Raw genomic sequence first — 121,896 nt, 5'->3', positions numbered from 1 at the left:
CATCCACAGCATCTATCTTAAACCATTCCACTTCCCAACCTATTTTAATCATCCTGATTCCTGGCTTCTGGGCTTGCCTAGACCTATTACTTGAAATGTTCAGGGCTTTGGCTCTCGACCTTGTCTGAATATTTATCGTCTCCTCTGTATAGTAGAAAGTATTACTATTGGGTTGGCCAAAAAGTTCATTTGGGTTTTTCCATAATACCTTATGGGAAAACCCAAATGAACTTTTTGGCCAACCCAATACTTTCTTGGCATATTTCTCACCCTCCTACCCTAGGTTCTCAGGTCAGAGACTATAAAATTTCCTACCCTCAGGGAGTTCTCAGGTTGGTGAACAAAAGACAAGGAAACCAGCAATTCCAGGACAGTGTGGTAAGAGGTCTAGTTGAAGTATGTGCGAGGTACTGTGGGGGCAGAGAAAGAAGGAAGAGCACCTGGTCTTACAGAGAGAAGGGTAGCTGCCAGAAGGATAGGTAGTTTGATCTGGGTCTTGAGAAATTGTAAGAGATGCTCAGGCAGAGAAAGGGAGGACAAGCATTGCAGACAGGGACCAACATTACAGAGAGATCAAGGTCTGGGCAGGAGTGGCAGCTGGCTTGGTGTGGTGGGAAGAGCAAAGAAACATAGTTGGGAAGCAGAGGGGAATCAGCCAATGTTTTAAAATTGGGAGATTTTACATAAAATTCTGGATCTCCAGCTTCTGTTGAAAAATCAGAAGATCTAGCCATTACCACACTCTCATTCTCACATGAGCCGAGTGCTGTTTGTCCTTCTTAAATGCCAAAGGTGTTTTATAACTTGCTAGTCTCCACCACACCCTTTATCATCACACTTGCGCTCATGTTTTTCTTTAAGAGAACAAATATTTCTTAGTACTCATGTCTCTGTGAAAAGTGGGGAAATGGAGGTTAGATCACGAGGGCCATGGCAATGAAAAAAAAAAAGGAATACCATATTTCTTTGTGGATGTGAAGAAACGTGTATCTGTTGGAGATAAGCAACTTTCTCTTAAACCCAGGCCCCTCACTCATTTATGTTGCCTTGCAGGGGTTTGCTATATAAAGAGCGATGACTTCATGGGGCCGCCTTACTTTTCATAAAATCTTGCAATGTTCACAGGCCATCAAGAAGGAATGTGCCGGGAGTGCTGGTCTTAAAGAAGGTGTAGGAGACATGTGCATGTCTGGCCAGAGCTTGTCGAAGAGAAGCCAACACTGACTCTCACAGCCTTGAGTAGGTGATGAATCAAGTAGAAAGAAATTGAGAGGGCTCAGAAAAGAGCTTGTCCATGGCCCCAAAGGCAGCTAATAACAGGAGTTCTCTGCAGCTGGTGACAGCGTGGAGGAAATGCAGTGCAACCCCTGCTTCCAGAACCAGAGCCAGAAGACCAAGCTGCTCCCAGTAATCATGCAGAACTGGCCCAGCTTCTCAGGAAGAGGGTTACTGGATCCTTCAGAAACCCCCCAGTCCTCACATCCTGGGACTGATGACCCTGCACTTCCAAGTACTGTCTAAGGCCTCCAGCCTTCCCAGAACCTGGAACTCCTGCTCTGAGCTCCTTGCAGCTGGCTGAGAGGCTGCCTCAAGCTCCTTTGGGACCTCCTGTCTTCAGTGATAATTCTCTGCAGCTTGGCTCTGGCAGTCTTACCTCCTCTCTCCGTGTAACTGATCCTGGTCCTCTGGCTCTGTCAGCACCTCTGCTGTGTGCAGCGTGACATGTGTGAGCCTTGAGCTGGGTGGGAACATTCAGAGTGAGGTGTGAGTTTCTTCCCAGGTCACTGAAGCTGTTTTTCCATGGTATGCAAGACACTTGGGCTCTGCTAATCAGAAAGTAGTGCCTTCATTAGGTGGTAAGGGAGAAAGGGTCCCTTAAATCTTCAGACTGGTCTTCCCATCCCCATCTTTTCCTACATCAATTCTGCTTGTACCTGCTGAAATAAAATACACTAAATCACAATGCTGAGCCTGTTGTGTTTCTGATCAAAAGCCTTCATTGGCTAGTCATTTCCTATCAAATTCAAATCATTTTCCCTGGCATGTTGGAACTATCTCAGGATGATCCCAAGATGCTTTTCTAGGCTTCTTGATACCTCTCAGGTAATCCTAGACTCTTCAGAAAAGGAATGGAGCCTTAACTGTTATTTTGTCTAATCCTGCATTTGATGATAAGAATTCCCTTCCTGGCACCCCTGATTCGCTACCAGGGGATGATGCAAAGTAATTTCTTACTGGGGCAGTCGGAAAGTGGTTAGGTCCATCCAGGTAGAACTAAATACCTGGGACAAGAGAGGAATTTTATATATAACAGCATTAGTGTTAATCCAGTTGGAGGCCAGGTGATCACTTAGAACAGATGTCCTCAAGCCATAGTGGCAGGAAGGTCTCAGTCTGCTGGTAACGGGGACTCAGACTCATAGGTCTGGGTCCCTTTCGATTGCAACTATCCTGCCTGCATCCTGTGACTGCCCTTCCTCTTCCTGATGGGGGAACATCATATCATAAGTACCAGCCATCGTGGATTCAAGTTTCTGAGAACTTCATCCCAGAAACTGGAAAGCAATGAAATCTGAAGGAATAATCATGGTCTTGGAGCCAACCAGACAAGATTGGGCTTTAATTGTCTCACATAAGCATGATGTGATTAAGAACTCTGGCTCTAGGTGGTTCAGTGGTTAAGAATCTACCTGCCAATCCTGGGGACACAGGTCTGATTCCTGTTCTGGGAAGATCCCAATGCCTTGGGGCAACTAAGCCCATGCACTACCATTAACAGAGCCTGCATACCCTAGAGTCTGTACTCAGCAACAAGAGAAACCACCATAATGAGAAGCCCACACACCACAATGAAGAGTACCCCCACTCACTATAACTAGAGAAAGCCCGTGAGCAGCAAAAGACCCAGGACAGCCAAAAATAAATAAATAATTTAAAAAGAAAAAAAGAACTCTGGCTCCAGATTTAGACAGGGCTAGTTCAGACACTACTCTATCATTTCCTATCTCTCTGACTAAGGACAAGTTACCCAAGTTCTCTGAGCCTTCATTTTCTGATATGTAAAATAGGGACAATAACACCATCCTCACTGATTTTTGGTGATAAATTATAAAGTACATATGTACCAGTTAGAATGTTTTCAGTTGCAAGTAACAAATTAAAAACTCAAAGTGGCTGAAACGATTAGGAAAATTTATTATTTCACAGAACAAGAAGTCTGGAAATAGAGAAGTTCCAGGATTGGTTTATTCATAAAGAAATCAGATTTGCTCCATCTTTATGCTCTTTCAACCTCAGCTTATAGGCTTTCCTAGGTTGGCCTTCCTTATGATCATAAAATGACTGCCACAGTTCCAGACATCACATTCTGACACTACAATGTATAAAAGCAAAAGAGAGCCATTTCTTTTATGTTTTGTTAAGAGCAAGAAAACCTTTCCCTGATGTTATTACAAAACACACTGTCTCTCCCATTGAAGTCTTTACGCTATTTCCTCACTGATGCTCCATCTCACATCTTTGGCTGAAGCTAGGTCATAAGGCTGCCTTTAATCTAATCACTGACAGAAGGGAATAGAATCACCATGATTGACTGGCTCGGCCGGTCATGCTGGAGATAGAGTCTTCTTTCCTTAGGGATGGATATCTGAACAAAACTAGGATTCCATGAGTAGAGAAGGGGTTAAATAGTTGTTATGTAGAAAACCAACAGTGTCTGTCATGAAACCTGACGTGATAAGCATTAAATATATGTTGGCTGTTGTTATTCATTCTTATTAGCTGTGTGAACTTATTCAAGTCACACATCTCCTAGAATGCTAATTTTCTAGTTTGTTGGATGGTTATAAAGTTAAATGAGATGGCATATATAAAGTCTTTGGTGTTTAGTAAATGTAGCTATTTATTACAAATATAGCTATTTATTATTTATTTATTTTGTACATAATTATCACCAGAGGATTTGAGCAGCAGGCTGAGGTCTCCAACAAGGTTCCTGGGTTGACCTCAGCCTGAAAAATTCAAAAGCACGGGCACTAGAAGCAGTTCACATGTAACGTCCTATAGTTGTGATTGTGCATGTTAATTTGCCAGCCTTAATCCTTCAGGAACAATGACCTATGCCTTTGTGTCAGGAGACCCTGTAAGAAATGATTCTGCTAAGTGGCCCACTGCCCTGACGCCCTTGCCCCAAGAGGGCACTAGAGGCTTCCCCTGCTCAAGGGTTTGATGGTCCAAGACTAACAACCCATCTACCAACAAGAATAGATCTCACTTCTTGGCCTTTGAGTCCTCAGCTTAAAACGGAAGCTTGATGGGCAGGAACCATCTCACAGCACCTAGAACTATAGCTTTGTCAGATCCAGGCTCTCATCCCTGCTCTAGCACTTACTAGCAGTGTGACATTAGGCAAAGTTCTTTTGGAGTATCATTCTCCTCCTCTACAGAATGGGGATGATAATATAATATCCATTAGAATTATGGTAAAGATTAAATTAGATTGCACTGTTTACAATAGCCAGGACATGGAAGCAACCTAGATGTCCATCAGCAGACGAATGGATAAGGAAGCTGTGGTACATATACACAATGGAATATTACTCAGCCATTAAAAAAATACATTTGAATCGGTTCTACTGAGATGGATGAAACTGGAGCCCATTATACAGAGTGAAGCAAGCCAGAAAGAAAAACAACAATACGGTATACTAATGCATATATATGGAATTTGAAAGATGGTAACGATAACCCTATATGCGAGACAGAATAAGAGACACAGATGCATAGAACAATTTTATGGACTCTGAGGGAGAAGGTGAGGGTGGGACGTTCTGGGAGAATAGCATTGAAACATGTACATTATCATATGTGAAACAGAACACCATTCCATGTTCGATGCATGAGACAAGGGCTCAGGGCCGGGGCAACGGGATGACCCAGAGGGATGGGATGGGGAGGGAGGTGGGTGAGGGGTCCAGGAAGGGGAACACATGTAAACCCATGGCTGATTCATGTCAGTGTATGGCAAAAACTATTACAATATTGTAAAGTAATTAGCCCCCAACTAAAATAAATAAATTTATAAAAAATAAAAAATAAAAAAATAAATTAGATGGTGGCTATACATGCTGCTGCTGCTGCTGCTTAGTCGCTTCAGTTGTGTCTGACTCTTTGCAACCCTATGGACTGTAGCCAGCCGATCTCCTCTGTCCATGGGATTCTCTAGGCAAGACTACTGGAGTGGGTTGCCATATCCTCCTCCAGGGGATCTTCCCAACCCAAGGATCGGACCCAGGTCTCCTGCATTGCAGGCAGATTCTTTACCACTGAGCCACCAGGGAAGCCCGGTGGCTATACATAATGCTTATCAAATTGAATGAGGCTTAATAAATGGTGCCTATGTTCTTATAAGTGATCCCTTGGAGAAGGGAACAGCAACCCACTCTAGTATTCTTGCCTGGGAAATCCCATGGGCAGAGGAGCCTGATGGGCTACAGTCCACAGGGTTATAAGAGTCAGACATGACTTAGAGATTAAAAACAACTAGAACAATGTTCTTATAAGTACTCACTATTTGCTGATGGATTACAGAAGGTGAATTTGTGCACATATGCACTTGAAGACAATGATAATTAACCTAAGTACAGTGCTTATACGTTTACAAACTAAATTTTTCCAGTAGGGGTAGAAATTAGCCTTAGCCTAAATTTTACACATGATGATACTGAGGCTCAGAGAACCCAAGATCGGCCTGGATCGCACAGCAAGTTAATGGCAGACTAGGGATTTGAATCCCTGTATCTCTGATGCCAAAATCCCAAACTCTTCCACTGACCCATCTTTCCCTCCTACTCTTCTCATTTAACCTCCTCTCTGAAAGCAAAGACCCTCACTAACCACATCTCCCATGTCTCTCCCCACAGAGGTCTCTCTAGCCTCTGAGTTCCAAGAGCACTTGCTTGAACCTCCCATTGGTTCACACTTAAAGAGTACATGCAGTTAGCCAGGCCGAACACTTGAGCTCACCATCCACCTTTCCCCCTCTCTCTCACTCTTCATGTCTAATAGGTTACTAAGGTTTGTTAATTCTGCCTTTTCAGTACCACTGAAATTCTTGAATCCTTCTCTCTTCCCACTCCTACCACCCTGTTTCAAGCCTCCAACATCTCTCTGAGTAATGCAGCCTGGAGTAAGGCAGCAACCTCTTAACTGGTTTCTTGGCCCCCGTGTCATTCTCTAGAATGACATTTCCGACAGAGAAAGCTGACCATGTCACTCTTACACCTAAAATTCCTCCAGAACAGGTGTCCCTGCTCACAAGTGCAGCCTCATCTTATGTCACTTTCCCTTCAAATTCTGGTTACTGGTCACCTGCCGTCCCCGAAGAGACACACTGTATCTCCCCTCCAAGACTTTGCACGTACTACTTCCTCTGCCAGAATCAATGCCAGCCCCACCCCCATGCTTGTCTGAAACACCTCTCCTCATCCTTCAGGATGAGCTTCAGGAAAGCACCCACTCTTTCTCCACCTCTTATTCTCAACTCAATTGATCCTGAAGCACCTGGCACTTGCTTCTAACATTGATCTCCTTGGATTGTACCTTTTTTTTTCTCTGTATTTTCTTTTAGAGATTTTCTTTTATGTGGACCATTTTTTAAGTCTTTATTGAATTTGTTACAATATAGTTTCTTGTCTTATGCTTTGGTTTTTGTGGCTGTGAGGCATGTGGGATCCTAACTCCCCAACCAGGGTTTAACCCAGCACTCCCTGCATTGGAAGGCGAAGTCTTAACCACTGGACCACCAGGGAGTCCCTGTTTCTTCTCTATCTTTACCACTAGATGGTTGGGGCTTCCTTGGTGGCACAGACAGTAAAGAATCTGCCTGCAGTGTGGGAGAACAGGGTTCAATCTCTGGGTCAGGAAGATCCCCTGGAGAAAGGAATGGCTACCCACTCCAGTATCCTTGCCTGGAGAATTCCATGGACAGAGGAGCCTGACCGGCTATATTCTATGGGGTCGTGAAGAGTTGAACACGACTGAGCAACTTTCACTTTCACCACTAGATTGTAAGACCAGAAGTTGAGGGCAGGATCCTCCAACTTATTCACCGCTCTATCCTCAGAAAATAGGGTGTTGAAGTGTTATCACTGCACTGAAGTCTTATCAATGAGGTTCCCATGGGTGTTGTGTGGAGTCCCACATAACACCACATTCACCTTCCCTCCCTCTTCATCCCCGGAATCCCAGCTGTAATAAAATAGCATTATGACTTACTTCCTTGGGAGCCTTCCAGCAAGTGGAATATTTCAATAAACAAACAATAAAAGCATAGAACAAATGAGAGAGGGAAATGTAGGCCCTCAAGAGGAGGACTGAAATCAGACTTGGCAAGAGGCTGTGAATGTTTTCTAAGGCTGATAGATTTATGATTGAGAATTTTGTGTTTCCACATGGACCTTGCCTGCCTCTATTATGCTAACAGCCAGGGCTAGACATAGAATGAAAGTGATCTGAAGGTGATGGGAGACTTAGATTCTTCTGACTTGGAAAGAACTTTGAGTTTGTACATTCCATCTTCAAACATAGGGGTCCTAAATGGTCTTAGGGGATACAGATGCCTTTATGCACATGTGTGCTATCTCTCTGCTCTCCCTCTCTTTCTCTCTTACAATACACACAAACATACACACACACACATCCATATGTAAGGAGTGATTAAAAAGAAACTTGATCATATTCTCATACTTCCCCAAGAAATTAGACGGAAAAGAGATCCATAAGCTTCTTTATATTAATATTTCTGGAGCTCAGGAGGATTTGGGCACTTCAGATTCTCTTATTTCTCTGAATCAAACCAAATCTCTCTATTCTAAATCTCAGGATTCCATTCCTTCCCATTCATGCCCTAACTTTCCTCTAAGAAACCTGTGAATTCCACTAACATTTTAACTGGGCAGTCAGAGAATCAAAGTTTGCATCTGATTTTCAATTATATTAGTTCTGAAGCTATAATAGGTAAAAAATTATTTTAGAGTCATAGTAGAAACTCTCCAGTTCTCTCAATGTGTCTACAACTGGAGAGTTTAGAACTCTGAGCTTAGGATTTTCTTCCAATAACTCTTCTACTGCAGTCAGAAGCAGCCAACCTTGCTCAAAACACTTGTAGTTACAATTCTCACCATAACAATCACTTCAGCAGGATAGTCTGCTGAAATTTGGTCTCCCAAAGACTGGCCACCAAAAGGCAGTTCATCCCAGGTAGTCGCAGGTGATAGGTTTTTAAAAAAATTTTTTTTTTTTTAATTTCACAGGTGGTGGTTTCAGTAACTCTTTTGCTATTGCAAGTTATGGATCACTAGTTACTGGAAGAGGCAGTCCACCAGGGGCCCCAAGGGTCTCTGTACATCCTTGTTAATTGTGCCAAACTGCGAGGCCTATCCATGCTCAGACTCTGGGTCATTTCTGTAACTAGTCTCAAAGGCAATGAAGTAGACCAAGGTGACCACAGCATGACTGTTGTACAGCTCTTCTCACTCCCTTGGGGAAGGAGACTGGCTTGTTGGTTGCTTGTTATAAAAGATTCTGAGCCCTTGTCCAGGGCTCCTCAGTGACAGTGCAAATCCGTTGGTGCGTAACTGCCATCTAGGCCCATTGCATTGCCCCAAGGGACTTCAGGGCAATAAAACCAGCTGTACCATGCTATTGTTCCTACTGTTTGCCTGTGAAATATACTGTCTTTATCTGTTCCATTGAATCTGCCTACTTTTGGGACCTCTAGAGTATGTCAAACCAACTTGGAGTCCTGTTATTGCCTGCCATCTTCCACGAGGTTGGGGTTCTTTGCTGCCTAGTATCCCATTTTCCACTGGCAATGAGCTCCTCACTGAATTCAAGCCCAGTGAGGTCATTTAACAATCCCAGGGTCCCATCTTTTAAAAAAATATTTATTTATCTGGCTGTCCTGGGTCTGGTTGTGGCACTCAGAATCTTTAGTTGTGGCATGTGGGATCTAGTTCCCTGACCAGGGATCGAACCTGAGCCCCCTCCACTGGGAGCATGAAGTCTTAGTCACTGGGACCACCAGGGAAGTCTCCTAGAGTCCCATATTTGAGGATTGGTTTCCCACAACCACTTTCGATATCAACTATTGTATCAGCCAACGTCCAGTCAGAAAAACAAATCCTTCTAGGTCTGTGCTGTCCTCTATGGTAGCCATTAACCACCTGTGGCTATTTAAGTTTAAATTATTAAAATTAAAAGTAATTAAAAAGTCAGTTCCTAAGTTACACTAGTCACATTTCAAGAAGTCAGTAGCCATATATGCCTAGTGGATACTGTATAAGTCAGTGCAGTTAGGACATTTCTATCATCACAGAACATCACCTGGGACAGTATTGCTCTAGATCATTTCAAACAGAAAAGGATTGAGAACAAGAAATTGTTGAGAGTAGCTTAAGGAAGAAACAGCTTATGAGAGTTAGAAGAGAAAAGGGGAGACGGGGAAGGTGCTGTCACCCTGGGAGAAGCCACCCCACAGTAGGTACTGATCTACTAGGGGTGCTGCTGGTGGAGGCACCACCAAAAAACGGGACAAAACTATGGCTTCTTCCCTTCAAAATGCCTTTCAGCCTCCTGCCAATACCTTTCTTCTGGCAAGAGAGGCTTTAAAATATGTATTTTTCAAGTTTCTATATTTCTTATTATACTGAAGAAAGCAAAGAGTGGGGGAATGTGTCTTAAAGCAAATAGACAAATAACTGCAGAATAGGGGTTTTATCAATAATTATAATATTCTAATATTATATTTATAATATAATAATATATGTAATTATAATAACAATTCTTATGGCAGAAAGCAAAGAGGAACTGAAGAGCCTCTTAATGAAGGTGAAAGAGGAGAGTGAAAAAGCTGTCTTAAAATTCAACATTCAAAAAACTTAGATTATGGCATCCAGTCCTGTCACTTCATGGCAAATAGATGGGGAAACAATGGAAACAGTGACAGATTTTATTTCTTGGGCTCCAAAATCACTGCAGATGGTAATGGTAACCATGAAATTAAAAGGTGCTTTCTCCTTGGAAGAGAAGCTGTGACAAACCTAGATAGCGTATAAAAAGCAGACATATTACTTTACCAGCAAAAGTCCATATAGTCAAAGCTATGGTTTTCCCAGTAGTTATGTATGGATGTGAGAGTTGGAGCATAAAGAAGGCTGAGTGCAGAAGAACTGATGCTTCCAAACTGTGGCGTTGGAGAAGACTCTTGAGAGTCCCTTGGACTGTAAGGAGATCAAACCAGTCAATCCTAAAGAAAGTCAGTCCTGAATATTCATTGGAAGGACTGATTCTGAAACTGAAACTCCAATACTTTGGCCACCAAATGCAAAGAGCCGACTCATTAGAAAAGACTCTGATGCTGGGAAAGATTGAAGGCAGGAGGAGAAGGGGATGAAAGAGGACAAGATGGTTGGATGGCATCATTGATTGAATGGACACGAGTTTGAGCAAGCTCCTGGAGATGGTGAAGGACAGGGAAGTCTGGCGTGGTATAGCACATGGGGTTGAAAAAAGTCAGACACGACTGAGCGACTGAACAACAAATAATATTCTTAGGAGATGCCAAAACTCCCACCCTGTAGCTCACATCCATCCCCTTTCCTCCAGCAACTGCCCCTTGTCCTCTGTGTTCCAGCTACATGGAATTGCTTTCAATTCCACTCTAAAACTTTATGATTTTCTCCTCCTCAGAGTCTTCATATACTGTTCCTTCTGCCTGGAACTCACTTTCTCTGGCTCTTCACATACCTGGCTATTGTTGTTCATCAGATATCACTTCCCCAGAGCAACTTTCCATGACCTTGCCAATCTGTTTAAATTAGCCTCATCTCCCTCACCTCCTGCTTCAGGCTTTAAAGCATCCTGTTTATTTATAGTCCTTGTTTCAGTTGAAAATTATCTTGTGTTTATTATCTGTCTCCCTTCCCTAGAATGTAAGCTCCAGGAAGGCGGGGGCTTGGTCTGCCTTTTTGGCACTGTGTTCTCAGCATTTAGAACAGTGGCTGGCATATAAGAGGCTGTCAATAAACATATATTGTCTAGATGAATTGCTTCCTTCCATTCTTCAGGTCTGAAATCTTTCCTGTCTCTCTAGCTGAGTGAGGTATTTCTGCTCTATGTTCTAAGAGGAACCCAGACCTCTCTCACTGTGACTCTTAAAATTACTGTAATTACTTATATCTTACTCTTGCTGGACTTAAACTCAGTGAAAGCAGAGACCACGTCTTTCTTGTTCACAGTTTCTAGACACAGTCCCCAGTGCCTAGCACAGTGCTTGGGATATAACTGAAAGTGAGAGTTGACTTGATGGATTTGGTAATCATATTATCCTATCAAAGAGTTTGGGAGAAGATTTAGTGATGAGTGTATTGAAACTAAGCAAAAGAAAATAACAGGACAATTATTAACTCTAGGAAAAAGTCCAAGGAAAAATCTTAACAAAAATGGAAATGCAATCACAAAGTCCTATGAGGCTTGACTATGAATAATATTTACATAGTCAAAATCAGGGTCAACAGGACTGTATTAATTACATTAGACTTCATAAGTTGTTAACATTTTGACATTTTTCTACACTGGTTAGTAAACAGTAGCTACCCCAAGCTCCCTGAGTACCCCAGTGCCACTGTTCCAGCTGCCCTCACTGCCCGCCCTGTACCTCTCCCCCACATCTTAGAACTCCTTGAAACTTCCCAGGGTTCACAACTGCAGAGACAACAGCTAGCACAGCCTGGGGCTTCCGACCCTGCTGGAAAGACCAGCATCTGTTTGGATCAGTCACTGCCTGTGTAAGTAGGCAGTCTCCAGCCCCTCCTGGGCACTGCCCTTGGCATCCCCAGAAGGCTTAACTCAGCCTTGCTTGCTACACTTACATGGGCCCAGGAAGTTCTGCATAGGAACACCAGGCTGTCAGCCAGTGGTCAACCTGCCCCACCTCCCACACTTCAACCCCCTTTCCTAATTGTTCTGCCTTCCCCCAGCAGGCTCAAACCTCACCCCCCTAGAGAGAGTGGTCCTGGAGAGAATGCTGGCATCTCGGAAGGCAAATATTTTTAATGGTACTCCTGGTCATAATATGTAACCAAAAATTGTGATATAATTATACTGGAAGATGGGGCAGGGAAGTGGTGTTAGAGAAATCTTCCATTGTTCAAAATCAATATACAATGCACTTAAAAATCAAGAAACAAAAGGATAGTTGTATTATTTGGAAAATAGAAGTAAATTCCAAAAGAAACAGCTGGAAGAGTTGAAATTGTCTAGCTATCTATCTCCAAGGAGAAGGGCTTAGTATGGGGAGAGATGGGACAATAATCTACCATTTTTTATTATAAGCTTTAGAGAAAATTTGACTTTTGAACTGTGTACACATTCCTTTTCTTTCCTTTTAGGAGACTATTCCAGGAATCCTGATGAGAGGTGATGGTCAATGGTGATGGCAAGGAGAGAGAGAAATGGATCCAAAATTATAATTAGGATTTGAATTAGCATAACTTGGTAATTGCTGGTGTAGAGAGTGAGGGAGGAGGAGAGAGCAGAACCACACAGATTTGGGCATGTAAATTGGGGTTAGAGTAGGACTGCTGCTTTTTTCCTTTTTTCTTTAACATGGAGATGCAGTACTTTTATTTATTTATTTTATTTGGCTGCACCAGGTCTTGGTTGTGGCATGCAGGATCTTTAGTTGTGGCATGTAGGGTCCAGTTCCCTGACCAGGAACCAAACCTGGGCCCCCTGCAGTGGAAGCACTGAATCTAACCACCGGACCACCAGGGAAGTCACAAGGATGACTGTTTCTTGGCAAGCATTTGGATGCCAAGGATCCCTCCAGTCACCACATACAGCAAGAGTAACTAACTCTACTTAGGAGGATTGGCACTAGTTCACAGATAAGGGATATTTGAGCTGTGTCTTGAAGATAGCATAGAAGTTCTCAGTTCCACAAAGGATGAGATCTGTGGTGAGTAGCTATGTAAAGAGAAAAAATATTCCAGGCAAGGGTGATGGGGAGTAATAGGAAGTACAAAGGCACAGAAGTATTGGAGCGTTATTTTGGAGGGAAAATATTGAATTGTTCTGTGCAGTTGCAGTGTGGGAGACATGTTGGGGAAGAAAATGGTGGAAAATAAAGCAGGAATGAGAGTTTGTGGCCAGAACCCAAGAGCCTGTAATGTAGTCCCAGTGGTCCTATCTCTTGAGTTGGTGGCAAAATAATAAATACAAGTCTTCTGAAAAACAACTTGGAGGGACTTCCCTGGTGGTCCAAGGGCTAAGACCCCGAACTCCAAATGCATGGGGCCCCAGTTTGATCCCTGGTCAGGGAACTAGATTCCACTTGTCGCAACTAAGGGCTAAGACCCCGAACTCCAAATGCATGGGGCCCCAGTTTGATCCCTGGTCAGGGAACTAGATTCCACTTGTCGCAACTAAGGGCTAAGACCCTGAACTCCAAATGCATGGGGCCCCAGTTTGATCCCTGGTCAGGGAACTAGATTCCACTTGTCGCAACTAAGTTTGCATGCTGTAACTAAAAGATCCCGCCTACCTCAGGTAAAGATCCCACAGGTCGTAACTAAAGATCCCACATGTTGCAATGAAAATCAAAGATCCCGTGTGCCATAACTAACACTCAGCATAGTCAAATAAATAGATGACAATAAAAATATTTTAAAAACTTGGAAATATACATGAGACATTGTTAAAACGAGTCTAACATCTGTTCTGGTGATTCTGTTCCTGGGGGTTGTTCTTAAGGAATACTTTTTTTAAAGGATGGAGTGAGCAATATATATGAAGATATTTATTGCATCATTATTGGAAACAGTGAAAAACTGGAAAACAGGCAACATTTCCATCAGAGGAGAATACTTAAGTAAAAGATGATGCATTCATACAGTGAATAATAAATATACAGGCTGGAGTGCATGTCAGAATTAAGCTGGACTCATCCAGGAGGCTTTCTGGGCTCAGTGGAGGTGAGAAGGTCCAAAGTGGGCAGGAGAAGAATGGCAGAAGCAGAGTAGACCCTATGTTAGTCCCAGCAAGGGCAGAGGCAGGGGAGCCACCATTATGGGGCATTTGCCTTTTGGTATTTTATTTAATCCTCACAGCAGTAGCAATCCTATGAGGGTGGTACTACCTGCATCCCCACATTACAGACAAGGACCTGAGGTTCAAAGGGATGGAGTGATCTTCCCAGGGCTATCCAGCTTCAAAGTAGATTCCAGCCCAAGTCTATGTGATGGCAGAGCAGCCAGTGATTTCCTCTGCACCATGATGCCAAGAGTCAATGACCACGATGTTATCTATGGGGCATCCCTTTTACATGTTCCTGACAATCTTTCTTCAGTCTTGAGCAAACAGGGTCAAGATCGTGTGGACACCAGAGATTGACAGTAAGTAGCAAAATGGAAAAAATTGTATGATACAATGTTGAACAATAAGAATATGTAATTGTATCAGTGATCAAAGCTGCCACCCCAGGGACTTCCCGGCTGTCCAATGGTTAAGAATTCACCTTCCAATGCAGGTAATATGGATTTGATCCCTGGTTGGGGAATGAAGATTCCACATGTAGGGCAACTAAGCCCCAAAATTTCAACTACTGAGCCCGCACGCTCTGGAGACTGCAGAGAAGCCTGCACTGCAATGAAGAGCCCATGCGCCTCCACTAAGACCTGAAGCAGCCAAATAAATAAATAAATACTAAAAAATAATAAAGTGCATGAGGTGAAGGTCTTTGTATTTTATTTGATTTATTGGCTACTCTGGATCTTTGTTGCTGCACCAGTCTTTCTCTAATTGCGGTGCTTGGGCTTCTCATTGCGGTGGCTTCTCTTGTGGAGCACGGGGGATCTAGGGCTCACAGGTTTCAGTAGCTATGGCACACAGACTTAGTCACCCTGCGGCATGTAGGATTGAACCAGGGATCGAACCTATGTCCCCTGCATTGGCAGGCAGATTCTTAACCACTGGACCACCAGGGAAGTCTGAGCTGAAGGTCTTACATTAAATAAAAAAAAAAAAGCTGCCTCCCCAAATTGTGCTCACAGTCAATAGCAGGAAGGGGCAAGAAGAAATGGAAACAGATGATGAGTGAGTGAATGCTCTCTTTCCTCTTTCTCCTATTCTTGAAGTTTCTGTTTTTATCACCATTTTATTTGCACAATAAAAAACCAATTTACAATTAAAAATGGAAACAGGGAGAAAATATGAAACCCTGGGGTGTCCCATAGCTATGCCTTGAGACCAGCTGCAGCTCCTGGCCTTCCAAAGCCATTTGGATGGCAGCACACCTAAAGAAGTTGGTTTCTTCTGGCAAAGGAGGAAAGGAGAGAAATGTACTATACAACCCAAGCCAGGAGGCCTCAGGTCCTTGCTGTCACGCTTCATATGTTGGTGTCATGGCTGCATCAGTGACCTTCTCACCTGGACTGAAGAGGCACTGCTGTAACCAGGGCTTCCCAGACCAGGCCACTTTGTATCTGATGGTTGTTGCTGCTCCCCATTCATTTTTATTGTTGGCTATCCTGGCTTGGATTTGGGCTTGCTGGAGGAAGAGCCAGTATAGGATTCTCTCTGATTGAGGGACAGAGGCCAAGGTGACCTCAGCCAGCAAAGAGAATAGTGAAATAGAAATATCCATGCCTTGGTTTCAGAGCTAGGGTCCAGCAAGTCTTCTTTTGTTAGTGCTTACACTCCTTTGTTGTTATTTATTCACTAAGTTGTGTCCGACTCTTTGCGACCCCTTGGACTGTAGCCCACCAGGCTCCTCTGTCCAGTGGGATTTCCCAGGCAAGAATACTGAAGTGGGTTGCCATTTCCTTCTCCAGGGGATCTTCCTGACCCAGGGATTGAACCTGTATCTCCTGCATTGGCAGGTGGATTCTTTACCACTAAGCCACCTGGGAAGCCCTTACACTCCCTATCTCACTCAGTTTTACTCTGTCCTCTAGATCACCATTCCTTTCAGGATTCCATGCACTGGCCATGCTATTCCTTCAGTCTAAAGTGCCCTTTATGGTGTTTCCTGACAGAGCCAAACCCGCCCATTCTTTAATATCACTTCCTTGATAAAGCTTTTCCCCATCTCATTTTCAGAAATAAATCATTCCCTTCTCTGACTCCCACAGCACTTGATTTGCATCTTTCCTATGGCAATTGTATTTTTCTGCAGTATGTTATAGTTATTTATGTCCATGTCTGTTTCTCCCACTAAATGGTAAGTTTCTCAAGGTGGCCGAAGAGCCTGTCTTATCCAACTCTGATTCCCCCTACACCCTGGCCAATGCCTGGCCTATGGTAGGTGCTCAATCAAAGTGTGGAATGACATTAAATTAAAACAGCTGAGTTCTTCTTTTTGTATCACGGACTCCCCGGGAAAGCGGTTGAGATTGTAGGCAGATGACCAATTGGTTATATATCCGTTTCTTTCCTGTGCATTTTGAAAGGGGGAGAAAGAGGAAGATAGTTAAAGCTATCTGTAGATCCATATTGCAGATATTTCAGCCAGGAGTCCTTAGAGAGGGTAGTAATATGAATAATAACTAACATGTACATAGACTCTGACACTTTCACACCCATTAACTCTGCTGGGTCTCACAAGGACTGTAGGATGTAGGCTGGGTAGGCAATATTTGGCTTGTCCCAATGTACAGCTGAGGAAACAAAGGCTCAGAAAAATGATTTGCTCAAGATTACATCAACTCAAAGGAGAGCTGAGACTCCAAGCCAGACCCGTTGATTTCAAATCACACACTCGTGGGGTTGCAGAGGTGACAAGAACACAGACTCTCTTACTTTTGATAAACGTTTGTGGAATGAAAGAACACCACCCACAGTTTAACCCTTGAGAAGGTTTACCCGCATCAGACTCCAGTTGTTATCCTCATGCATGTTTATTTTCTCACCTGGGGGTTCAGTTCCTCAAAGATAGAATCTATGCCTGCTCCTTTATTTCTCTTCCCACAGCTCAGTCCTTTGGCAGGCCCCTCCCTTTTGCTGGATCTTGGTTTCCATGTCTGTAAAATGAGGAGGCTGAGCTAGAAGTTTAAATCGGGTCACATTCCCATCAGCGCCCAGCACAGAGCCTGGCCCACAATTTCCATCACCCTCCTCGTGGACGACTCTCAGCTCCAACGCTAGAGGCCTCCAGGACTCCAGCTGACATGATGGAGTGTGTACCCCGCACGTCGCAGCCTCTTCCTGGGCTGGCCATGGAAACTGAGCCTCCTCCAGACAGCAGGGCTGCTCCGCTCACACAGATCAAGTTGGGAGCCTCATTAGTCATGTCAGATGACATAGTTAACACTTGGGGCCAGCACAACCAGTTCATCAAAAGCTCCTATGTGCCTGGCTCCATCACTGCGGCTGAGGAACTACTGTATGTGGAGCAGACAGCACATCAGAGGAGCAGTGCCAGAGTGCTTCCAAATTGGTTTTGATTAATTGCATGGACATGTCTTAATTGGTGCCAGGGTAGCGGCCAGAGAACTTATGGGAAAGCAGGATGTTATGCTTTCATTCCCTGAAGTCCCATAAAGCAATGAAAGATGAGGAACAGAATCACTGCTCGTTGAAAATTTATCGACCGTGCAGACCCAGAAAACACAAATAACTATCTGAATCGAAACCTAACCTCATTTTCCCAACTCATTGGAAGCCATGCATGTTCCCCTCTGCGCCCCTGCCTGCCTGCTGAGATGTACAACCAAGTGAAAGGTGTGATTTCTGAGAAATGAGTGCTTTAGTGTGGAGACGGCACACTCGGCTTTCCCAGATGGGCGCAGAGGTATCTGGGAAGGTCCCTCCCCTCAGAAACATCTCCTGCTCCAGCACATCAACATCCTATGAACTGTTATCAGATGTTGATCGACTTTGGGTGAATGCTTTGGGTGAAGCATTCATTCACACATTCATTCTTTCTTTTCCCTCCTTGGAGATTTGTATTGAGTGTATCTTAAATACATAGCACTGTTCTGGTGTCATGGGGAATACAGAATGGAGTCAAGTACAGATGCTTCCCCAAGGAAAACAGTTAACTAGGGGAGAACAGAGGACAGGTCCACAGATGAACTAATACATAATGGTTGCATCACAGAAAATGAAGCATTGAGATTTGCCATCAAGAAGACTGGGGTTCAAATCTTAGCTCTGATTCTTATTTCTGAGTCATCGCAGAAGTCACTCTGATTCTCTGAGTTTTAACTACAGAATGGGATAAAAACACTGCACTGGGTAATCATGAAGCTTATAAGAGGTTGCAGAGTTGAAAGAACAGGGTACAGGGCCTGCCATTGATCAAAAAAGGGTTGCCAATTCTGAATAAGCATCACCAGGGAGGCTCTAAGAAAGTGCTATGTGAGAGTTCATGTATTCAGGAAACAAATGTTTCCAAACCACATACTCTGTGCCAGGCTCTAGGGATTTAAGAAAAGAAGTTCTGCCAGCAACAAGACAGGTCCACTAGGTAGTAGCAATGCTATATAGTATGGCACATGAGTGTGCATGCTAAGTTGCTTCAGTCGTGTCCAACTCTGTGCGACCCAACCCTATGGACTGTAGCCCACCAGGCTCCTCTGTCCATGGGATTCACCACCCAAGAATACTGGAGTGGGTTGCCATGCCCTCCTCCAAGGGATCTTCCTGACCCAGGGATCGAACCCAAGTCTCCTGTGTCTCCTGCATTGCAGGTGGATTCTTTAAACTGAGCCACCGGAGAAGCCTGCTATGTATGGTAAGAATGGCAAATTGTTAGAGGTGTGCTGACAGAAGCCTGCTCTGAGTCAGTGGTGAGGAAAGGAGACAATAGTCACTCTCACCTAGGGTAAAGAAATAGGACAGATATGCCTAAAAAGGCAATGTTTGGGCCAAGTCCTCAAAAATGAGAAGATTTTCATTTGCAGCTAGAACACAAAAAGGCATTCCACGCACAATAACACAATATTCTTTTTGTTTCTAGAACAAGCAACGATTATCCCCTGGGATTTTGGAATCAGCTTCTTTCTTTTTATGGAAAGTTCTTTTCTTAGATTTTCCCAAAGGTGACTGCTTGACATTTATAAACTGGTATTTTCTCATTTATTCCTCTGTTTCTTGTATTTCTCCTTCACTAGAATGACTGATTCAAGAGAACACGAGATCTTGGGTTTTCTCGTTACTCTATCACAGCATCTAGAACACTGCCTGGCACAGTGTAGGTGTTTGATATATGTTTGTTGCCTGAATAAATAAATAAACTTCAGGAGGCTCAGGAAGGCATACTGCCATCAAGGAAATATAAACACACTGCCTGGTGCACTGTTGGCATTGAATTTTTTTTCTCATAAAATACCTAAAGCACATGCTTGCTCAGTCGTGTCTGACTCTTTGTGACCCCACGGACTGTAGCCTACCAGGGTCCTCTGTCTATGGAATTTCTCATGCAAGAATACTGGAGTGGCGGCTGACCCATGTCGATGTATGGCAAAAACCACCACAATATTGTAAAGTAATTAGCCTCGAATTAAAATAAGTTAATTAAAATTTAAAAAAAAGGATACCAGAGTAGGTTGTCATTTCCTTCTCCAGGGGATCTTCCCGACCCAGGAATCAAACCCGCTGTCTCTTGCGTCTCCTGAATTGGCAGGCAGGTTCTTTATTGCTGAGCCACTGGGGAAGTCTCACCTAAAGCACAGGCTGGAGGAATTGAGATGGGAGGTAACAGAAGAGGTGGTCTCTGAGCTGCTCCCTGAAGGCCAAGAAGGATGACAACATGATGGGAACGTTAGAGGGGCATCAGGAGGATTAAGTAAGACAGCTTTTAAATCTCTTCCAACCTTGAGCTTCTAAGACTGTCTCCCAAACAAATCATCTCTTTGCCACCCTTCGGGGTCTCCCCATCACACCCCTCCTTTCTACCCCACCCTGTCTGGAGTCTGTAAGGACATCTGACACACCATTTTCTGCCAATGTAAATCATGAACTGATGTGTGATGCTTGTTCCCAGTTTTTACCATCCCCCACATGGAGATGGACCCGTAACTCAGGGTGGAGGCCCCAGGCAAGGACAGCCTTTCCACAGGGTGGCAAATAAGGTGGAACTGTTTACCCACCAGCACCTTCCTGGCCCTGCTCCCAGATAATTTTATGTCCTCTGGTCCTGAATCTGCTTCTTCGTTGGATGCACCTCAGTTCACTTGCTGGAGCACTGATGTGTGACTATTTAACTGCCTCTGCTTCCTGTCCCAGTGATGCTAGGCTTTAGGGAGCATGGGAGAGAGACAAGAAAGAGAGCTTTGTGTGAGGTAAGCTTTGACAGTCATAATAAAGGCCCTAAACTAACTTATACATAGACAGTGCTCGACAATTTACAAAGCCCCAGAGCACTCCGGTTCATCCCTCAAGACCCTGCACCTCTTTTCAGTCACCTTCAACTCTCCCAGGCAGAGCTAATCCTTCCCTCCCAACTTTGTAGAGCGTCCATTAGACCCATTATTACCTTGTAATGAATTTGTGTACATGTCTCATTTCCTTTGTTAAACCATCAACTTCTGATGACAGATCTCTTCTCTCCTAGTTAAACACATTTCTTTTGTTAAAAAGTACTTTTCATCATACATATTTTTCTAATTATAAAAGTAATATTTATAGTTATAATGATCAAAATTGTATATATAAATATATAATGAAGAAAATTTTAAATCACCTATAATTTCATCACCCAGATAAAACCACTGGTAACATGTTTAATATATCTTGAGCCTTTTTGTAGCATATAGAAAGTAAAAATGGACTATATAATGCATGTGGCTTCACAGTCTGGCTTTAGCATCTTTCCATTGTGAACATAAACACATCATTGACAGTTCTTTAAAAGCATCACTTTAAATGGCTGCACTATTTTCATTTAATGAGTTTACCACAATTTACCTGACAGTTTCCTCATTGAGAGACATTTAGGCTAGTTACTTCTTTTTACTGCTTTTCCAAATAAAATGAGTAGCTGTATATATAAGTCTTTATCTACATCTTTGACTATTTCCCTCAGGAAGATTCCTAGAAATGGAATGCCTAGGTCAACTGGTTTAAACTCCTTAAGGTGATTCTTGATGCTCACTGCCAAATTGCTCTAAGAACCAATTTACACTTCCAGCAGTGTATGAGTGTGTCCATCTTATAGTGTCCTCACCTACATTTAGTATTATCCCATTGGAATCTTTACCAACCACAGTGATTTTCTCACAATTTCCCTTAGGGTGGATAATTTTTCTTAAACACAGCAAAAATTATTCAACCATACAGAGTTGTCTTCTGCTGAGATATTACCTAAGGAGAGTATATTTGTTTGAACAGATCTTTTACTGCTGTAAATATTTCTGTAATTTTGATTTGAAAATTGCCCAAAGAGCAGAAAGCTCACTCTTTTGCACCTCAATTGCAATATAATTCTGTCTTTGGGGAATGAGTTTTTATTTTCAGCAACCATGAAAAGCCACTTGGACCTCATGGCAAATAAGAGGAGTTGCAGCTGGGTTTGAGTCAGAAATGAGGTGTAATTTTACGGTTATAAGATTGAGGTCTTTTTGTGACTTGTAAAGAGGAGTCCCACAGGAGTTCTCAGGCAGAAGTGGCATCATCATAACAAGTGCCAGGCCTCCCTACAGGACCATTCCAAAGTGACTACAGGCAGGAGGAGGCATGAGTCTAGCTGGTATATGGTCCGTCTACCCAGGACTTCATCATTATAGCCCCAGGTACAGGCGTCAGTTCATTTCAGAGCTGGTCCTGTTCCACTTTCTCTCTTCATCAAGCCCACTTGGCCCTGATGTGACTCTAAGGCCAAGATCTTGAAGGGCCAGTTTAGGGGGAGGGTGTCTCCTGCATTGGTGCATTGGCAGGCGGGTTCTTTACCGCTAGCGACCTCTGGGAAGCCCCCGGAAAACAACAAAGGCCGCGGAAGCGGCAAGCATTCAAGAATGGGATTCAAACCCACAGCGTGCAGAGCACGATAGATTAGCAGTCTGTCGATTTAACCACTCAGCCACCTTGCCCAGGTAGCGCTAGTGGTAAAGAACCCACCTACCAATGCAGGAGACGTGAGAAACACTAGTTCTAACCCTGGGTCGGAAAGATCACCTCCAGGAGGGCATGGCAACCCACTCCAGTATTCTTGCCTGGAGAATTCCATGGACAGAGGAGCCTGGCAGGCTACAGTCCATGGGGTCACAAAGAGTCAGACATGACTGAGAGACTGAGCAAGCACCTAGATGATTTTACTTCACAGGATTGTTAGAAATGGTAACTACATAGAACCACACCAACATGGACGTACACAGATGCACATTCACACCAAATAGCTAACATGTATTGAGCACTTACTCTGTGCCCAGTACTGTGCTTTATATGCATGTGGCCGACACTGCTGTTTGACCACCTAGAAGCTGTTTCTCTTTTTCTGCTTCTATAGGGGTGATTGTGTAGCCCAGTTCTGGCAATTGAGATTTAGGTAAAACTCTCCTGGGAGTTATTGGGAGAGCTTTTGCTTTCCTAAGGAAACAGGACTGCTAAATCTGAGCTGTTTTCCCACCCACACCCTTTCCTGCGTTGATCTTGGAGGTAAAGGTTGGGCATCGCAACCATCTTGTAATCTAGATGGGAAGACCAAAGGAACACCTCTGTTACATGAGAAAGTGACTACCTATTTGATTAAATCACTGCTAGTTATTGCTTGCAGCTAATAATAATCTAATATACATACATAAAAGATATCCACACATAATAATATGCCCTATAAAGTGTTTCCATTGATACTCATATTCAAACACAGTTCCTCCATTCAGGGAACTAATGATATGAATGATGATCATCTCGTATTTATGTAGCACTTGGCAATTTTCAAAAGATTTTCACATCCATTTTGTCATTTGTTCCGTACAACTCTGTAAGGAAGGCAACTTTTTAATCTGAAAAATCCTTTGCAATTGCAAACGGATATTTAATAAGTATTTTAGGATGCTCATATGTTACACATAGGCTTGTCTTCTTTTCTTTTTTTCCTTCCTTCTTTCCTTCCATGCCAACTCTGGGCCTGTTTTTCTCAGACTCACCCCTCAGCCTTCTTCTGCTCTGTTGTGCTCTGTAATGCCGGGACGTTGATCCATTCAGGCTGGGAATCCAGGCTCTAACACAGCTGACTTTGGCCTAGGGGAAGTATCATACTAGCAGGAGATTGGGGGTAGGTGGGGGTGGGAATGAAGAGGCTGGGATGTTTTTTGCCCCCTGCCCATCACCACCGTCTGCCTCAGTGGCATTTCTGGCTGCATATTTTCCATGGCTTCTGCTCCCAGTGCTAGAGTTCAAGCTTCCGACCACGTGGCTCCTGGCTTCCATCTCCTGGCTCCCCATCCCCCGTGAGACTGCCTCCTCCCTCTGCCCCTTTGATTTATGGATAGCAGTGGTTTCCCTAAGCTCTGGGCTGCCTCTCCATCCCCTATTCTATCACCTGTGTAACCAGTCCACTTCATTAGGTCCCTCCACTGTAAATATTTGACGTGTCCTCTTTTTCCTCAGTTACATTCATTGATCCATATTACCTTTTTAGGGCACCCACTTAGGGCCAGGTTCTGTGCAGGACGCACAGGGCAAGAGGTGTGCTAGTCTAAGGAGCAAAGCGAAAAGCCTAAGAGTGTGATGGTCTCTGCTGAGACATCCCTAAACTCAGCAAAACTTATAGGTAAGTCTTGTCATTGCCTGGGCTTCTTCCTTTTTCCAGAGGCAAGCCAGAGATAATGTGCAGGACCCTCAGTATGTCCCCTTCACTACCCACTGCACGAGTGAGTTTGGGGGTGCTTCTGGATGGTGGCAGAAATGCCTGTTGGCTTTCACCTCCTCCCAGGCAAATGCTTCTACCAAGGGCTCTCAGGCTCAGGACAGCCCAGCTTCCACAACCTGCATTGTACTCCCTTCCCTTCTCTTCTAAACAGCCTTACCTAAAGAAGCAGGAAGAATCTTTTACAGAGTATTTGCTTCAGCAAAATGCCAGAGATGAATTATCCATAAAAGTTAATAATGGAGAGAAGCCAGTGGTATCAAGTCAACTTAAAGATGCTTAGATATCTTGCATGGGATTTTGCAAACAGACTGGACAAAAATCCCATTTAAAGTTTTATGGCTTTGGCAATGTAGACAACCATTCTGAGCTTCAGTTTTCTCACCCACAAAATGGAGACAATAAATGTCTTCCTCATAGGATGATTGTTTCTGATCTGAGGAACTTCAGAAACATGACCAATTATCCTAACAAAGATGGGTTCCCCTCCAACTATAGACACATGGAGATGCTGTATGAACTATAACAGACAAGTTATATTTTTATTGCCAATTTTGAAAAAAATATAAAGAGAAATCTCTAGATATAAGAAATGAAAAAGAAATGGAAAACTCAAAGCCAGAACAGGGCACAGGTGATGTGCCTGAGCTGCCACAGAGATTTCACACTTAGTTATAGATCCTGAGAGGTGCAGGCCAGGGTTACACTGTACACTAAGGAGTAGAGATGGAGTTTCAGTCCTGGACACATAAGAAAGTTGGAACAGAGCCCACTGCAAAAAGCCCTGATATTGGAAGCTCTGTCCTCTTCCATGAAAAGGAGACTAGCAAAACTCTATCCCAAGGTCAGAGAAGTTCAAGGAAGCTATATGTCTGATGAGGCTTTGGGTAGGGAAAAAAATGGCACTCGTGAGAAACAGAAATTCTAATCACTGCCAAATGCTTATGGGGGGTTTAAATTTACTCTACCTGTATGTGAAAACAGCTACTGAGATAAGTTAACATAAAATTCTTGGATTAGGGCTGAAATAAGACCTATTAAAATTCTTAGGTTTAGGCTGAAGCGAATTCAAAGTAGCTCTGCAGGATGCTTAGCAATTCAGGGCTTGTAGATCCACTAGAAAAAGCAATTCTTGATGAAGATGCACACAAAAAGCATCAACCCCATGAGGAAAGAAATGAGCAGAATGGAGAGTTGATCAATATAACAAACTAGAAAGAAGGGTAAAAACAGAACCATCTGAAAGAGACTATGAATTAGGATGATTAAAACAGATATAAGAGAAGCAATAGAAGCCATAATAACATAACAGAATAGTATAAGAGGAAAAGTGTAGGGAGATTTGAAAAACAACCATGTAGAACTTCCTGAAATGAAAGACACTGCCACTGAAATTAAAACCTCAAAGGATATTAAACTACCTATAGATCTAGCTGAAGAGGGACTTAGAAGAGAAATTTGAGGAAATTACCCAAAACAGAATAAAAAGAGAGAAAGAGATAAAAAACCTGAACAAGAATTTAACAGATATGAGCGATAAAAAGAGAAAGTCAAGCAGATGTCTAATAGGAATTCCAGAAAGATTTAATAGAGGGAATGATGGAAAATCATTATTAAAAATATTACAGCTATATAAGTCAGGGTTCTCCAGGGAAACAGAACCAACAATTTCATAACTAGTCATACCCTGATGAAACTGCAAAACCACAAGGCAAAGAGAAAACTATAAAAGCCCTCAGTGAAAAGGGCCAGATTGCCAAATGGGATGTTAACTATGACAGCAGCTTTTTCATCAGCAACAATGGAAACCAAAGTACAAAAGGATAATATCTTCAAAAGAGAATAAACTTCAAACTACAATTCTGTACAAGTTAAATTCATAAGTGACACCAAATTTTCAGCGATTTGCAGACAAGCGAAAATGATGAGTTTACCTTACACAACTTTGCTGAAAGAATACGAGTGGATATACTTCAGTAAGAAGAAAATAATTCAATCCAGAAAAATAACTTAGATGTAAGGAGAGGGGTGTAAGCAAGGCGCTAGAGTCAGCTCACATCAGCCCAAAGAGCCGACTCTTAAAATTTCAGGAATTTTGAGAACTGGATGTTAAACAGTCATTGCTAAAAGTTAACTCACACAAACTTACACATAAATGAATTACGTTAAAATAAAGGTTTAAAATCCTCACAATGTATCACTTCTTAATTATTTGGCTACAACTTTGCTATTATCTATGCTCTTGAGGTTATTTATATCTCTCATATCTGTATGGTAGAAATACTATGTAATGGTGTGCTGCTGGGCATCTTTTCCCTTTCTCTAGATTTCAGTGATGTCACATTGCTAGCTTGAGTATAGCTTGAGCACCTCAGAGATCAACAAATGCTACAAATCAAGACTACCTTTGGACTTCTCCCTTTGGACAATGGATGAGAATCCACCTGTCAATGCAGGCGACACGGATTTGATTCCTGGTCTGGGAAGATTCCACGTGCTACAGGGCAACTAAGCCCGTGCACCACGACTACTGAAACTTATGAGCCTAGAGTCCATACTCCGCAAAAAGAGAAGCCACCACAATGAGAAGCCCAGTGCACTGTAACTAGAGAGTAGCTCCTGCTCTCCGCAACTAGGGAAAGCCTGCATGCAGCAAGGAAGACCCAGTACAGCCAAAATGAATTAAAAAAAAAAAAGATTCCCTTACTCCCTACCACATGAGAGTTGATTATTACTATCTATCAGCACATGGGGCTTCCCAGGCGTTGCTGCTGATAAAAAATCCACCTGCCAATGCAGGAGACAGACAAAAGAGATGTGGGTTCAATTCCTGGGATGGGAAGATCTGCTGGAGGAGGACATGGCAACACACTCCAGTATTCTTGCCTGGAGAATCCCAACGGACAGAAGAGCCTGGAGGGCTACAGTCCACGGGGTTGCAAAGAGTTGCATACAACTGAAGTGACTTAGTATGCATCAGCACACTGCTGAATATAAGAAATAATGGTTTCTACTGCTAGGTATATGTCCAAGAGAACTGAAAACATATATCCACAAAAATACTTAGATACAAATGTTCATAGCAGCGTTATATATAATTGCTAAAAAGTAGAAATAAGTCAAATATCCACCAACTAATGAACAGACAAATAAAATGTAACTTATCCATACAATGGAGTATTATTAAGGCATAAGAAGGAATGAAGTACTGAAGTACATATTCTAACATGAATGAATCTTGAAAACATTGTGCTAAATGAAAGAAATTAGACACAAAAAGTCATATACTATATGATTCCACTTATATGAAATATCCAGAATAGGCAAATCCATTGAGACAGGAAGTAGATTAATGGTTATCAGGGGCTAGGGAAAGAAAGCTGAGCGTGGAAGAATTGATGCTTTTGAACTGTGGTCTTGGAGAAGACTCTTGAGAGTCCCTTGGATTGCAAGGAGATCTAACCAGTCAATCCTAAAGGAAATCAGTCCTGAATATTCATTGGAAGGACTGATGCTGAAGCTGAAACTCCAATAGTTTGGCCACCTGATGCAAAGAACTGACTCATTGGAAAAGACCCTGATGCCGGGAAAGATTGAAGGCAAGAGAAGGAGATGACAGAGGATGAGATGGTTGGATGGCATCACTGACTCAATGGGCATGAGTTTGAGGACGCTCCAGGAGTTGGTGATGGACAGGGAAGCCTGGCGTGCTGCAGTCCATGGGGTCACAAAGAGTTGGACACATCTGAGCAACGGAACTGAACTGAACTGAGCGGGTAGGGATAGGAGGTAGGGGGTAATACCAGTAATGAGTATGAGATTTCTTTGGGGGATAGTGGTGATTGCACTATACTTGTGAATATACTGAAAATTATTGAATTGTAACTGTAAAAGGGTGAATTTTATTGTATGCAAAAAGGACTTGGGGAAGGAGGAAGGGATAGTTAGGGAGTTTGGGATTGACATGTACACACTACTATATTTAAAATAGATGACCACCAAGGATCTACTGTATAGCACAGGGAACTCTGTTCAATGTTATGTAACAACTTAAATGGGAGAAGAATTTGAAAAAGACTAGATACATGTATAACTGAATCACTTTGCTGTACACCAGAAACTAACAAAACATTGTTAACCAACTACACTCCAACATGAAATAAAAAGTTAAAATGAGAAACAAAGGTAGGCAGAGAAATTGGTATGTGTGTTTGTAAATCTAACTAAATACCGGCTGTTAAAACATCTAATGGAGGGAGGTAAGTGGTTAAAAGTAAGTTGGAACCAAAATACTGAAAACCAAATTACCTGGAAGATAGAAGGGGGTGGAGAGCAGAACAAAAGAATTCTAAAGTTCCTGAAATCTTCACAATGAGCTAGTGATTAACTTAACAATGTTAGGTTGAGTATGCACATTAGTAATGTAGGAACATCCACTGAAGGAATATAATTAGAAAGTATAATTTCCAAACCACTAGTGAGGCTAAAAAGGGGGTAAAGAAAATAACCAAAGTAAAAGAGGGCAGGATAAGAGAATAAAGCAAATAAAACACATGGCAAATGACAAAACAAAGGGGGGAAGATATCTCCAATATATCAAAATGAGAAGAAATGTAAACATGCTTATGAGACAAAGATTCTTAGATTGGATTTTAAAAAATCCAGCTGTATGTTGGTTACAAGGATGCATTCAAAAGTTAAGGACACAGAAGTGTTAAAAGGATGGGGAAGATATACTAGGCAAATACAAAATGAAATAATGCAACAATAATAGATTTTAAGTCAAAAAGCATTGTTAGGGATAGAGTGAAATGCCTTAATGATAAAAGGGACAGTTCATCAGGAAGATACAATAACCAGAACATATTTGTTCCAACTGGAAATATTGCCTCCAAATATATAAGACAGAATTACAAGGAGAAATGGACAAATCCACATAGTGGGAGATTTTGACTCATCACCCTCAGTAGCTGATAGAGTAAGAAAACAAAATATTTGTTAAGGCTGTATAAGGTTTGAGCAACACAAAGATCACTTTTTCTATCTTTCCATACTTCCATTCCTGGGCCTTGAAAGTTCCTCCTTCCTGTAGCTCTACACTGAGTTAATTGCCAAGCTTGTGGATTCTCACTGTAAAGTGGGCTGGTTTCCTGCCAACAGCCTTTCATCCTGGAGTTAATTCTTTGGCTCAGGCTTTAGTTGTCTTGCCTGAACCATTGTAATTGGTTCCTAATTGATCCCCTTATATTTATGGAGAACTGCCCAGATGACATGTGGTTTAGGAGTTTCATGTTGACACTATACATTTTATTGTTGGATTAAACCAAACCAAAAGTACTACAATATTTCAGTCCCAGTGGAATTACTTTTACTGAACTGAGCTCTGGTGTGAGGTTATCGGCTATTTGGAGGGATGGTAAAGACAAAATCCTGGGAAACTCCTTCTGGCTGGTATATTATTCCAGGCACACACTGTAACTTCTTTGTGAGGAATATTGGGAGGAAATATTCTGAAATCTGTATGTCTCTTATACAAGAGTTTGTACGTATTTTATGAATACTAAATCAAGTAACCAATATTTCCAGTTTACGAGGGTCAGTAGAGAACTCACAGCCAAGCTTGCCAGCTACTTTTAATAAATACAGTAGTTCTCCTTTATCTGCTGTTTGCTTTCCACAGTTTTAGTTACCCGTGGTCAACTATAGTCAGAAAATATTAAGTGGAAAATTCTAGAAATAATTCATAAGTTTTAAATTGCATTCTATTCTGAGTAGCTTGATGAAATCTCACGCTGCCTGCTCTATTCTATCCAGGATCCCCAACCATAATGTCATTCGTTCCTGACATTCAACCATCAACATTGTCATAGTTCTCAATGATCCAGTATCATCTGGAGCAGATGATTCTCATCAATGCATCAGAAGGTCAGTAGTAGCCTAAAGATATATCACAATATCAACTTCACTCACCTCACTTAATCTCATCACATAGAAATTTTACCATCTCACACCATCACAGGAAAAAGTAAAGTGAGTTCAGGACAACAATATACTTTGAGAGAGACCATATTAACATAATTTTTATTATAGTACCTCATTATAATTGTTCTATTTTGTTATTCATTGTTGTTGTTGTTAATCTCTTATGGTGCCTAATTTATTAAGCTTTATCATAAATATGTATGTATAGGAAAACAGTATATATAGGGTTCACATTACTTGTGGTTTCAAGCATCCACTGGGGGTCTTGGAATATATCCCCTGCAAATAAGAGGGGGAGACTACTGCATTCAGAATAATAATATCTAATATTTATTGAATGCTTGCTCTGAACCTAGCACTGTTCCAAATGCTTTCCATGTACTGATATATTTAACCCTCATCTCATTCCAATGAGATAGGATCATTAAGATCCTCCCTTAAAGATGAGGACATTGAGACCCAGAAAGATTATATAACTGACCCAGGGTTTATAGTGTTGACTTTAAAAAAAAAAGCACAACATTAGAGTTGTGAGTCAAATTTTATTTGGGGCAAAATGAGGACTATCACCTGGGAGACAGCATCTGAGATAACTCTGAGAAACTGCTCCAGAGAGGTAGAGGGGAAGGTCAATATATATGTGATTTTGGTGAAGGGAAACTACATGAAATCAAGCACATATTTTTTTGCAGAAGGTTTTTGCTAGTCATGAGGAGAAGTCATCAGCATGAAGGATTTTAGTGCTTTTCTAGAAATGAGGAGATATAAGAGTTGGGCTCATAAAAATCAGCTCCTAAAAATATCTAAATATCTGAAGACCCGTTCTGCCAGTTTTTCCTGGAGTACAGAGTGCCTCATTTCTGCTCTCCACTCTGAGCTCCTTTCAGGGGGTTGCTGAAAATCAGCAGCTGCAGCAGCACATGATTTAATCCGTGTAGACAGCAAGTGCCAATTTGTAGCTGACAATAGCTAGTAAGATGGAAAACCAGAATCTGAATCCAGGCAGTCTTTTCCCAGAGTCCATACTCTTAACCACTATATATATTACATCTTTAAGTTTTATGGTATGCATGCCCGTAAGCTTATTACAAGCCCTAGCTCTATTAATTTTCTGTGTTAATACTGTTGCTTCTGGCCAAGATGTAGTAATAGGGATTAGACCTATTTCTGGACAAAATATATGAAACAGTGATTTTTTAAGACATTGGATATCAGGTAACTAAACATAGTGATTCCTAAAAGATAGGAAATAAGTGAAGTAAGCCCTGTGATTATCTCTGCTTTCCTCCTGGAGAGGATTTCCTAGTCTTTGTACCAAGAGAGCAAATCCAGGCAGAACTCAATAGTTTCCCTGAGTTGAGGAGCTGGAGTGGGGAATCTGGGGTGGTTAAGTGGTGAGTTCACAGAGAAGAATGCCAAAAAGAAGAGAGGTGAACAGAAAGGAAGCTCTGGCTATCTGCTGAGGGTCCACCTTGAGTCTTCAGCATGCATGTAAGGAAAATACCTGAATCCAGAAAAAGAATCATCCAAAAGAATTAGAAGGAATAATTCTTGAATATTACAGAGGTCCAGTGCCTGTTCCCAACATTGAGAGTGGCAAGGCATAAATCACAAGGCGTCAGATGGGCTTTGTCACAATAGGGGGGCAAATTTAGCCCTAGGATAACTTAGTTGCCATAGTCCCATCTAACAGAGCTTAAAAATAACAGCCAAAATCTCTTTTCCAAAAGCCAAAGGACCCATATAAAAGGACCCATAATGAGGGGGGATAGGTAGAATGAGTAGATAAGGACATTAAAATAGTTATAATTATATTCCACATGATCAAGAAACTAGAGAAAAGAGTGGGCTTGATAATAGAGACATGGACAATACAAAAAAAGACCCAGGGACTTCCCTACAACCAGTGCCCATATCTTGGTTTCAAAACACCATTCTCCAATAAAAGGAACCAAAGCACTTTAGAGAAATGGTTGATTACTGATAAAATGTAAGATGATCTTGGAGCATAATGTAATAGTAGAAAGCAAGGAAGTCTTAAGAAAACGAAAGGATGGACCATGTCAAAGAGACACAGAAATCAATCTTAAAGGGCATCCAGTGGCCAAAGCTGGAACCATTTGAGCAATAAAATAGTATTGAATGATAATCCAAAATGTTAAATAAGTACACATGAGTCCACACTGATGTAAACCAGTCATTGAATAAATAAATGAATTGGGGAAAAATATGTTAATAACTATTCCATATAGAAAAAGTCTGAATAATATATGTAGATACTACCCCCTACCATGAGAGGTGGAACTTAATCACTCCCCTCTCCTTGAATGTAGCCTGAACTTAGTGATTTGTTTTAAAGAACAAAGTATGGAAAGAGAAGAATAATAACATTACAGTAGGAAAATCTAGCAAAACTGCCTTAACCAAGTGATTAAAATAACATCTCCAATGATGAAATGTGGATATAATGTGCCCTCTAATTTGATGTAATAATAAGGACCCTTCACTTCTATGTTATTCTTTCCCAAAACCCACAACCCCAGTCTAATCATGAGGAAAACATCAGACAAATCCAAAGTAAGGATAGTTTATAATATACATGACCAGTATGCCTCAAAATTTTCAAAGTCATTAGGAACAAAAAAAAGACTGAGAAAAACTGTAGTGAGTGAGAAGAGAAGATATAACAACTAAATGAAATGTGACATCTTCAGCTGATTCTTGGAACATAAAAAAGACATTAATGGAAAAAGAGTTGCAATCTGAATATGTTAATTATTTACTACTAACGCACCAATGTTGATATCTTAGTTTTGATAAGTGTATGTAAGGAAATAACATCAGAAGAAACAAACTGGATGAGAGGCATGTGGAATGTTTTGCAAATTTTCTATGACTCTGAAATTATTCCAAAACCAAAAAGCTACTAAAAAAAACCCAAAAAACAAAACCCAAACCAAATTTCTAGGGATAGAAACTACAGATGAGAAGTACATTAAATGAAATAAAAATAAATTAGGTGTTTCAGAAGAAAGGAATAATAGACTTGGAGACATAGCAATAGAAACTACACAAAAAGACACAAGAGGGAAAAAAAAGACAGAAAATCTTGAACAGAGCATCATTGAGTTAAGGAACAACTTCAAGTGGACTGATATACATGTAATTGGAGACCTTAAAGGAAGGAGGGGCAAAAAAATTTTTGAAAGAAATGATAGACATAAATTTTCCAAGTTTGATGAAAACTTTAGGGCCACACATTCAAGAATCCCAATGAACCGCAAGCACAAGAAACATGAAGAAAACTACACCAGGGTATATCTTAATAAAATTGCTAAGGTCCATGATAAAGTCTGAAGAGTAGCATGAGAGAAAACAGTACATACAGAGGAACAAAGGTAAGAATTAACCCAGAAGAGAGTGGAGCAAAATCTTTCAAATATGGGAAGGAAGAAAAAAAGAATTGTTTACTTATAATTTGAAAATATTTTTCAAAAAGAAATGTGAAAATAGGGAAAGAATAGTCTTTTCAATAAATGGTGTAAGGACAACTGGACATCCACATGTGAAAGTATGAAGGTGGGCATTCATCTCACACTATATACAAAACCAAACTCAAAATGGATCAAATACATAAATATAAGAGCTAAAACTATAAAACCCTTGGGAGAAAACATAGGGGTAAGTCCTCACGGCTTTGGATTTGGCAATGTTTTCTTAGCATAAGCAACCAAGAAAAAAACAGATCAACTAGAGTTCATCAAAATTTAAAATATTTGTGGATCAGGACACTATTAAGAAAGTAAAGAGACAATCCATGGCAACTCCTTGGTGGTCTAGTAGTTAGGACTCTGCTCTTCCACTGCAGGAGGGCACTGGTTTGAGCCCTGGTTGGGGAACTAAGATCCCACAACCATGCAGTGTGGCCAAAAAATTAGATTAAATTAAGAAGTTTTATAAATAAAAAGACAATCCACAAAATGGCAGAAAGTATTTGCAAAGCATGTACCTGATCAGGGTTTAGCATCCAGAATATATAAAGAACTCTTACAACTCAACAACAAAAAGATAAATGACCCAAATAAAATGGGCAAAAGACCTGAATTAACATTTCCCCAAAGAAAATATACACAAGGGCCAAAAAATACATGAAAACATGCTCAATATCGTCAGTTATTAGGGACATGGGAATCAAAATCAAAAGATATCACTTCACATTCATTAGCATGGGTAGAGTAAGAAATGAAGTGTTGGAGAGAATGTGGACAAATTGAAACCCTTACCTTGTACATTGTTGGTGGTAACATAAAATGGTGTAATTATTGTGGAAAAGTCAGTTAATAAGTTAAACATATAATACCATATTACCCAGCAATTCCATTCCTAGGTATATACTCAGGAAAATTAAAAACAAATGTTTAAACAAAAATTTGTACGTACATGTTCATAGCAGCACTATTTATAATAGTCAAAAGGTGGAAACAACCTAAATGTCTATCAGACATTTAAACATCAATAGATAAAGAAGATGTGGTATATCAATACGATAGACTATTACTCAGCTCTAAAAAGTAATGGAGTTCTGATGCATGCTACAACATGGATGAAGTAGCAAACTTTATACTAGGTCAAAAAAGCCGACACAAAGGCCACCTACTGCATGATTCCGTTTATTTGAAATGCCAAGAATAGGCAAATCCATAGAGACATAAAGTTGATTAGTGGTTGCCAGGGGCTGCAGAAGTGGTTAAATGAGGAGTGAATAGTTGATGGATACAAAATTTGCTTTTGGAATGTTCTGGAACTAGACAGTGGTGATGATCGCATAACACTGTGAACGTGCCAGATGCTACTGAAATGCACACTTTGGCTAAAATGGTGAATTTAATCACACACAGAAAAGCAATTTACATAAAAGTCTATTCTTTCATTCATCTATCAAACATTTATTGAACAGTTTCAGGCACACTTGATTCTGGATGCAAGAAATAGAGAGTAATCAAATGTGGTTTTGGCTTTTAAGTTCATGGGTTGATAGGGGAGGAAAAACATTCTGCAAACAATTAAGTTCAGATAAGTGTTATGGTTTCCTTGACATAAGAATGGGCACTGTACATTGTGGGGTCTGCTTTACCAAGACGTAGAGGGTGGAGGACAGCAATGGTAAGGTTGAAGCTTGAATGCTGAGTAGGAGTTTGCCAGGTGGATGGCAGCAAGGATGGATTCCAGGCAGAGGGTGTGACTTAATCAAGCTTGAAAAGCTGGCATCAAAAAGCCTGTGGCTTTTTTTAAAGCAAACTCCAAACTAAATAGGATGTGTGCCACATTGCAGAGAATGGACTTCAGAACAGTGATGTGACAGGTGGGTGAGGGGTGCTCACCCTGTCTGGCTGCAGTATGTGACACTAAGACATGTTAGGGGAATAACCTGGACTTGACAGGATGTAAGGGTCAAAGGAAGTCAGGCTACTTTGTTGGTGGTGGAAATTGCCAGTCCTTAAAGTGGGTCTGCAGGACATTGAATTCTTATGGGACATCAAACTAGAATTTATACTACTCCCCATCTTATGCAGTCTACTTTTAATTTTTTTTGTATTTGAGACCTCCTTCCCTTTTTCTTGGGCTTCTTCTGTTTTCTTGTTTGAAATACATGTTACTATGGAAATGTCATGGCGCAGTATAGTGGCATTTACAAGTGAAGTGTAAAGAATTTTCAGAACATTTAGAAACACAAATCTAGGGTTTAGGAATATAAGCCCTAATGATGTGACAGTGTTCATGCTTTCAGATACTGTCATGAATATCAATACACCCGGAAATTTCAGACAGCAGAGAGGAGATAGTTGAGAATTTTATTAAGATTTATGTGCCCAGATTTTTTAAAATGTGATAAACATTAAAAACACAAAACATCAACACACTACTTGGGAAGAACATCTGGAAAAAAATGAATGACAGAATGCCAGCATTTACTTGTGAATACACACCTCTGGGAGAAGGGCGAGAGGGCCCAGACAAACCAGGAAAACTTGGAAAAACCTTTTTACCACCTTCTATGCCATAAATATGTTCTCCCCAAATTGTATGTAAATCAGTTATTGATAAACCATATTTATCAAATGCAAGGGTGACCATTTTAAAGTTATCTGAAGAATGTACACTTTAGTGGAGGGAATTATTACCAATGGAGTAATGGAAAAAAAGTCACTGGACCAAGTGAAATTCAGGGACCTTCATTATTATTCTGGCTCTGTCACCAACTAGATGTGTGATTCAAGAAAATTCACTCAATCTCCCTGGGCCAATTTCCTCATCTAATCTGGGTTGTAATTCTGAATTTTCACTTACTAGGTTCTTAAAGTAAGTCACAGGAGTGATGGCCCACAGCCTGACATCCAGTTTCTTCTGAGAGGTAACATCACAGGACAGAACTGAAGGCCCTTTTACACAACAGGAGCTGGGGATGTCAATGCCAGTCAGGCAGTTACCACTGCTCTCTGTGTTTTGCCTCTTTATACTCCCCTTTCTCATCCCCACAATCACCCTAAGTGTGATGATTCCAACTTTTGTCCCCAATTCTTTACAAAAGCTTGTTCTAGAGCTGACTTGTGGGAAAAAGCCTGACAGTCTAAGGTAGGAGCCCATTGTCAAGGATCTCTCCACATCTGGCCTTTCCCTAACCACAAGGCTGGCACTGCCTGAGGGCAAGGGCTATACCCTCTGTGCCTAGTACAGACATAGGCCTAAAGAAGGAACTTGGGGGCTTCCCTGGTGGTGCAGTGGATAAGAATCCTCCTGCCAATACAGGGGACACAGGTTCGATCCCTGGTCTGGGAACACGGATTCTATCCCTGGTCTGGGAAGATTCCACAGGCTGTGGAGCAACTAAACCCATGTGCCACAATTACTGAGCCCATGCTCTAGAGCCTATGTTCTGCAACAAGAGAAGCCACTGCAAATGGTGAAATTCCTGAACCCTAGAGGTGAACTTTTGGCTGCTTTTTTAAACATTTCTGAACTCCCCAAATTTTCTACAATGGGCAAAAAATATATAGAAACCACAAGTATTAAACCTTCTTTTTCCTGGCTTTTAGTCAGCACCCTGGTTTCCCATAAATAATGTAAATTTTGCCCAGTTCTCCAATGTTTGGAACAGGATATAGGTCACACATCTTTTCTTTAAGAGAAACAGCCAGTATAGTTCCTAGTTCATTCCGCTTAAAGAGCAAAGACACTATGCATTTGTCTTTGTGGACAAATGCCATCTAGCTCCAGGCAAGGGCCCTTGCCAACTGGTTTCAGAAAAGGACGTTTATCAACAGTGTTTAGGCACCACCTTGATTAACTTGCCACACAGGAAGTGCAAAACACATCTGTGAGAAATCTTTTGTCTTCTTAAACAAAATAGGCTTTAATAACTGGCAAGAGGTAGAAGGCACTGGGTCAGGCTGATTACTACCATGCTACAGACTAATTGAGGAGCTGTTATGAAGACTGAAGAAGCAAAGGAAATTACTCTCTATTGAATACTTACTACACATCAGATCTTATGCTGGGTACCTCACATATATTATTACTCTAATGTAAGCCTCACATCTAATAATCACTAACATACTATATTTTCACTCATTTATCTTATTTCTTGTCTGTCTCCCCTACTTAAAGGTAAGCTCACAAAGAGGAACATTTTGTTTTTGCCTTGTTCACTGCTGTCTCAGTGTTTAGAAGAGAGTCAGATACATATATGCAATCAATAAATATTTGCTGAATGAACCAAAAGAACACCTCCACGAGGTAGGTTTTATTATTCTCCTTCTATGGATGAATAACCTGAAGTGCTCCAGTGGTGCAAATGAACTGCCCAAAGTCACATGGCTTATTAAGGAGCAGGACTAAAACCCCAGTTTCACTCTTCTGTTCTTTCTATAGACCAAGAGACTTAGACCTTGAAGAACCCTTCCAGCTTGACAAATCTGTAATCTAGATGCTTATAAAACATGTATTTACCTGTGTACTCACTTGAAAATTAGAAATTCACCAAGGATATGTATTTGGCATTTTAATAATACACATTTTGCTAAAGTAACAATGAAAGACACACTTCCCCAACAGAACAATTTCTTCTATGACATTATTGACATCATTTCTCACTTGAAAATACCATGACATGATTACTCTTCAGATATAAATAAAAGCACAGTAATTTTGGACACCATCAAAAAATGTTTGTAAGTTACATCATTAATATGACTATTAATATGTGTGTGGTATTTTCCATGCAGAATATCCAATATTCTTGTGCACATCCATGTTGAGTGTCCCAGTATGGGAGGAGGTAGACTTGGCACAAGGGAACATTCCTGTCCTAAAGAAATTATATGGATGGCTCAGGGATTCTTCAGAGAATCAGCTGTAATAAAATCTATCTCAAGAATATTCATTTTGTAGGAGAGAATGCAAGAATGAGGTTAATTTTACCCAGGAGAGTACTTCAAATCCTTTCCATTTGTCAGAGCATACTTGATCTATATGTGTTCCTTACCTCCCTAGGACTACGTAACAGGAACATGCTATTCATGGTGTCTTCTCATACCACCTGGGATTTCTGTAGGGATTCTGGTCCCCTTCTTCTTTCGGAAAGGCCCTTTTCACTTCTATTCCACTCTTGCTACCAACACAATAGTATAAAACCGTCTCTATGTAGACCCAGCCAGTTAACAGTTCCTGGGCCAAACTCATGGTTTGGCCTGACTTTCTCCATTGCCAACTTTTGGTGTTATTGTTTTATTCTGATAATAAAACTAATAATACTTTAGAAAACTACTTTTGGATTTATGTATGTAATTTTGTGTATCACTCTTTTCACTTAACATTCTAAGCATTTTTGCCAAGGTGTTTTAACACAAATATTAATTACAATGACTGCATAATAGTCTATTGTATAGTCATACTGTAATTTACTTAACCAACCTTCTACTGTTGGACTTCTGGATTGTTAAAGCATAAATTTTGCCCAAATTTTAGACTATTTCTTTAGGACAGATTCCCAGAAGTGGAACTAGAGTATCAGAAGATATAAACATTTTTCAAGTTCCTAATAGATACTGCCAAATTGCTTTTCAAAAAGCTGTTGCCAATTTACACTTCCAACATTGCCAGCCTGTTTTTTTACCAATAGAGATTGGTCTAAAGGATAATAAAATATAATACAATCCTTAAATTATTAATGCAGCTGGAGAGGCATCATGACCACAGCAGAGAGGCCTGTGGCAAAGGTCATAACTTTTTCCAGGTATGCAATTGAAAAAGAGTTAGTATGAGCACATGGAACAGAAGTTTTGCAAGAGTGAAGAGTAATATAATTAGATTTCAGACCATCAAATCTAAGGCTTGTGTCTGCTTTGTCCATTCCTGTATCCCAGCACACAGGACAGTGCCTGGCACATACAGCCACTCAATAAAAATTTGCTGAATTAACACAGAATCTTCTTTCAGATGCAGCTTTTCAGCAGCTGTAGTATTTAGCCACTCCTGGATTCAAAGGAAACATGACTGGCTGGATTAAACACCCTTGCAAATGTATGTTCAATCCTGAGATTCTATTTCAACTTTGGAAAATCAGTTTAAATGAAGGTGACACAATATGGGTCTCTTTGGGAGAAAAACAAGTAAACACATCTGAAAGGACACAGTTTAGTATCAGTTGCAAGTATACATATACATGTGTATATATATATTAGTTTTTTTTACAAGCATGCAAAAAATGTAATTCAATGGGTTTTGTCACTTCTTAATAACAAACTTATTCAAATGTTATCCATGGTCATGGCAATTTTGGAATTATCTTCAGTTCATTCTGTTATCACTGGTTGTAACTTGGCACCATTTTCAGTATTGCCAAGTTTTCTTTTTTTGGAGATGTTACAAGGGCAAAATATAGGTAGTAGTTTGTATATTGTAATTTTTAGTAAAGGATGGCACAAAATTTATTTTGTGAATCAGAATATGGTCAAGGTAAAATAGTCAATCATTCAGCTCAGGTTCACTCTCCTGGCACCATAAAGATTCCCTTCAATATTCCACCATTTCTATAGTAGTAAATTGCCAGATATTGCCAGATCAACTTAGCATTAACAATGTTATTGATGGAAAAGGATCAATCACCTATCATTTTTATATACACACTTTATATACATTAGACCACGGATCAGCAAACTATGGTCCTTGGACCAAGTCTGGCCCGTCATCTGTTTTTCTATGACCTACAAGCTTAGAAAAAGCCTGGGTGGCTCAGATGGTAAGGCGTCTGCCTGCAATACAGGAGACCCGGGTTCAATCCCTGGGTTGGGAAGATCCCCTGGAGAAGGAAATGGCAACCCACCCCAGTACCCTTGCCTGGAAAATCCCATGGAAATCCATGGGGTCGCAAAGAGTCGGACACGACTGAGCAACTTCACACATAAGCTTAGAATTTTTAAAATATTCTTTATGGCTGAAAAAAGTTTGTGGCATGTGAAAATATATGAAGTTTAAACACCAGTATCCATAAATGAAGTCTTATTAGGACATAGCCATGCTCACCTGTTTCCTTATTAGTTATGTCTGGCTTTGCATTAAAAAGTTGAGAAAGTTACCCACACAACCTAAGACATTTCCTTTACAGAAGTTTGCTGATCTCTTCATTAAATCCAAGTGTGTCCTTAGGGGTATTAAAATTTCTCCCTACAGAATTTTTGTTCCTGGATATTAATACTGGGAGAAGGGTGATGCAACTGGGACAGATTTGTAAGGACCTGACAAGGCGGGACCATAGAAGATAAATACGAGTGTTGCCTCATATAGGATACAAAAGCCTGATAAAATCTGAGAGGTCTAATCCAACTAAGGAGCAGTTGGAGAAAGCAGGGTTACATATACAATCCCAGCAGCAAAAAAGACTCTTCAAGTGAGCCACAGAGGACCCTGGTAACCGATTCCAACAAGTCCAGTGAGACTTGCTGGCAATGATGTCTGCAGATAGCAGGCTGGCTGATCAGTACATGTGATACAGTGACAGACAGTTCCCAATAGTACCCCATTCCTGTATTAGACATCTTCAAGTCATTCAGCATCCAGAATTAGGCGTCTCCAAAGGCAAGTCTGAATGCTAAGAAACGGATCTGAAAGGAAGATTCTGGAAAGCAGGTCCCAGGTACACATTCTGCCCAAACAATGACATTTCAATGAGAATTCAGAGCTGGGGGCAGAATTCAGAAGACTGCAGAACTTACCCATGTTTTTCAAAATCAAAGATTGGTGAATATTTTATTATTTCTGTCCCAGTACCAGTGGGACAGGTAGAAGGAAGGTGGGATAATGGGAGAAGAAAGAACTGGATAAACTCAATGATGGGATGATCTGCCCTGGAAAGTGTTTGTTCCTCCCAGACTTGCAGCCATGGTATATAACATATATACATATAACATATATAACATTCCATGTGGATTTTGAACCATAATAGGGATGGGGAAGATCAGCCTGAAAGCCAAAGAGATTCCCTGATTGTGTGTTGAGCTTGAGAATTATGCTCAAGGTTTGCAGATGACCAGCTCTCTTCCAGACAACCTATAGAGAGCCAGGCTTCATCTCTTATGGTTAAATGGAGCTTCTCCTGCCCAGGAAAATACAGTTGCTGGGAGAATGGATTTGTATATTATACCTCTGAAATCCTTTTACAATTCCTGAGTACCAGAGGTAACTAAATTGCCTTGAGAAACTAGTAATATTGATTGCCTCTGTGGAGTGGAACCCCTGGTGGCTAAGGGTGACAGGTGGCAAGAAACAAACAAAAAAGATCGCATTTCCCCATGTTCCCCCACCCCTCTTCTTGAGGATAGGAAGGCAATCTGGGGCCAGGGATGGAGTAATTTCTTTACTCAAGCTATAGGGCCAGGAATTCTCTGGTGGTCCAGTGGTTAGGACTCTGTACTCTCATTGCCAAGGGCCCAGGTTCAAACCCTAGCTGGGGAACTAAAATCCCACAAGCCGCACGGCATGGCCAAAAACAAACGAACGAAAAAAAAAAAAGAAAGACTATAGGGCTGAACTAGGGAGCCAAAGAGGGATCTAAAAGTTAGAAGAGAGAAGAGCTGCAGTTGAGTGGAAAATCAAGACCAAAAGGGGAATTCAAGGTCAGCCTACCAAAGAAGCCAAAAGCAGCTGCTGGAAGGTGTGGTCCAGAACTTGAAAACAAAGCCCAGGGAAGCAGAGGAGCATGAGTAGACTGGAGAATGAACTGAGCAATATCTGAGAAAAGTCAAGGCCAAGGGCCTGAGGCTTGATGATGGGTGGATCCCTGAGATTATAAAATCAAAAGCTCAAGGGACCTAGGCAGCAAGGTGCAGGCCAGGAAAAATTCTTGTCAGAAATAAAACAGGTTTGACGGGTGGACACAAAAGGGGTACTGTTACATGAGAACTTTCTTGTCTGGGGATACTCCTTAGAGATTATGCTCTAAAATGGGGGTGTAGAGATCCTGAGAAGCCATATGTGAATGATTTGGTCTGCATGAGTATTTTTATTTCCCTCCAAACTTGAGGCTTTCTAGAGTGTATTATGATCTTATTGACTATTTTCTGAGAGACCCTGCAAGAGGGTAATGGGTTCAGGTGATGTAGTTCAACCTGACTACTGCCTAGGACATGATCTAAGGTAAGGTAGGTAATAAATAAGTCTTTCTCATTACAGCTACTTGGAACAATTTGAATTCACCCTCCTGATTACCTGCTTCTGGTTGCCAGCTGTGGGGTTTTCTTCCTAGAAGTGCAATGTCCCTGTTGGAAAGGCCTTATGGGGAGCCCAGGGCTTTATCTGATGTAGGAAGATGTAATGATCCTGAGAGGAAATGCCTAGAAACTGCTCTGCAGGCAGGAGTCTGTGAGCTGTTGCTTAGAGTTTTCCTGAACAATATCTTTTATTTGTGAGATAAAGTCTAGTTTTCAGGGTGCCTCAAAACTGACAGGTATTAGTTGGAAACTTGTAATTTTTTGAAGGTGAGAGTGAAAGAACTAAAAACAACTGTGTTGAATAAATGTTGTGCCTCTATCATCAACCAGTATTGTTTACTAACTTACCAGTTAAATAATAGGAGCTATTAGATGTAAAAATCCTTGGGTTAAAACATAGACATTGGCCAATTCTGTGAAATGCTGTTACTAACCATCCCCAGCTCTACCCAACACACACACACACACCCCTCCATCAGGCATTCTGAGATGTTTCCAGTCTATGTGGTACTTCTTGGAACCCATTTGGGAAAAGTTCCACTCCATAAATCCTGGCAGAGAGCCAGGAAGAGATAAAGGAGTCTAAACTAGTAAAGACTGCTTTTTTTTTGAGGGTTTGATGAGAAAATTAGATAATCAAATAGGTGGGCTATTACAAACTTGCCTACAGACTCAGGGGGAAGCAATTTATAACTATTAGAATAGAGTTTGGGGTGGAGGAGAGGAAGCAAATTATCTCAAATTGTTCATCTTCTGCACAACACTATTATCTTCCTCTTTAGACTTTGCTATTTCAGCCAATAGTGCCCTCATTTTCCTACTGACAAGAGGTTCAAAGCCTCATCCTGTTCTCCCTGCCTGGAAATGTGTCTAATTTCCTAAAGATCCAGTCAAGGAACCACCTCATGCATGAAGTCCCCCAACCCTTGGTGATCTTATTTCATAACCTCACACTGTCAATGCTCAGCAGTGTTCTAAACACTGCAGGTGCTCAAAAAAATACCTGACAATGTTGGTATTAGTTACTAAAAACAGCTGATATGTGGGAATCAGCACAGAGGCAAAAGACTGCCCAAATTCAAGGTCTAGAGTGTTACCTTTTCTTACTCTATACACATCACAGCCTGGACCTGAATCCCTCAGTTTATATTATATTTTTCAGGACCAGATCCTCCTTCTCCATGAGACAGGATACACCCAAATGAAGCGGGTGGAGGGGAGTCCAAAGCACAAGACTAGAATGAAACAAACGCAGCTCTTCTGTGAGGGGTAGGTCTGTGAGAAGGTCAGGATGGGAGGCTAACCCCTGAGTTCTGAGGGGCTCCCTCTGAGTCATTTGGGCTGGACAGGCCCTTAGCATTGCTCCATATGTCAGCATGCCACTGCCTTCTGTACCATACCTCAGGCCCTGACTGTGAAGCAAGTTGGAACTGTAGGCCTTCTTTTGGGGTCCTCCCAGCAGAGTATGCCTCCCTGGGCACAGAGAGAGAGACTCTCCAAGAGGTCGTGCTCCCACCTTTCATTCATATGATCCTGAGGCAGAATACTGAGAACAAAGGAAGAGGACAGCCACATCAAGCTAAGGTCTGGTCAGTGAAGAAAAAACTTGTTAAGGGGGGAAAAAAAAAATCAAGCACAAGCAAGTACCAGGAGTCAACAGCCAAAAGTTCTTCAAAGTTGTGGAGAAACAGCAACGAAGCTGGCCCAAGAGTTCAGTAAAGAGTAACTAGCAGAGATATGACATACAGAGAGGAGCAGTAAAGAAGCTGAAAACAGATGAGCAGCAAATGAAGGTGCCTAACCGCAAGGCAGCTTTCCAGTTTGGGTTCAGCCACCCCACATTCCTTTTACCAGGGTGTGAACCAATCCTGAGCTGTCCTGCTGGGAAGGCTGGTTGAAGACAAGTCTGCAGTAGCTGGCTGGCAGGGTAACGGATTTTGCGATGGGATACAGGCAGAGGCATTTCCCCACCAGCTTCTCACTGGAGATGACTGCATGCTTCAGAACTCCTTACCTTTTTCCTCACACATGAGCTGTTTTTCCTAGTTTCCTTTGAAAGATCAGAGCAAAAGTCAAGTTTTCGAGGTTTAGGCTCATCCTTCAAAATACCCGATATAACTTTTGCAGATACTTTCCTCATATTCAAGTTTTCTTTCAGAATGAGCCTAACAGTTTCTTTATCTAAATTTAACTCTTCGGCCATCATCCTCACGGTTAACTGCCTATTCGAACAGACCAAGTCCTTGACTTTCTTGATATTTTCATCCGTACGGTGGGTGACAGGACGACCACTTCTGGCATCATCTCGAATGTCTTCGCGTCCTTCTTTAAACCTTTTGTGCCAGTCGAAAACTCTGGCCCTTGACATGACTTCATCCCCGTAAGCTTCTTTTAAAAGATGGTGAGTCTCACTTGCAGACTTGTTCAGTTTCACGCAAAATTTGATACTAATCCTTTGTTCTAGATATCGGTCACTCATTTTGGGGCTTAAGCAACACAAGAACGTTAAAACGCTACAACTGTGAAGGAAAGACAGAGGGACCAATCTCTATAGGGCTGCAGGTGGAATCATGCTGCTATTCTTGCTCCTCTGGAAGCCTCATGAGGTAAGAGTAATTGCTTTTCTGAATTTTAGCCCCTGGGGCTTCCATCTAGAAGCTAACGGGGCCACAATGTAGCTGCAAAGCTGGGAAAAATGAAATCTCCTACAACCCACGTCTGCATCCAACTCGGGCACGAAGATCTGATGGGGGTGTGCAAATCAGTCACCAAGATGGTCCCGTTGCCCGCGGCTCTTAAGAGTCTAAGGCAATTTCTGCAGTAGAAGCCTACGTGGTGGCAATTTAAACAAGCAAGAAACGACGCATCGGTGTTGTAACGTGCAGGATCGGTTCAGATCTGCGGAAACCGGCGCACGCCAAACCTACCGGAGCTGCAGAGGGCTTGGAGCCTCTAGAGTGGAGACACGCCCGCATGCGCCATTCCCTCCCTTCGAGTGTAGGCCGCGCGCAGGCGCACTGCGGCAGCCTGCGCCAGGCCCCTCCTCTGCCTCGCCACACCCGAGCGGGCGCGCTTCCTTGCGCGTACCCGCCCGCGGAGAAGTCGGCGGAAAGGAGGGGGCGGGGAAGGAAGGCTGAGGGAAGAGAGGGCACCCCCGGGCGCCAGGGTGCATTGTGGGAAGGAGGCGGCAGCGTCCCGGGCGGGCGGGAGGTGCACCAGCGGCGGCGGCGGCGGTAAATCCTCCCGGCCGCTCACAGCACTGTGGAGCCGCGTCCCCAGCCCGGCCTCGGACCGCGGCGCCCCTCCTGCCCCTCGCGGCTTCTCGCCCGCCCCTCCCCCCCCCCAGCGAACCGATCCTGACGAGCCGGCCGGCCGGCCTGGCTCCCCTCCCCGGCCCCGACGGGCGGGCGGGCTGCCCTGAGGAGGCGGGGAGGGGAGGGCTGGGTCGGCCGGCGGGCAGACAACGATGCCGAACTTCTGCGCGGCCCCCAACTGCACGCGGAAGAGCACGCAGTCGGACCTGGCCTTCTTCAGGTTCCCGCGGGATCCGGCCAGGTGAGCGGCGGGCGCGGAGCTGGCAGCCCGGGCCCTCCTCCGCCGTTCGCGCTGCCAGCCGCCGGCCCTGGGCAGGCTCCGGGGCTAAGAGGGGCTTGGGGGGACACAATTGTCGACCCCAACCCGGGCCCGAGGTGGGGAGCGGGCCTCGAGCGGTGGGCGGGCGGGCGCTCGGGGGCCTCGGAGCACGTGCGTCCGTGGGGGCTCTGCGTGTTGGGCACCACTCGAAATAAGAGGCAACTGGGCGGCGCGAGTGGGTAAGGTGGGTTCTCGCCCTGATTCGCTTGCTGTGTGACCTCGGACAAGCCGCTTTCCTCTCTGGGCTTTAGTTAGCCTAGCTGTCAAAAGAGGGACCTGAAATCTATGGTTGTGGTCTCCGGGGCCCTTCTACCCCCGGGACAGTGTTTCTTTCTGGAGTCCGACCACCTTTGATCTCCAGTCACAACTACTCCCTCCTTCGGACTTCTTCATGGTTCAAATTCTGTTTCTGACCGTTACGCATTATCTCACTCGGTTAATGTGGGGATAACGGGGGTGGGAGAGGGCGGGGTACGCGAGAGGGCTTGGTAGTTGTTATTGAAACGTCTTCCTTGAGGTAACCCACCCGCTCTCACTTGTATTTAGAGAGTGATAGAGTAGCGACTGTATTTGAAAGTCTTAGGCTTTTTCCTTGGCATGTCTTGTTGGTTAATTCATGTCAGGTCAGTACTTGCTGTGTGTGTCAGGGCACTAACGTTAGAGGTCCTGGAAATTCAGAGTTTATGAGACAGCGTTCCTGCCTGCAGAAAGCTTACAATCCATTTAAGGAGGTAGATATATAACATATATAAGTAGGCGATTATAATATAGCGTGCTGCTCTACAAATATTTATCGAAGGCCTACTAATATACTAGGCACTGTTCTGAGCACTGGGAGAGAATAGATAGATAAAACGAAGTCTCGGCTCTCATGGAGTTTACGTTATTGTGGGGGAAAATAAGTAGATACACCGTGTATCAGATGGTGATGAATATTATGGAGAAAAAGCAAATGTTTGACGGGAGGGGGCCAGGAGGGTAGGGGAATAGGAGTAGTAGGGGAGGCACAATTGCTATTTTAAATAGGATTATCAGAGACAGCCTCGCCAAGAGTGTCTATTTGAGCAAAGACCCGAATTAGGAAAGAGAGTCAGCCATGGAAGTATCCAGGGGAAGTACATTTCAGTTGGTAGAAACAGTAAATGTAAAGGCAGGGCATGCTTGTTAGAGGTACAAGCGGGAGTCCTCAAGCTGATTTAAGGAAGGTCAATCACTCAGTCGCTTCTGACTCTTTTCTCCACCCCATGGATTGTAGCCCTCCAGCCTCTTCTGTCCATGGAATTCTCCAGGCAAGAGTACTGGCGTGGGTTGCCATTCCCTTCTCCAGGGGATCTTTCCTACCCGGGGATCAAACCGTGGTTTCCCCCACTGCAGGCAGATTCTTTACCTTCTGAGCTACCAGGGAAGCCCAAAGGGACGTGGAAGAGGAAGAGATGAGACCAGAAAAATGTACGTGTGTTTGTGGTAGGGGCAGATTGTGTAGGTTATTGTAGGCTGTGGAAAGCACGATGGCATCCTGAGTGAAATAGTAAGTCATCAAAGGGTTTAGAAGAGAGAGACTTAATACCTTTAACAGAATCACTGGCTAACTTGATGAGTACATTGTAGGGAAGCAAAGGTGAGGGCAGAAAGACCAGTTAAAGGCAGTTGCAGTAATCCAGGTTTAATTGCAGCAATCCAAGTTTATAGAAGTGGAGGTGGTAAGTAGTTGCATTTGAGGTTTATTTGGAAGGTGAAGCCAGCAGAATTTTTAATGGTGTAGATAATAGGTTGTAAGAGAAAAACAGAAGTCAAGAATGATTCTAGAATTTTTTGCCTTTAAAAAAATTTTTTTGAAGTATAGTTTATTTCCAGTGTTGTATTATTTCTGCTGTACAGCAAAGTGATTCAGTTCTATGTATATACACACACATTCTTTTAAAAAATTTTTTCCAGTACACACATTCTTTTAAAAATTCTTTTATAGTATGTTTTATCACGGGATATTGAATGTAGTTCCCTGTGCTACACAATAGGACCTTGCTGTTTATCCATTCTACATATAATAGTTTTTATCTGCTAACCCCAAACTCCCAGTCCAACTCTCCTCCACCACCCTCCCCACTGGCAACCACAAGTGTGTCCTTTATGTCTGTGAGTCTGTTTCTCTTTAGTAGATAGGTTCATTTGTGTCATGTTTGTCTTTTTCTTTCTGACTTACTTAGTATGGTAATCTCTAAGTTCATCCATGTTGCTGCAAATGACATTATTAAGTTCTTTATGTCTTGAGTAGTATTCCATTATAGATATGTACCTCATTTTCTTTATCCATCTTTCAATGAACATTTAGGTTGTTTCCATGTCTTGGCTATTGTGAATAGTGCTGTTATAAACATGGGGGTGCATGGATCTTTTGAATTACAGTTTTGTCCAGATAAATGACCAGGAGTGGGATTCCTGGATCATACGGTAACTCTGTTTTTAGTTTCCTGAGGAACATCCATACTGTTTTCTATAGTGGTTGCACCAACTTACATTCCCACCAACAGTGTAGCAGGGTTCCCTTTTCTCTACACCCGCTTCAGCATTTGTTATTTGTAGATTTTTTAGTGATGGCCATTGTGAGTCATGTTAGGTGGTACCTTGTGGTTTTGGTTTGCATTTCTCTAATGATTAGTGATTTTGAGTATCTTTTCATGAGCCTGTTGGCCATCTGTATGAAGAAAGACTTAAGATTTTTAACCTGAGCCTTTATTGAGCTATGGAAGACTGGGAGGAGCAGGTTCAGTGGAGGACTATAAAAAATTTGGTTTAGGACATGTGAAGTTTGAGAGGCCTGATAGACATTCAAGAATAGATGTCTTTCTTCATACATATCCATAAATGAACTCAAAATTGTCCATATTTAGATCAATGACCTAAATATTTAAGAGCCAAAACTAGTAAAAGATATACAGGTCTGGAATCCAGAGACTTCCAGACTGGAGATTGTGAATACGGGCATTCTCAGTTTATAGGGGGTATTTAAAACCATGGAACTGGATAAGTAAAGTAGACTAGATCTGAGGATTGAGCCCTGGAGTATTCTTAGTGTTTAAAGTTCAGGGAGATAAGAAGGAACTACTAGCTCAGGAGAGTGAGGAATAGCCATTGGGTTCTGTGGGAACAGAGAAGAGGAGCATCTTAATCTGACCGGGCCTCTCTCTGTTAAGCGTTATCTTCTTTTGAGCCCAATTGGAAGTATATTTCACTTGCATAATGAAGGCACCACTAGTCAATTCTGGACCACAGGTTGTTAATCTTTATAGGTAGTGAATACTCTTTTCATTATATTCCATGGTTGGGGAGTATGGCCTGTAGGGGCTTATAGTCTTAGATTTGGAAGGAGTTTGTAGATCTGGTGCAGTATCCTTTGAAGTGTTGGAATTCCCTCAGGATTAATGGCTTTTAAACTTTTTTGGGTCTCTGTTCCTTTTGAGAATCTAATGTAAGGACTGTTAAGAAAAGACATAGACATGATTTCGTATCAAGTTATTTGTGGACCCTTAAGAGGCTCTGCACATTTCTGACAGGTGGGCCTTTGCTAAAACACCTCTAGTGTCAGTTCCTTTGCCTTGTGAGGGGATACTTGAGAATTCTGGACAGCATTGACTATTGTTTCTTCCTTGTATTGAGTGGAAATGTGCCTCCCCCTTATAATTTATGCTTTGGAGGTCCTACTTTTGTTCTCAGGTGACAATGAACAAAAATGTGTCCTATTTTATCTATTTTTTAATTTGTTTTTTGGCCTGGCCTTGTGACATGTAGGATCTTAGTTCCCTGACTAGGGATTGAACCCGTGCCCCTTATAGTGGCAGTACAGAGTCTTAACCACTGGACTGTCAGGGACTGGCACTGGACTCTGCCCTGTTTTATTAGGTTGGTAAAAAAGTAACTGTGGTTTTGGACCGTGAATTTTAAATCATTATAACTAGGCTCAAATACATCTTTATTAATCAAAATAGGAACAGTTACAATCAAAACATTTTTGCCAATGAGAAATAAGTTTATTCCTGTAGTATAAAAAATGCTTCTGGATTCGATGAACTCTTGGAGAGTATTTTCTGCCTCTTGCTGGTTGTGGAAGTGTTTTGTCTTGAAAAAAGTTGTCCAGATACTTGAAGAAACAGTAGTTGGTTCATGAGAGGTCAGGTGAATATGGTGGATGAGGCAAAACTTCGTAGCCCAGTTCGTTCAACTTTTGAAGTGATGGTTGTGCGATGTGCCATGGAGGAGAGTTGGGCCCATTCTGTTGACCAGTGCCAGTTGCAGGCATTGCAGTTTTTGGTGCATCTCACTGATTTGTTGAGCATACTTCTCAGATGTAATAGTTTCACCAGGATTCAGAAAGCTGTAGTGGATCAGATGGGTAGCATTAAAATGATGTATAACCACGTTTATATAAGAATGTATTCCAGTATCAAACAGCAAAGTTCCAACAATGCAAAACCGCTATTACTTTTGCACCAACCTATATGTAAGAGCCCTTTGAGTATTTCATGACCAAATTACAAGCTTTTTAAAACTCTTAAAAAACATCTTTATTGAGATATTCGCGTACCATATAATTCACCTATTTAAAATGTGCAGTTAAATGGCTTTTGGTGTATCATGTTACTAATTACAAATTTTTTTGATAAAAATATGCAGGTGTGTCTTGGTGTCCATAGAGGATTGTTTCCAGGAATCCCCTGCAGATACCAAAATCCATGTATGCTCAAGTCCCTTATATAAAATGGCAGTAGTGTAAAATTTGCCATTTTAATCATTTTTTTAAAAAGCATATTTGAGTGTATAATCCAGTGGCATTAGTTACCATTCATTGTGTTCTGCATTCATTACCACTGTCTACTTCCACAGCCTTTTCATTATCCTGAGCAAAAACTTAACTATTAAGCAGTAACTTTTTACCCCAGTCCATTTTCAGTCTTCATGAATTTTTCTGTTTTAGGTACTTTATACTCATATTATCTAAGTCAGTCGTACAGTAATAGTCCTTTTATGTCTGTCAAATTTTGCTTAATGTATTAAAGGTTTTAACTTTGTATCAGAACCAAAAATCAATACTATAGGATTTCAAATTCTACTGTATTTGACAGTTTCTTTTTCACTGTGCCCAGAGTTCATTATAATAAAGAAATAGTTTCCAGAGTTGCTTACTGAATTAATAATTGTATTCTTAGGGTTAGTGGTTATAGCTAGTTTTCTTTTTTCCTTCTGTAAATGGGTTGTAGGGAAGGTTGATAAAAGGTGACATTGCCAGCCCATCTATTATTCAAAAGTTAACTCACGTTGTTAACTAACCATAAATATAAATATATTTAATGCTGTTAAGTAGTATATTTCCCATTCATTATATTTATAAATTCCATGCACATGAAAAAAAATTTTGGTTGCCCTGGGTATTCGTTGCTGCACGCAGGCTTTCTCTAGTTGCAGTGAGTGAGGGGTACTCTTTGTTGCGGTGCACAGGCTTCTCATTGTGGGTTTTTTTGTTGCGGAGCATGGGTACACAGGGTTCAGTAGCTGTGACACAGGGGGTCATTAGCTGTGGCTCTCAGGCCCTGGAGCATGCGGGCTCCAGTAGTTGTGGTGCACAGGCTTTAGTTGCCTGTGGCATGTGAAATCTTCCCAGATCAGGGATCAAACCCATGTCCCCTGCATTGGCAGATGGATTCCTATCCACTGTACCACCAGGGAAGTCCTTGTGCACACTTTTAAAAACAACTATTTAGAAGTAACTTAAAATTCAAGAGTATAATTAATACATGGCACTCTGTGGAATTTCATACCCTAATACCTCATATTGGTTTATAAAAAGTAGCATCAATGCACTTTAAATATATATATATATATATAAATAGAATCAACTCACCTTAGGGCAGTGGCAGGAAGATAAGTTACCTAAAATTAAAATTTTTTAAAAAATGCCTAAATCATGATTGCCCCAGGGTGGCTTGATTATTGCCTAAGCTTAGTAGAACTGACGGAGAAGGCAATGGCACCCCACTCCAGTACTCTTGCCTGGAAAATCCTATGGACGGAGGAGCCTGGTAGGCTATAGTCCATGGGGTCACACAGAGTCGGACATGACTGAAGCGACTTAGCAGCAGCAGCCGCAGCAGTAGAACTGATCCCCACATCAGGTGAAGATACAAGTAGAGCTAATGAATTGCTCTTATTGTTAGAGTGAATTGGACAGTTGAAACGTTCTTCTTTCTTCTCAGACAGTACTGACTTTTCCCTGAGGTGGTGAGGTCTTGTAAGATTCTTTGGTAATTTAATCAAAATTAACTGAGAGTTGACATACTCTAATGTGTAAAATGTAAACTGGTGGTTTCCAGGCATTTAGGAGGGTCCCCACAACCCTTTCAGGGAGTCTAAAAGGTGAAAACTACTTCATAATAACACTGACATTATTTGCCTTTTTTGTGCTCATGATCTCAGGAGTGTACTGTGGAGTTTTTCAGGGACTTTATAACATTATGAAGTCACTTACTCAGACAAGTTATATATTGTGTTTTATAAAATTTTCTAAGTATGACTTAAGATATAGGTGTTTAGTAGACATTTTCTTGGAAATGAACAAAATAAGCCTGCCACTTAAAGAAAAACAACTGACAGCCAAGCATTCAAGCAAAAGTTAGAATTTTGGAAAATTTATATTCGTTAACTTGAGCTAGACAACTCTCTAATTAGACTTTTCTGATGAGATCAGTGGCGATATTGATAAATGTGACTTTTAAAAAGTATATCATATAATGAAATGTGTTACCGTTTAGCCAGTCTGCCAAACTTACTGAACTAATATTTTCCAAACTGATAAATTCACAATTTTACAAAGACATACATGGATAAAAGTACCGTTCAGAGTGCAAGTTGGACTAGTGGATTTTAATCAAACAGTATGAAGAGGCTCATTGGTCTGGTTTCAGATTCCACATTGCAGCTAATCTTTAAGAAACCACTGCTTGTGGAGTTTTGGTGTCCTATCAAAGAACATCCACAGTTATGTAGGAAACAGGAATATGGTAATAATCTTTTAAACTGCATGTCATTAAGAAGTCATTTCTTTCTTGTACTTCAGCCAGAACAACGTATGGCAACAGATTATATGCAAAAGCAGATGTGAGACTGTAGCTTTCTTCTATAAAGTTAGACATAAAAGAGATTTGCAAAGATGGTGAACTGTGCCATTCTTTTCACTAAATGGTTTTTGTTTTGGAAAATATAGTTATTTCATTAAAATGATATCTATGATAACATATAATGGAATTGCTATTTTTAATGAACTAATATTTTTAAATTTCTAGGTTGTAGTTTCTATAGTCATAAATATTGATAGATAAAATGCATGTAAACAAAATTTCTTTAGTTACTTAATAATTTAAGGAGTAAAGGGCTCCTGAGACGATGATGTTTGAGAATCACTTCTATAAGATATAATCTTAAAGTACTTTCATATGATCTTATTTAATCCTCCAAACAATGCTGCGAGTTGTAATAATAACAATAATACTTATAGAATACTTCATATTCTGTGTGTCAGGCACTATTCTGTGTGTTTTATGTAGACTATTTCAGTTAACCTTTGCAATAAGTTTTGAGATAGTCTCTGCTTTCAGATGGGAAAAGCAGGCACAGGGAGGTTAGCTAAATTATTCAAGATCTCAGAGATATATCTAAAACCCCAAATGTAGGATAAGGTATGTAATATTATCCAAATTTATTTGACCATGAAACCTCCTTTTTTTTTTAATTGGAGCAATACTTTGACTGGTGTTTTTTGGAATATGTTTTGGAAATTTTGCATTAGTAGGAGGCCATTGAAAGAAAAAATTTCAAACCTTAAAAAGGGAGTGGTCACTGATGGTTGACTAGTACTGAAAGGGTGATTAAGTTGAAGACAGGAAGTGACCTTTGGATTTGGCAGGATGAAATTCATAACCTTTAGCTGTTCTGGGTAGCTATGATGAAATCTTATACCGGCCCACTCTGTCCTGTCCTGGGTGTGAATCATCCCTTTGTCCAGCTTATCCACACTGTATACACTACCCACCCATTAGTATTGGAAAAACATAGTATATATAGGGGTCAGTACTATACGTGATTTCAGGCACCCACTGAGCGTCTTGGAATATATCCCCCATGGATAAGGGGGAGACTGCTGTACATGGAGGCAGAATAGTCTTAACCTATCTGGGTGGGTGTGTATGTGATGTACATACTCTTTTCAAATCTGAAAAATTTTCCTCAGTAAGTGACATTTGAGTGAAGATCTAAAGACAGATCTTTGCATAGATTTTCCTGTGCAAAGGAAATGAAAAAAAGCAACAAGAAGAGTATTCTAGGTTGAATAAACAGCATGCAAAACAGCCCTATGATAAAAGGAATCACAGTGCATTCATGAAACTGAACTAAGGCATGTGAGGTGGCAAAGTGGAAGGGTGGTGCGATATGAAGAGGGAAAAGAGAACAAGGGTTAGATTGTACAGAATCTTGTAAGACATATGAGGATTTGGCTCTTTATCCTAAGAGTAATGGAAAGTCACTAAAGGATCTTAATCAGAGAAAGATAGTATTCTCAAATTGGTTTTTTAAAGCATTTTCCACTTGGAGAAGAGGTCACAGAAAGGTAAGACAAGTTTGAAAGTTGATGGATTTGGGGAATCATTCCACTGTGCCAAGGAAAAAAAAAGACACAGAACAGTGACAAGGAGAGCTAGGACAGGGAAGACATTAGTTTTATAAAAAGGTTGAGAGATAACTGTAGAAGTGTGTATGTGCATTTTAACATGTACACAAATATATGTATGTGTGTAAAAAAAAAACTTGTGGTCATAGGTAATTTTTATAACTTACTGATGTAAAACATATATACACAGATCGCAAATCATAAATATATAGCTTGTTAGATTTTCAGAGTAACATGTCCATGAAAATTTTGCCCAGATTTAAAAAAAAAAAAAAAGAATAGTACTAACATCCTAAACTTCCTCTCCCTTGTGGTCCTTTCAGTTATTATCCTACTCTCCCCCGTGGTAGGCAGTTTGACTACATGCACATTAGATTAGTTGGCTATTGAGGGGGAGGGGAAGAGTGATGGGAAGCTGTTTTATTGGTATATGACATCCATAGGGAAAAGTGCAAAAATGGTAGTCTAGAATTTGATGAATTTTTGTAAGGTAAATATACACAGGTCATGTTCAAGATAGAAAACATTACTAGCACCTCAGAAAGTGCTCACTCCTGGTTGTTAACCTCTCCCTAAATGTATCCATTGTTCTCACTATCATTACTATGTTGAGGGGGTCTCCAAGCCACCCACATATTCAGAGATTCACTCAGACCCATAGAACTCAGTATATAGTTGTATATAGTTGTACTCAGTATATAGTTGTACTTACAGCTCAGTATATACTTGTACTGTATATACTCAGTATATAGTTGTACTTGCAGCTAAGATTTCTTACAGAAATGTAGTAAGGGCACACATCTGCACCCTAAGAGAGAGAAAAGACAGAGGTAGAATTGGAAGGATCTTTGTGTAGTCTTCCTTATGTTCTCTCCCTCCCATGTCTGGTCACTCAGAGCCCACTTTTCCCCAGTAGTGAAAATCCAACATTTGTGCCATGTTTCTGCCCAGAGAAGCCCTTAGAGACCCAGTGCCCAAAGTTTTTATTGGGTTCTGGTCACTTAGACACTCTCTGCTTAGCATATGCTAAAATTCCAGACTCCCAGAAGAAGGACAGACTTTCATTAATAGTCCTACTGTTTGCACGAACAGTCGAGGCAGTAAAAGTCACCTTATCAGTTAGAGGAAATTTTTATATCAGTGTAGAGAAGCCAGGCTCCAACATCAGCCAAAAGACCAGCCTTACAAACAAGTCATTCTGAAGATAGCAACTTGAGGCTTGCTGTGTTCAATAACTTTATGTACTATCACCATATATGAGTTTTGCCTACCCTTGAACTTAATACGAAAGGAATCATATAGTATGTACTCCTGACTTATTTTGCTGAACACGTTTGTGAGATCTAGCTAGTTCGTTCATTCCATTGCCAAGATAGTAGTCTGTATGTAATAGTATACCACAGTTGATCCTTTCTATCTTTGATGGGCAAAGTTGTTTCACCTTCTCATCAACTTTTGGTATTATTTCTTTCACATTGTAGTCATTCTTATGAGTATGTGGTAATAATTTAGTTACAGTTTTAATTAGTATTTTCCTAATAACTAGTGAGATTGAGCTTTTTTAAAAATTTTATTCTTCTTTTTACTGAGCATTTTTTTGGAAGAAAGGTATGACCAGCCTGGATAGCATATTGAAAAGCAGAGACATTACTCTGCCAACAAAAGTCCGTCTAGTCAAGGCTATGGTATTTCCAGTAGTCATGTACGGATGTGAGAGTTGGATGGTGAAGAAAGCTGAGCGCCGCAGAATTGATGCTTTTGAACTGTGGTGTTGGAGAAGACTCTTGAGAGTCCCTTGGACTGCAAGAAAATCCAACCAGTCCATCCTAAAGGAGATCAGTCCTGGGTGTTCATTGGAAGGACTGATGTTGAAGCTGAAACTCCAATACTTGGCCACCTCATGCGAAGAGTTGACTCATTGGAAAAGACCCTGATGCTGGGAAGGATTGGGGGCAGGAGGAGAAGGGGACGACAGAGGATGAGATGGCTGGATGGCATCACTGACTCGATGGACATGGGTTTGGGTAGACTCTGGGAGATGGTGATGGACAGGGAGGCCTGGCGTGCTGCGATTCATGGGGTCGCAAAGAGTCGGACACGACTGAGCGACTGAACTGAACTGAACTGAACTGAGCATTTTTTTAATGTGTATTGGCCTATTCAAGTTTCTCATTTTTATATTAGATTGTCTGAATTATTTGTAGGGAGTTCTTCATACATATTTTGGATATGAGTTCATTGCTAGATTGGTATATTACAGATCCCTTCTTCCATTTTGTGGGTTGCCATTTCACTCTTAAATGATTCTTTTAATGAATAAGTTATTAACTATAAAGTGGCCTGATTTATTCATCTTTTCCTCTAGACTTTTTTTCTGTTGCTTTTTTAAGAGTTCTTTGTGTCAAGGTGGTTAAGATAGTCTTTTATGTTATCTTTTAGAAACTGTATTGTTTTACCTTTCATATTTAGGTCTACAATTCACTTGGAATTTGTTTTTCCGTAGATGAAAGTGCAGGTCAAGATTCATTTTTTCCCATATGGGTGGCCAGTTCAGGACTATTGAAAAAATTTACCTTCACTGCTGTGCAATGATTCCTTTGTCTTAAGCATCCACAGTTCTCCATTTTGTTCTGTTTTTTTTTATCTTGTGTGCCAATATCACACTTTTTTTTTTAAGATATATGCATTTTTATTTTTTTAAATTTTCTTGACTTCACCTTGAGTCTTGTGGAAATTCCCCGACCTAGGGTGAAACCCGCACCCCCTGCAGTGGGAGCTCAGAGTCGTAGCGTGTGGACGCCAGAGAAGGCCAGCAACACGGTTTTAATAAGCTTTATAATAAGTCTGTCTGGTAATATAAGTCCTTCCACTTTTTTCCCCCAAGATTGTCTTGACTATGCTGATCCTTTGAATTTCTGTATAAAAAGTTTTAGAATGATCTTTGTGATTTCTCTCTCTCACATAGAGAGACATGCATAAAAGAACTTGTTGGGATTGTGATTATATTAAATCAATAAATCATTTAGAGAAGAATTGATATCTTTAGGATTCAGTGTACCAATCCATGAACTTGTGTATCCCTCCGTTTATTTATTTAAAATTTTTTTCTAAAAGAAACAATAAAAATAAAATTAAAAGTTTTTTCTATTAGAAGTCTTATACATCTTTCATTAGATTTATTTCTAGGTATTTGATGTGGAACAGGTAGGTGTAGGTAATTGGGCCCTCTGCTCAACTTATTCTTGATTGAATCTTAGTGTTCTTTTTATCAGAAAGCTATTTCAACTTGGTTCAGAAATAATACAGACAGTGATGTTCTGTGTGGAAGGTCTCCAGAGATTTAAGAATTAAAAAACAAACTTAACTCTAGCAATATGGCAGTTGTTTTATAGTGAGTTTTTATACCAAATAATTTAGATGTTGAAATTGAAATATTTATAATCACATTGTACAACTATATAAGAATGTGATTAAAATGCAGACATCTTAGGGATCATTACTGTGTATGGTAATTAATACCTCTTGGTCGAATGAAATGCTTGACAATTATAATCAACATTTCACCGTGGTAATTTTGTTTCCCTGAAATTTCTACCAAGAGCTTAGTTTTACTCTTTTAGATGCATAGAACATGTCTGTCCTCTTTGGAAACAATTTAGAGCCGTATCGGGTACAGTCCATGGGGTCGCAAATAGTCAGACACGATTTAGTGACTGAACAGCAGCAGAGCAGCTGGCTCTTAATAAGCATTATGATGATGAAGATGATGTTAATTTTTTCCTACAGATATTTAAGCACCAAGAGGACATGGACTTTTTCTCAGTCACTATCTCTTAACACCATCTGTGTACTAGATTGTGTAGACACAATCCCTGCATTCATGGAGCTTGCAATCTAGTTTGCACATATCACTGTAGATAATCATGTTTATAATAAAGCAAATGAATATAGCCATTATGCTTCCATAATAAACTCTAGTTATTTATAGAACATCTACGTAGTAATTTTCTACAGTGACAATGTCTTTTCATATGCTTGTTTAAGTTGAAATCCTAAGGGGAATGTTAAGCCGTTGGCGCCTCATGGTTGTGCAGTTTTTTGCTTGTACTGCTCATTATTAAGTCCTCTCTGATGCTAGGATGTCCTGGGAGTTGAAAGATTCAAGTTTAAGTTCTAGTTTGACTGCTAAGTACCTCTGACAAGTTACTTCTTAACCTTGTCTGTAAATGAATGTACTAAATGATTTCTGAGGTTTCTTCCAGCTCTAATTTTGTTGTTAATCAACTTCTCCAAATTATGTTATATTTTTTGGGTCTAGGGGAGCAGGAATCTATTGTCCATAACAAATATTTACCTTACAACTGAATGCTGAAATTTAAATGTTGAGCTCATATTCCTTAGTTTTATTTTGGCTTTATTTTTGTAGATGCCAGAAGTGGGTGGAGAACTGTAGGAGAGCAGACCTAGAAGATAAAACACCTGATCAACTAAATAAACATTATCGATTGTGTGCCAAACACTTTGAAACTTCTATGATCTGCAGAACTGTAAGTAAGCAGAGGGTTTGTTTTTTTGTTTGTTTTGTTTTCACTCACTGTTTGGTTGGAAATGTAAATCTTTATATATTAATGTTGGAGAGTATCCTTACACCCTGCCACTTTTTTTTCCTTTAAGATGAAGACAGATTTGGAACTTAATAGTACCTATTTTGTTCTTAAAAACCTCTGTGTGTATGTGTGTGTGTGTTTTAACCCTTCTATTTCTGATGCCCCGTTCCCATTTTATCAAAGGTCACCACTTTTTAAACTTCTTTTGTAGCCTTCAGAAAATTTTAGATGATTATAAATGTGTATATTTAAGGTGAATTTGGCATTTTTATTTGGAACAGCTTCTCTAGAGCTTTTATATGAGTGAAATCCTCATCAAGGGGTAGAGCTCTTTGCAAATTTTTGTGTGTACTGTTAGAACCTACCCTTAATTTTTATGTGCTGGATACAACAGGAAGCAAATCATACAGTTCATGTGACAAAAACATTTTTATCAGTAATTTGCAATTTCATATCAAGACCTGAATCTCTCAGTCTTATTACAGTTAACTGTAAATTTGTCCAGGTCACTTCTCCCCTCTGAACCCCAATTTCTAACGAAGAATTTAGACCAGATAATTCCTGAGGTCTAAGATTTTTAACCATCTGTGATTCTGTTACTGCTTTGATTCATAAAAGGCACAGATAAGACAGATTTGATTGACATGAAGCAGACTTGAAACACTTTAAAAACTAGTTAGGAAAACAGTTTTGTTAAGTAGTCTTGCTTAGGTATGAAAACAAATATTCTTGTTTAGGCATAACTGTCATCAGTTATTGGGATAGACATAAACTTAATTTGAAGATACACTATATATTGTTATGCAGCAATTTATTTTGATATTTTTTTCAGATACATTTTGCAGAGGCATCAGAAAACTAAAGAATGATTGGGTTATTTTATTTCTCAAAATTAATTGAAGCAGATACTTGTGAAGTCATTGGGAGGTGAGCCTATTCCGGTTCAACAGTTTAATCACAAATATTTGAGGGATATTTTTGCCTTGCTTTGTTAACAGGGTAATGATCAAAATAAAATATTTCATATGTTTAAAAGGCAAACTTTATGTTCTTGACATTAAATAAAAATATCCCAAATTATTTTGAATATATACACCATATGCATTTAAAAATTTTTATTTTATTAATAAATACCGTTTCTTAATCAGTTAATTCCAACAAGATTAATGTGAGAAATAGTAAATATATAGTTCACTTCTATTCTTGTTTAGTCAGAGCATAGAACAGAACTATTTTTACTTTTTAAATTTCCACATGATTTTTTAATCTTTAATCAGTTATTACAAATGTGAGAGATTTTCTTTCTCCACATATGGGAGATATTCCTATTAAAAGCTGGATTATCTAATGTTTATACCCAAATGTTGTAAGAGTTTTGAATTCATTAGTTTGGCATTTAAGATCTCATCAGTAAACATTTGTGGTTAGTTCAACCAAAGCCAAATATTATCTTTGATGCTAAAGTAAGATCATTACTTTATATTCAAGCCTTCACTCAGCAGTTAAAGATTAAATTTTGATACTGAATAAAAATTGTCATGCACAGGAATAGAATGTAGCCTTTTTTGTCATGGGTACTTTGAGTAGGTGTAAAAATATTGCATGTTTTTCATTCATGTATTGTTTTTTGGTCTATAATACCTTTGCTTTATAGCAGATTAATTTTATATGAATTTTTAAAGTTCTTCACGGTGTTTTATCCCTCCTCTGTTTATTTAATTGGTAAGATATCAAGACTTGACTCTGTATATGGATATGGTTTTGCTTTTTGAGATGTTTGCTAAGCAGGAAAGATGAAGCACTTCGGGTATAGTATTGTGTTTGTGCCCTTCAGTGATTGTGTACCATATCAATCCCTGATTCAAACTCTGTGTAGACCGAAGATAATTGGCCCAGCTCTAGAAGTTGAATGTCATTAAGAAGTAGATTTTCTTCTTTGTGTTTTCCCTGAGGCTTGTGGTTGAACTAGAAAATATTGAATAGAAATAGAAATTCTTCCCAAATGTGTTTAACAGTTCTTTGGATAAAACTTAAGATGTGTGTTCTCTTTAATTATATATTTTTCCATCATATTTTCCTAACCTTCTTTCCTTGAGTAAAAAAATATGGGGATTGTTACTTTTGTGTGACATATACTTTGAATGTGCTTTATTGGCTTTGAAACAATCATTGCTCCCACAAAAGCTTTTTAAACTGAAGTGTGTTTTGTTTTTATCAGTGCAAATTTAGGACGACATTAAAGGCATGGTTTCTTTGGACTAGCTAAGGGAATGTAGTAGCAGTTATTCATCTGTTACTCTACCTCTTAATAAACTTCTTGTCCCTACCTGACCTCTGGTCTGTCTGGCTGTGGGAGACTGTCACCATCTAAATTGGCATCCAGCTTCTAGTCAGATTGAATTAGGTTATAAGGATAGAGAATGGTCACCCTTCAGTGATAAGAGTATTATAATTAGAAGGAAATTTAGAAATACCTGGTTCCGTGTTTGCAAAAATGTGATTATGTGTATAACTTGTGGCATATGAGTGACATCAAGTGGCACATGAATCAGTTTTTATCTTAGAAATTTTGTAATATGTGTTAAAAATAAACTAGCTCATCAAATCATTATTTTACAGTTTTTATTCCTTAAGATTTTGTTAGTTAAAAAAGTGAGTCAGTTATGAAAAAGTATAGATGGTTGTGTAACTGAAATGGCGAGAGTTATGATCATTAGTGTGAATAACTTCATCTAATTCAATACCTGAGTTTTATTCCAAAGAAGAAACTGAGTCCAGAAAGGGGAAGTATTTGTCCAGGATCTCAGAGTGAGTCACTGGTAGAATAAGGACTAGCCCCTAAGCCTCCTGTGAAAGTAGTAGTGGCTCAGTAGTGTCCGGCTCATTTTGACCCCATGAACTGTAGCCCGCCAGCTCCTCTGTCTGTGGAATTCTCCAGACAAGAATACTGGAGTCGGTAGCCATTCCCTTCTCCAGGGGATCTTCCCAACCCAGGGATCAAACCTGGTTCTCCTGCATTGCAGGCAGATTTTTTACCTTCTGAGCCACCAGGGAAGCTCTTGGTTTCCTGGGTCCTCATCAGTGTTATTTCACAGTGCCTTAATGCTTCTCAGTAACGAAAGAGGAGTGGATGGCAAGTAAAGGAGGGAAGAGTTATTATGAAACGTATAAGAGGATAGCTTTATTGAGAAACTTCTGTGCCTGCTTTGCTTTGTAGGCTCACGGAAGAACAGAAAAGTAGCTGGGAGATTGAATTAGAAAAATATATATAGAATACAAATACATTTTACTTTTTATGCCTATCATCAGTTCAGTTCCTTCATTTATAATAGTAAGGTTGCCAGAAGGACAAATGTAAAAGGAGTCAGAAATAATTAGCTGATCTGGACTGACATCATCAATTCTGCAAGTCTCTACACTTTAGAATTGGAGTTGAAGTAGTACTGGGGAAATCATTAACAGTCAATTTTGTTTGTGTGTAATGTATTCTTAAGGACTGTTTCTGCATTAACGCATTTTTCTTTTTCAGAGTCCTTACAGGACAGTTCTCCGAGATAATGCCATACCAACAATATTCGATCTTACCAGCCATTTGAACAATCCACATAGTAGACACAGAAAACGAATAAAAGAATTGGTATGTCAGTGTGCTTCCAGCTTTTTTATCCTCTATAATATTATGAAATCAAGTATAGATGTATTCATGTTAACATTGAACCAAGTTACTTTCTATATCAAGTGTAGCATTATGGGGGATTAATGCCATGGTTACTGAAGTAGCCTGGACCTAAGATGTTTAGTTTGTTTTAGTATTTGCTTTGGAAAATCTTCCTCAAATTTAGCCAGTTGATACTTGTTGACTTGAGCCAAAGTATGCCGTTAATTCAGTTTAGTTTAGTTCAGTTGCTCAGTCGTGTCTGACTCTTTGCCACCCCATGGACTGCAGCACACCAGGCCTCCCTGTCCATCACCAACTCCCGGAGTTTACTCAAACTCATGTCCATTGAGTCAGTGATACCATCCAACCATCTCATCCTCTTTCGTCCCCTTCTCCTCCTGCCTTCTGTCTTTCCCAGGATCAGGGTCTTTTCAGATGAGTCAGCTCTTCTCATCAGGTGGCCAAAGTATTGGAGTTTCAGCTTCAGCATCAGTCCTTCCAAGGAATATTCAGGACTGATCTCCTTTAGGATGGACTGGTTGGATCTCCTTGCAGTCCAAGGGACTCTCAGGAGTCTTCTCCAACACCACAGTTCAAAAGCATCAATTCTTCGGCACTCAGCTTTCTTTATAATTCAGTTCTCACATCCATACGTGACTATTGGAAAAGCCATAGTCTTGACTAGATGTACCTTTGTTGGCAAAGTAATGTCTCGGCTTTTTAATATGCTGTCTAGGTTGGTCATAACTTTCCTTCCAAGGAGTACTCATCTTTTAATTTCATGCTGTTAATTAAGGGCTACTAAATCATTTTCTTCCAGGGAAGCAGGAAAAATCTCACCTCTTCCTTTGTGGTAAAGAGAGTGGGACTGAGGTATATTTCTAGAATATTTTGGCACAAAGGGATTAAGAAAGGGAAAGAGTGAAAGTTAAGACATGGGTAGTTTTACTAGAGATAAGGATTCCATCACTATTAAGTACTGACAGGATTTATAAAAGCTTTTAAGTCTCTATGTGGCATCTTTGTACATGTTTTTATAAACCTTTAATGTCCTTAAAACCTACCTGTTTTTTGTTGACCTCAAATGAGCAAAATGAAATTACTCAGATTCCTCAGACTATGGCTTTCTGTCATCATTGCCACCAGGAAGCCCCTTATTTTTTTCCTTATTACCATTCCCATTCCTCACCTTCCTCCATTTTGTATCCGTGCTAGTGTACTTAATGAGTCATTTCAATCCATTGGCTTTGTGCTTTTTAAAGATAACATTTGTCTAGTTTTCCTCATTTTCTTCTATATTTACCTTTCATAATCAGATCTTTGATCATTTGAATTTGTATGGTGTCCAGTAGAGATCTGCCTTTCTATTTATACGGATCAAATTTTCCCAACATGGTCTGTTAATCAGTCTGGATAAGATGCTGCCCCTTACATTGCTTTATATTATATCATTTTCAAATAGAGTGATTTCTTAAGTCTTCTTTTTCAAAATTGTCTTAGCTATTTGTAGACCTTTATTCTGCCATGTGAATTTGAGAATACTTTTGTCATATTCTAGAAATTCTGTTGAGATTTTCATTATAAATACTTTGAATTAATATTTTTACAATGTTAATTAGTCATATCCATGAATGGAAAAAAAAAATAGCTATCAAGTAGCAGAGCAGTCATTGACAAAGCTACTAGTTCTTTGAAAAGACTATTAAAATACTTTCAAAACAGGACTTCTCTGATGGTCTAGGGACTAAGACTCCTGACTTCCAATGCAGGGGGCCCAGGTTTTCTGCCTAATCAGGGAACTAGATCCCACATGCCACACGCAACTAAAGGATTTTGCATGCTGCAGTTTGGCTCCGCGGTAAAAGAATCTGCCTGCAATACAGGAGACTTTCAGGAGACTCGGGTTTGATCGCTAGGTCAGGAAGATTCCCTGGAGAAGGAAATGGCAACCCATGCCAGTATTCTTGCCGGGAAATCCCATGGTCAGAGGACCCTGGTGGGCTGCAGTCCATGGAATCGAAAAGAGTTGGACACGACTAAGCAACTAAACAGCATGCTGCAGTGAAGATCAAAGATCCCCATGCTGCAACTAAGATCCAGTGCAGCCAAGTAAATAAACACTAAAAAAATAAAATAAAATTATAATAATTTAGAAGTACAGAAAGTAAAAATTTTGAAAAATTTTCAGGATTTTTGTTGTTCTTCAGAAGAGAATGTGTACTTCCTTCCTTAATTACTTCCTAAATTACGGTAAGATTATGTATTTCTGGTTAAAAGATTGTTTCCACCAGTTGAAAAATTATTTATTTGTTTGGTTGTGTTGGGTCTTAGTTGAGGCTCATGGGCTCTTCATTGCATCATGCAGGGTCTTTTAGTGTGGTCCACAGACTCGCTGTAATTGTGGTGTGCAGCCTCAGTTGTTGTGGCACAAGGGCTTAGTTGCTCTGTGACATGTGGGGCCCTCGTTTCCCAAGTAGAGATCAAATGTGTGCTGCCTGCATGGCAAGGCGGATTCTTAGCACTGGGCCACCAGGAAAGTCCCTCCACCAATTTTGAAGATCCTTTTTTTTTTTTGATTAATTCTAATAGTCTCCTGGGTTTTCTATGTAGTTGATTGTATCATCTATGAATAAGGACAAATTTGCCTCTTCTTTCAGTCTTCCAATTTTAATGTTTTCTGTTGCCTGCCTTATTGTTTGGTCAGGATCATCTCTAGCACTGTATTGAGTAGTCCCAGTAATGTCATGGCTGGTACACTTGTCTTGTTCCATTAAGTGTGATGTTTCCATTGGTATTGTTAGGTAATTTTTTTTATCAAGTTAAAGAAATACTCTTTATTTTCTTTTAGTCCTCATATTCAGAGTTTTTTTTGTGTGTGTTAACTTATGGAACTTATCAATATTTTCATTGCATATGTTTTTTTTTCCCCCTTCTTTAATGCTTAGTGAATAACATTGATGGATTTGCTGATGTTGAACCATCTTTGCCTGATTGATTGCAGCATATTTCTTTTCATTTTCATATACTGTTCGATTTAGTTAGTCTGTTTTGCATTTGTAAGTCTTGGCCTGTAGTTCCTTTTCATGTATTCTTACACAGTTATGATATCAGGGATCCGTTGGCCTCATAAAATGAGTTAGATAACTTTTCTTTTTTTCTCTTTTAATTTTCCTAGAAAAACTTGTATAAGGTAGATATTGTCTGCTCTTGAAAGTTAGGTTAAACTTGGTAAAACCATCAGAGGGCTTTGGGTGGATGAAGGAATATTTTGATCACCATTTCTGTTTATTTATTTATTTGTTTCTCTTTCTTCTTGTGCTTTATATGTTTCCAAAATTTTATGAGCTTCACCTAGAATTTTAGGATGCTTGCCTTCCTCTGCTCCTAAAATTATTTTAATAGTCTTTTCAAAGAAACAGTAGTGAGTTTTATCACTGATTGCTGTACTTATGAGCTATTTTATTGGTTTCTGCTTGATTCGAAGGATTTATTTTTTGACTCTTTTTTAGCTTCTTGAATGTTTAACTTATTTATGTGTATTCAAAGCTATAAATATCTATATTTTAGCTGTATCTGCAATTTTAGACATGTAGTGCTTTCATTGTTCAACTGTGAGAGTTTTGTAATTTCCCCTACTTCTTTAACATAAAATTGTTTTTGTTTTTAGTTTCTAGACATGGGTTTATTTTTTAAAACTTTCTGCCCCCAAATGTTTGATGCATAGAGGGTATGTATAGTCTGTGTGATATTCTTTCTATTTTTTTTGCATCCATTATTGCTGTTGACGTCAGTGCCAGTCTCATTCTTATTCCTTTTTAGGTGCATGCATTTTTCTCCTTTAAATATTTTCTTTATATTTGATATTTCAGATTTCACTAAACTATATCTGAATGTGAGGTTTTTTCTTATCCAGACTTATATTTTACAGTTCTGAGGAATCCTAAGTTTTTATTTCTTCATGCTTTTCTTCTGCTCTTTTTTTTTCTGGGACTTCTCATAGATGAATGCTGACACTGCACATCAGCTTTCTTCTTAGTAATATGAAGCAGGGTGAGGAGCTCAATCACTTCCCATCCCTGCCCCTCGACATCTTACAGCAGGCGCAGGCTTCCAGATCTGCCATCCTTGTAACTCCACAGCCCATAGGATAAGGAGGGGATGTTCCACACTGGCTAACCTGCTGACATTTTATCAGTACCATGTCCTGTGCTGCCCAGCAGGTATCCTGCTGTCTCTAGCTGTCACTGGTACTGCTGCTTTCATGCGCTACAGTAGTAATGGGGTGGGTTGTGATCTAATAATTATAGTGGGTTAGAGGGAGAGAAAAGGACACATTTGGAAAGTTCTCCCTCAGTCTAAGCCTGAATATGCCACTTGGCTCTCTATGCTGTTTGTATCCATTTCTCTTCCATTTTGGCATTGTCACTTTCTGCTTCCCAGAGATTTCTCGCAGCTTTTGTGTTAGGTTCTGGGATCCAGCAACTCCCTTTTACATGACATCCCCTGGGGTTGGATTGGGGAAGTGGGGCATGATTTGTGGACCTTGAGTTTGACCTCAAATGCCATCATATACTTTCATGCCTTTTATTAGCCAGCACATACTTGTAACCCCAAATTATGATGATTTAGGTATAAAGTAAGTTAAATGATGTATTCTTTACCCTCTAGTATTTTATTATAAACTTGGAGTCATTAGCAGATTATTCTAGTTTTCTTGTCATCTGTCTGTTTGAAGAATGTATTCTTTATGAAGAATTTATGCTCTTGAAAAAATTAAATTTGGACTTCCCTGGTGGTCCAGTGATTAAGATTTCACACTTCTTCTGTTGCAGAGAGTCACAGGTTCAATTCCTTGTCAGGAAACTAAGATTCCACATGCTGCGTGGCATGGCCAAAAAAAAAAAAATTAAATTTGACTCATAATATGCTTTTTACTTGAGTCTGTGATGATATACTAGAGTTCAGTTTTCTTAAAGATAATTTTTTCTTATCATTTAGAGTGAAGATGAAATCAGGACACTGAAACAGAAAAAAAGTAAGTGATAGTGTTAATGACTCAACTTCTGAATGCCTTTTTAAAAGGCCTTGACCTGGTAAGGACAAATAAATATGTTTTATGTCCAAAAACCTACTGTGAGAATGATGTAAGAGTGTGGTAGGCATTGTCCTGTGGTCTTGAATTGTGAGATAAAATCTTAGCTCAGTTAGTCTTTATTGAGTACCACTATGCCAAGCACTTGGCCTTCTCTCTTTCCACTAGGTGCTCCCAGGGTGGTAGGGCACAAGGCAGAGTATCTCACTGTAGGGAAGGAAAGGAGCCGAATCTCTGTCCACGCAACCTGTAGTGCATACTGAGTTCTTGGTAAATATTTAAAGAATAAGTGCTGTTGAGATACTTGGCTTTACGGAGAGTAGGAGTCACAGTAGCTGTTCTCCAGGTGCTGATGCCTGAGCTGTGTCACCACAGAATGAGAACTAGAGGGGTTTTTGTTCTTATCAGTTATTACTATTACTCTTCCCTTCCTATCTCTTCCTACTACTGCTATTATTTTTAACATAACTTTTTACTGAGTGCTTACTGTGTGCCAGGTCATTAAGAGCTTTGCATATATTAATTCATGTAATTCTCACAGTAGCCCTGAGGTAAGTACTATTATTTTCCCCCTTTATAGATGAAGAGACATGGAGTCAGGCAAAGAAAGGAGTGAAGGATATTCTGTGCCTTGAAACAGGGTGCCAGATTTGGGGAACTACCCATTCATTTTGTTGTTGGAGCTTCTACTAACCCATGATGGTTAAAAAAATGAACCTAAAGGGGCCAGGACTTACAGGGTTGTGAGTATGACTATGGTCAGAACCCTTAACCTCAGGGCCTCAGTTCTCCCATCCACATATGAAGAGATTATGCTGAGATTTCTATTAATAATATACTAATAGAGCCCTAGAAATTGCATGAATATAATTTGTAGTGTATTATCTCATCTACCATATAAAAGTATTGCTTAAAAGTGTCAGCATGGATCTTGGAGCCATACAAGCTTGGATTTGAATTTTTACCTCTATCTGTGACCTTGGCAATTATTATTTACTGTCCTCATTTGTTAAATAGGGTTGATAACATGCCTGTAGAGGGAGCAGTGTGCTACATATAAGAAGACAACACAGTGCTTCAGTAAATATTAGTCCTTCTCGTCCTTTTTGTGAGGGCATGGACTGTCTGTTATTACTCTGTATATGTAATGTGCCTTCTTAAATTTATAAGAAATTGTTCCTCTCATAATAGCATTGACATGTAGGATGAATATATATTCATTCACAGTGTTTGTCTCTTCCACTAGAGTGTGTCTTAATTTAATCTCTGCATCCTAATCTGTGGTCGAGTAGGTGCCTCGTGAGTGTTGAATGAATGAATTTGTGAATTTTAAATATTTAACCAGTCAAATATGTAATTTTTTGTTTGTATGATTCCTTATGAGCCTGTTAAATAAAATTAATTGTTTGTCTTCCAGTTGATGAAACTTCTGAACAGGAACCAAAACATAAGGAAATAAACAACAGCAGTGCTCAGAATCCCAGTGCAGAAGAAGGGGGTGAAGAGCAGGATGAAGACATTTTACCTTTAACTCTTGAAGAGAAGGAAAATAAAGAATATTTAAAATCTTTATTTGAAATTTTGATTCTTATGGGAAAACAAAACATACCTCTGGATGGACATGAAGCTGATGAAATCCCAGAAGGTCTTTTTACTCCTGATAACTTTCAAGCACTGCTGGAGTGCCGGATCAATTCTGGTGAAGAGGTTCTGAGAAAGCGCTTTGAGACAACAGCAGTTAACACATTGTTCTGTTCCAAAACACAGCAGAAACAGATGCTGGAGATCTGTGAGAGCTGCATTCGGGAAGAAACCCTCAGGGAAGTGAGAGATTCTCACTTCTTTTCCATCATCACTGATGATGTGGTGGACATCGCAGGGGAAGAGCACCTGCCTGTGTTGGTGAGGTTTGTCGACGAAGCTCACAACCTGAGAGAGGAATTTGTAGGCTTCCTGCCTTATGAAGCTGATGCAGAAATTTTGGCTGTGAAATTCCACACTACAATAACTGAGAAATGGGGATTAAACATGGAGTACTGTCGCGGCCAGGCTTACATTGTGTCTAGTGGATTTTCATCCAAAATGAAAGTTGTTGCTTCTAGACTTTTAGAGAAATATCCCCAAGCTATCTACACACTCTGCTCTTCCTGTGCCTTAAATATGTGGTTGGCAAAATCAGTGCCTGTTATGGGAGTATCTGTTGCATTAGGAACAATTGAGGAAGTTTGTTCTTTTTTTCATCGTTCACCACAACTGCTTTTAGAGCTTGAAAATGTAATTTCTGTCCTCTTTCAGAACAATGAAGAAAGGGGCAAAGAACTGAAAGAAATTTGCCATTCTCAGTGGACAGGCAGGCATGATGCTTTTGAAATCTTAGTGGACCTCCTACAAGCACTTGTTTTATGTTTAGATGGTATAAATAGTGATACAAATGTTAGATGGAATAACTGTATAGCTGGCCGAGCATTTGTGCTCTGTAGTGCAGTAACAGATTTTGATTTCATCGTTACTGTTGTTGTTCTTAAAAATGTTTTATCTTTTACAAGAGCCTTTGGGAAAAATCTTCAGGGGCAAACCTCTGATGTCTTTTTTGCAGCCAGTAGCTTGACTGCAGTGTTACATTCACTAAATGAAGTGATGGAAAATATTGAAGTTTATCATGAGTTTTGGTTTGAGGAAGCCACAAATTTGGCAATCAAACTTGATATTCAGATGAAACTCCCAGGGAAATTTCGCAGAGCTCAGCACAGTAACCTGGAATCTCAGCTAACCTCTGAGAGTTACTATAAAGAAACTCTAAGTGTTCCAACTGTGGAACACATTATTCAGGAACTGAAAGATATATTCTCAGAACAGCACCTCAAAGCTCTTAAGTGCTTATCCCTGGTACCCTCTGTCATGGGACAGCTCAAATTCAATACGTCAGAGGAGCACCATGCTGACATGTACCGCAGTGACTTACCTAATCCTGACACTCTCTCTGCTGAGCTGCATTGTTGGAGAATCAAATGGAAACACAGAGGGAAAGATATAGAACTTCCATCCACTATTTATGAAGCCCTTCATCTACCAGACATCAAGTTTTTTCCTAATGTTTATGCATTGCTGAAGGTCCTGTGTATTCTTCCTGTGATGAAAGTTGAGAATGAACGCTATGAAAATGGGCGAAAGCGTCTCAAAGCATACTTGAGGAACACTTTGACAGATCAAAGGTCAAGTAACTTGGCTTTGCTTAACATAAATTTTGATATAAAACACGATTTGGATTTAATGGTGGATACATATATCAAACTCTATACAAGTAAGTCAGAGCTTCCTACAGATAATTCAGAAACCATTGAAAATACCTAAGAGACTTTTAACCTAGACTTTCTCTTATATTTGATATTTGAAAAAAAACTTGTAAGAAATTTAAAAATATCTTACAGAAAAGTTGTAAGGGTAGGCCACTTAATCACTGAATAGGCCTCCCATTGAGTACATTAGTCATTGATAATCTGCTTGTTTAAATGGCCTGTTCTAATGCCCATGCTTTGGAGACCTAACTGTTCTTCCAGAAGATAGCATTGAAAGTACCATGTTACAGTTGTATGTGATCTCTGCTAATGGCACTTTGGAATTGTTTTAGTTAAGTGATTTTAGACATTACGTTTATCACTGTGGATCCAATTGTCAGGTATTAAGTTATCAGGTCTTTGAAAAAATAAAATTAGAGGTATGGGAGGAAGGAATGCTTTTTGTAAAATGTTACAGTGAAGCTCATGACTGACTTTTGAATAGTAGGGGTTTTAAGTAAGCTATTAAAAATCGTTAAAGGACAGTTAAGAAAATTATCAGACTATAAGAGAAACATGTAAGCTTGTCAAACAAGGATTTCGGTGTAGATTTTCTCTTTATCAAATGAAGTTAAAGCAACAAGTTAAAATTTGAATGGAAGAGCCTGCCATTGTTCCACATCTGGTTATTGCTGTTTACATTCCTTTATTGAGCCTACGTCTTCGTAAGCTTTTTGGCAGGTATATGTTGAACACTTCAGTTTCATGGTCAAGAAAGGATCAGAGGCCATGGATACTGACAACTGATTTGTCTTGTGTTTTTCTGTCTTTTCCATGACTGTATCTACTGCCTCATCTTGATTTACAAGCAAAGCCTAGAAAACCTACAAAAATAAGTGTTTTGTAGTTTATCTAGGAATAATACAGAAAATATTGCTGTTATTTTTGGTGAAGAAAATCAATTTTGTATAGTTTATTTCAACCTAAATAAAATGTGAATTTTGTTTAAAGTTCAGATACATTTTTTTTTTGGTGGGGACAAAACAGTTTCTTGTGGTAAAATTCTCTTTTTAAAAATATCACCTTCACAATTGAAGATAATTTGTTCTTTCTTTGGTATATGGTTTACTACTTGGGAATTAAAAGAACCATTTTAATTGTGAAGTTATTAAATGTAAGATTTATCTAACTTTTAAAATATTATATGTTGTATGACCCCTGATATAGTTAATTTTTGCATAATTGTTGCTGGCTAAAATGTAAATGAATGAATATTGCAGAGACATTGAATTGTTTATGTTGGGATAAATTAGTGCTGTTTGAGCTTCAGAAAACAGGATGAGCATGTATTTGCCAACTGCTGGGTCTTACTGATAGTAGTGCATTTTCTTCTTGTAGACAAACAGGACACATTACCCATGCAAGCTATAGAAATGATAACAGGATTTTTCTTATATCCAGAGCTCTAAGAGGTGCCTCTGTCCTTGACAGAACTGTTCAGGTTCACGATGGCAGAATGACAGAGGAGGAGACACAGAGCAGGCCTTTTAATAGCTGCATCTAGTTCTTCAGACACTTAAGTAGCGGTTTGACCTTAGCAGATTGTGTAATCTGGGTATATCTCCTCAACTGTAAAACCACACGCTGCGCTATGAGGGTTAGATAATTTATCATCAATCATCTATTACTACTTAACGGTATCCCAAAACTTAGTGGCTTAAAAAGAAAAGAAAAAAAAGCTAAACCACTAGTTTTGAGTAGTTCTTTTGCTAGTCTCATCTGGGCTCTAAATTCATCTGGCAGATTGGCTGGGGGCCTAGATGGGACAACTGGGCCTGTCCATGTGGGCTTTTATTTTGGGCTTATGGCATGGTTATAGGGACTTACCTGGTGGCTCAGACAGTAAAGAGTCTGCCTGCAATGCGAGAGACCCAGGTTCAATCCTTGGGTTGGGAACATCCCCTGAAGAACAGCATGGCAACCCACTCCAGTATTCTTGCCTGGAGAATTCCGTGGACAGAGGAGCCTGGTGGGCTTCAGTCCATGGGATCTCAAAGAGTTGGACACGACTGAATTACTAACACTTCTGGTCTCAGAGTATAAGAAGGCAAAGGCAATAGCTTCAAAGCCTGGGCTCCAGAACTCACAGAACGTCACTTTCACCACATATTTTGGTCAAAACAAGTCACAAGGCTGGCTCAGAAGGGATAAGGATAATAGACTCCTCATCATTATGGGCAGAACTGTAAAATAGGGCCCTGTTTTCAGCGTGCTATAATAATTCATCCAAAACATTCATGTAGCAAGCACTGGTTAAGCTTTTAAGATGCCCACCACTTGTTTTCATAATTTATGTATGTTCTCCAAGTCAATTGGGGAATTTATTAAAAGTTTGAAAACCCTGATTTGTTAAGCATCTTCATAAACTCTGGTCTTGGAAGGTAGGTTGAGTCTATGGTAGTCTCCCCGTAGATGAAACAGAGATTTATCATTTTTACAAGATTAGATAGTTAGAAGTTGGTGTTCAGTTCAGTTCAGTCGCTCAGTCGTGTCTGACTGTTTGTAGCTCCATAGACTACAGCACTCCAGGCTTCCCTGTCCTTCACCATCTCCTGGAGCTTGCTCAAACTCACGTCCATTGAGTCAGGGGTGCCATCCAACCATCTTGTCCTCTCTTGTCCCCTTGTCCTCCTGCCTTCAATCTTTGCCAGCATCAGGGTCTTTTCTAATGAGTCAGCTCTTCACATCAGGTGACCAAAGTATTGGAACTTCAGCTTCAGCATCAGTCCTTCCAGTGAATCAGTTCAGTTCAGTTCAGTTGTGTCTGACTCTTTGCGACCCCATGAACTGCAGCACGCCAGGCCTCCCTGTCCATCACCAACTCCCGGAGTCTACCCAAACCCATGTTCATCGAGTCGGTGATGCCATCCAACTATCTCATCCTCTGTCGTCCCCTTCTCCTCCCGCCCCCAATCCTACCCAGCATTAGGGTCTTTTCCAATGAGTCAACCCTTCGCATGAGGTGGCCAAAGTATTGGAGCTTCAGCTTCAACATCAGACCTTCCAATGAACACCCAGGATTGATCTCTTTTAGGATGGATTGATTGGATCTCCTTGCAGTCCAAGGGACTCTCAAGAGTCTTCTCCAACACCACAGCTCAAAAGCATCAATTCTGCGGCATTCAGCTTTCTTCACCGTCCAACTCGCACATCCATACATGACCGCTGGAAAAACCATAGCCTTGACTAGACAGACTTTTGTTGGCAAAGTAATGTCTCTGCTTTTAAATATGCCGTCTAGGTTGGCCATAACCTTCCTTCCAAGGAGTACGCGTCTCTTAATTTCATGGCTGCAGTCACCATCAGCAGTGATTCTGGAGCCCCAAAAAATAAAATCTGACACTGTTTCCACTGTTTCCCCATCTATTTCCCATGGAGTGATGGGACCAGATGCCATGATCTTAGTTTTCTGAACGTTGAGCTTTAAGCCAACTTTTTCACTCTCCTCCTTCACCTTCATCAAGAGGCTCTTTAGTTCTTCTTCACTCTCTGCCATAAGGGTGGTGTCATCCGCATATCTGAGGTTATTGATGTTTCTCTCGGCAATCTTGATTCCAGCTTGTGTTTCTTCCAGCCCAGCGTTTCTCGTGATGTACTCTGCATATAAGTTAAATAAGCAGGGTGACAATATACAGCCTTGACGTACTCCTTTTCCTATTTGGAACCAGTCTGTTGTTCCATGTCCAGTTCTAACTGTTGCTTCCTGACCTGCATACAGGTTTCTCAAGAGACAGGTCAGATGGTCTGGTATTCCCATCTCTTTCAGAATTTTCCACAGTTTATTGTGATCCACACAGTCAAAGGCTTTGGCATAGTCAATAAAGCAGAAATAGATGTTTTTCTGGAACTCTCTTGCTTTTTCGATGATCCAGCGGATATTGGCAATTTGATCTCTGGTTCCTCTGCCTTTCCTAAAACCAGCTTGAACATCTGGAAGTTCACGGTTCACGTATTGCTGAAGCCTGGCTTGGAGAATTTTGAGCATTACTTTACTAGCATGTGAGATGAGTGCAATTGTGTGGTAGTTTGAGCATTCTTTGGCATTGCCTTTCTTTGGGATTGGAACGAAAACTGACCTTTTCCAGTCCTGTGGCCACTGCTACATTTTCCAAATTTGCTGGCATATTGAGTGCAGCACTTTCACAGCATCATCTTTTATGATTTGAAATAACTGGAATTCCATCACCTCTACTAGCTTTGTTCGTGGTAATGCTTTCTAAGGCCCACATGACTTCACATTCCAGGATGTCTGGCTCTAGGTGAGTGATCACACGATCGTAATCATCTGGGTTGTGAAGATCTTTTTTGTACAGTTCTTCTGTGTATTCTTGCCACCTCTTCTTAATATCTTCTGCTTCTGTTAGGTCCCTCCCATTTCTGTCTTTTATTGAGCCCATCTTTGCATGAAATGTTCCCTTGGTATCTAATTTGCTTGAAGAGATCTCTAGTCTTTCCCATTCTATTTTCCTCTATTTCTTTGCATTGATCACTGAGGAAGTCTTTCTTATCTCTCCTTGCTATTCTTTGGAACTCTGCATTCAAATGGGTGTATCTTTCCTTTTCTCCTTTGCCTTTAGCTTCTCTTCTTTTCTCAGCTGTTTGTAAGGCCTCCTTAGACAACCATTTTGCCTTTTTGCATTTCTTTTTCTTGTGGATGGTCTTGATTCCTGCCTCTGGTACAGTGTCACGAACCTCTGTCCATAGTTCTTCAGGCACTGTCTTCTCAGATCTAATCCCTTGAATCTGTTTGTCACTTCCACTGTATAATCATAATGGATTTGATTTAGGTCATACCTGAATGGTCTAGTAGTTTTCCCTACTTTCTTCAGTTTAAGTCTGAATTGGGCAATAAGGAGTTCATGATCTGAGCCACAGTCAGCTCCCAGTCTTATTTTTGCTGACTGTATAGAGCTTCTCCATCTTTGGCTGCAAAGAATATAATCAATCTGATTTCGGTTGGTGTAGTCACTATTTATTCCTCAAATATTAGTTCAATGCTTATTGTGTGCCAGGCTTCTGGGTTAACTGCTGGCAATAACAGATGTGCTTTCTTACAGAACTTACAGCCTAGAGCTGGCCCATGGGACTACAGTTGTACTTACAACTGCACACACACACACACACACACAAACATACTTCACAGAGTTAAGTGGATTGTATTACTGCAGTTAAAAGAAAATAGCACATAGGGTATCCATAAAAGCTTTGTGTGATTTTTGAAAGAGTATATGATATCAAAACAATTTTTAAAAGATTCTAGGAAATATATTCAAGATTTAGCGTATCTAATTGGAGGATTTGCTTTTGACATATCCACTCTTATTTGGGGGGATAAAAAGTTAAAGCCTAACATAGGATTTGTTACCTGTAAACTAATGAGAACAAATACTTTATTGATAATTTTTTGTAATTTTTATTTAACTGAGCAATTACCTTATGAAGTAAGTGATAATTGATTGAGTTGAAAGAGACCCCACTTCGCACTCCTCTTGAGACCAGTTCTTCTGCAGTAACTTAGTTGGATCTGGTTTTTGTTTCATATTAGAGATAGCTACTTTTTAAGTGCTGTTTAAAGTAATTCATTAAACATACAAAAATTGTACTTGGAATGTTTTTTAATATTTATATATTTTAGAACTTACAAAGCACCTTGATTATATATCATTCAAGTTGTAAAAAAACTTCAGGCAAGAATTATCCCCATTTTTCAGTTGAGTAACCAAGCTCACAGAGGTAAATGAATTGCCCCAGATTATATAGCTAATAAACGCCAGAGCTAGGTACTTCAATCCAGTCCTTCAGTCTTAAAATTGATTGTGAAAGCCACTTCATTCTTAAGATTTGTAAAAGAAATATTTGCTTTAGGAATGGGCTGCTTTCATGTTCTTGCTTTATCCATTGCCAACATTCAGCATAGCATCTCTAAAAATGTGCTCATTATAGTCAACATGGGTTTCTTGTTAAAAAAAAACAGTGAAGCGCAGAACTTCTGAGACTTTACAAACTAGGTGTAGAAATGCTGCCACCTTTGTTTGGCTGCCAGGGCACTACCACAAAGGACTGTAGATCCAGGTCCATTTACTTCACGAGAGTGGGTGCAGCTGTCTTCTGCTGTAATCAAATGTTCTTCTGTAGCCAGCTTTTTGTGGCCAGAAAAAGCAAAGTAATTTTTAGTACAGATTAGCATAAAAATCTTCTAGATCAGTTTCAGGAAACAATTACTAGCTTAGAAACAACAATAAGTGTGATCTATAGGTTGGCTAAAATGGCAGTTAATTTCCAGACCTTTTTACATGCCCCTTATTTCTCACCATGAATACCATATAAATAGAATACACTACTTACCACTGTATTTGGTTTCATAAATTATTTGGACAGGGTGAACAACAGACTTCAAAACTAAGTAGAGGTAGTAAATCTGCCCTTTTTAATGAGTTTGAATTTACAGTAGTAGTTTAAACATCTGGAAGTTTAAAGTTTTAATTCATTCCAAATGTTCAATAAGGATATACTGCAAAAAGGATATTATAATTGAGGGATCAAGAAAACTACTGTTGACTCAATCTGAAGCCTTTTCTAATTTTCTCTATATACATTAATCACATAAAACTTGAGAGGCTGACAGTTCAAAAAGAGAGGAGATGGGCCCAAATATCCAAGTTGGCATGCTTACAGAAAAATAGCTTTTAAAAGAGGGCATGGTTCTAACAAAGATGAAGTTTAAATGCTGTTAGTTAACATGTCTAAAATGTGACTAGGTAGTGCTTCTGTGGTCTATGTTCTGTGCTTCTTGTGGATATGAGGTGGGTTTTTCTTCTGTTATTATTTAAACTGAACTTAAAAGAGTCCAGTCTTTTGACTTCCAAATTGTAATTTTTTTTATCTTTTTGGCCACGCTGTATGGCATGTGGGACTTTAATTCCCTGACCAGGGATCAAACCCTGGAGGTCCCCTGCGGTGGAAGCATGGAATCTTAACGACTGGACCACTACTGGGGAAGTCTCACTAAATTGTAATTTAATGCATTTTGTAATCCAAGAATCAGGTCTGCTGCCACCTTGGTCTAGCATAAGGCCAAGATTTGTTCAGTACACAATTCTTGAGTGCCTACTAGATGCTCGTTAGGTTTTAGTTTAATTTTCTTAGAGCAGGGTTGCAGCAGCAGGAGCTGTGCTCATCATTACCCGGTAGCAGCTGCTGCAAACAAGAATCCTCACTGAATTTCAGTGCTGTGCTCAAGCACTTTACCTGAATTATCTCCTTTAAACTTTTCCACCTATGAAAAAGGTAATATTATCCCTAATTTTTCAGGTGGAAACCTAAGGATTAGAAGGCCACACAGCTAACGAAAGATGTAACCATGATTTTAACATGACGTAAAGATTTACAAGTCTTAATTCTTTGTCTCATATTTGCTTTTCATTCTTACTTCAAATATTGTATTGAATGCCTGTGATGTTCAATCTGAATTGAGCCTCAGGCATGAGACTAGGGTCATGGATACAAAGATAAATGAGATGAAGCCCACACCATGGATTCAAAGGTAAGATGGAGCCCATATCCTCAGGGAGCTCAGTCATGTGGGGGAGCCAGACATGCCAGCCAGGAGCAGGACGAGGCTAGGGTAATCTTACCATTGATCATCCCAACCAGAGCACTTTTGTTAGTGTAAGGGGTCACTGTTACTAGTTAGTGCCAGAACGACAGAGCAGGACTGTCTGGAACAAACCAGGACTTACAGTCACCCAGCTGCAGGAAAACCTTCGGTGTGAAGGGAGGGCCCTGAGCAGCTGGAGGAGGTGATACCCTAGCTAGACCTAGAAGAAAGTGAGACGGGCTCTTGTCTCCAGTCACGACCCTTAACACCCTTGCTGTTCCCCTTCAGACTTCAGCTGAGAATCACTTTCCCTAGGACCTTCTCCTCCCCTGAAATCTGAGTCAAGTGTCCCTTACACAACCTCTCAGGTTTGCCTGGATGGATCTTCTACTAGATTTAAGCCTAGCAAGAACCTGTGTGGGTCCAACACATTTCCCAGAATATAGCTAAGAGTAGATGGTCAACGTTGAGTATAGAAATTCAAAGGATAGGCAACAGCTTTTGCAGAAATCTACAAAAATAGCAAAGTTTATTTTCTCGTATATTACCTCATCTAATTAATGAGTGATAATGGTATGTAAAAGTAAGCCAAATTGACCACCAACATTGCCAATAAGAGGTCCATTTGGAATAAGTTTGAAGCCACTGAGAAACATTTGGTAAGAGAAGATCCACCTTTGAAAATGGGACCACATAACCCCCAATATTTTTTAAGTTAACCTCACACTTCCTTCTCAATGAAAATGTGACAGTTTTATTTTAGTATGAGATATATCCACATAATGTGATTCATCTCTCCGTCCCCTCAAAAAAAAAAAAAAAAAAACCCAGATGATCATTCTGATATTCAGTATGCTATATAAGGTTTTCAAGATTGCTAATTAAGAAGTGATAGTTCTTACTTAAATCAGTGTTATACATAGTAAAATCTGCATGGTAGTAGAAGCTTTAGAGTAGCAGAATTGTATAGAAAGCACTTCATTTTACAGATGACTAAACAGGACAGCTTGCTTAGGGTCACACCACTCGGTGGTGGCAGAGGCCAGGGAGAACAGAAGTGCCTGACAGTGCCATGGTCTGTCCCGCCACACAGCCAAAGCTGAAGATGGAAAGCCTGAAAGAACCATTTCTTGGCAGGTGAGCAGTGTCCACCCTTAAAACTTATTAATGTAAACGGTAATCCCATAAGTATGTCAGCTTTATAGGAGAGAGATTTATTATGCAGGCCAGAGCCTGGGGTTAGTTCTTGGCACATTGCTATTTTATGTTACCGTAAAATTTTGGTTTTAAAAATATTTGGTATTGCTTACATCTTATTTGGCAAATTCCTATTCTTGGTATGATTATTTTTCTTTGGAATGGTACATGCGGTTAGATTGTGGGTTTGCAAAGCCTTTTTCCTAAAAAATGAGATGTTGAAAGCTTTCCTTATAATTGTGTCTTGTGGGATTTGGACTTCCTTTTATTAATAGCAACTACTATATATTGAGCACTTACTGTGTTCCAAGCGTCGTATTAGGCACTTTGTGTGAATCATTTTATTTAGGCTCACAGCAACCTGAGGCAGTAGGTGTTACTATCCTTGTTTTGCAGATTTGAAAGTGACTTGTAAAAGGCCATTCAGCTGTGGAGTGAGAGTCAAATCCTAACCAACTGAGACGGGTAGAGCAGGCTGCTTCTCAGAATGGAAATCCTCACCTTTAAAAAAAAAAAAAAAAGTGGATGTGAAAAGACTGGAGTGGAAGGAAGTACATCAAATTACTAGCGTTTGTTTCTAGGTGGTGACAATATGGGGAAGTAAATCTTTTCCTTATTTTCTACAACATATTTATTTTTCTCATCTTTGGAAGGATTGTATAGCATTCTGAAATAGAAAACTCAAGATTAGTTACATGAAAATTTTTCTTCCAAAAGATTTGTTGCTGTTCCGAGTTCCATTTAATACACATCATGACAAGCATTATGCCAGGTATTTTGTCTACAAAGATAAGTCATTGACCCTGGTGGCTAGTTGTTAGGCTGCTGATTCTTCAAGTCCCAGCTCAAGTGCAAGCCAATCAGTTGCTCCCAATTGCTTCTCACGACCTCTGCTATTATCACCATAGTTCAAACCCCTATCACCTCTCACTTATCTTTTTCTCCAAGTCTATTTTTCATGTAACAGGCATAGTTATCATGAACCTCCTCTTCTCAGACCCTTCCAGTGGTCTTAGGCCAGAATCCAAACTCTGACCATGACCCTAAGGCCCTATGTAACCTGGTCCATGCCTACCTCTGGCCACATTTTCTAGTGTGATTCTTGTTCACTCTTCCCAGCTATGATGATCACTCATCAAGCTCATTCAGAGAAGCCTGTTCACGACCTGTACACTTGCTGAGCCTTGAAAGCTGTTAGCCTAATTAACTCCTAGCTCTTTTTTTGCATTATTCAGATTTTTGCTTAAATATTATCTCCACAGTGCAACTTTCTCTGATGACCCTTTTGAAACTAGCCTACCTTTTTCTAGAAATGAGTTGACTTCCTACGTTAGTATATAAGTTCTACAAGGGCTGGGAGATTGTAGTGTTTGCTGTGGTTGTATCCCACAGCCTTTAGTAGTGCCTGACGTGTGGCTGGTGCTCCATATTTGTTGAATGAATGCACAAATGATGTGTTCAAGGATCAATGGAAAATTCAGAGTGGCTGGAAGATTCAGGGGAGAGGAAAGAAACTGGAGGGAAAGATGTAAAGGCAATTAGGGACCAATTCATGAAAACCCTTGAAATTTCTGCTTAGGAGCTGGCCATTACCCTCTGGTCAGAGGAATCCTCCAAGAGATGCTGAGCCTCAATGCCTTGTCTGTGTGAACTGGCCATAGGAATGGAGCCTTTCAAAGGTGAGGTGTGTGGTAAAGCCTGGCATGTAGTTTCTGGGCATGTTTAGAAAAAGAACATGGTTGAACTAAAAAGCAAATCCCACATTGGTCACTGTTAATCATAATTAATAGCGTCTGTGATTTGTATAATCTTTCTTCCAAAGTGTTCCAAGTATTGAGACATGATCCCTTTGGTCCCCCTAGACCCTGCCACAATAACAGCCTTGGCATGTGACTCACCACCCTCCCCTGCCATATAATACCCTTCTATTTATCACCCGTCTTACCCTTTCCTTTCCAAGTCAAGTAATTTTTGCCTTGTTTTTTTCTTCTCTTCCTTCCCTTCTCAAACCACAGCCCATATAATTTTCATTGCCCTCTTTAGAACCTGCTTGTGTCTCAGCTCCAACCTTTTTATAGGAAAGGGGAGCAGACCTGAAACAGTGTGGAAGGAGATGTGCATTGTTAATTTACCTCCATTACATAGTGGCATTTTCCTCTGGGCTGCAATTCATTTTCCAGCTTTGCGGTCCTCCTGAAAGACAGATCACTAAACACAAAGATGGCTGCTGGTGCTTTAGTCATTAGTGATCTCAGTGCTCATTGAGGTTAGAGCCCCTACCCACAGCATAAGATTTGTCAGTGTGATTAAGAATAATAGAATTAAGGTATTGATTTCTGCTGTGCTTCATGTAATGATGCTTATACTTAGGGAGGAATTTAATGTTTATTTAGGGCCTCCTATATGCCAGGCACTGTGTAAGATGCTTTATGTGTATAATCTCATTTAGACTCATATTTTGATGAGGTTGGTATTTTATCCCCATGAGAGAACTGAATTTCAAAGACGCTATTTGCCTGCAGTCACATGGTCAGTGTCTGTCCAGAGCCAGAGCCTGTGTCCTTGTACACACTGCACAGCCAGCCCCAACTCTGCCATAGCACTTGAGAGTGCACCAAGGGTCTTCACAGACATTGTCAATTCAGTCTTCATGACAACCTGTAGGACTGGCAGAGTCATCCCCAGCTGACTTGTCACAATGCACCAGCCTGGGGACTTCCTCCAGTCCTGCTGCCCTCTGCTTTGGAGTCTGGGGCTTGGGCAGGGACCCGTGCTTGTCGCCGTGCTGGATGCGGGATTCGAATCCAGCTCTAGAAGAGTTAGATCATTGATGGGCGGTACATGGGGTAGGGGGCCAGACCACAGCCCCAGTGACATCAGTGACAGCAGCGGGGTGGGTTCTCATTCTCTGAGGGAGGCCTGGAAGAGCTGCTGGTGAGAGTGGAGGCAGGCCTGGCCAAGACCTGGAAACATCAGAGTGAGAGAAGGTTGGACAACCTGGCCATAAGGAACAGGAGAAAGGGCAGAGGTCTGGTGTGAGGAGACTCAGTCCAAGGGCTGCTACTTGGGAGTTGGAGGGCCTTGGGTAAACCACTTCACCACTCTGAGCTCAGATGTCATGGTGTTTATTGTACAGTCATGGTCAGATCTCACCACAGTGTGGAATGCCACTTTCTCCGAGGCCAAGTGAGTGCCAACGTGACAGCTAACCAGCTGGTTATGGTTATCGATCCCAGAACAAGCCTGAGCACTGATAAGAAGAACCTGGACACTCCCTTCTCTTCTGTGCTCTTGAGAAAGAGGCTAGGCAAGTTGCTGCCCTTCTCTGGGTCTCAGTCTTCTCATCTGTTAGGTTGCAAATATCACCCATGATTGAGGAGAAAGTCAGCTGTATGTTCTATCATGTCCCTGAAATGCTGTGAAAGGAAAAACGCCTCTAGATGAAACTAGAAAGGATGAACTTCATGCCAAGGGACCTGGAAAGACTTCCTGGAGGAGTGTGGTATGAGCTAGGTCACAAAGGCTGGATTGGGGTCAGCAGGGAAGGATGCAGGGTTTTAATGGACAGCTGGGGCAGAGAACCAGGCAACATCCCAGTGCAGGGAGTACTACTGCTGTCTCTTTCCTTCCCATCTGACTCCGTCAGCTTCTCCCACATTCACAGCTCCTGCCCTCAATTCTCAATTCTAAGAGGCTGTTAGTTGTGAGACACACTTTTAATTAAATAGTAGCTTTGGAGAGAATTAAAAAAATAGTTCTACATAAACAAACATTGGTTTTAAGTTGCATCTCAGTTTCAAAGCTATTATATTGGAGGGAGAGAATGTATCTTAGCATTGAGAAAATACAGAATATGTCACTTTAGAATGAATACTACCAGAAACGTTTGTCGTGCAGAGATTGAGACAGATGTTCGCATTCTTGTTCTGCCACATACCAACTTTGTTATTCTGGGCAAGTTGCTTCAGTTCCCTAAGCAGCAATTCATTTTTAAAATGGTCTATAAATTGCCTGGGCATAGGTGAGCAGTTAATGTGGTTTGAATTTGAATGTTGATTCATTTTGGAGAGAGATCTACAGGACATATTTTGTCTGAAATCAGAGGTTGCTATATTAAAAAAAAAAACAAAACTACATATATTGTGATTTTAGAATAGCATAACACAGAGCAGTATTTCTCAATGAGGGGTGATTTTACCCCCCAAATGACATCTGGCAATGTGTGGAGGTGTTTTCGGTTGTCATAACTATGGTTGAGGGGGCTACTGGCATCTAGTATTCAGAGCCTACGGATGCTGTTAAACATCCTACATTGCACAGAACAGGCCCCCCAAACAAAGGATTTTCTGGCCCCAAATGTGCATAGCACAAGAAATCCTGACATAGAGATTAAGAATGTGGATTGAGATCTTCCCTGGTGGTACAGGGGACATGGGTTCAATCCCTGGTTTGGGAAGATTCCACTTGCTGCAGAGCAAGTAAGCCTGTGTGCCACACCTACTGAGTCCTCGCATCTAGGGCCTGTGCTCCACAAGAGAAGCTCATGCACTGCAACCAAGAGTAGCCCCAGTTGTTGCAACTTGAGAATGCCCATGAGCAGCAACAAAGACCCAGCGCAGTCAAAGAAGGAGGATTGTGGAGCCCAACTATCTGGTTTTGAACCCTACCTCTGCCCCGTGCTAGAGCTTTGTAACCTTGGGTCAATTACTTGACCTCTGTCATCTGGGACAGAATATAGTAAGTTTCTACCACAGAGGGTGCTTGTGACAGTTACTAGGACTTAATGTCGGTAGAGCATTTTAAATGGAGACTGCCTTCCACAAGGCAACTAGTGAATGTCCACTCTTTGTTTTAAGCAATTGAATAAGCACTAGACTTTGTGAGAATACTGTGACCGGTACCAGAACCTCAGATAAGTTACTTAACTCCTTGTTCCTCAGTTTCTCCATCTGTTAAAAAAAAAGTGTTGTGGAGGTCAGATGAAATCATGGATATGACAGCACAAAGGAAACAGCGGAAAATCTTACAGATACACTTGTATCATCATTGCCTCAACTCCAATAGGAGAATGTTCTGGGGGTGAAGCAATAAAGTCTCCTGGGCCAGGCTGTAACTCAGCAGAAGGGACAGCCAGAGAGGAGGTGCTCAGAGGAGCACATTGCAGGCCAGCAGTGGATTGTTAAGTACATCCTCAGCTGTGGATGCAGGAAGTCGCCTTTATTGCGCTGTTATGTGCAAACTGCACCCCAGCTTCACATACCACTTTTCCTAGAGGAGTGCTTGGAGAATCAGCATACACACTTGCTCTGCAGGCTCTAAACTCAGGGAAAAACAACAGCTCAGATGGAAAGAGTGCCCTGAAAGCCCCTGGCCAGGGATCTGTTCCTGTTCCTCCTCAGTCTTCTCTGGCCCCAGTTATCTCAGATGAGGAAACTGGATTGCTGGCCTGAACTCCAAGGCTTCCTGAAGTCTTGGCTCTAACCACACAGGATTGAGTCAGGATTATTATCATCTTTAACAATTATATCTGTAAACAGTAACCTAGCAGGGATAGTGTCAAGCAATTCACATAAATAAATTATACAATTGTCAGAACAACTTTGTGAAACATTGAGTATTATGGCCTTATTGCTGATGCTATCACTGAGGCTCAAAGACAGTAAGCAACTTGCTCAAGAATGCATAGAGCCAGATCCACATCTCTCTTGACCAAACACCCTGTAGTATCACAAGCCAGAATGTGCAAGTGAAAGTCAGTCAGTTGTGTCCGACTCTTTGTGACCCCATGGACTGTAGCCTGCCAGGCTCCTCTGTCCATGGGGATTCTGCAGGCCAGAATACTGGAGTGGGTAGCCGTTCCCTTCTCCAGGGGATCTTCCCAACCCAGGGATTGAACTAAGGTCTCCGACATTGCAGACGGATTCTTTACTATCTGAGCCACCAGGGAAGCCCAGCAAATATCAAACACAATGAACAAATATTAAGTACAAAGAGCCTGGCAAACACAAGACACTTAATATCTGTTCATTGTGTTTGATGAATGAATACCCAAAGGCAAATCACAAAGTAACTTGTCCCTCATCCAGCTCTGACCATCTTTGCCTCTCACCACCAGTCCCTTCTTGCTTGGATTCCTGGTGCCTCATCTCTCTGGCTGAGACCATGATACCCTTTTGGCAACAAACTGTCTTTTCAGGGACCTTCAGTGACAACCGCAGAGACTAGCCTTTCCCAATAGTCCATCTGCTGAGCCTGCTCTGTGCCAAGCACTGAGGGGGGCTGGGGGACACAGAGTTGAGTCATCCCCAGCACCTGAGGGGAATCTACATCTGTGGAAGGTGGGTGGGGGTGAGAGTGGAGACTGATGAGAAAAGCAGCTGGTCACTTGGGAAATGATCAAAGCAGCCCTTGCAGGGAAAGGCTCAGGGAAGCCTCCCCTGGGGCTGAGGCTGCTTTTGAAATTTGCATACCTGTACTTGACACAGACTGGGCCCCAGCTGCCTTCTCCCATCAGTCCCCGTTTATCCTTTCAGCGTGCTGACACTACACAGTGGAAAACTTAAGAAGCAGCCTCTCCAGCAGCTCAGAATCCACACTGGGGTAAAAGGGAGTGAGAAATTGCTGCTGAAAACCTACTGTGTGCCAGATACTTTCATCTACTTTAATACACATAAGTAGTCAGTGAGGTAGACATACCCATTGTGGAGTGAGGGAAAAGAGTGTTCAAAGAGGTTAGGCAATTTGCTAAAAGTTCCAGAGGAAATTGCTTATGAGCAAACTTGCTTATAAGGAGACTTGCTTAAAGATAAGTAGATAAGAAGGAGAACTGGCCTCTCCATTCTGGATCCCTGTGCAGGTCCACTCTCATATGGCCTCTGAGCCATATGTGTTGGGGTGTCTGTCAGGCTGAAGAGTCTGGGTGGGGAGTGAGGCTAGCTCAGTTTCTACAGACCCCTGCAGATTCTCTGGTCAAAAGAACTCAGAGGATGCACACCTCCTAAGGAGTGCCTTTGCAGACAAGGGCAAGAACGCATAATGTGGCAAGGCATCCCCAGATCCACATCCAAAGGTGGGCATTTTTCTTGGTGGGGCTTTGGATAGGGATGAGGGCCCAGGGGAGAGGCTTTGGAGAGCGAGAGAGACCTCTCCCTTCTGCCTGGGACTGCCCAAGAGCAGGCCAACAAGCTGCTTTGGGGCCCTCAGTCAGATCTACGGAGCTGAAGCTGTGCCGCAACAACCGTGATGAATAGATCTACAGACACAGGTATGACAAGCTACTGCATCCCTACTCATTAACCCAATCACAGTCACCCCCAGCACTCTAACCCTCCACTCATCCATCCTTCAAGCATCCCTTCCTCCTCCCTCCCTCAGGCATTCCTCTACTGCACTCAGTAATTTCTTTCTTTCTTTCAACAAGGGTCTGGGACAGGCATCTCTAGGATTTTGCCAGGATCCAAGAAGCCTTCATCATGGTGCAGAAAGCATGAGACTCAAACCTTGACAGATGAGCCGGAACTTTGGCAGGAAGAAGTGGGTTAAAACAAAGAACAGTCCAGATGGAAGGGATGGTGTGAGCAAAGGCAGAGAAGCTGTAAAATCGGGGAGAAGGGTAAGCAGTGATCTGTCATCCGCACTGGCAGAGCAGCATTTCCCAAGAATATTTGACCACGGAGCATCTTGTGAGATCAGCGACCTGAAGAACGCCCTTGAGGAAATTCTTTGGTACTGTGTGTACGTGTGTGTGTGTGAGAGGGAGAGAGGGAGAAAGAGAGGGAGAGAGGGAGGGTGGGCAGGAGGGAGGGAGAGAATATAGTGAGGGTGAAGGCATTTGTGCTTGCTCCGAGATGGGGATTCCCAGCATCTAGTCACAGAATACTAGCCCTCAGAGATGCTCTATGGAAACACTGTCCTGCAGTAAGTGTAGGAAGCTGCAGCGCAGTGTCTTCCTGGGGAACCACAAGGCACAGTAGTATTTAAAGGGCACCTCACCCCCAAATCCTGCACAAAGACACTTTAACTTTGCTTAACCCCGCAGGGACCAAACTTATTTCACCACAAATCCATTTGTTTCAGGAGACTTCTTTATTTGGGGGACTAGAGGATTAATTTTGTTTTTTAAGTCAGCATCTGTTTACAGTATGAATAACATTTCCAAACAGAGCAATGGGGTATGCTTTGAAAAGTTGTCCTCCCACCCTTGCTCCTGCAAATTCCTCCTTCCAGAGGAAGTGAAGTGTAACTTTTCCTTATTTTCCTAGGAATTCTAGGTTACACAGGATGTGTCCTACTCTTTGTGACCCCATGGACTATAGCCCACTAGGGTCCTCTGTCCCTGGGGATTCTCCAGGCAAAAATATTGGAGTAGGGTACCGTGCCCTCCTCCAATGGATCTTCCCAATCCAGGGATAGAACCCAGGTCTCCTGCATTGCAGGCCGATTCTTTACCATCTAAGCCACCAGGGAAGTCACTTTCAAAATACAGTTGAAGACAACTAATAAGTACATCTTTTCTGAAGGCATGTTCCATCCTAGGGATATGTCATGTATGCTTAGACATTCTTCTACTGATGGACATTGAGATCATTTCTAATCTTTTATTAATCTGAACCAAGGGTTGGCAAACTATCCATGCATGCTAAATTGTTTCAGTCATGTCCGACTCTGCAGCCCTATGGACTGTAGCCTGCCAGGCTCTTCTGTCCATAGGATTCTCCAGGCAAGAATACTGGAGTGGGATGCCATTTCCTCCTCCAGGGGATCCTCCTGACCTAGGGATCCAACCCACATCTCCTGCATCTTCTACACTGACAGTATGCAAAAAAAAACCCAAAACAGCAACAACGATTGATCATATCTTGCATCATATACAAAGATTAACTCATAAATGAATAATAGACCTAAAGTAGACCCTAAAAACAACCAAACAATACTGCAATGAATATCTTTATCCATTACTATAAACACATGCAAGTAGATCTCTCATAAATAGCATCCTATTTGATCTAAGTCAGTCTGAAGGTCATAGTTGAAAAAGTACATTTCACTTACTTTTAGTTGATTTTTCTTTTGTTTTGAGGGAAGTTAAGCATCTTTTCACAGGTATAAATGTCTATTTTTCTCTTTTTCGTAGATTTTATTTTAGTTGGATAAAAAACATGAACAAAGGCATTTTTCTTATTGCTTTATAAACCATTAAGGGAGGGCTTCCCTGGTGGCCTAGTGGTTAAGAATCCGCCTTGCAATGCAATTGACACTGGTTCGATCCCTGGTCTGAGAAGATCCCACATGCCTTGGGGTAACTCAACCCATGTATCACAGCTACTGAGCCCATGCAGCCTAGAACCTGTGTTCCACAACAAGAGAAGCCTGCCTACTGCAACTAGAGAGTAGCCTCGCTTGCCACAACTAGAGAAAGCCTGGGTGCAGCAACAAAGACCCAGCACAGTCAAAAATAAATAAATAAATTTTAAAAAATATTAAGGGAATTGCATTTCGTCTGTTTTGGGTATGTTTTCTCCATTTGTCATTTGTCTTTTTTTTGTTTGTTTGTTTGTTTTAATGTGGAAACGCTCACTTCTCAGTGAAGTGAAGTTGCGTTTGAGTGCTGGCAGCAAAGGGAGTGGAGGTCCTAAGTCAGGTAGATGGTTCTCTTCATTGAGCCCCTACCTTGTTCCAGGCCCTGGGAATCCAATGGTGAAGGAGACAAGCAGTGATGGCAGTGATGGGCGTTGGGTGTTAGGCAGTGTTCAGCGAGAATGTCACAGCGGCACTTCCATGGCTCTTTCTGATGAATGAGGAGGGACAACCAGGGTCCAGGCTGCAGGGGAAAGTTCTGAACAGTGACTCATACAAGTCTAAATCTCACAGAGATGGAGGTTTCAGAGTCCTGGAGCTCAGTCTGTCCTTGGGTGGGTGATGAGGCACCTGGCACAGCCATGCCTGGGTGGATCAGGGGGCCAAGGAACAGAGAACAAGGAGCCTCTTCGAGCCACTGAGTAGACCGAAAGCTGCTCCACTAGGGCCTGCTCTAGGCAGGGATTTCCTCTCTGTGTATAAAGGAAGAAAGTGAGTCTTGGGCCTGAAGTCATCTGGCCAGTGGAGACTTAAACTGAGGTGTGAGTGGTCAGGACTGGCCAGGGTGGCGATGAAGTGTTGCTCTCTGGTGGGAAGACAATGCTGACCTCTCCTGGAGGGAAGTCCTCTTCCTGCCTCTCCATAACCCTGGCCCTGTTCACACCGCTCCAGAGAATCAAAGACCAGGTGGTAGGCAGGTAGGGGAGGAAGGATCCTGGAGGGAAATGTGACAGGAGAGGGGGCTGAGACCAGAACCTTGGGCCTTGAATGTCAGGCTCAGGCAGTTAGAGATTGCTGGAGGTGAAGGGGGCCAGGGAGCCTGGGAACTGCTCCCCTGCCTGGAGCCCCACCCCAGGGCTCCTTGCAGGTGATGACAGGATGACGGCGGGGAGCTGCAGGGAGAGCCAAGAGCTCACAAAGATTCTGCTGTGCTTGGCCAGGGCCTCCGCCAGGGCCTGCTTGCTTGCTCACTTGCTCGGAGGGAAGGATATGATTTAGAAAGGTGATTGCTGGGGGCTCAAGGCCAGGCCTGCTGGCTGCTAGCCGAGCACAGCACCCCCACTCCAAGCTTCCCATCTTGGGGCCTCCTCATTTTCCTATATTTTGATGCCCCTGGTTAGACCCAAGTAGGATTCCACAGCCTTGAGCTGGTGACTTACAAAACACCAGGGGCCAGGGCTTACCTGAGGACCTGGGGGTGAGGGCTGGGGGTTGGAGTGCAGCACTGGCTCAGTGGGCACTTCATGGAGAAAGAAATGCGTGAAGGCTGCCCTTCACTGAGCACCTACCATATGTCAAGCACTGGGCATTTATAGGTTTCATACTTAACCCTCTCAACAATGCAGCAATGTAGGTATTATTATCTACATTTTACAGATGAGAAAAGAGTCCTAGAAAGGCTACATGTCTTGCCAGGGTCACATAGTGAATCAGAGGTAGGTAGGGCCAGAATTCTACCTCAGGTCAGTCTTGCCTGTGAATCTAATGTCTCCATAACCTCTACACTGCTTTGTGCAAAAAATGACCCTGTGTCTCCCATGAGTCTGGCAAAGAGAAAGGAAGGGTGTCCCACAAATGTTGATTTGTCATGTACTCTCTCTCCTAGAGCTTGTGAACCTCACAGCAGCCCTTCAAGGTCAGTACTGTGTCTCTCAATGTAATGATACAAGATCAGAGAAGTTGAGCAACTTGCTTAAGGTCACTCAGCAGAGATTCAGGAACTTGGGGAAAATTCAAAAGAAGGGGGCTGTGAAGTGGAGCAAGCTAGCCCAAGGAATGACAGGGAATTTGCAAGAAGCTCAGGGTACCCACTGAAGACTGGGAGTGTCCCTGGAAATTACAAATTTGAAGGTGAAGTAGTGAGGCTGTCATTCAGCCCTGACCCTCGATGGGCTCTCACCCATCAGAAAAGCGGCACTCTAAGGGCTTGGCTCAGGACACCTGCCTGGCCCTGAGTGTTCCATGTGTGACCTTCAACAAGGAAAGGCCTTCATCAGGTGTGTTTCTTCTTTGTCATATGAGCACAGCTAGACTAGGTCTTTGATTCTCTTTTTTTTAAGCTGTGGTAACTTTCTTAAAAATAACCTTAAGCTAAACCTTAATATTCTTTCATCTATTCAACAAAGTATTTATTGAGACCTTCCAGGTGCCCTGGATTTTCTTCCTGCTTTGAGGCACTCTGACATATGGCAGAAAAATTAAGGGTCCCTACCTCTCCACTCAGGTAGGAATCAGCCACCTGGGCTGCCAGGAGTCCATGTCCTTATCTGGGAGCCCACCCACCACAGAGCTGACCCGAGAGGCTCAATGTCTGTGCTGACAGGACCCTTAGAGATATTCCCATGCTCACAACTGTCCATTTCACAGATTAGGTGATGAAGGCCCAAAATGTAGAACAGGTCTTGGGTCCCTAGTCAAAGAGGCTTTGTGGAAGCAGGCGTGTCTAAGAGGAAAGAGAAGCAGGAAAAAGGCAAGGCCTAAGCAAAGCCCTCAAGGAGGGAAAGAAGTCTTGCAGAGGCCAAGCCTTCCCACCCCCTTCCCTCTACCTGGCAGAGCCTTTTGAACACCCCCCCACCGCGTTCCACCCCCCCTGCCCCCATAGTGGCCCCCACCATCCTCTGCCTGGAGCCAGGGTGTCAGCTTGGGTTTGGTGACAGCAGCCCCAAAGGAGGTGTTGGATCGCTGAAGCCCTCCATTGTAGAAACTCTGGCATCTTCCATGAACCCAGCCTTGCCAAGTTGTCCTCCAGCCAAGCTGGAGAGCTGCTGGCTCCTGAGGGGGACCCACTCCAAGCAGGAAACTTGATCCTCTGCAGCCCAGCACCAGCCTATCTCTGGCCACCAGAGCTGGAGCCTTGAAAAGTTTATGGCAACATGGCAAGACCTGTGAGCCCCTTTCAGAAATAGGAAAGGAGACCACCAGGGGCCCCAGAGCCAAGAGGGATGGGGAGAATATGAGGCTGACAGGACAGAAACCCAAGTTCTAGCCCCAACTCTTCTCTAATTTGCTGCGTGACTTCAGGTAAACCACCTCCTCTCTCTGGGCCTCAATCTAATAGAGGGGTGGAGTCCAAAAGCTTGCAGATGCACTGGCTGACCAAGGTCTCCAGAAAGTCTCTGTCTGCAGCATCCCTTTAGGTGAAGGTCTTACTACTCTGTGCTGGGTGCCCAGGGTGCCTGTTGGCTCTGAGTCCCACACCACCTGGCCACCTGCTCCCTCAAGCAGTAGAGGGAGCAGGCGCTGGTGGTTGCTCTCTTGGTCCTCAGCCTCTCTCAGCTCTAGTGGAACATTCCAAATTCAGTGGAAGTACATTCCATTTCCCTCAAGATAATCAAATGAAACAAGAACTGTGATAAAGCTTAAGTACAGCCTGGAAATAGACTCCTAAATTGACAAAACTGATGTATGAGTAACCCTGTAAAATAAAGCTTTGTTTCATCCCTGGAATTTTTTTTTTTTTACTCTCATACATGCAAACTATGCTATTGTGAATTTACCACTGCCCCTTTTTAGAAGGACTGACTGTCCTTTATTGAGATTATGCCTTTCCCATTTAATAGCATTAAAATGTCTTTTAAGATGAAATGATGGTGTGATAGTACATGATAGTTCTACGAGTAAACTTTTTACAAATTCTAACACATAGTCACACTCACACATGTCCAGCTTGATGCATTTCCACTAAGTGAACACACTCTGTCACCACCACCCAGATTAAGAAATAGAACGTTATGATAATTCTTTAAAAAAATTTTTTTTTCACCAAGCAAAATAAAAAGTTGGCAACTTTAGGCTGGTCTCCCCTCTCTTTATTTAAAATTTACTCATCTGTAAGACTTAAAATTTGGCTAGATGACCTCATGTCCTGTGCAGGGTGAGCATCTGCGGTTCGACCTAAGTCCTTGGAACTGGCATCTTCAAAGATGCACCAACCAGAGGGAAGCAGTCCTGGCTTGGGATTCCACTGCCCAGTCCTGGGGGATAGATGGGGAGGATCTGGACAAATGTCCCTCCAGATGTGGGACTAAGCACCGCTGGCTGCTGGAAGCCAGGGCCAAGAGACAGTGAGGAGGAGGGGCTTTTGGGCAGGCGATGCCGGGGATGAATCATTGCTCCCATCCAGGCCACTCGAGCTGCTTTTCATTAGCTGTAACTCTTTTCTTCCACCCACTCGCTCCCCCGGACACACAAGAATCCTCGGAGGTTCTTTTATGCACCATCATCACCACCTCCTCTCCCCGCTACTCAATTCCCAGGTCAACCCTCCTAAATGCAGAAAATCATTCTTTACCTCTTTTTTTTCCCCTTCATTGATATATGAAGAAATCCTGGCACCTTTCTGAAAGGTTAAGAAATTTGATAAAAATCATACAGCAGGCTGGGAATCCAGGAGGCTGTATGCGCTCCACTGAGGTGATGCACATTTATCAAGGACTTGATTTGTCCCGAGAACTTAGGTGAGAGTGACTGTAAGGAAGAGGGTCCTTTCTGTTCAGATAAGTATTATTGTGTTCGATAAGTATGTGCCCAGGCCTCACTAGGTACTGACCACTCACGCATTCAGCAAATAAGTATCGAGCAACTTCTCCGTGTCACTTGGCTGAAGTCACCGTCCTTATGGAGTTCACAGCTTGGTGGGGCAAACAGAATATCTACAATTGAATCCAGACAACATGGTAATGACAGTGGGATACGGGGTGAGGGGAAAGGAAGTACCCACGAGGTTGCAGGAACCACAGAAAGTGGCTTCTGGAAGGTGTGGTATTTGAATTTGCCCTTGACATATGAATTGCATTCCATTTACTCAGCTTAGTTCCGCAGAGTCCCCCAGGATATTCCTCTCCTGCTAGCATTTCAGAATGGGTTAGTGTCAGGCTAAGCCTTGTGCTGAAAACAAACTGCCCTTCTGGCAATAGTGACCTTTGCTTAGGAGCTTTTTGCCATTCACTCAGTTTTTACAAGCTTTAGTTGTACATGTACGTAGTTTAGTAAATCTACAAGGCTGGTAATGAAAAATAGTGGTCCCCCACTCAACACATACACCCAGGCCACTTGGCACTCTGCAGAGGCAATTGCTTTCAATTCTAAATTATTTCTTTATATTGCTACTTCTCGATTTATTTTAGTGTTAAGTACCTTTCTCTCACCACCCACCCCCTTTCTTCTTGCTTTCTCCACACCCACATGTCTATTTTGTGTTCTCTGTCATCCTCCCAGTATAATTACCTCACAGGTTTGGTTGGAACAGTATTCACTGTGTGCATTATTAGGCAGTATAAATGCCGTTGACAAGTGAGCCATGTAATAGGCAATGGTTACTTTTCCTTTCCTTTCCTGCATAACAATTACAGTTATGTAATCTCCTCTCAATATGTTTAAATGCATTGGATAGTCTATCAATTTCACCTTCTTGAAGGAATCTCTTCCAGAGTCTTCCATCCTGTTCCAGTCAGTATTAGCTACTTTCTACCGTACAACCACTGACCTGGGCATTCCTTTGCCTCCTCCTTTGTGTTATCTTCTCCTCCTTCAATGCCATGTCCTCCTTTTTATTGGTTGGCTCACTCATTGCTGTTGAAGCACATCCTCCAGTAGCTTCCTGAGAAGATGTGCAAAGAGACCTTACATGACTGTTTTTAATCTGCACCCTTATGATCATTTGGCTGGTATAATCTGGGGATGGAGATAATGTCCCTAGGCATTTTGAAGGGACATTTTAGTGTTAAGTACCTTTCTCTTGCCACTGTCTCTCCCAGTTCTTGCCTTGCTATTTAGAAATCCAATGTCACTATGATTCTTTTCTTTAAAAAAATATTTTACTTATTTATTTGGCTGCTGCTGCTGCTGCTAAGTCGCTTCAGTTGTGTCCGACTCTGTGCAACCCCATAGACGGCAGCCCACCAGGCTCCGCCGTCCCTGGGATTCTCCAGGCAAGAAGACTGGAGTGGGTTGCCATTTCCTTCCCCAATGCATGAAAGTAAAAGTGAAAGGGAAGTCACTCAGTCTTAGCGACCCCATGGACTGCAGCCTACCAGGCTCCTCTGTCCATGGGATTTTCCAGGCTAGAGTACTGGAGTGGGTTGCCATTGCCTTGCACCAGAGCTTATTTGCGGCATGTGGAAATCTTTTCATTGTGGCATGAGAACTCTTAGTTGTAGCATCTATTTCCATGACCAGGGATCACACCCTGGCCCCCTTGCATTGGGAGTGCAGAGTCTTAGCCACTGGATCACCAGGGAAGTTCCCATTGTGATTCTTAAGCCTTTGTATGAAGCCTGCTTATTTTTCTTTTACTGGAAGCTTCTGTGACCTCTTTGTTCTCAGGGTTCTGAAATTTTGATGTCTTGGTGTCAATCTACTTTCATCAGTTGTGCTGAATCCTCAACTGGGTGTTTCAATCTGAAATTGATATATTTCAATTCTAGGACTCTTGCTAGAATTCCTGTCATTCAGATGTTGAGTTCCCTTGACTAGTCCTCAAACTATCATATCTTTTCTGTTTTCCATCTCTTGGCCCTTTTGCTCTATTTTCTCAAATTTATATTACAACTATTTTTTTTTAAAGTTTTTTATTTTCTGCTTTTGTAGTTTTAATTTCCAAGAGTTGTTCTTCTTTTCTTTTTTTCTGTAGCATCCCATTCTTGTTTATGGATACAATATCTTATCTCTTAAGACGTTAATGACAGTTTTCTCTTTTAAGTCTTCTTTTTGCATAGTCACTATCTTTTATGTTCCTTTTTTTGTCTCAGTATTTAACTTCATTCTTATTAGAGACCTTCCTCAAATATTTACTCATCCTGTACTGTCTTCTTATAACTAAGAATGGAACACTAAAAGACTTGATACATGATGGTCATGACTGGGGCTGTCTACACGGATCTATTGGGCCATTTCGTGTTTTTTCTGTTGAGCTGGTCAAGAGAAAACTTCCAATCTCCTACCTGGAAGGTACTCTCTTGGCAGCAAGAGTTTGGGTAGCCAAGTGGGGAAAGAAGGCTAGATGCCTCAATATTGCATACAAAGTGTTGGCTTTATTCCTGTTGTCAGTGTGCCCCCAGAATAGAAATCCTCTGTTACCTCTCCGGAGAATAGACCTTCAGTTTTCGACCAGGTGGGGATAGTGTCTGGAGTCTGATTGCTTCTTAAATAGATTTTCAAACAATTTTCCTGTTTTTAAGCCTCCCCACCCACCCAATTTCCAGAAATACCTAGGACAGCCAATTCCTGGACCATTTGGGGGTTTCACATGTAAACGGGGCCGCTCTTCAACTTTCTTTATTGCCTGTTTAGGATTCAGTCAGTTACCATTCTTTGTTGGCTGCATCTGATTTCCAATATTTTGATTAAATCCCTTTACTGTTGTTTTAGTTGGTTTCAGGAAAGACCACAGTGTGTGTTCAACTTGCTATCTGTATCCCATTTCAATTTTTAAATGAACAGAGACACATTTCAGAGCAGGAATTCTCTGCTTCCAATTTACAGAAGTAAGTAGAGTGTAACCAGAATATGAAGAGGGCCTATAGGCTCCCCACCAGTTCTTTACCTGTTACGACCTCTCCTGGCTTTAAAAGCTCAGGTCAAGAATCACCCCTTGTGATGCCTTCCTCAGTCTCCCAAGCTTGTATCTTATTTTACCCAAGTTGGACTTAGTGAGTGATAGACATTACAGAAACTCACAGATATCATTCCACTTACTCTTTCATAGGTTATAGCTACCGAGGCTCAGAGAGGTGGATCCACAGACCAAGATCCCACAACTAATGAGTGACAGGACTGAACTCCTGCCTCCACTACCCAGCCTCTGACATTACCTTTAACTCAGAGGCTCCCCAAAGGAGGAGCTCACATCCAGGTGAAAAAATGGCACATGTACTGCAAAGTCAGCCCTTGGCAGAGAGGGAGCACCAAATAGGGCTGAAGAAGTTGAGGGGTTTGCAGTCCAGGGTAAGGAGGGCTTCATCCCAAGTGACTGAATCACCACGGGCTTTAGAGAGGAGATGGCATCTGACCACATCACCACCACCACTTCAGCCTGGCTTCTCTCCTTGCCTAGAAGATTGGCAGTGACAGCAAATAATAATGATGGTGGTGGGTCAGTGTGCAAAGCATTTTTACACAGATCTCTTTGATATCATAGAACTTTGTAGGCAGAAGGTTATTTCCATTTTAGGTAAGAGAAAAATGAAGGCACAGAGAGGTTTATCACTAGCTCCTGGTAACCCAGCAGAAAATGTTGGTTTCAGGATTCAAATCCATCCCTTCTAACTCCAGGTTCCCCTGCTTCTCCCACCCTCTTTACGGTAGCTTTATCCTGGCCATCAATTGAGGGGAGCCTTCCCATTCCAAAATATCTCTTCACCAATGTTTCACAATGCGTGGTGTATGGCCCACTTGCTTATTTTAAAAAGCTGGTTATTGGCTCCCACCCTAGACCCACCTAAGCAATGGGAGACAGGACCCTAGAATCCGCATTTTAACAACCGTCCCCTTGATTCTTGTGCTCACCAAAGAATGAACCACCTTGGGCCTGCAGTGATGCCAAACTTAGTGGGCTTAGTGGGCAAAGTGGGGACCCTGGAGTTAGCACTGCCCTTCTTGACTTTGTTTTGGGACCGCCTCAGTTTCCTGCCTGCGAAGTGGGAGAGTCACGCGAGGCTCCGAAGGCCGAAGTGCCACGGGCACTTTCTACACCTGCCTGCCTCCCCAGACTCCTTGCCGCAATCATCCGCCCTGCCCAGAGTGGAAGGAAACAGCTGGGGGCTCTTTGGTTCCAGGCTGCGGTCGCCTCCCTAATAGACTGCGGACGCGCCCGGAGGTTAGGGGCTCGGGATCCCCTTTCCGCACGCGCCGGCCCCCCGCTGGGGACCGCAGGGGACCTAAGTGCGCGGCGCTCCCCGCCTGCTGGGCAGCCGAGGCCCCCGCCTCCCTCCGACCAGCCCTCCAACAGCCCATAAATATTCCCTGGGTCAGAGCGGGCGGAAACGGACTTTCCAGCGCGCTTTCCGGACCTGGACCATCTCCTCCCCGCGCGACACAGTGCGAGGAGAAGCCTGGACGCCAGTCAGCGCCTTTCCTCCTGCGAAGCTTGAGGGCGCGTGCGCAGTCTCGGATAGGGTAAATGCTACCGCGCCACGAGCGCTAGCCCCCGCTCCAGCCCCGCTGCCCAAGTGCGGGGCCTGGGCAGCGGAGGTAAACAGACCCGTGAAGGAAATCTGCAGGAGGGTTCTGCACTCGACCCAAGGGTCAGGGAGGGCTTCCTGGAGCTATTTAAGCTCAACTCTGAGAGATGAACGCATACGGACAGAGGGAACAAAATATGCAAAGGCCAAAAGGGTGGCAGTTGGGGAAATTACAGGTATTTTGTGTTAATGAAGTATTGAGTTCAAGGTGAAGTGTCACAAGACGGCTCTGGAGAAAGTGGCAAAGTGTGAAAGTATTAGCTGCCTAGTCTTTTCCGACTCACTGCTACCCCATGAACTCTAGCCTCTGTCCATGGAATTAATTCTCCAGGCAAGAATACTGGAGTGGTAGGTAGCCATTCCCTTCTCCAGGGGATCTTCCCAACCCAGGGATGGAACACAGGTCTCGCACATTGCAGGCAGATTCCTTACGATCTGAGCCATCAGGGAAGGACCAATCCAAAATAGGGCCTTGTAAAGCATGTGGGGCAGGCACTGTAGCCTTGTAAGCAGGACATGTTTTGACCAGATTATTTGCTTTTAAGAAAAAGCACTCTGGCTTGGTGTGGGAGGTGGAATAGAGGGGTGGCAGGACATCAGTGAGGAAACTGTAGACAGAGGTCATAGTGCCTGGGCCAAGGTGGCTACAGTGGGAATGGAGGAAAGGGGATGGACTGGAAAACTTCTGAGGGTTATGGGTAGACTGGATGATGGGTGGGTGGCCCACCCTTTCCCAAGTAGGAAGCAAGGGGGAAGATGATGTGCCTCCTCCCACAATGTGCCCCTCCTTTCCTATCCATCCAGCTTAGATCTAGGGCCTCATTCAGTGTGCCTCACCCCACCACCTCCAGGAAGCCTTCCCTGCTCCTTTATGGATTTCAGAACATCAGAACTTGTGTTTGGGTATTTACTGTCTTGCACTGTTGTAGAATTAATTTGTGTCCAGCAGCCTTCAAGGGAGCCCAGCATGGTGGTTAAGATCACGTTAGAATCCTAGCAGGCCTGCTCTGTGACCTGGGAAAGTCATTCATTCTCTCTAGCCTTGCTTTCCTCATCCATAAATGGGGATAATAATCCTCCCTTGAAGGGTTCTGTATGCCAGGCATGAGGGGTGTGCTCAGTGAGTGAGCTTTCTTCCCCCCACTAAAGTTGTTCAGCCGTGAACCAACCAAAGGTCTCTAAGAGTGTCTCCTGCAACTTCTTTTCTGGAACTTTCAGAAAGAAGTCACAGAGTGGGGTAGCAGAATGCTTTTAAGGCTGGGATTGGAAAGCACGAGGCTCTGCTTTGGACCTCCCAAAAGGTAGATCAGGGCCCCTTTGCCCACCTTGAACAACAGGGGTGTGTAAGATGGCTCCTGGAGTCCCCACTGTTGCCCCTTCTGTCATCCAGTTTCCAGTGGAGTTCCATAGCTCCCAGAAAGCCCTGAGCACTGCAGGATTAGTGGTACTCTTTTCCAGGCTGCCATAAGCTCCTCCCTTCAGCCTGTGAATCTGTTTTTCCCCTATAGCCATCCTCATGGGGAAGCAAAAGTACCCCCCTACTACAGACCTCTAGAGGCCAGACCTGGGGCTAGTCCCCCAGGAGGGCTTGGGGTCTCATGGGATTAGGCCTGGGTTTCCTTGGAAGGCAGAGGCACCTAGAACATAAGCCCTGAGCTGCAGTTCCAAGAGGACTAATTGGCAAGGGCCTGGCTGGGAGCAGCCGCAGCAGGTATCAGGGCATGGGACATGGGCATCTTGGGAACAGCAGGATGAGACATATGTGAGCAGAGCCATGGGACATCCAGCCAAAGGAGCCGTAACAGTGGTGTTATCACACTCTTCTCTTTACCCCAATGAAAATTAAGCAAGCCACCCATAGTCATGCAGCAGGCTACTGGCAGGAACAAAATGGTAAAGGTAAACTTCTTCTTCTTTGTTCAACACAAGTAAATTGAGTTAACTGAAATGGGGTAAGGCATGGGAAAGATTCTAGTCCAATGACACTGAGTAGATGCTTAATAAATGCTGCTTAATTGAATACTAGACCTTATGTGGGGAAGCAATGGTTCATACCCACACTATCTTTCCTCAAGGAGCTCAGAGCCTGAGAAGAGCAAGAGATGGACACAGAAATATTCCTGGTTTATGCAGAAATAAAGGGCAGCCCAGGGACTGGCAGAGGTGCCCAGAAGAAGATTGGCTTGAATCCCTGCAGTGGGGCAGGCTTGGGGCTCAGTGTTGAATTTGGGATATAAAGTGTGTTAAGGAAGGCTTTACCAAAGAGGTGGCATTTACATTGGCCTTTGATGGCTATGTGGGCTTCCCTGATAGCTAAGTTGGGGAAGAAACCACCTGCAATGTAGGAAACCCTGGTTTGATCCTTGAATTGGGAAGATCCCCTGGAGAAGGGCTAGGTTACCCACTCTAGTATTCTTGGGCTTCCCTTGTGCCTCAATGGATAACGAATCCACCTGCAAAGCGGGAGACCTGGGTTTGATCCCTGGGTTGGGAAGATTCCCTGGAGAAGGGAAAGGCTGCCCACTCCAGTATTCTGGCCTGGAGAATTCCATGGACTGTGCAGTCCATGGGGTCGAAAAGAGTTGGACATGACTGAGCGACTTTCACTTGATGGCTATGCAGGAGTTTTCTAAGCCAAGAAGGCAGAGAAGGATATTTTAAACAAAGGCAAAGCCATGGGGGTGGGGAAAAAGCAAAGAGTTTAGGGGGCTGTTGCGTGTTTTGCTGTTTAGGAATTGAGGCTGGGGGCTCTGGAGTGGTGTAGGGCCTTGACTGTTAGGCTGAGTGTGCATGGAACCCCAGGGCAATGGGGAGCCGTGAAATATTTCTGAGCAAGAGAATGGTGTGGTCAGAATCCACTAGAGAAGGGAATGTATTTGGTAAGCCAGCTGGAGAGGCCCAGGGGAGAGGGAACCAGGGCAGAGGGCCCAGTAGGAACCCTTGCATAGGCTTGAATCCCTGGGGACTTAAGGTCGGCGCCCGGCTCCTGGGAATGGTGACCTCTTCCCAGCTCGACAGTAGGTGGCGCTGCCTCCCTGTGCATCCAGCCCCATGGGCAGCGCTACCTGCCCCTCACCTAGTCAGGGAGACCCCCAGTCCTGCTTGGGCCCTATCTCTGTTGATGAGGTGCTGAGAAAGGTTGGGTTGGGGTGTATGTGTATGGGGCGGGGACAGGTGGGCTTTACTCTCTGGGGAGGGTGGGCTTTACTCCCCCTCCTCCAACAGCAAAGAGGGCCACTTGGTTTGCTTTACAGAAATGCAGGATGTGTAAGGTCACTAAGGTCCAGAGAAGGAGGGGCTTGCTTGAGTCACTAAGTGGGTTAGTATCTCAGGGGTGCTACTGAGTGCCTGATGTGGGAAGTACTACTGTCCCTTCCTCCTCCTAAGTCCCTCTTCCAGTTTGCCTCTGCCTCGCCATCCCCACTGCCTCTTTTCTGCTCAGTCAGTCCTCATCCATCTGCCTGGCCTGGACCTTTGTCCCTGTCTCCTCGCAGACTCCTGCAGGGTGGGCTCTTCCATGCCCGCTTGTGCCTCTCCCCCCACCCCCCCACCCCCGCCCCCACTCAATCCAAGGATTTTTCTTATACACAGATCTAACCTTCATCCTCCCTGTTGAAGCACTTCCCCACCCCACCAACCCTGAGGGATGCTCCTGAGCCTGGAAGTCAGGCCCTGGAACAAGGCCCACATCTCTCTCACAGACCTTGTCTGCTCTGGGTCCGTCATGCTGATCCTTCCCTGTCCTCTGTCAGACTCCTACTCAACCTACATGACTTGGTGGGGCTTCTGAGATGTGGGACTTTAGGTACCCCTTCCTGGGCTCCTGAGGCTGTGACTATACTGTGTGACTGGGCGCCCCTGGGCCTGGCTCCTCTGCTGGGTGCCCTGGAGAGCCCCTGGGTGGGGAACACCAACTAGAGCTCAGGGCAGCCTCTCTGGGTGACCGGGTGATCAGCAGGAACGCTCAGGGCAGAGCGTTAACCAGGTCAGTGCGTGCTGCCATAAGACAGGCACCGTGCTAGGACTCACAGCTTCTCTGTCCCCTCCACAGCCTGGGCAGGTAAGAGGCTGCAGTTATTACCTTGGTTTTGCAGAACAGGAAACAGAAGTGCAGAAAGTGAGTGAGTGACTGCAATGGAGCTCCGCAGGCTGCAGGCAGGGCAAGGTCTCAGCTGAAGGGTAGCAGGAGCCACAAATACCCAAGGGTCTGAGTAAGGCCCATGTGGGGCTGTCAGGGGTGCCTGGGGCGGATGGCCCTCAAAAGTGAGCTCCCTCCTTGTCTTGGGGCTTGGGAGGCCCTCAGTTGTTCTGAGTCAGGTAAGGCCCTGGAGCCTGAGTACCAGATGGTCACATGGCGGCTGTGAGACAGCGAGCAGCGGCCGAGGCCAGGGAAGAGGCTGACCCGGTGATCTGGGGAGGGGCAGGCCCTGCTGGGCAGGTGGGTGGCTCATGGTCTGAGATCAGACCAGGCCCAAACACCAAGACTTTCCAAGGAGCCCAGTGGTGAGTGGGCCAGATGGCGGGAAAACCCAGAGGTAAGGCTGCACACAGGAACCCGGCCAGCAGGAGCAGGACGTGGTAATGAGCTGCAGGTATTTGCTACAGGGAATCCCAGGGCTGGGGATGGGTGAAAGGAGAGGCCCACAGAGTGTTTTGCGCTTCTGGGTCACAGCACAATGATGGGTGTGTCCTCTGCTTGCTGTGTGACCTTGGCCTGGTCTAGGCACCAGAGAGGAAAATTCTAGCCCGGAGTCTGCCTTGGGGACCCTGTGTCTGGTGCCCAGTTTTGAAACCAAGCATAAGTCAGAGATAGAAGGGCCCTTGGTGTCAAAACCTTGGCCCTGTGTTGTCAGAAGGAGAAACTGAGGCACAGAGTGGGAATGCGCCTGCCCAGTCCCACAACAAGCCAGGCCCAGGACCCAGGTCTCCTGATTCCCAGGCTGACTTAGTGATGACTCTAAGCACATTCCCTCCTGTTCTTCTAAGACTTGTGCTCAGATTCTTTGGGGGGAACATTCTGAGGGATCACTTAGGGCTGCCCCTATGGCTGGACTTAGCCCTTATCCTTTAGGAGGTAGTGTTCAGAGTGCTCTCCTGGCCTAAATCCACCACGAGCAGTGCTGGAGATCTTCCTCGAGTCTACCTCTGCCCACACTAGCTGCAACCAGGCTGCTTGGGGATGTGTAGGGGCAGAGCTGCTAGTGAGGAGGGGGCTGTCTGCCTAGTGGCGACGCCCAGCTCAGCCTGACGCATGCCCACCCGATGGCATCACTCGGCTTGGTGAGGTCATCCGCTCTCGGGGAGGCCTGCTCCTGGGGCCTCCCATGGGGTCCTAGTCAGATCTTCTCCTGGACTCAGCCAAGGGGCCCAGCCACTTCTAGCAGGCAGCTCTTCCCGTGGATCCTCAGCCTCAAGATGGGGCACCTCTTCCAGCCATCTGGTTCTAGATGACAGGGTTTCTGGTGGAGAATCCCTGCTGGTTTCCTGGTGGGAAAAGTCAGATCAGCCCCTGGGATGATGCCGCCAGCTCACCTTGGGGAACTCGCAGGGAAAAGTCTCCCTTCCCCAAGTGGGGCAATCAGGAGAGTCTCAGCATGCCCCAGAGCCTCTTCCCTTGGCCCTCTGGCTCTTCCTCAGGCCCTGCCTCATCCCTGAAACATCCTCTCCCTTCCTGGGGAAGGGTGCTCGCCCTGACGGTCAGGGGGAGAGGGGACAAACCTCTCCTGAGCTCCCGCCGGTGCTTGGTATGCCTGCCTCCTCTGGGCAGTCCTCACAGCCACTCTCAGGGGTGTGGGTGTCAGTAGTCTGGTGGCCAGCTGAGATCCCAAATTTCCAAGTCACTCAGTGGGAGAACCAGCACTTGAATGTGAGTCTTTCTAAATCTTTTATAGATTCAGAAGCTGTCCCAGGACTTCCCTGGTGGTCCAGTGGCTGAGACTCTATGCTCTATGCTCCCCAAGTTCCATACCTGGTTGGGAAATTGGATCCTGCATGCTGCAACTGGGGAATCCAGCAGCATGTCGTAACTAGTGTATCCTGCATGCTGCAGCTGGAACCTAGCACAGCCAAATAAATACCTATTTTTTAAAAAAGCTGTCCTCATTCATGTATAGGGAAAGACTATGATTGTTCCTTCTTAAAATGATTGTGAATGGTGAGAATAACCATTCCCTGGTGGCTCAGAAGGTAGAGAATCCACCTGCAGTGCAGGAGACCCAGGTTCAATCCCTGGGTTGGGAAGATGCCCTGGTGAAAGGAATGGCTACCCACTCCAGTATTCTTGCCTGGAGAATTCCATGGACAGAGGGGCCTAGTGGGCTATAGTCCATGGGGTCGCAATGGTGGGCTACAGTCCATGGGGTCGCAGAGAGTCTGATATGAGTCTTTGTGACCCCATGGAGCACGTAGTATGGGTCTAAGAAGTATTTGTTGTGGGAAGGAGTGAGTGAATGAACTGTCTCAAGGACAGGCGGCTGGATGAGGGGACCTGCCCTTATTGGTGTTTAGCCCCAGCCCAGGGAAGGAGTTGCCCCTTGGGGCCCTGAGCGCAGAGCCACCTTTGTCCCTAGCAACTGACTGGAATGTCATTTCCTCTCCATTTCCTCCTCACCATTGAGGGGTAAGCAATGCCAGTCTGAAGAGGGAGAGAGAACCAGGATTTGGGTGGGGACTGAATTAACAGTGGGGTGACCCCTCTGGGCTCCTGTGTCTTGTCCTCCCACGTGGCTCTCCTATCTCTGTGCTCCCTGCTCTGCTGGGAATATGCCCCTGGGGACCCCTCTTCTCCCACAGTCTCCACTTGCTCCAGGAAGCCACTCTGTACTCCAGCCTGGACTGGGCTTCACTCCCAGCTCTCCAGCCTCGTGAATTGTTGTCACAGCAGTTCCATGTCGTCATTGACTAGTAATGCGGTTGTTTGCCCATCAGACCAGGAGTTCCCTGAGGGCAGGGCTTGTCTGATTCCGCTCTGAGTCTGCAGCTCCCATGACACAGCCAAGAAGGAAGGTTGTTGGATGGGTGAACAAATGAATGAATGAACAAATAAATGTATGAAAGAAACAGAAAGGTCAAATATCCTCAGTTGGCAAATTTTGGGCCTCAGTTCTACCAAGAGGCACCTGAAAACGTTGGGTAGAGCCCTGTTCCACTCTGGCTTCAAGTCTCCCATCTGTCCACCGGGGTGATGGGACCCTCCAGCAGCCCCTCAGAAACGCGGAGTGAGGCGCATGCCCAGCGTGACGCTGCCCCCTGCCCCCTACCCTGCTCTTGTCCCCTCAGCCCTGAGCCCCACAAGGCCAGGGTGTGAGAAGGGCCTACCAAGTTGCTTTAACCCTGCGCTGCTTCACATCATCTCATCTCAGAATCACTCCATCTCAGCTCTGATCTTTCTGCCTTGAGCAAGCCTGCTTGGCCAGCGGACCCACTGACATCAGCCAAGGCTTTGCTGGGGGCAGGACTTGGAATCCACTCCCAGGGTTGGATGGTCTGCAGTGCTCTGCAGGTCACCAAGCCTGCACCCCTCCTCACAGCTTAGAGGCCAGCCTCTCAGTGAGGAACCTGGGACCTGCAGAGGGAGGGGTCAGGTGGGCCCTTAGCATTGAGTGACCAGTGACCCAGCTGGGAATCTAAAATCAAGTCTTAAACTCTGAACTGGTTTACTTCAACCTCCAGTTCTGCCTGAAGGTGTGAATTTGGGCAAGTGGATGACTTCCTCTGGGCTTCGTTTCTTTATCTGCTTCAAGAAGATAACTATTTCCCGGTATTCCTGAAGGTGCTTGTAAAATGGAGAGGCTGTTTGTGGGGGAAAAAACTCTAGACCAGGAGCCAGGCCTGGCTCTGTCTCTCTCTGGGCCTCAGCAACGTATCTGTACAAACAGGACCCTGACTATGTCCTGTTCCTCCCCCTTCTCTCTCTCTCCCTCAGCCTTACACAGAGGGTAGTGAATACAATAGTATCCTGTGTCCTGGTCACTTTTCAGGCCTGGGCTGGGTGGTAGGCATCACAGTCTGAGAGATCTTAAAGTTCTCCAAGGGGGAACACATATATCCATTAGTCCATCCATCCACCCAGCAAATATTTACCCAGCAGGGTTGCTGTCCCAAGCCTAGGCTATACTATGATGGCAGAGTAGATCCCCAATGGGTCCCTGCCCTCAAAGGCCCACAGTTCATATCCCAGCTGTCCCCATATCTCTGTCACTAGCCTGGACTTTATCTCATGTATGGATTCTTATTCTCTCACCTGATGTGAAGAGCTGACTCATTGGAAAAGACCCTGATGCTGGGAAAGATTGAAATCAAAAGGAGAAGAGGGCAGCAGAGAACGAGACGGTTAGATAGCATCACCAACTCAATGGACATGAACTTGAGTGTACTCTGGGAGATAGTGGAAGACAGGGAAGCCTGGTGTGCTGCAGTCCATGGGGTCGCAAAGCATCAGACACAACTTAGCAACTGAACAATGGATTCTTATATCTCACAGATGCCTGAACTTCACTCCTTAGGTGCATCCAGGCTCCTCAAATCAGAACACTTACTTGAACATCATTAGCTCCACATTTTTCTCTTCCAGTTTTCCCAGGTCAGTAAATGACCCCTAAAATGTCAGCATCTTTCCAGACTCCTCTCTCTCTCCCGCTTGCCTCTGACACCCAAACAAGCAAGCAGTAAACTCTGAGCATTGTTGTTCAGTCGCTCAGTTGTGTCTGACGCTTTGCAACCCCATGGACTACAGCATGCCAGGCTTCCCTGTCCTTCACCACCTTCTGGAGCTTGCTCAAACTCATGTCCGTTGAGTCAATGATGCCATCCAACCATCTTGTCCTCTGTCATCCTCTTCTCCTCTTGCCCTCAATCTTTCCCAGCATCAGGGTCTTTTTTAATGAATCAGCTCTTCACATCAGGTGACCAAAGTATTGGAGCTTCAGCTTCAGCATTGGTCCTTCCAATGAATATTCAGGGTTAATTTCCTTTAGGATTGACTTGTTTGATCACCTTGCTGACCAAGGGACTCTCAAGAGTCTTCTCCAACACCACAGTTCAAAAGCATCAGTTCTTCGGTGCTCAGCCTTCTTTATGGTCCAACTCTCACATCCATACATGACTACTGGAAAAGCCATAGCTTTGACTAGACTGACTTTGTTGACAAAGTAATGTCTCTTCTTTTTAATACACTAAGTTTGTCATAGTTTTTCTAAGGATACCACCTTCAAATATGTTTCTGCTATTTCCAGTTTTCTCTGTCTCCACCAGCACTACCCTCTTTGAACCCTCATCACTCAGGTCTCATTTACCTGACTGGTCTCTCTCAGCCGTCCTCTATGTGTCAGTGGGATATCTTTCCAAAATACACACCTGACCTTGTCTCTCTCTGCTGAAAACTCTTCCAGGTTCCCATTGCCTGTGTAGACTAAAGCCAGGTTCTGTGGGTCTGTGTCCAGCTGTGCCCACCTTTCCAGGTTCATCTTGTGCCCCTCAGCTGTCTATGCCCAGTTTTCTTTCAACTCCCCAAACTCCTGGCTCAGTCTATGCTTGGGCTGTCATCTTTGTCTGGAAGAATATGTCTTTCTGCTCCTCCATCCCTCACTCCTGGCATCCACTGATGGCAACCTTCCTCCCTCCATCAACGTTCAGTTTAAACATTGCTTTCCTGAAGCTGTCTTACCTGCCCTTTCAAATCTAGTTAATTTCCATGTATACTCTCCAACTCCCTCCCCTCTTCCCTCTGTCAAGATCATTTTACTTCTCCATTTCTCACCTCCTTTCTCTCTGGTGCGTGGGTGCTCAGTCGCTTCATTTGTGTCTGACTCTGTGACTCTATGGACTGTAGTCCGCCGGGCTCCTTTGTCCATGGAGATTCTCCAGACAAGAATACCTAGAGTGGGTTGTCATGCCCTCCTTCAGGGGGTCTTCTCGACCCATAGATCAAACCCGAGCCTCCTGTGTCTCCTGCATTGCAGGTGGGTTCTTTAACCTGAGCCACCTGGGAAGCCCTCCTTCTCTACCCATCTTCATTGAGCACCTTCTATGTATGAGGCTTAGAAATACACAAGAATAAGCATGGTCCTTGCCCTTTTGGAGCTTAGAGTCCAGTGAGAGACTTAATTAGACAAAGAACACCCTGTAAATAATGACACACTGGGACAGGCATTTATCATGTCTCAGGCAGCATCTGTCATGGGTTGGCTTCCGTGAGAAGCGTTCTCTGAGATGGAGACGGGCTCGCAAGGTGTTTATTAGGTGTACTCTTGGATGGGAAGGTGGAAGCAGGGTTGGGCACAGAGAGAAGGTGGCCTCGGCCAGGAGCATGGGGAGCTCTGGACCTGGGACCGCCTCAGACTTGGCTCAGTCGTGGTGGGGAGCTGGGCCCTCCCTCCTGCAAGTTGGTCCATCCTTGACAAAGGCTGCCCCTAGAAGGGGGAGCGATCCTTGTCAGCAGAGCCGTCCAGTCCCTGGGAAGGGCTGACAGCTGACACAGCATTCCCAGCACTTCATTCCATAAGAGGGTCCTGGCCAGCCCAGCACAGTACATGTGAGGTACCTGTCATCACCCTTGCGTGACACATGGGGAAACTGAGGCTTGCAGAGGTTCCAAGATTTGCTTTTGTGATTGTTCTGTGATGGCATGGCTTCTCAGTCTCAGCTCGTCCATCTGCCCCCAACCTTTCTTTCTGCCCTTGGCACCAGCTGTACCCATGGGGAGCCATGGGGTGAGCAGAGTACCAGCAGGGCTGAGGGGGTGCCACATAATTAAATGATCCAGTGCTGGGGCCGTGAATGGCTGATCCCTCTGGCAGGTGACCTCACCCAGGGCTTAGAGGGACGTTGCAGAAGCCACTTCCGGGAGACCCAAGAGGGATGGGATGATCTTGCATCTCCTGCTGGTGTTTCACACCCTCAGGACTGTCCTCACTTGGCCCTTGGTTCCATCCCTGGTCCCCCAACGCCCTTCAGAGGCACAGCCTGGGTACCGGCAGAGAGCCAGCAGGTGATGTAAGTAATGTGTTTTAGTGGAAAGACAGGTGAGGCAGAGCTGGGCCCTGCCATTCCCAGGATCATGGGTTAGACAGGATAAACAACAAAGCAAAACAAACAAAACAAAACGCCCAACTCTCCAGCCACCTGGAAGTATTTGTCAAGTGCTTTACCTGTGCTCTGTATACACTGCAGGTAGTTCTCACAACTCTGTGAAGATGTACAATTTATTATCCCATTTGAAAGATGAAGAAACTGAGGCTTGGGGAGCTGCAGTGACTTGCACAGTGGTATCCAATTAATAAATGGTGGACAGAAGGAAGGTAGATGAGAGGAAGAGAATTCAGAATGGAGAGTCAGAGGGGGAGCCACTACCACTTTCCTGGAGCTCTGGCAGCCTCCCAGGAGGGTGGAGCAGAAGCCCCTCCAAGGGCAGGTCTGGTCAGTTCCTCTTGAGTCCATGCCTGGAGGTGAGTTGAAATGGGACAGGTTCAAGCTGCCTCAGCCACAGAGACATGGATGAATCTTGTCTGAATCTTCTGCTTCTGCTGAGCCCTGGGAAGAAGGAAGAGAATAAGTGGGAGTAGACGCCCTCCCCTGACAACACTGTCATTAGCTACAGAACAAGAGAAGTTCCATCCTGGATAAGGAGGCTGGGGGCCTGATTTCCTACCTTCCAACCCCTTGTAGAGATTCTCCATCTAGGGTTAGATGTAGGGGTCAAGGATTTATTATCAGGAAGCCTATTCTTGGGATTTCCCTGGTGGTGTGGTGGATAAGAATCCGCCTCTGATGCAGGGGACATGAGTTTGATCCCTGCTCTGGGAAGATGCCACAAGCCGCGGAGTGACTAAACCTGTGTGCCACAACTACTGAGCCTGCACACCTAGAGCCTGTGCTCCACAGCAAGAGAAGCCAACACAGTGAGAAGCCCATGCATGGCGATGGAGGGTAGTCCTTGCTCTCTACAACCAGAGTAAGCCCACGAAAAGCACTGAAGACCCAGTGTAGTAAAAAATAAAATAAATAAATGAGTAAGACTTGTCAGAGCAATTTGACTGTTGTCCTAACTTGGCAGCTCTAGGACTGTGTTCATATCTGCTTTATCTTGTGTGCACTTGATGTGTGCCTGCCCCATGTGAAGGCTTATAATCAGTGGTCTCACCTAATCCACACCAGGGCCCAGTGGGAGAGAGCTGATCACTCCCATTGCTCTGATGGGGAGACTGAGGTCCAAAGACATGCGGGGCCTTACCCAGATCTCCTAAAGTTCTCTCGACTTTTCCTAGTTATTGCCCCAAACCATAACTCCCATCTCATATAATCCCCAAATTAGGGAGCAAATATCAGTGGGAAGGAACCTCTGGTTTGACTTTATTTTTATTGGGGAGATATTTTGGCTGGACCTGCCAACCCTCACTTTTCCTATCTGTAAATCAGTATTAATACTAGGAGTAGTGCTAATATATAGACTCTGCCTTTCTGGACGCTGTGTGGCTCAGGGGTTAGCACAGGCCAAGGGCCTGGAGCACAGGGGCTGGGGTGGGGGGACGGCTGCGGAGGGAGTCCCGTGCTCCAGGTTGGTTGGTATTTCAAGGTGGGCAAGGGAAGGTGCAGGCAGACAAGGACATCTTCATCTGCCTCACCCCTTTTAGGACCTGTGTCCCTTGTCTCTTCACGAGAGGGTCCTTGGCAGGGCCTGGGTCCCCCCTGGGTATGTGGTGTGCACACTTGCATTCACACATGGGTGTGCTGCTCTTTCCCGCAGACCAGGGCCCCCAGGCCATGTCTCTCCTTCAGATTGGGGCCCAACCCAGGTAGGTGCTGTTCATGGTGCCTGATTGCTTAATGAGCTTGGCATCAGGGTATGAATAATTGCACCATAAAGTATGCAAATCTAAGCATAACAATACCACACTGCAAAACTCACATTCTCTCAGCTCTCAGGTGCCCTGCTCCTGGGACAAAACTTCCGTGGGAACCACTCCATACAGCTTCCTCCTACTTTTCTGAAGTTATAACTACAATGTGTACCTTGGCCGCACCAATTACAGTAGCATGAAGGGCTCTCTGCCTCCATCCCATCTGAGTCTCACAACCATAATGGGAGAACATCTGTGGACCACTAACAGTATGCCAGGCAGGGTTCTAATCATTTTACAGATGTATTCATTTCATCGCCCTAATGACCCCATGGGATAAACATCATTGGATCTCACAGATGAAGAAGCTGAGTTCAGAGGGATTTCATAACTTACCTAAGGTGACACAGCTGCTAAAGTGAGAAATCAGGAAACTTGGCAGGATGGGAAACTGAGGCACAGAAGGGCAAGAAAGACTTGTCCAACCTCTTGTTGTCATTTGGGGTTTACTGAGGTCTCTGGGGACTCTTCAGCCAACTTTGGGTTCTGCAAGGGCCCGAGTGTCATCCTGCTGTGTGCCTCTGTGGCCGAGTGTGTGTGTATTGGAGGTGTGGACCAGGGCCTCATTCTGGGAAAGTCAGGGGACGCAGCCAAAGCAAAGAACTATTTTAAGGCCTCCCCTGCCGGCCCTGCTCCCCACACAGCCCCTCTGCCGAGCCAGGCTGCAGCGGCCCGGGGCCCAGGCCAAGCATGGAGAGTTCTGTTCCGAGAGCAGAGGGAAGTCTTGGCTCCAGAACATTCACACTCAATGAATTACTTCAACGCTAGATTAGACTTACAGGCTCGAAGCAAAGTGATAATAGGGCCCAATTAAATTAATTTATATGGACTCTATGCTTCGGGCCCCTCCCTCGGTGGGGGGGCAAGCCTGACCCACCGCACCTTGACCCCTGGGAGTTCTGAAAGGCAGCAGTGAGCTGGGTGTGGGCGCTTGCTCCTTCCTTGGTGGGGAAGCAGAGCTGCAGGGGAGAGGCCAGGATTGTTGTTTTGTTTTCAGCCTGATGTGCAAGTTGAGAGAAAATGACCCTCATTAAACAAAGACTTTAGGAAGCAAATTCCTGGTTAGGGATGGTAAGGACTGGCAAGTATGGCTAAGGCCCGATTCCCAAGGTCTGGGTGGGTGGGGGCCTTGAAGGGGTCACTTGGGGAGGTCCTCACCCACGGCCAAGCCTCTGTCCCTCACGATTCCAGGCAAGGGGACATGTGGCTCTTTGTGGTGAGTGGTTGGGTGCAAGAGTGAGCTGGGCATCTGGGCCACTGTCTGGGCTCTGCCTGCAGCTTGCTGTGTGAAAGATGTATTTGAACCCATCTGGGCTGAAGGTGAAGCCCATTTCCTTAACAGGCTCCTAGAGCCCTCCCCCGACCCAGCCCCTGCCCTGCTCTCCTCCTTTTGTCCTACCTATTCCCACCAGATACTGGAGATGTTCTGTATCTGCCTGTAGTTCTCTGACTGGCGAGCTTTGCCTGCACCCGTTACCACCTCCCTGGGCCTTTGCCCTTGTGGTTTCCTGGTTCAGGCTGTCCTTCTCCCCTACTTTCCCTGGAGAGCACCTGGTCTTTGCCCCATCCCTGCCCTTAACACCCCGAGTGCGGTGCCCTGTCTCTCCAGAAAATGGGGCACAAGGCAGATCTGACCTCCCCCACCTTCCCATGCCCCCAGAGCTAGGACAGAACCTGGTGCAGAGGCAGTGCCAAGGAAGTTTCTATTGTCTTGAGTGTCACCCACAGCGCTAATACTGTGACCCTGTCACGGCCCCAGCCCAGGCCCGGGTGATCATGCAGCTGCATAGGCCACACTGGGTGAAGAACCAGGTGCCTCGTTCATGACTCAGCTCAGCCACTGACCTGAGACCAGTTACTACCTTTCCCTTTTGGTTTCCTATTCTGCAGAGTGTGGCACTTGGTGGCCTATACCTGGGGAAACTGCTTGGGGATTCTGGCAGTTTCTGGTGTAGGTCTGGCTGCAGAGAGTAGAGGCTGATGCTATGTGGTGAGGGATGGCAGAGGTGGGCCCTGGGGCTCAGCCCCAACCTCCACGTAGCGCGAGGGGTTTCCCAGGAACTGGGCCTCCTTGCTACCCTCTCCTGGGCAGGTGGGGCTCTTTCTACAGATCTTTATCTAATACTCATTTGTCCCTGCCGCCACTTCTGCCAGGGGTACTCCACTTCGGGGTCCTGGCTGCCCTCTGCAGGGCTGGAAACTTCAGGCAGGCCTGCATGGCTCTGAGCCCCAAAGAGCCCCCCCAACAGTCTAAGGATATGGAGTCAACTTCTCCCTCTCCCCCAGTTTGACCCTCTGTTTTTGAATCCAGATAAGGGAACATGAACGTCACCTAAGAAATGTGGGAGTCCATGCAAGACAGGAAATGGCCTGGTCAGATTGGGGCTCAGGCAATAAACTTGCCTTAAGATTCCTACACGTGGGGTCCCTGTGGGTAGGACCTGCCTCCCCTACCCCCCAGCCCCGTGTGGAAAGTATACTTTATCTCCATCAGACTTTCCAACAAGCCGTTGACTCTGTAGGGCCATGGGGCCAACTATGGAAAAACTCACCCTCCCCACCTCCGTCCAAAAACACTGGACCTTTTTGGGGTTATAAATTTATGGCAGAAGCGGAGGGCCAGCGCTTGCTGCAGGCAGCCTTTGAATCTCAGGCCCACACTCAGCACCCACTGGGGGCCTTTCCTCCAGCCAGCGGGAACAGGCCCCTGGCTGGGAAAACGAAAGGCATCCGTGGGGAGGCAGGAGTCTTTGTAACCCCCCTGACCCCCAGCTCACCCCTCCAGGGCCCCAGAGGCAGGCCTCGCAGGCTGAGCTGCAGGAAAGGCTGACTTGCGGGCAGCCTGGGGCCAGTTCCGGCCCTGTGCTGCCACAGGTCTCCTCTTCACATTTCTCTGGTCAGGACTGCCTTCTCTGGGCCTCAGTTTCCTTTTCTGTAACAATCGGAGGTTAGATAAAGCCATCTACAAGTTTTATTAGGGGTCTCGTGTTCCACTGCAATTCACATTCCTTTCTGAGCCCCCTCTTCTGCCAGTGCTGGGGTCTAGAGAGTTACTGGGGACCTGTTGGTGTGTGTGTGGGAAGGTGGGGACAGGGAAGCGCACTGGGGGAGCCCCAAAACCAGGTCACTCAGCTGGAGATAGAAGGCAGGAAAGAGTTTTCACAGTGAGGGAGAGTTTTGTTGAGGATGGAATTGCTGATGCATTTATATATTGATTAGATAAACATGGAGTGAGTACCTACTTTATGTCAGAAAACATACTAGATGAAGATGATGATGCTGTGTGTAAAACAGAGACGAAGAAAGACATAACCCTGAGAAAAGAAGTCTTCAAACTGGTGTGGAGGGAAGGCATTCTTGGTAGAAGGAGCTCTAGGCAAGGCAGTGACTCATGGAAGGGTGTCCTGGGTTTGGACAGGAGTACCACGTTCTATGTTGCTGAATCGAGAAAGTGATGACTGCTTCCTGGTGTAAATGGCTCTGGAACCAAAGAGACCTGAGATCAAATCCTAGCACTGCTCTTACTCTGTAGACTGTACACTTACTCTGTACACTGTAGGACTCTGAGGGTTGCTGGGTTGTCTGAACCTCAGAGTTTGTAGAGAATGGGATATAATTCTAACATCTGGGAGCTGTGAGAATTAAATAAAAGAAGGTCGGTAAACATCTCACCTGGGTTCTGGCAGAGGTCGGTGCAGAGGTACCCAGTAGGGGCACCACCAATAAGCAGAGCTTTCTATTTGCCAAAGTCTTCTTACTATGGGAGCAGATGCCAGGTAGGGGTTTATCAGTCAAGGAGGCTGTGGGAAGAGAGCTTGAACCAGAAATCTCTGCTGTCTTCTAGTTCTTGGGTCTGTTATTCCACCAAACACACAGGGCCACCTATTCCCAGCACCCTTGTAGAGGTTTGGAACTAGCACCTTTGTCCCCCGAGTCTGCTCTTCTCCAGGTTCCAGAGTTCTCACCTCCCTAGTCACCTCCTCTGGTCACATAGTTCCACACTGATCACTGCTCTCTAGGAATCTCGTCAGTGTGGAGTAGATTGAGAAAATCACCTCCTTGGATTCGGACACAATCTCTATTGATATGGCCAAAGAAGTCAATGGCTGGCCAGTTGCCTTTTGCTCAGCTGCAGCAGGGAGACCCACTCACTTAGGCTAGATGCTCTCAGACATTCCCAAGATTTGTAGAAGCACAGAGCATTTCAGGAAGTGATAAATCCTTGTGGGATGAATGAATGAAGTGTCTGACTTTGGGCTCAGGCCAGCCCTGAGGAGGGAAATCCAGAGAATTTAGGGGGGCACAGAAGGATCCCTGCAGCTGGGGGCTGTGTTGCAGTCTTTCTCTGGGAGCTCAAAATGCTTCCTGTCTCCTCATTCATCATCACTCCACCCTGCTGGTCGCTGTCTTCACAGTACCCCTCTTCGGGGGATGGAATGGCAGGCTAATAGACTCATAGACTCACAGGCTGTCAGCACTGAGGGGCCTGTACAGAGGGTCCAGTCCAGCCTTCTCATCATACAGATGGTAAAACCGAGGCTCGATAGGGAGAGGCTGTCAAGGTTTCCTAGAGTCACTCGGTGAGTCCCTGATGGAAGGCGATTCCACCAGTGGTGAGGACCGTATTGGATGATGTAAGTGCAGGTGGCCCCCGACCTAGGGGAGACAGCTGGCTCACCCTGTTTGCGAGGCTTCTAGGTTAACCCTGTTTAGCACCACCCAAGAGCCATGCAGAAACTCAAAAAATAATTGGGCTCCGTGACCCTGGCAGATTCCCAGACCCCACTGGAGGACCCTGGTAAGAGACCGTGGGAAAGCATCCATCCTGGGGTGTGACCACAATGCTGATACAGGGACATGGCCTCCGGCTCAGGTTCTGGTTCTGGCTTTGCTTCTACTCTCTGTGTGACCCGAGGCAGGACCTACCCCGCCTCTGGGCCTCAGTTTCCCCATCTGTGAAATGACAGTGCCAAACTGGACCCAGAGGCCTCTGAGCTCTTACCCGCTGTTTATCTGAATGCTTTAGCAGGGAGGAATCTGCACTCACCTTCAGCATTTCCTGCCTTGGCACACGCCGAGCCCCCTATCTAATCCTGGGGTCCCAGACCTGCCCTCTGGGGAGAGATTGCTGTGATTTAAGGTTCCAGATTTCCTGGACCATTAGTATCATGATACTTTATATCTGGGCCTCGATTGCTTTTTAATTAAAACCGAATCCATGCAATCCCTGGTTTTACGTGCATCTCCGGGAGCCTGTGGAGGCTCTGCTCTGCCTAATGCTTTGTGTAGCCCTGCTTCTGCTTTTCTGTTTCCTTCCTTGAATCCCTAACACCTCTTGTTTTAGGAAGAGAAGGGCCTGGAATTCTTTGTGGACACCTTCTTTGACTTGGATGCTGAGGCCCTAAATTGCATACGACCCAGCACCCCACATTCAAAAGCATCTGTGCAGCACAGGACAAAAGAATGACCTCAGACCAGTTCTGTGTCTGACACTCACTTCCAGTTCAAGGAGGATTTGGAAGGACAGGCTTGGTGAGCAAGGACTGTCCCCTCCTCGTGTCAGTCCTGGAGTTTGGGGGCAGAGGGCTATGTGTCTGATTATCTTCTGAAACAGCATTTGAAGACTTGAGGCTGGAGAGAGAGGAGAGAAGGCTGCAGGGTCAACCCTTCCCTGCTAGGCTTTGCAGACAAAGAAAACAAGATTTCTGTGGGCCAAGTGGGCTCTCTGGAATGGAGTGAGGCATGAATCATATAGCAAGGACCAGTCAAGGGTCTGCTGTCTGCCAGGATCAAGTGACCCAAACCAAAGGTGTCTGCCTAGGATTGAGGGGAGAGTAGATATTAACTGGAAGAGAGGGCATCACCCATGTCAACAAATTTTTCTTAGCAAGGAGTGGGAGTCATTGAAAAATCCACAATACACCCAAAGAGAGAAAGCTGGTCTGGGACATTGCTACCGCAAAGGGACTCCCCCCACAACCCCAAGCCAGATTCCAGCACCCCTCAGGCAGGCCTGGCTGTTGTCACTTTGTGTCTACCCCCCCCACGCCCCCCTTTACTCTGTCCCCACATCCAGACCTGACTCTGAAAGCAGTGAGTGACACAGAGTGGAGGGAAGTGAGGAAATAGAAGCCCCTAAGCTCCTTTCCCCCTCCCAGTGGCTAAATCTGTAAATGGGCCTGAGTAGGGGGAGAAGGAACTTTAAATCGTGTGTGAGTGACCTTCTGAGGTCAAACTGAGTGCACCCATTTCCACCTAAAAATAAGACTGTCACTTTATACCTAACCTGGAACAGGAATGCTGGGGTCCAGCCTAGGTCCTTGTTAGGGCTGGAAAGGGAGAGACTTTAGGGCAGGTTTGAGCGACAATGATGAAAAAATTAAGTTTTTAAAATCATTTGCACACTACAGAATTTAGCCTGTTCCACATGCCAGTTACATGTGTGTTATTCCAAGGAATCTTACACCATTCCTGAAGTCAATTTTATCATCATTCCTTAATTATAGATGAAAAAAAATAGATTCAGAGAAACTCAATGGCTTGCCCAGGGGCCCTTGAATCAGGATTTGAATGGACTTAAGCGTCTGGGCTAAACTTTCTACTCTAGAACTGTTTTGGCCTTCAAGCTCAACTCCCCAAAACTCAGGAGTGGGGGTAAGGACTCTGCATTTCCACAAGCTCCTGTGAAAAGCTCTGGTTCAGGCAGGTGGTCCAGAGAACATATCTCAGAAACACCACCCTCACTTTGATGTCTTTGTGGTGAGAATACCACTGCAGGTGAGAGGGCAGCTCCAGGATGCCAAGACCAGACATCACCCCCTCCTCCACGTGTTTCCCATGCCCTGCAGTCCCCACTCAGGTCTTGTGAGTGAACATATAATATGAGCCAAGAGTGGTCATTCTGTGGCTCTGGAGCCAGACTTCACAAGCTCAAAACCCAGCTCTGCCACCTTTCAGCTGTGTGACCTTTGGGCAGGTTACTTCTCTCTCGGCCTCAGTGTCCTCATCTGAAACATGGGATAATATGGGCACCTACCCCATAAGGTGGTTGTGAGGATTCACTGAGTTTGTTCGTGTAACTCGATGATGCGTCACATGTGATATACGGTGAGTGAGCACTCCGTTGTTGTTGTTGTTTCGTTGTCCAGTTGTGTCCAACTCTTTTGTGACCCCATGGACTGTAGCACCCCAGGCTCCTCTGTCTATGGGATTTCCCAAGGCAAGAATACTAGAGTGGGTTACCCTTTCCTTCTCCAGGGGATATTCCCACCTCAGGGATCAAACCCGCGTCTCCTGCATTGCAGGCGGATTCTTTACCACTGAGCCACCTGGGAAGAAAGCCTGAGCGCTCCATAAATGCTAGTTATTATTAGTGGTAGTAGTAGTAACATTACCTGTGTGAGTGAAGCACATTGGGTCCTTCAGGTTGGAGGAGCCAGAAGGCAATGATAGGTCTACATGGGCTGGGTGGAGGAGGGCCCCCTGAAAATCAGGTTAGAGAGTTTGAGGGGGGCTACTGGGTGTGGATAGTGGACACTTGAGCCGAGATTTCTGTTGGAAGATCTTGGCAATCCTGGAACAAGAAGATTGAGTCAAATGGAGTGGGATAAATCCCTGAGAGAAGCAGCTGTGATGAGAACAAAACGTGCCCATCCACTGAGTCAGTGGTTGACACCATCGTGCCTGGAGGGCAAAGCTGGGATGAAATAATAGCACCTGTTGGGCACATTTATCTTGTTTGACCCCCACAACCACCACGTGAGGTAGAAACAACTGCTCTTACTCTCACTGAAGAGATGAGAAAGTGGGGAGCTGGCTTGCTGGTGCTGTGCTTAAGGCCACAGGGTTAATGGCAGAAGTGGGATCAAACCCGGGGCTGACTGTGAAGCCTGTACCTTTGACCAGGGCCCCATGGGATGGAAGCAGAAGAGCAGCCTCTCTGGCTCCCTTCCTAATACTGCTCTCTGGGAGCCACACAGGCTCAGCCTGGGTTTGGGGACGAGTCCATCCTCAGCTCACCCAGCGCACAGGGGAGCAGTCTAGCAGTGCCTTCTCGGTTGGGTCTGGCTGGGTTGAGATGCATTCCCAAGTCTGTCAGGCCACAGGAGCAGCGAGGCAGGAGGGGGATTCACCTTGGTGGTCCCGTCCCTCGGCCCTGGAGGCCCGTCCTTGGGTTCTGAGGCCCCATCGCTCCCCAGTGAGCTCAGGGCTCCCTGGGTCAGGTGACCCCAGTGGGTCTCGGGGCTTGTAAGCCGTCTGAAGTGACTTTATGGGGCTGCCGTGTTCTTGGAGCTCATAAAACACATGGTGTCTGAGGCTCTCAGAGTTTCCATGTCTTCCCGGCTTGGGGCCAAAGTGAGAGGAGCGAGCAGCTTCAGAAGCAGTGCGTGGTAGGGCTGCTCTCCACGCTGGCCTACTCTCCACGCTGGCGCCTGACCTGGGGGCCAACGGGGGCATCCGTGGGAGCCAGGCCCAGGGTGGGCGTCTTCTAGGCATCACATCTGCCCTCGAAGTCCTGGGATCAGGTAAAAGCCATCCCTTTCTTAAGAACTTTTTCTTTTTTGGTTTGTTTTGATTTTGTAAAACAGTCTTATACCCACATTTTAAGGAATATGAAACTGAGGTTTGGAGAGCCAAAGGGACTTGGAGAATGAGGTGGCTCTGGGGAAGATGCGAACGAGAACGGGCCTGTGCTGGGGGCCACCTCACAGCCCTCCGCCTCCAACTATAGTAAGAAATTCTTGTATCTAAGAAATGCATCCAAACTTGAGTTGTGTCTTCCTCCCCCTCGTATATAAGTAGAATAATGTAACTGTGTTTTTAGGTTGCCAACTGTGTGGGAGGATAGGATTTTTTTTTTTTTTTTTTTGCCTTAGAACAACCCTGAGATCAAACAGAGCAGGTGAGGGCACTGAGGGGACAAGACTTACAGGAAGCCACACGGTGAGCTGGTGGCAGGCTGGCCTGGGCTGTTTAGACCAGGAGGCTGTCTGGTGTGGAGGCCTCAAGCCCTCAGCAGGCCCTTGCCTCCTCCAGACCTTCAGAGGGGTCACCTTTCAGCCTGCTGGATCTCCAGTCTGCAGGCACTTTCCTCTTCCTGACGTGATCACCTCTGGTCCTCAGCAGCTCCGTGGAAAGAATCTCAGAGACACCAGATCTTCAGGAGCCAGAACTTTGGCTCTAGCAGTCCTGACCGAGGGTCCTTCACAGAGTGACTCTTCCAGCCCTCCCTTGATGGGGAGCTCACTCCTCCCAGGGCAGTGCCTCTGGCCACTCTGCCCAGAAGGTCCTTACAGACACTGATCCAAACCTCTCCCTCCCTGTGCTGCCTTTTTATTGGTCCTCACTTTGCCCAAGGGGACCCTACTCACTCACTCCCTCACTCATTTGTTCAGCAAATACTTGTGAGCTTAGTGTGGATAGTGCCTAGGTCTGTCATCCCTTCTGCCCAGCTGGACTCCTATGATGCATGGGAGGCAGGGACATACCAGCGCTTTTCCATCCTGTTTCTCGCATTGCAACATATTTCCAGAGGAGCTCATAAGCAGAACCCCAGTGAATACATCCACCAAAGAGGAAGTGCTCTGGGTTGAGGGAGGTGGTGGTGGGGGCCTCAGAAACCCAACCTCTCAGCCTTTTCTCCACCCTCTTGGCTGCTCCTGGGCCCCTCTGAGGGTCCTGAGGTCTCAGTTTAACACCACCAAGCTATACTCTTCTTGGTCCAATGGATAAAAAGTGAAGGAACTAGTGCCAGCTGTGGCTGGCACTGAGCCTGAGACAGATCACTTCAAGGGTTTGAGG

The 121,896-nt window shown here is 43.4% G+C and overlaps 2 protein-coding genes, 1 long non-coding RNA gene and 1 other non-coding gene across 13 annotated transcripts; 2 read left to right on the top strand and 2 right to left on the bottom strand.

Annotated features, from left to right (window-relative positions):
- Nucleotides 1-961: 961 nt before the first annotated feature.
- Nucleotides 962-45,611, bottom strand: GVQW3 (GVQW motif containing 3). 9 transcript variants are annotated; one of them, XM_081544363.1, is made up of 6 exons: nucleotides 44,627-45,611; nucleotides 20,537-20,610; nucleotides 20,151-20,296; nucleotides 19,599-19,786; nucleotides 16,968-17,078; nucleotides 15,195-16,492 (listed from the first exon to the last, which is right to left on the bottom strand). In XM_081544363.1, exons 1-3 carry the CDS (start codon nucleotides 45,089-45,091, stop codon nucleotides 20,257-20,259), a joined length of 579 nt encoding a protein of 192 aa, XP_081400489.1. In that variant the 5' UTR covers nucleotides 45,092-45,611; the 3' UTR covers nucleotides 15,195-16,492; nucleotides 16,968-17,078; nucleotides 19,599-19,786; nucleotides 20,151-20,256. The 9 variants fall into 9 exon arrangements, with proteins under 9 accessions (XP_081400486.1, XP_081400488.1, XP_081400485.1 ...); XM_081544362.1 differs by lacking the exon at nucleotides 16,968-17,078 and having other exon boundaries at nucleotides 13,846-16,492; XM_081544360.1 differs by lacking the exons at nucleotides 15,195-16,492; nucleotides 16,968-17,078; nucleotides 20,151-20,296 and adding an exon at nucleotides 962-1,937.
- TRNAE-CUC (transfer RNA glutamic acid (anticodon CUC)) lies at nucleotides 41,785-41,857 on the top strand. The gene has a single exon. It is a non-coding gene; the product is annotated as a tRNA-Glu (tRNA).
- A 174-nt stretch (nucleotides 45,612-45,785) lies between the features above and the next one.
- Nucleotides 45,786-72,600, top strand: THAP12 (THAP domain containing 12). 2 transcript variants are annotated; one of them, XM_081544356.1, is made up of 5 exons: nucleotides 45,786-46,167; nucleotides 59,385-59,505; nucleotides 63,095-63,202; nucleotides 68,222-68,258; nucleotides 69,733-72,600. In XM_081544356.1, exons 1-5 carry the CDS (start codon nucleotides 46,079-46,081, stop codon nucleotides 71,664-71,666), a joined length of 2,289 nt encoding a protein of 762 aa, XP_081400482.1. In that variant the 5' UTR covers nucleotides 45,786-46,078; the 3' UTR covers nucleotides 71,667-72,600. The 2 variants fall into 2 exon arrangements, with proteins under 2 accessions (XP_081400482.1, XP_081400483.1); XM_081544357.1 differs by having other exon boundaries at nucleotides 46,166-46,429.
- An 8,162-nt stretch (nucleotides 72,601-80,762) lies between these two features.
- LOC145527058 (uncharacterized) lies at nucleotides 80,763-83,040 on the bottom strand. Its single transcript, XR_014069435.1, has 2 exons — nucleotides 82,577-83,040; nucleotides 80,763-80,945 (listed from the first exon to the last, which is right to left on the bottom strand). It is a non-coding gene; the product is annotated as an uncharacterized LOC145527058 (long non-coding RNA).
- Between the last annotated feature and the right edge of the window lie 38,856 nt (nucleotides 83,041-121,896).

Source organism: Giraffa tippelskirchi, chromosome 11, assembly GCF_054371585.1.
Source record: "Giraffa tippelskirchi isolate mGirTip1 chromosome 11, T2T-mGirTip1v1.2.pri, whole genome shotgun sequence".
NCBI classification, from domain to species: domain Eukaryota; kingdom Metazoa; phylum Chordata; class Mammalia; order Artiodactyla; family Giraffidae; genus Giraffa; species Giraffa tippelskirchi.
Note: the sequence above shows the minus strand (reverse complement) of the source record. Positions and strands in the feature narration are given on the sequence as shown.

Excerpts from the sequence above, each read along its gene's own strand:
- GVQW3 (XM_081544358.1), bottom strand. The coding sequence starts at position 45,091 with ATGAGTGACCGATATCTAGAACAAAGGATTAGTATCAAATTTTGCGTG. Across the intron at positions 17,679-44,626 it reads GCTCATGTGTGAGGAAAAAG|ATAGTTATTTGTGTTTTCTG; the intron begins GTAAGGAGTTCT and ends GTTTCGATTCAG.
- THAP12 (XM_081544356.1), top strand. The coding sequence starts at position 46,079 with ATGCCGAACTTCTGCGCGGCCCCCAACTGCACGCGGAAGAGCACGCAG. Across the intron at positions 46,168-59,384 it reads TTCCCGCGGGATCCGGCCAG|ATGCCAGAAGTGGGTGGAGA; the intron begins GTGAGCGGCGGG and ends TTATTTTTGTAG. Across the intron at positions 63,203-68,221 it reads GAAAACGAATAAAAGAATTG|AGTGAAGATGAAATCAGGAC; the intron begins GTATGTCAGTGT and ends CTTATCATTTAG.